Source organism: Lytechinus pictus, chromosome 17 (genome assembly GCF_037042905.1).
Source record: "Lytechinus pictus isolate F3 Inbred chromosome 17, Lp3.0, whole genome shotgun sequence".
Lineage (NCBI taxonomy): Eukaryota > Metazoa > Echinodermata > Echinoidea > Temnopleuroida > Toxopneustidae > Lytechinus > Lytechinus pictus.
The window spans coordinates 26,498,402-26,642,580 of record NC_087261.1 but is presented as its reverse complement, the minus strand read 5'-3'; the positions used below and the strand labels follow the sequence as shown (position 1 = coordinate 26,642,580).

At 37.7% G+C, this 144,179-nt stretch overlaps 3 protein-coding genes and 2 long non-coding RNA genes across 10 annotated transcripts in view; 3 read left to right on the top strand and 2 right to left on the bottom strand.

The window, feature by feature from the left end:
• The window catches only part of LOC129280953 (uncharacterized), a 41,001-nt gene extending 11,217 nt beyond the window's left edge, over positions 1-29,784 (bottom strand). Inside the window, exons 1-9 of the mRNA XM_064112612.1 lie at positions 29,660-29,784; positions 28,966-29,038; positions 12,627-12,669; positions 9,284-9,496; positions 7,299-7,417; positions 4,211-4,343; positions 3,404-3,546; positions 2,415-2,504; positions 1,757-1,814 (exon numbers count right to left, since the gene is read on the bottom strand). Coding sequence (XP_063968682.1) covers positions 1,757-1,814; positions 2,415-2,504; positions 3,404-3,546; positions 4,211-4,343; positions 7,299-7,417; positions 9,284-9,496; positions 12,627-12,669; positions 28,966-29,038; positions 29,660-29,784 — 997 coding nt within the window. The remainder of the gene's footprint in view (positions 1-1,756; positions 1,815-2,414; positions 2,505-3,403; positions 3,547-4,210; positions 4,344-7,298; positions 7,418-9,283; positions 9,497-12,626; positions 12,670-28,965; positions 29,039-29,659) is intronic.
• A 29,605-nt stretch (positions 29,785-59,389) lies between these two features.
• On the bottom strand, positions 59,390-68,160 carry LOC129280563 (uncharacterized). The gene is made up of 6 exons (XM_054916563.2): positions 68,024-68,160; positions 66,776-67,018; positions 65,929-66,013; positions 63,882-64,743; positions 63,187-63,259; positions 59,390-61,800 (listed from the first exon to the last, which is right to left on the bottom strand). Exons 1-6 carry the CDS (start codon positions 68,123-68,125, stop codon positions 61,684-61,686), a joined length of 1,482 nt encoding a protein of 493 aa, XP_054772538.2. The 5' UTR covers positions 68,126-68,160; the 3' UTR covers positions 59,390-61,683.
• Positions 68,161-80,587: 12,427 nt separating this feature from the next.
• LOC135157298 (uncharacterized) lies at positions 80,588-86,479 on the top strand. The gene is made up of 4 exons (XR_010296310.1): positions 80,588-80,625; positions 82,430-82,531; positions 82,948-83,067; positions 83,492-86,479. It is a non-coding gene; the product is annotated as an uncharacterized LOC135157298 (long non-coding RNA).
• Positions 86,480-89,897: 3,418 nt separating this feature from the next.
• On the top strand, positions 89,898-116,398 carry LOC129280664 (tudor domain-containing 6-like). Of its 6 annotated transcripts, XM_064111763.1 has the most exons (9): positions 89,898-96,887; positions 97,331-97,471; positions 97,833-97,981; positions 99,717-99,809; positions 101,099-101,359; positions 102,175-102,807; positions 103,418-103,433; positions 108,567-108,609; positions 112,350-112,364. In XM_064111763.1, exons 1-7 carry the CDS (start codon positions 90,560-90,562, stop codon positions 103,427-103,429), a joined length of 7,617 nt encoding a protein of 2,538 aa, XP_063967833.1. In that variant the 5' UTR covers positions 89,898-90,559; the 3' UTR covers positions 103,430-103,433; positions 108,567-108,609; positions 112,350-112,364. The 6 variants fall into 6 exon arrangements, with proteins under 6 accessions (XP_063967833.1, XP_063967831.1, XP_054772659.2 ...); XM_064111761.1 differs by lacking the exon at positions 103,418-103,433 and having other exon boundaries at positions 112,350-116,398; XM_054916684.2 differs by lacking the exon at positions 108,567-108,609 and having other exon boundaries at positions 112,350-112,432.
• Positions 116,399-136,092: 19,694 nt separating this feature from the next.
• Positions 136,093-143,207, top strand: LOC135157255 (uncharacterized). The gene is made up of 3 exons (XR_010296268.1): positions 136,093-136,239; positions 139,156-139,275; positions 139,634-143,207. It is a non-coding gene; the product is annotated as an uncharacterized LOC135157255 (long non-coding RNA).
• The last annotated feature ends 972 nt before the right edge of the window (positions 143,208-144,179 follow it).

Genomic DNA, 144,179 nt, shown 5'->3' with positions numbered 1-144,179 from the left:
TAGAATTTATTAAAATGGTAGCTATCAATAAAAATGATAGAATATGATGAGAGTTAGTTTTGGGAAAAGTATCTTCAACAATATTCATCGTTGCACGGTTCAATGAACATTTATTGAAAACAAAAAATACGATTTTCGAGTATCATAGGCATGTATTGTTTCATTTTGGTAACTGAAATGATCTTTTCTCAACTTTTTCGTTATTTTCATGACCAATCAACATGCTTCAATGATTCAAAGGCGTTTAATTAAACATTCACGCTTGAATGAACATGCGGAATGTGATTAGCTCTTTTTTACTTTATTAAAAAATGCAATTTGTAACTATGGATATCTGTCACAAACCTCCTTGCATAGTTCATTTGATTTGATTTTTATGAAAATCCCTATGTGTAATGCATCAGTGAGCACACAATATTCGAAAATTATGCAAATGAGAAGAAAGTTCAAGGCCTTGGCCCCACTCTGTGCCGTATCGAATGGTTATTTTGGTGTGCGCGCCTTTTGAATAGTGTTACTCTGGAGTCATGTGCGAAGTTTCATGAAATAACTGTTGGCAGAAGTAACAAAAACCGTGCATGAAACAAACCCTCATTTCATATTTGTTAAAATGTTGACTTCCTCTCTCATAGACTTGTGTACATTATGGGTGCATATGTTTAAGAATAAGTAACCCCTTATTCAATAAGGTGGAACTTTTTTCAATGCTGTCTTTAGCAATGTCATTTGGCAGTAATGTTTATCAACCTATGGGCAGAATTCTGTGCAAAAATGAAATCGATTTGTTTATTCATGGATGAGTGAGCACGCATCAAAGTGGGAAAATTGACATTTTCAATGTCACAGACTCATTTTAAAGGGTAATGAAGTGAATATTGGGGGCAAATTCGGTTTGAAATGTGACTTTAATTGCTGTTTTATTTATCATCCATCAGTTCTATCACCACACACTTTCCGAACTTTAAACATGTTCATGGTTGAGCGAGCACATTCGAAAACTTCGGAATGAGTACTCTTTATACTGCATGTAAATGCATTCTTTTCCTAACAATTTATCATGATCAGTTTAATAATTATGGACAAAGCAGTGGTGGATCCAGAATTTTAAAATGGGGGAGGGGCCTATAATCGGGGAGACACCAACATTTTCAAATTTTAACATGATCTAACAATAGTAAACAAAGAGGCTCTACCACTTTGTAGAGGATACTACCATAAACCCCTATGATGATACGTCACAATACAGGGGCCGCGGAACGGTTTTCAAAGTGTGGGGGGGCTGACCATGCAAAAAATCACAATCGTATGGTCATTTTTACATTTTTCTACATGCTTTTGGAAAAACAGTGAGGGGGGCTTCAGCCCCCCCCCCCCCCCCTCCGCGGCCCCTGCAATACATTGTGCCCACTCCACCGTGAACATACGATATCAAAATTGTGTGTAGAGTGGCTAAATGATGGATAATGAAACAGCATAACACCATAAAATTCACCTAAAAACAACTTTTGCCCAACTTTGTATTTGCACAATCTGAAAAACGACTCTTGTGACTTTTCAAAAATTGTCATTTTTAATTCAATCTTTAATTACTCATGCATGATCAATCTCATTTTTCACCAGGGGTTGCTTAGTGAGAGTAGAAGACAACCTACCAAATATCACATCGCACAATAATTCCGTTCAAAAGTTACAGCAACAGGGGCAACTTACATTTTTGTTGTGTATATTTCATAATATTAAGGAATTTCAACTTTACCTTGAACTTGAATTTTAGTCACGTTTTCCAGACAACGATGGCACTCTTCAGATTGAACCTAAAGTTGTGTATAAACATTTTAAAATGTACAATATTATTATGTTTCTGCTTTGTGTTTTTCTTTAAAGTGGAACAAAATATTACTCCACAGTTTAAACCAAGGGTTCTCAATTAGCTTCGTGTACACGAATTGTGGCGTCTCACGCTTGCAAGCAGAGCATGTAAACTGCTATGAAAAAGTATTGGTTTAGGTATGATCTGTGATTACAGAATCGTTTTTATATTTCTTAGATTAAGATATAAAAAGTAGCAGGTTTAGGACCAATTGATTAAGGAGACCTCATACCTAAAAAAATCAGGAGGCTGTGTCCCCCCCCCCCCCCCCCCCTCTAACCCCACCATGTGCCCTAAAGCGGTTCTTCTGGACCCAATGCCATGACTACAGAACTAGTTGAAATGTTTGTGTTAAACAAGCCCCAAAATAAGCTGAATTCCTTTAGAAATATAATTCGTCGTATAACAGACCTTACACAAATGAACATAAAGACAGCATATCACTGCAAATAAAGCAATACCTGTATAAAACAAATTTTTAAAAGGAGAAAAAATGCTTCAATTATATCACTAAAGCTAAAAGTTGAAATTCATTTTTATTTACATATAATTTCAGTTTAGCTGTTGTTGGCTCTATGCACTCAAAGATGATATTTGTGCCGTTTTTCCCATCCATCTCATAAATATCTGCAGTCTGGAGAGGAAATTGCAAAGAAATAATACATCATTTTAAAGTTTTTATATCTCTCTTCTATGATTATTACGATTGTGTTATGGTCTCGGGAGCCCAGCCTTAGAAATGCCATTGGCCTATGCTCGCTCCCTCATATTCTCATTTATTCTCTTGTTAAATGTATTTCTATTTTTGTATCTTTGATTTGCAAGTTGTATGTTTTTAATGAGAATTTGGAATAAATAAATGAAATGAAATGATGAAATGCTGCCTACATCAGTGTTATATTCGTATTATCATCATGTTTCCCTGAGCACGCAGAGGGCTTATAACAAAAGTACCCAATCAATATATAAAATTAAGGCTATTATCAGAGAATCCTATTCTTACACATCACAATAATATCATTAATAATATTCTGTAAAACTATTGAAACACGATTTCCCTTAATCAAATCATCAACAGAATAAATGTACGGGGAACTCAATCACTCGATTTGAAAGAGGAATACATAATTTATTCATTCCTCTTTCTAATGCTCCACAATTTCTGAACAACAGATTAAATCTTGTTTGATTTATCCCCGCTATTGATTACATATGATACCTAATGCAAACAACATATACCTCCTAAATGACAACAACAGCAGATGTGAAAAGAATTTTCTCACAAATAACAAAACCATTAAATAATTTTCAATCAAAAAGTGATAGAAGCAAGGTGTAGCATTATTCAGAAGTAAAACTAGCAGAAATCCTTCAATTTGCCACTATTAAGACTACTAATTGGCTCTTATAATATGTACATGTAACATTTAAATGAAATCTCACTAAAAGTATGGAGAACTATCAAGATGGATGACTGTGCGAACACTGAAGATAAAATGCATTATGTGAAACAGATAGATTACTGGTACATACACTGAAATCCACAGTTAAATTCTTTATGTATGGACCATCGAAAAGACGGACTTTAAAACGTTGGAACCCGTAATTCAGATCTTGGAAGAGGGTGACATTGACAGCAAACGGTGTTTCATGGATTTTTAGGTCTGGAACCCAACCTAGATAAACATTTAGAATAAACAAAAAAAAATTAGTTCTCCTCTATAAGCTCATATTATTCTACCGGGGGCAGGGGCGGATGCAGGATTTTCAAAGGGGGGGGGGTTCGGAGGAAAATTTTGACAAGGCCAACAAACAAAAAAAGGGTTTTCAACCACAAATTAAGGATTTTTCGTACTCGAAAAAAATTGACAAGCCCCCCCCCCCCCTAAAAAAAAAGTTTCAACCACATATCAAGGATATTTTGTACCCGCAAAAAAATGTGACAAGAAAAAAATAGGTCTTTAATTTCAAAAGGGGGGGGGGCACATCTCGGTTTAAATCGCATTTTTACATTACAAATTTTAACTTTTCTTTTCAAAGGGGGGGTGGGGCACGTGTCCCCTGTGCCCCCCCCCCCCTGCCTGACCGGGGGGGCACTGCTCTACATCTGCGCAGCCACGGGTTTTACAAGCCCACCCTAAACAAGTTCAATAGTTTACCCATTGTTCAATTATATCCCCATGCCTTTTTGATGATTTTGCCCCGCTATCAAGTAAAAAGTCCAATTAAAAAATTTAGTGTTTCAATTTGTCGAATACAGTATCATAATTATGGTAATTTTTCATTTATAAATGATGTTTTACGAGGATCGATTCATTGAGAAAAATATACTATACTTACAGGACTCCCACGGGATTTCTATTTTCTTTGATAAATAATTATCCGACTGACTCCTGGTTGGTAGAGTTAAAACACTGACTGTATAACTTTCTCCTGGTACAAGACCAATGAAGCCATCATAGAAGAACTCATGCTATAAAACAACAAAATATACATCTTACGATTAACATACAAGTGTTACAATTTGTAATTAGATCATTTTTCTTCATATATAAATTCCTCAAAAAAAAGTTTGGAAATCTGACTTTGGCCAATGATTTCTCCCAACTCCCAATTTTACGCTATGCATATTTGATATCATTCAAGAGATAATTTAATTTTCTTTAAAATGATACCCTACATGATATGATTATGGTTCACATGGAGGTGCAGGGCTTTGAAATGTGGATCAAGGTCAAAATTTAAAAGTTGCAAAGTGACACAATATTGAAAGTCAGTTCTTTTTTTCCGTGATGATGAGTGAGTTTCTCCGCGTTTTTTTTTTTTACTTTGATAATTTCTCATCCGTTTTAGTAAATATCAATGTGTAATTAGTATTAATGAATAGATCATTTAAGTTTCTTTAAAAGTATACCCTACATGATATGATTATCGTTCACATGGAGGTGCAGTGCCTTGAAATGTGGGGCAAGGTCAAAAGTTGCAAAATGACACAATATTGAAAGTCACTGTTCTTTTATCAGTGGTGATGAGTGAGTTTCTCAACGATTACTTTAAATTGTTTTCATGCACCTTAACATCAACATTAACACAAGCAAAACATATACTGTATTGCCCACTGCACAAGCAAAACATAACAAACAAACATGCATGGGTATTTCAAACCATGACTCAAACCATGTTATCTCACAGAACCATCACTGCAGAAGCAGGGGCATGATTTGAATGGATTTTCATCTCTATTGACACAGACAAAAGAATCCTGTATTGACCCTTCATGACTATTTCTGCTCGTTTAGCAGCTTTGCAATTCAGACCTCATCCAACACTGTTGAATCCTGCTCTTTTCGTGATGGCATGATCATAACAAGCATGGTATCATTTTAAAGAAAATTAAATGATCTTTTGAATAATATCAAGTATGCATTGTGTAAAAATGGGAATCGGGATAAATTAATGGTCAAACTCAGATTTCCAAACCTTTTTTGCTCGTTTTGCAGCTTTTCAATTCAGACCTCATCCAACACTTTTGAATCCTGCTCTTTTTGTGATAGCATGATCATAACGAGCTTGGTATCATTTTAAAGAAAATTAAATGATCTTTTGAATGATGTAAACTATGCATTGTGTAAAGTTGGGAGTTGGGAGAAATTGATGGCCAAACACAGATTTCCAAACTTGTTTTGAGGGGTTTATATATATATATATATATATATATATATATATATATATATATATATATATATATATATATATATATATGTGTGTAAAGTTATACATGTATATACATGTATATATTATATATATATATATATATATAATATCGTCATATCGTCATATATATATATATATATATATATATATATATATATATATATTATTGACAATTTTGCAGTTCTCTTTTGTTTTCACCCTTTCTCTAACCCTGTTTTCCACCTCAGCTATAGGACTATTACGTTCCTTGCCAGTTAAAGTTTAAATGTAAACATTAGAATATGGAATTAGAGTAAGGTTAGGCCGAAGTATATGAAGTCATCTTCTTCTTTTTTTTCAAATTGATCACGCAACATTTCTGCACTTGTAGTCGGGTCGGCCCCGGGCGGGTAAAATCTTCAAATCAATTTCTGCCGTCACCCCCATATAGGGCAATTCTTCCGCTTTTCAGCTATTAAACAACCATAATTTGAGGGCAAACACTCAGGTACCTCATTTAAAAAGATGAAGGTGTAAAATTCGTGCCGTATTAAATAAAAAAGTACAATGTTTCTATGAAATTCTATGAAACTTCACATTTCCCTGCACATTCATCTCCTGTCTTGCGCCCTCAGTATGACGTTTTGAATGACACTTAAGTTTCTTAATCATTCAAAATGAAACGCTTCAGGATGAGTCTAATTTATACATCATCTTTCTTATATATAATTTCAATAAATCACAGAAGTTTCAACTTTTTGCGCTCTTTTTTCCTTATAATGAAGTTTAATAATCTTAAAAAAACACAAATGAATTAGAGCCGTACTAGAGATATCTGCATTTGATGACATGTTCACCCTTTGCTATTTCAGTTGCATTGCTCTGCGAGGGGAGGAATATTTTCCTCCCAGTCCCGGCATATACACTTTCTTCTCTTTTTTGGTGAGTTAAAATATATGCACTGTCGCTAAATTGTTTCTAATCAAATGTCATCTTTCCAAGGGAAGCATTCAATATAACTAAAAGAATACCTTTTTCCCGGGACCCTTTTCCTAAAACGCTTTAGCTTCCGCGCTTCGCGCAGGGTGATTATTATTTCAATTTCCTCCATTTTATCCCTTTTTGTGCCTTCACAATAACTTTTGAAAACAAGGTTCAAAATCACACAATAAAGTCAACTGAATTGGAGCTGATATGGGTACTAGAGACAAGAAAGACGGCTACTTCTCATTTTTATTTATGAAACATCGAAAACTTCGCGCTTCGCGCAGGAGGGGGAAACTCCCTGTCCCTGCGCCCATCCCCTACGGAGCGCGCTTCGCGTGCTCTAGCTCTGTAAGTGTTGACACGCTTCGCGTGCATTTACCGCCCTCTCCAAAATCTAGCTACGCGGTTGGCGAGGAGAATCATATAGAATACTCCTCAGTAAACATTGATTCTGACAAGAAAAATAAAATTTTCTCCTGTATCACCCCCTTACATTTTCCACATTTTACATTAATTTAGATGATGAAAACAAATAGTTGAAAAGGAGATGCAAAGAAAAAAATTGTCGCGTCGCTTCAAGAACTCCTGTAGCAAAACATTTTCGCGTGCTTCCAACACGTCCAAGGAAAGGCGTTTTTGCATGCATACTCAAAAGTATGGTGTCAAGGGTGTTCTAGCACTGACACAGCGATATCATATACAAAAAATCCATAGGAAAATAAAGAAAAATAAATAAATAAATGCATACCTGTTCCAATGCAGCCTGGGAAAGTCCATTTCCGTTAAATCGGAATGTGACGCAGTGTACATAGAGAGAGCTTAAATCACGTCGTAGCGAGATAGTGATGGCTTGCAAATGCTCAGAAGCTGAAAAAAAATTACGAATACATTCTGAATAAGAAATATCCAATACAATTCATTGGACGGCAGATGTAATCTGAGAATTGTCAAATGTCATTTCAAAAATAGCAAACCAAAAGTATGAAATGCCCCCAAAAAAGCAAAATGGAAATCTACACTTAATAAATAATAGCATTTAGAGTGCGCCTTCTATCTAATTTCCTCTTCAGAGGCGCAGAGATAACTATTACACAGATGTGGGCTGTTATTTGAAATATGATGAGAATAGACATGTCTTAAGGTTGGCTTTGAATGACTCTATACAGACTTGGCATTACGTATTGTTGATGAGAGTGCATTCCACGAAGTTGGAGCACTATGAGCAAAAGCTTTTTCACCAAATGAGCATTTGATCCTATGAGTTGTCAACAACCCGGTCCCTGAAGTTTTTAGATTTCTAGAGGGTTCACATTACGAGATAAGATCGATAAAATAATGAGGAGCACAACCATTAACAATTTTCCATGTTAGCAACAAAATCTTGAATTTTATTCTCTCCACCACAGGCAACCAGTGAAGGTCTTTTAGAACAGGCGTTATATGCGTATATTTCGAAGTTTTACTAAGAATTCGGGCGGCGGCATTTTGCACTCTCTGAAGCTTGAGGATCTGATCATTGTTAGCATTGAACAACAATGCATTGCCATAGTCTACACGAGAAATAATGTATGAATGTATATAACAGATGAAGTTACATTTGTGGACATGGATTTTCTAACACTATTGATATTATGAATTTGGAAATACAAATTTCTACATTTAAAATTCACATGGGAAGCCATTGACATTTCAGAATGCGATTGAACACCAAGGTTCCGAACACTGCATGGGCTTTGCATCAATAAGGGAGTTGCCAACATACAAATATCGACACTGAATTTTTGACATTTGATTACGTGACGTGATGATCAAGAACTCACTCTTATCATCATTCAACTGTAATTTGTTACAAATCATCCAAGTTTCCATTTCAGATATACAGGTTACCAGACGGGTTCTTACATTTGCCTCTTCAAGTGGATCAGAAGGATTAAATGAGGAATACAACTGTGTGTCATCTGCATAAAGATGCACACTAACATTATGAGATCTGGCAATATCAGCAAGCGGGGCAGAATATACACAAAAAATGATGGCCCCAAGATAGAGCCCTGGGGCACACCATATTTCACTTCACATTCAGAAGACAAAGAATTTTGTATCTCCTTGTGGTCAACAATTGTGTATCTACTTGCTGTGGTCAACATGTACAATTGGGGATGAGTGTCAGATATTAGGGCATTTTAGAAATCACTTTGCAGAATCTCTCTGTGACGCAGAGAACCCTTAGTCAAAAGTCATTGATAACAAATACACGTTTTTACGACATATTTGCAAATTTTTGTCCAGTACTATCCCAGTCCACCAACTGTCTACAATAACCTCTACAAGTAATCAGGAATTTTCAATAGATTCTCAAAATTGCAGAAAGTGTCTGCGAAGTGGATGTTAAAATTAACTAATCAATAGCAAGAGAGAGAGAGAGTGAAAGGTGGGATTATGGAGCTAATAGCTCCATGGTGGGACAATGGAAGAATGAGAGAGATATAAAGGGACAGGGGAAAAAACAGGTAGAGAGTGGTTTGGAGAGGAGATAATTGGAAAGGCGAAAGAGGCAAAAGAGAACTACACAAAATGTGTTATTATCTATGTGCCATTACAAAGAAACTAGTTTCTCCTTCTCAATGCCTCCTCCTGTTCTTAGGCGTACAATTTTGTATTGGTTTTCCTTCACCCCCCACCAGTCCTCTGTTCTTTCAAATTCGATATCTAATTCATCCTTTTTGAACTCACTCCATGGATCCGCTTTGAAAGTGATATTGAGACCAGCATGGACCGTCCCGTTGCCATGACTACAAGGGGTGTGGCAGGATGAAGCAGCCAGGGGCTCCTTGTACATGTAATCGCTTGTAGGTGGGCACGAGGTGAAGTAAGGTTCTATGTTGAATGGGTCGACCGGCCCGGGTAAGTCATCGAGGGGTGCTATCGCTTCATCGGGACAGGTGTCTGTGAAAGCAATGCAGACAAATTCAATTCAAGAGTAAAATAATCAAAAATCAAAACACATATTTCACAGATATGTAGTAGGCCCTCAAGCCAGGCAATGCCAAGTTTAAACAGCAGAGACATGGCATACATAACATACATAACGTGGAGCGTTGTGGCCCAGTGGATTGGTCTTCTGACTTTGAAACAGAGGGTCGTGGGTTCGAATCCCAGCCATGGAGTAATTTCCTTCAGCAAGAAATTCATCCACGTTGTGCTGCCCTCAACCCAGGTGAGATGAATAGGTACCTGGAAGGAATTTATTCCTTGAATTGCCACCGCGTTGTAAAAGGCTGCGGGGCTAAAGCCAGGGTAATAATATCCAAGTCCTTTGGAAGCGCCCCGGGGGGGGGGAGGCACTCAGTATATAATGCATAGTGGGTATGTGCCGCGGAGGGGACCCCCATTTTTACACTCAAATTTCCGTTCCAAGGCATATAGCATTTTTGTCTTATTGAGAAAAAGAACAAAGAAAGCCGCTCCAAAGCATAGCATTTTCTTCTTATCGAGAAAAAAGAAGAAAGAAATCCGCTCCAAAGCTTCGCATATTTTCCGTTACGCCGTTCCGGCCGTATTGATCTGCTACAATGAGCCGCAGTTTGGTGAAAAGCGGCCGCAGAGCGCTGTCCAACCATCGCATCTGCGCTAGCGCACCCGGCTCCCGTTCCGCCGGGCTATAGCTGCATGCACGTATGCCCGTTCCATAGGGATGGATACGCAATTACACGCAGGCGACCCGTTCCAAGGACCCCCGTTTTCACAAACATTTGTCGTTCCGAAGCCCGTTCCGAGGACCCTCCTTTTTACAATAAGCCCGCTCCAAGGCCCCCGTTTCTTGTCTCGCCCGCGGCACATACCCACTACTTTTTTGGTCGAGTGTCCCCCCCCCCCCCGGGGGAAGCGCATAGGGCCGTTATGACATAATGTGATATGCGCTATACAAGAACTGCGTTATTATTATTATTATTATTATAACACAGCATGGGAAACAGTAACATCAATAACAGCCATGGATGTTTACTTCCTGAAATGATATTACCACTACGTGTATAGTATTACCACTTCTTCTACTTCTTGAACACTTCCAAAGATAAGTTGACATAATAATTTGCGAAGGGGAAACTCTGCAAATCTGGTGAGTTTAGATAGAAGAAAAAAAATCATGAGTAATCATGTTATGCATAATTACTTAACACCCTTGAAAAATGTATGATCATGATCTAGCTTAAAGCACTGCAATGGAGTAATCTCCCTCACAAAGTTACATAGTTCTTATCAATCTTACAAAGGAAGAATGCTATAATCTAGTCAATTCTCAATAAGGAAGCCATCCTTTGGATTTTTCTTCTCATCATCTGTAGACATAATTCAAATTTAAATTCCTCTTAGAACCCCCCCCCCCCAGAGAAAATTTCCCAATGACCCTAAAGTATTATGGTATATCTTCGATATCATAATTGAGTGTTTCTTCATCGTTATTGATATCATTATTACTGTCCTTATTATCATAATCAATCATAATTATTACTATTATAGTTTAATATTGTTTGTATTATTATCTTCATTACCATCATTATCCTCATCATCATCATCGATATCATATCCTTTCACTGATTATTTTCATCACTAAATTTCTCTCTCTCAATTGAAATGCATGTCAATCAAAAAAACTGTTTACTGCAAGAAATCTGACTATCTATTCTTAATTGATAACTGCTTGCTTGGATATAACCAAACAATAGAAAACAAAACAACTTGCTGGTATAAAGTTTCAGTTTCAAAACGACAGGTGAAGGGGGTGCCTTTGTGATATCCAACGGTGGCTGTCAAAGTGAGCTGACTGAACTGGAGTTTCAGTTTTCATTTCTACTATGTGCATTATTAGATGATTGTGAAAATTATGAAAATCCATGAAAATCCGTATTTTTATTGTTCGAAATAGATATGAAATTTGCTTTGCCCAATTGATCGTGGGGCCGGCAGCCGCTGTGCAGCGCCAGGTCGACGAGGCTCTATCCCTTTTCCAGTTGAACGCCAACCAGGATAGCAGCAACGACCATCTTTAACGTATTTTGGCCTGACGCGGCCGGGGTTTGAATCCACGACCTTCCGGTTGTGAGACGGACGCTCTACCGACTGAGCCAACACACCAGTACATCATTATTATCATAAACATAAGGCATGTGCTTTTGAGCTTGAGGCCAACCTCTATCAGCTAAATTTTTCAAATTATCCTGCTACTTTGGGAGGGGGGGGGAGTGTTTCACAGAGATTTAAGTATGACCAAAATTTCATTTGGTATTTAAAGCATCACTGCGATGGTCAAATCATGCTCATGGGATGTGCGCTGCAGTCGTCCCGGTAATGAATGAGATTGTTTGTTCTGTATCACAGGCCATGTTGTTATCTGAAGGGTTCAACAAATTAAGTAAATTGTATAGCATTCAATATTCTTACAAAAACTTCTAGTGAATGTAATTTAATCGTAGAAAAATGTTGTACGATCATTGCTAAGCTTTGTGTTACGGGCCCCTGATAGCAAATAAGTTAGAGTGTAACAGTGTGTAAAGTGACTTCAAAAGTATATTGGTTCTAACATTACCATCCACTGAGTATTGCTGTTGATGTATGAAGTGTGAAGAATATCTAAAATAATGAGTTTGAAAGAAAATTGCTACATGTAATACTAACACAGTGGCAACAAAATAGTCATATTTGGACTACCATATAAGGACACACTGTTTTCTCGCGAAATCCTGCTTATTTTTAATCGATTACACTACGCGACCACTCAACTGTACTGTTATACAAACATTTGACCACAAGTTGTCAAACCATTTTGAAATACATTATTTCTTCATTGGTCAAACTCATTGTTCAAACATAATTTTTTTTTGACATCTCTTCTTGTAAATTAGTATCTCTAATCAAATGTAACCCTATATGGATATATCATACCAAGGAAAACTTGGAGTTACACCAAAATCAGGACCAATGGGGGTACCCGAAATACAATGTGATAAACTCAGAAATCTATTTTTACTTTCATGTTTGCTTTGAATTCTGATAAATTATCATTTTATATACTTACCAAAGTAGAAACCCTGCTCTACAATTTCACATTCGAAAAATTCCTGCATAAAAGATAATTCACAGGAGAGAAAAAAAAATTAATAGTTTTAGTTCCTAACTCTAAATTACATGAAATTTCAAATCTTGAACAAACGCTATTTGAAATCAATAACATATTTCAATAACTTTTGGGGAATCACATGAACTATTAATAAATAAGATCTCATACATTAAAATGGTACTCAATGAAACCTATGCCCACATATAACATTACAGAACTTTAAAAACTTCACTAACCTGCTAACTGTAATTCAATGGATTCCCACCACATGTTGTTGAAAACATAATTTAGTCAACTTATTCATGAGATGGTATAGTCTGTGATAAAAAAAGGTAAAAACATCTTTTTGTCTCAAAAAAACTCTTTGACATTTCGCCATTTCACAGACCTGACATGTCTGACTGATTTTTAATCATCATCTGTTGAGCTGCCACGCCTACATTTAATTCTATTTTCTATAACTTTCATATGAATAATTAACAAAAATAAAAAATTCTTGCTAATTATTTATTTGATATTGTGTTGTTACCAAATTGATAAGGAGTGGCTGCTGTGACCAGCCCTTTCAGTTTGCATCGGCAGGTCTTGCATGTGAAAAAGATTCATATCAATGGGTATGATCACAAAGGACATGAACTATGCAAATAATATGACTGAGTAACGGTGTAATATCTATAGGCTTTTTTATTTTCATTAAAAACACAAACCAAGGGTGATAAAGAATATCGTATCATTCCTGGGAAAATGTTGAAACCGGTTTCCCAAATATTGTTCCCATTCATCCCATAGTCCTATTCTTGTGAGGGTTCTGATTTCAAATACATTGAATACAAATATATGTAAACTAAACATTTTAAACTAGAAAATATAAAGTGACAACATTTCTTTTCCGAACAAACCTTCATTATAGTGCAAATCACATGTCAAGCAAATAAGCAGCATTTAAATCTTAAGATTTTGGGGCTGCTATGGGGGCTCTTTTTTATCTTTTTATTCCCATTTCTAGTCATTGAATTCCAGTTTGTGATTAAACTGTAATACCTCTTATTTAAAACATGGTTTCTGTACCTAAAAACCCATTAATACTTAATCATATACATTTTTCATGCAATCTGTATTTACTTCCAAGAACTAAATGCCTTTTTTTTTCTTTCTTCTATTCTCCTTCTATGCTGTTTAGTAAATGTCAAATTTTATTAGCAAGTGCAATCAATGAATAACGTACCCATCTGTTGTACACTCGCAATCTCTCTTTATGTCCACCGTCTTTTTTACTACCTCAATGCAGCTCTTCTCCTTCCTCCTATTCTACCTCTTTCCCTCCCTTCCTCTTTCTTTGATTGTCACCAAACTCTAATAATGTACACCTTACACTTATCCAGTCAAGCTACCAGGATCTATCATAGTAGAAAATGTTCATTGTTACACTCACTCACACACACACACTTTCTCTCATTTTTTTTCTTTTCTTTATTCCCCTCTCTTCCGTGCTAACTTCTGGTTAGACAGAACTCATTGTTTTTATGTTATTTGGCCGCATGAACTTTCAGTAATTTCAATTTTGGTTTATCATGATGGGGATGCATGTCATAAACATGCGTCCCCAACATGATAAACAGCCTACCTATGTGTTTTAATGTTTCTTATGATCTTATGATGTAGAATTCGTGTAAATTGAGCACTTTTTTAATTGATGTCATGTATTTTATGTAAATGTTTGTAAAAGATTATGCAATTCGGCTTTCCAGCCGGTTAAATACCCTTGTTGCAATAAACAATTTAAAAATAAAAAATAAATAAATAAACAAATAAATAAAACTTTGGTACAGACATAAATGCACTTGGTGATATTCATGTGAATTATCTAATGTCACAACTGTAATTGACAATCATAAAATGGAAATGAGTTTTTAAATGGCTTGCCAGACATGAGTAATAAAATGACTGTCTGGACCATGCACAATTTCTATAGAAAAAGAAAGCAGGGAAAATACACAAGGCGCCAGGACAAATTTAAAGAAAAGCACACCCGCCCCCTCCAAGGACTGTAAACTAAAATGAAGTTCCTTCTTTGTTCATTCATTCATATTATGAATGCTATCATTCAGTAACTTAGTTCTCAATTTATTCACTCATTTATATCTAAATTTATTCATTCAATTCTCCATGCATTCATTCAGTCATTAAATCAAAGGGGTATTTATTAAAGCCACATTGATGCAGGGCAAACTCTTAAAAAAATCAATAAATATAATACCCGGGTATACTGTTTTCATTGCCAACTCAATTTCCAATTGAGCTTTATATCTGTTTTTGTGCTCACAAGCATAATTTGTTTGCAAGAATACTTGTAATGCTCTTTACAAGCTCTACATCTCAATTTTGTGATTCTGTGATTGTTCAAAATCTTAGTTTATTTATTGGGATAAACAAAATATCAGAACAATACCAGAGGCAGAAAGCAATGTGAAAGAAGTTTATATAATTCCGGGGAAGTTTTTTTTTTAATGGTGTTGACTAAACTATATGTTCATATCTTGCTTTCGCAAAGAAAGCTCTTTTATGCATGACTACTTTTTCTTTAGTATGTACTAATGATGAAAACTGAAATATACCTTTGTTTTTTCATGATGGAACAAAGATTGCATAATGAAAACTTATATTGTGCTTTTTTTATTTTCTTCAAGAAATGTCCTCTTCTTCAGATATTGAATTATTATTTTTTGTCAAGTACATCATTGCCAGTGTAATCTCCTTAATGCTGATTCATATTGAAAGCTTTTAGCTAAATCAAACAGTTCATTCAAATCCTGTTTACAGCTAAAGTTTTAACTTTTCATATTGCGCAAATAAGCATCAACTATAAAGGATCAGTAATTTCATTTGGATTATTTCCTTCATATTAAATCTACCTATGCATCTCTACACTGCAAAAACTCTGGTGTTGATTTAACACCAGCCCGGTATCTATATACGTCCACACGTACCAGAGAAGTGTTAAACAACACCAGTTTGGTTTTGGTCTAACACGAGAAAGGTGTTTATTCAACATCAATTAGTATTAAAAACAGCATCGGTTTGATTCCAAACTGGTGTTGTTTCAATACTTCTCTGGTGATTCCGGGATGGTGTTAAATCAACACCGGAGTTTTTGCAGTGCATTTTTTTTTTTTTTTTTTGGGGGGGGGGGGGGTTGTTGCACCCACAAATGTAATAACGCCCACAAATGTAATAACACTTTACCCACAAATGTAATAACGCCCACAAATGTAATAACACTTTACCCACAAATGTAATAATTTCACCCACAAATGTAATAATGCACTTTACCCACAAATGTAATAATTTTTGATCGCCCACAAATGCAATAATGACTTTACCCACAAATGTATTAAATTTGAAGGGATTTTTGGCGAATCCGTTCTAAACTAAAATCCCTATAGTAATGCGTTCATATAGCACAAAAGTGCAAAGTCTTTTTTCCAGACCCGGTTAATAAAACATTATAGTACAAGTCTAAAGTCTTTTTTCCAGACCCGGTTGTTTAAAAAAATTATAATATACGTCCAAAGTCTTTTTTCCAAACCCGGTTGTTTAAAAAATTAAAATATGAGTCCAAAGTCTTTTTTCCAGACCTGGTTGTTTAAAAAATTATGATATGAGTGCAAAGTATTTTTTCCAGACTCGGTTGTTTCAAAAATTGTAATATACGTCCAAAGTCTTTTTTCCAGACCCGGTTGTTTCAAAAATTATAATATAGTCCAAAGTCTTTTTTCCAGACCCGGTTGTTTAAAAAATTAGTCTTTTTTCCAGACCCGGTTGTTTCATAAATTATAATATAAGTCCAAAGTCTTTTTTCCAGACCCCGTTAATTCAAAATTTTAATATAAGTCCAAAGTCTTTTTCCAGACCCGTTTATTTTAAAAATTATAAGCCCATACTATGATATGATAATGATATTCCAGTGGAATAAAAATGAGAATCGAGCTTAGTCTTTTTTCCAGACCCAGTTAATTAAAACTAGTGGATTTAATGTCTTTGTTGTTGTATAAACTTATATGGCATATATTGTGAATATATGTGCTAAGAGTAAATTGAGAATCAAGCGTAGTCTTTTCTCCAGACCCGGTTACTTAAAACTAAAAACTAAACCCTATAGCAATGCGTTCATATAGCACAAGTGTCCAAAGTCTTTTTTCAGAGCCGGTTATTTCAAAAATTATAATATAAGTCCAAACTAAGATACGATAATGATATTCCATTGGAATAAAAATGAGAATCGAGCTTAGTCTTTTCTCCAGACTCAGTTAATTAAAACTGGTGGAATAAATGTCTTTGTTGTTGTTTTTTACTTTATTAGGCGCGTATTGTGAATATATGCGCTAAGAGTAAATTGAAAATCAAGTCTAGCCTTTTCTCCAGACCGGGTTATTTTTTTTTAAGCGTATCATTTGACCTAAGACCCTACCATTTAATTTTATCTTTCTTTTGAACAAAAAATAATAATGATGAATAATGATTATATTAATATTGATAATAATAATAATAATAATAACAATAAGAGATAAAGGACTTGAAGCATTCAACCTAAGAACCTCTTTTAAAAAGAGTTTTAGAGTGTTGTCTTTATTCCAGACCTAATCATTAAAACAGTTACGAAAAAAAAATCTTCTAACATAAGACCTTATCATATTCTTATTCTTGTGGAATAACACGAGTTTTAAAACGTACTCTTTCCTCCAGACCCGGCTATTAAAAAAAATGAATTAAAAAACTTTAAATCTAAGACCAATTTTCCAAAGTTTCACCCAGTAAAAAATATGTCTTTACCCCACACCCAGTTTTTTTTAAATAATACTACGACCCCTACAAAACATTGTAATAATGCATGGGTAAAGCAAACATCCTTTCTCCAGACTTGGTTATTATTTGAAAAAAATAAGATAGTTTTTACAAATATTCTAAAACGAATACCCAATAATCTAGTTAGTTACTGTAGAATAACATGAAGACCGATTGTCGAAGATCGACTTTCCTCCAGACACAATTATTTCAAGAATAAAAAATCAATAAAAGCCAACCCCCAACAACGAATCTAAGAACCAACAATCCTCCAAATTAAGACCATGCATGTAGAAAAGCACATGTTTAGAGCTTTGTCTTTATTCCAGACCCAGTAATTTAAAAATGATTTAAACAATCTTAAAAACAAAAGACTTTGTCATATTCTTATTCTTGTGGAATAACACGAGTATTATGCTTTCGTCTTTCGTCTAGACCCGGTTATTTAAAAGATAAACAAATATTGAAAAAAAAATCACAGCTTTGACCAATCTTCAAAATTAAACTCATTTAAGGACGTTCCACAGTTAAAGTGAAATCCATGTCATTTTCACCAAACTTTGCACATAGATACTTTAGAACCTTAATATTCGAAATATGCAAAAATTAACATAGGTCCATGTGCTTGATTTTTGGCTATAGAGCTTCAAAGTTCACCCAAATTAATGTTGTTAAGAATTGCACATTAAAAATAATTTGGCATTTTTAGACCTCACAAGATTACTACAATGAGTTTAAACCTCTATTACTTAGTCAAAATACATGAAAAAGTCATCAAATTTCGCAAGAGAGTTAATAATTGTATCGTTAGATTGGAGAATATATATAAAGTGTTATTTTTTTTTGCAGTTTTAAGTCTAACAGCACTGTCAGTTCTTAAAACGGCGTAAAAGATAACAAAAACCCAATCTAAAAAAATGAGAAATTTCAATAACAAACTACAAAAGTACAATTAATGCTGCACTTTATTCAAAATCCATGTCATATTCACCAAAATTTGAAAAGTTGCAGAGGAAGGTATACCTAAGAGGTACAAACATAAAAAAATGGGGGTTCATGTGTTTGTTTCTAAACTATCAGCATTTTTATTAGAGCAAATGTGCTTTTTAAAACACCAAAAATGTGCCGAATGCTTTGTATCTATGTGAAGAAAAAAACAAAACCACTCTACCATTTATTCAAACTCGGGGACTTATTCGTGATTCTTGGCAGCACTGCAGAGTTAAGTATTTTGAAATTGTAGAGATCTTTTTGTAAATGGTCCATGGAATAATTCCATTTTTTAGCTTCATAAGATAACGAATCGGATCTGCCGTTAGGTGCAGATGATGAGAAAAATCAGCTCATACCCAGAGCTAATTAATCACCTGTTCACCCATTGTGACGTCAGCGCGCAGAGGTAAACTATGCGCAGATCATAATGCGCACAAACATAACTGTGGAACGTCCTTAAAATGCTTGGGCTTAGTGTGTTGTCTTTACCCTTCCCCCAGTTCTCTTAAAAATACAAATTAAGCGAAACATTAATCTTAAAACTTAGACCCCAGCATTTTCCAAACTATAAAACCCTTGTGATAACACATACTTAATTTGACCAGACCAGTTTATTAAAAAGAAAACAGAACAACAAAAAAATGTAATCCTCTTCCAGCCTAACATCCTGTAATAAATGATGTAATTAAACATTCCCTTTTTCTTCCAGGCAAAGAAATTTATAATAAAAAAAACCAACATCAAAACCTAGAGCCCGGGGAGCATTTCATGAAAGGAGTTGTCTGACGTTTTATCCGACACTTACCATGGTAGCACTGCTTCCAATCAACATCAAGGACAGTTGTCAGATCTGACAACTTGTCGGACATAAATGTTGATGAAATACTCCCCCATCATCTTATTCATGTTGAACAGGCACAAGAATATGATTGAGTCTTAGTTATTAGGATTTCATTTATCTTATTTTTGAAAATGACAAGGTCTGGAATAAAGAAAACTCTCTAAACTTTTATTTATTGAAGGTACTTAGTTTGAAGGATAGTTGGGCCTTAGATTCTGTTATTTTTTAATGATTTTGGTTATTTTGAAATAATTGGGTCTGGAGGAAAGACTACACCATATTTCCATGTTATTAAATGTTGATATGATTGCAGGGTATTTTTGTTGTTGTTGTTGTTGTGTTTTAAATGACTTTTATAACTGGGTCTGGAGGAAAGACTACGATATATTTTCATGTTTTTCAACATAAAGATGATCGTGGGTCTTTGTTTGCTTTTTTATTATAACTAATTGTTTTTATTATTATTCATCATTTCTTATTTGAAAGATCTGGGTCTGGAGGAAAGACTACGCTATATTTCCATGTTATTCAACATAAATAGGATTGTGGGTCTTTGTTTGCTTTTTTTATTATTACTAATCTATTATTATTATTATTATTATTCATGTGTTATTTGAAAGATCTGGGTCTGGAGGAAAGACTACGCTATATTTCCATGTTATTCAACATTAATAGGATCGTGGGTCTTTGTTTGCTTTTTTTATTATTACTAATTTATTATTATTATTCATTTGTTATTTGAAAGATCTGGGTCTGGAGGAAAGACTACGCTATATTTCCATGTTATTTAACATTAATAAGAGAGTTGGGGTCTTTGTTACTTTTCTACCAGTTTTAATCAACTGGGTCTGGAGAAAAGACTAAGCTCGATTCTCATTTTTATTCCACTTAAATATCATTATCGTATTTTAGTTTGGACTTATATAATAATTTTTAAAACAACCGGGTCGGGAAAAAAGACTGGACGTATATTATAATTTTTTTAACAACCGGGTCTGGAAAAAGACTTTGGACGTATTTTATAATTTTTTAAACAACCGGGTCTGGAAAGAAGACTTTGGACTTGCATTATAATTTTTGAAACAACCGGGTCTGAAAAAAGACTTTGGACTTGCATTATAATTTTTGAATTAACCGGGTCTGAAAAAAGACTTTGGACTTGCATTATAATTTTTTAAACAACCGGGTCCGGAAAAAAGACTTTGGACTTATATCATAATTCTTTAAACAACCAGGTCTGAAAAAAAGACTTTGGACTTGCATTATAATTTTTGAAGTAACCGGGTCTGCAAAAAAGACTTTGGACGTATATCATAATTTTTTAAACAACCGGGTCTGGACAGAAGACTTTGAACTTATATTATAATTTTTGAAACAACCGGGTCCTGAAAAAAAGACTTTGGACTTGCATAATAATTTTTTAATTAACTGGGTCTGAAAAAAAAAAGACTTTGGACTTGCATTATAATTTTTGAAACAACCGGGTCTGGAAAAAGACTTTGAACTTGTACTATAATGTTTTATTAACCGGCCCTGGAAAAAAGACTTTGCTCTTTTGTGCTATATGAACGCATTACTATAGGGATTTTAGTTTAGAACGGATTCGCCAAAAATCCCTTCAAATTTATTACATTTGTGGGTAAAGTCATTATTGCATTTGTGGGCGATCAAAAATTGTTACATTTGTGGGTAAAGTGCATCATTACATTTGTGGGTAAAGTGTTATTACATTTGTGGGCGTTATTACATTTGTGGGTAAAGTGTTATTACATTTGTGGGCGTTATTACATTTGTGGGCGATTATTACATTTGTGGGTGTAACAGAGGTCCAAGGGCATGCAACATTTTCTTTTTAATGAATTTTCCTTTCTACAGCACCATTATCTACACATGCATGGTGCCAACTTCAGACAAAGTAATACATTTTACAGTGTATATACACTGTAAAAGAACTGGTGTGGTCCTCTATGTACACCGGTTAACACCACAGTTTTTGCTGTGTACTTTAGTAGAAAACTTTTATTTAGATGATTAAGAAAATCAAATTATAAAGTTTAATTGCAAATACCATTTTCATGAATCTTTTAATAAGTTTTTATTGTTTCATTCAACCCTTGTATCTACTAACATTTTTTTATTTTTTATTTACTACTGTCAGAGAAAAATCTCCCTTAAAACAGGGAAGCAACATGTCATCAAAAGTTAAAGGGATGCTCCGGGCTGAAAATAAATAAGATCACAGAGCAAAACACTGACAATTTCATCAAAATCTGATTACAAATAGCGAAGTTATCGAATTTCAAAGTTGGGCAATATATTGTGAAACATGTATATGCCCATCATCATGAATATTCATTAGGTGGGCTGATGATGTCACATCCCACTTTCCTTTTTCTTATGTTACTACAAGAAAATCACAATTGTTTCATTTTTTCACACATTGTGTAAATGATACGTCTCCATTGTAATGAAATATGTTGCAGCCATGAATACATAATGCACTAAATCCGTTGTCAATCCATTTTATTTAGTTATTGAAGGAAAATTTTTGAATAAACCTAATTTAATATAATAAAATACAAAAGAACAAGTGGGGATATGACATCATCAGTTTGCTCATTGAATATTCATGAAGACGTGCCTAGAACTGTTTTATTGGAATAATGCAAATCTTTTAAATGCCATAACTTTGTTATTCCTTGTCTCATTTTGATCAAATTTTGATTCAAATCAGTGTTTTGTTTGTCTGATTTTTCTTTTATCTGCTCATGATTTTCAGCTTGGAGTACCCCATTAAGACCAAAAAACCGCGTTGAAAGGGGTGGGGTTTTTTTTAGTTTTGGACGCGGGCCGCGCGTGCACTCGTTAAGAGTAACAAAAACCGTGACAAATTTTCAACAAAAAAGGGTGGTTTTGAAAGACTGGTCAGTGGTCGATCGCGGGGTCAAAGGTATTGAGGGTATTTTTTCCAAAGCTTTCTTTAAGGGTCATGTTCTGGCTATAACTTGTTTAGGGGTTCATTTTGCACACAGAGTAAAACTTGTTTAGGGGATGTTTGGAAATAACTGGTCACGCATGCATGTGTACATGGCTTCGTAATCGATGATACACAATTTGTAGACATTTTCATTCTACCCAGCAAAGTGGTGAAAATTTGATAGTGCTAATGCATACTTCTCTGACTGCTGGCAAACTAAATTCAAACAAAGAAATAATAAGACTTATCTTCTTTAAATGAGAATGAAACATTTAGAACAAGATAGCTTGCGTGAAAACAGAAAAATCAAAGAAAAAGATCCACGAAAGTTTGAGAAAAATTGGATAAATAATGAGGTTATGAGCATTTGAATATTGCGATCACTAATGCTATGGAGATTCTCACATTGGTGATGCGACAAAGATGTGTGATGTCACTTGTGAACAACTTTCACCATTACTTTAGTATATATTTCATATAAATTTCCTCTTTTCTCACATCTATCAGCGTAGATCATGACTGTTCTTTCTATAGGAGGTATGTAATACAGTACAGATTTTTAAAGAATACATCATGGATAAAGAGTTTGTATCACCATAAGAAAAAGCAAAAAGAGACATTTTGGGGGTATTTTATAGCCCATCAAAGGGAAAGTTGTTCACATGTGACATCAAACATCCTTGTCTCATTGCCGATGTGAAGATCTCCATAGCATTAGTGATTGCAATATTCAAATGCTCATAACTTTCTCATTGTTTGTCCGATTTTCTCAAACTTTCGTTGATCTGTTTCTTTGATTTTTCTGTTTCGACACAAGCCTACTTATTCCAAAGGTTTCAAGTTGTTGATGACTAATTGATTTTTAACCTCCACTGACTGCATGGAAATTAGAAATACAATATTGATGTAACTAATACTTGTTGCAAAAGTACTCATTAAGAAAGGTCAGGGAAATTGAAATGACTTAATTTTTTCTCAAAATATATAGGCCTATAGGCCTACAGACTGCTCAAAATCTATTATTATCTAAGAACAAGAATTCATTCATTTGTGAAACATTTCACGATGGATTTCTCTTAGAAATATATGCTCAAAATATTATTCAATTTAATTTTCTTAAATAACATGGACAGAAAATAAAAATTGTGGCATTATATACATAATATTTAATATTGCTTTATTGGTTATACCTTGGTCACATTTGCTCTACGGCGGCCGTACGGCGAGTTGAAAACAGTCGTTTTAACATTTTTTTTGTACCAGCTGCATATAGGTGGTTTGAATTAAAATTAACAAAACGGCTGTTTTTGACTCGCCATACGGCCGCCGTAGATCAAATGTGACCAAGGTATTAATGTTACAAATATGGAGTTGTTCTCATCTTACTCTTAATCATGTTAATTTAGCGCTTTAATTTAATTGCTGTAAAAAGAAATTAGAGTCTAGGTCTTATGATTCTTAAACATGATCTACTACATCCAAAAAAAAAAAAAGAAGGCACAAACAAACCTGGCCGTGTGAAAAGGAACAATCCGTTGTTGGGCCTTGTTCTTCGAGACAGCAAGCATTCCCTGACGAACAAAATTCCAGCACCAGCAGAACTAGTACAACTGAACACGAGCGGCTCCACCCCGGTGGTCCCGGCGTAGGAGGAAGCCGCATGATGGAAGATGGAGAACCGAGAACCGAAAGTTTTAGGTGTCGTTCAGATCCAGAAACTTTTCTGTATCTCTTAAAACTTCACATCCTGGTCAAAGTGATGTCGGTCAGTGATAGGCGGTTCATGACATTTTCAACTTAATGGGATTTAACCTCTCTCTTAGGTGATCTCTCCACTGTTTTAGACATTCCCAGAAACAAATACAACAAATCCAACTTTCCGCGGTAAGTTAAAGAATTCGCACGAAGTTGGAGCGAATGAATTTTCATGAATTTTCTGTAGAAAAAAGAGAGATTTGAGGAGCAGACTATATTATTCATTTCAGATGAACCATCAAGATGTGGAACACTCTCCCAGTAAATGTTGTGACAGCACCATCAACCGAAGCCTTTCGTCTGCAACTGACAAAAGGCAACAACAGCTGGATCAATACCTGTTTTTACTTGCACCATGTATATATTTGGCACATGCACTTTACCCTTGTGACACACACTCCGGCAGGGTGTAAAACGGAAGCGCGCGGGGCACACACTTCACCAAGTTCTGCAAGAATCTTCAGGATTGAAGGAAGTAGACTAGGTCCTACACAGAAGAAGAAGATGGGAGACCTGGGGAGCGTTTCATGAAAGGACTTGTCGGACGTTTTATCCAACTAGTACTGTTTTATCCGACAATTACCATAGTAACAGTACCCCTCAGCCAATCAGAATGAAGGGAAGATGTCAGTTCTGACAACTTGTCAGACAAAATTGTTGATGAAACGCTCCCCAGGTTGATGGGTTAATAAGGTAGCACATGCAGGAAATCCGGGTGGTCAGTGAGAACCTCCTCGACTATATGTATTAAGTCTTGGCGGAGGTGACCAAAAGAGGAACAATTAAGATCCGACAAACAGTTCTACTGTCTGGTCATATGGGTCACAAAGGATCAAGTCGGGTCCCGCCCCCCCCCCCCCCACTCCGGGGTCGGAGGGACCGCATGCATGTTCCAAAATGTCCAGTAAAGGGGTACTTTTTCGCGGGACAAGTCCGCCCCGCGAATTGTAAAAAAAGTGGGTGTATTTGACTTTTCACCCGGAAATTTCTTTAAAGAGGGGGTGTTTTTTTTTTTTTATCTCTCTCGCTCTCTCTTTCTTTGGACTCCTGAGAAATTTAAAAATCTTACCTAAGGTATAGAGGGTTTCCACAAGCAGCCATATTGGAGGACAAACAATAACAACCTGTGCATCAGATTATGAAAAGTCATTGTTCTCATGGTTTTGTTATCCATTATGATATCAGGGAACCTCTATGATCCATGACCTTGAACTTTGCATCTTTTTTAAATCCAACTTTGAGGGCGCCCTACAGGAAAATGACGAGCACAGTCTAGTCAATATTCTGTGATTCTGTTAAGTATGTTGTAGTCTAAACAAGGACATAATATAGGGTTCTTAACTAAAGGATTTGTAAATTTATAAGACTCCAAACATGCACTTAACAACGTGGACGTGGATGCGTAACACCATTTTCGGTGACCTCTTGTGCGATAACTGCATGGTTGTCAGATCCGCGCCATCATACTCTGCATGATTAGACTATAAAGTTCTGTAACTAATCAAACTTTGCTGCAGGAGTCAATCAAAAATGGCAATTTTGTTTAAAGTCAGTTGTTTGACCACGCATTGGTCGCTAAGGGAGGCTGTATCTTAGCAACCTTCTGACCTTGGGGCAAAATATTTCAGAATTTTCCGTCAGACACTTGGGGGGACATCATTTTGGTGCGAGTTTTCAGAAAATCGGATGGTGTCGGGTGACAAGCACTGGTAATTGCTTTGACATGGATTGACCTAGGATTTGTTTGACTCAATCAAGAAATACTACAAGTTATTCCAATGCATTTATTTCATATCTTGTTTAAAACAATGTAAAGAGATCAAAACTGATGTAATTCAAATTTACCGGTCTACCTGACCTTAGCAAAAATTAACGACGCTGAAAGCCAGGGTAATGATAGCCCTTTGTATCATCAGGCAAAAAGCGCTTTATAAATCCAGCTCATATTATCTCTTTTATAAGAAGCTCAATTTTCTGAAGAAATATAATCATTGAAAGGGGGCATTTTTTTGGAAATATCATATTTAATAAATTAAGGGAGAGTGGGGTGAATAAGGACCCTTTTGATTCCATTTATATCTTTTTAAAGGTCAAGTCTATTAAAGAAAATGTTGATATGAATAAATAGAGAAACATTAGGCTAGTACAATGCTAAAAATGTCATCAAAATCGGATGTAAAATAAGAAAGTTATGGCATTATAAAGTAAAGTTTCGCTTACTTTTTTACAAAACTATGATATGCACATCTCAGTGACATGCAAATGAGACAGACGATGATGTCCCTCACCCACTATTTCTTTTGTTTTTTATTGTTTGAATTATACAATATTTCATTTTTTACAGACTTTACAGATATTCGAGAGATTGAACATGTTATTTAGGATCATCTTTTCTTCAACAGTCGACATCGCGATGATATGAAAATATATTAATTTGAACACCAATAAACTTTTTCCAAGAAGAAAGAAGATAGTGAAATGTTGTAGCAAGAATCAACAAATATATTCTATTTCTAGACAGTATTTAAAAGTGATTACATTTTGAAGAGAAAATAGTCACCGATTAACATTAGCTAATATTTTTCATGTTATATTATGTGACATTTGGATTCATTTCATGTATCTCATGTATTTTTCTTAAATGCCTCAATATTTCATACTGATAATTTTTTTGTTGATAATTGCTAACCATTTTATGCTCTTTTTGCATAACGAACAATTTCTTGTCATTCTGCAGGAACAAGGAAATTTGCTTGTAAGCATATATGTATATATTGTACAAAGTTATTATGTTACTAAAATATTGGACAATTTTGATGTACAAAGTTTTAAAAGAAATTGTTGTTTTTTTCACCTTCATACTTGGTTAATAATTACAGATTGTACAATTTTGACGCAGTCCAATGCCTTTTAGTGATGATGTACTTTTAAGAAAATTGCAAATGAATGATCAAGGAAAACCATTGTTTTATAATGAAAAAAAAAATCCTCTCAAAAGTCATTCTAGAGATAGATTTTTGAATGAAAATGAATGATTTACTTTTATGAATGATATTTCATGTTAAATTGAAAAGATACATACAAGAAATCAAAATGTTTATCAGGATTTGATGAAAAGATAAGATCTGTCTTCTGTTGGAAAAAGAATTCAAACAATATATTTTATTTATATTCTCTCACAAAAGTCTATTTTGCAACGTGATACATCTTCCTTCATCTCATATCTCTCTTAAATACACACAGAATCAATCACAAGCACTCACCTTATAAAGAAAGCAAAATGGAGAGATCTTGTGTATGGTATAAGTCTTAGTTTTTAATAATCGGAGCTAACTATTCACAACCGCACGTCATCGCAGCTCCTAGCGAACTGACGTACTTCTCCATAAACGCAAGTATCACAACATAAAAATATAGCCCTCTAGGATTAAACTATAAAATACATTTTAGAACTATAACTCATTATGCTACAATTTGTATACAAACAACAACAAATAGGAAAACAAATAAAAAAAGAGATCTTAACAAATTAAACCGAGTACATAATTTCAAAAAGAACAGTTTTGCATCACCCACCGGAATTCCTAGCTAGGTTCTGGTGGGGGCTGGTGCCCTCCTACCCGCTGCTCCATTCACCGACAATTTAATGGGCAAGCCCGGTCAGCTCAGAACTCACATGAGCTCTAGCATATAAGGGCACCAGTCCCCACAGGAAGTCAGTCAGACCAGTGAGTGAGGATGAAACAAGATTTAGAGTGTAATTTACATGTATTCAAAACTAATTTCTAATAAATTTTGATTAACTTTAAGTGTTATGCACTTTAATGCAGCAGAATGAACAGACAACAATATAGGATGAAAAACTCTAATTTAGATACAAGTAGCACTTTATTAGCTTGATTTTGAGAACCCGTCTAGTAGATGGGTTCCAGCTTATGACCAGTTTTCTCCAATTCAAAAAGTCCGTTGGCTATTTTGACTGCCTTCTGTGTGTATCTCCTATACACACGCTATTATTAGCTGCACTGTACATTCAGTGTATACCTTATACACACTGTATGTAGGTCATGCTGTGTTCATCTAGAGTTAATGCGTTGTGTTGCACAGATTCACTCTATACATATAGTCATTGAAACCAACTCCCAATTATTTTCAAACTTTGGTTTACATCTCCAATGTTTTAAAATTGATCCTGTAGATATAATACTTTGACACTTTTGGGATGGTATTTTTACACTATAAGCCTAATGTTTAGCCCATTCTCAAGAACCAAAATGAGAATTTTTTAAATCAGAACAAAGTGAAATGATCACTTTAATACCGTCAAAACTCAAAAGGTAATTAAACCCAATGATCGACAGTTCGGAAATACATAATTAAATGTGCAGCAAAAACAAATACTAAATTATCCCAAGTTTGTTTGTCTGGAAATGGTTTGGGCAAAGCCAAGAGAGCCAGGGGCCTAGAAAATAAAAGCTGTGACAGACAAATTCACGAAATTATAGCCGAAGCAAAAAAAAAAGGTTTCTTGAGGAAAGATATGTGTATCCAACCATTTTCATTAACAGTGTACATTTAACATTTTCCTCTTAAGAACAGGGAGCAATGGGGGGGGGGGGTCATAGCAAAATCAAATGAAAGCAGATTTTCATGTCATTTTTGTCACACGTTTTTTTTTTCAGTTTACTACATCCTTTCAAGATGTTGGTGCAGCTGTTGCTGTCATGCTTGTTGCTTCAGGTGGGTGTTTCATTAAGCTGTTCGTAAGATAAGAGTGACTTTAAGAATGACTGGTGATCCTTTCTTTTGGTAAATGCTTTACACCAATGACGATGCTTTAGCGCTTAAGAAAGGTTCACCAGTCGTTCTTAAAGTGGCTCTTAACTTACAAACAGCCTCACGAAACACCCACCTGGTGCATTCTCTCCCAGATGACGATTCTTCCGAGTACTATACACGTACCTGAAAGAGGTGATTGAAGAACACAAGTCAGAATGAATTGCCACACGAAATATGGTCTCAACTCAAAATTTGGTTTTGATAACTATTTACATATCAAAATTTCAAACCAGAATAAACTATTCGGATTTTACGGAAACAATAATGGTGCTCTTAATTGTATTTTTATAATCGTAAAAAAATAAATATTTGCAGCAAAATGCAAACACTGTCTTCCAGTTTTCGACCACATTTTGTCTGAAATAAAATCTTATTACGGTATGGAAATGTATATATATATATATATATATATAAAACAAATCTGAAAGATAAGAAATTCATAAAAAGGTGGTCATTTTTTACTTTTTTTGCATTAAGTCTCTCCTGAAGATATCATTCTATATATCTTGTATTACTACAAGTTATTCAGAAACGGAACACTGGTGTGCCAACCTCATCAGAATGGAACATTAAGACCTGGCATCTGGAGATGCGAGAGACGAGCAAAGCCATGCACTATTTACCATGTAGAAATGGCAGTAGCACTTGTGGGAAGGCAGTACCTCTGTGGTGTTGAAAATAACTGCAGATATTTGACAACTGACAATGATTTCATCAATAATCTTCCTTCAATTATTCCAGTACCTTTCACCCTCTACCACAAAATTGGACTCACTAAGAATGTGGAGGATCGGGTTATATCCAGGGTGTTGGCAGGTGAACATTTGGAAACACTTGAAAGGAGTTTGGTCAACATCGCTCATAGCCATTACTGCAATATTGGCGTCACGTTGAACACTATACCAACACAGACAGCCGAGTGTCCTCCTTTTCAAGATCAATGTTTTCATTCATCTTTGTGTACCTTTTTAACATGTATACGTTTACCTATTTAGCATTTTTTTATTTGATTTTAATTCTTAAGAATCAAGGATAAGACCGCCATAATCATGTGTTTAATTACATTAACTGGCAGTTGCTGGTATTTGTCTTCATCCTCCACTGATTTTATTGTATGACTCTTTTTTTAAACTCTTTTTATTATTACGCTGATGTTACTTGTTGTTTTCTCTGTATGTTGTATTTAATGTTTTACTCTTTTTACATTGTATATTATTGTAATATGTTTGTATTTTAACAGGGGTCTATTGTAAAGCAGTTTTGTACTGAAGAGACTATAAATAAAACAAAATAAATAAATAAATGAAAAAATGTTGGCCAAGCAATGTCACAATCAGGGACATAGTGCTAGTACTATTGTTATGTTGGCGTTGGTTCGATATTGCACTTTGCTTCCAACCAGATGAAAGGGTGTAATACTGTCATTATATTATAATAAAGTCATTCTATGTAGTCTTATAAACAAGAATTATGACCCAAAAAGCCTCAGAAATACTCTTATATATGAAAAAAAAAACAATATAACTCTTTGTAAGGCCTCTGATAACCGGAAGTGGAATTATTGCAAACCGGAAGTGGCCGATTTCGAATAAAAACATCAATTTTTTGGCCAAAAATAGACCAAAATCTCTGGAAAAAAGCTGAAAATGTTTGAGGTATCTCAGGGATGACTAGCGCCATATCTTGGTAGAGTACATCATGTAGGTAAGCTTCTTTCACAAGCCCTACAGTACACAAAGCCTATTGACAAAGCCTTTCTACATTGAGTACAGAGTGACAGTGAGAATTCGCCGATTATTTATCATAGAAAATTGTCTACTTGACAAGTAAATATGCCAAAGAAGAAGAAAAGTTGTAAATTCCGAGGTATTCCAGCCTGGATGAAGAACAAAAAGGAGGAATTAGATGAAGAACAGCCACAGGAAGGAACCAAGTCTTCCAATAGTCCCACCTGTGCTTCAACTGATATAAATACTGGTGAAACACAAGGACCATCTACATCATCCTATCCCAATCCTACCGCTAGCCAAAGAAAATTAGTGCATTCTAGAGTGTTAGCAGGTGATTTAGATTCTTTTGATGATGATGATGACTGTCAATTATCCTCAAATCCTGAAGGATATCGCCTAATTGATCACCAGTGTCTGTCTGAAGCCCTCTCAAAAGCTCACAAATGTGCCCATGGTAAGTTCCATTTTTTTTGTGCAATAATTTTTTTTTATTGTTATAATTGAAAAAAATTAAAGTAATTATTTTGTTTATTCAAGCATTAGGAATAAAGATTATATTTTTTAAAATAGAATTATAGGCTCTAAATATTTCCAATTATGACATGGATTTATGTTTGCAGTCTAACTTATGAATTGTTTTAAAATATTTAACATTAGACTACAGAAATAGATTTGCAGTTGGGTCTGATTTTACTTTCCACGCATCATTCCAGCAGATATCCAATTCGGAAAAACAAGGTGGAGACTGAAATAAGGTCAAAATGGTATGAACTAACAGAAATCCCTGCAATTTCATACAAATAAAGGCATCTTTTGACCAATCAATTAATTTATGAACTTTCCACCCAGCTTCGAAAAAATAAAAATGAAGTATGATAAATTTTTTCCTGCCCTTATTTTTCTACAGAAAAACTGCGGTTGCAAGAGGACAATCTTCAGCGCCGTGGTCTCTCCTCTGAACTTTCTATCATATGCAGTAGATGCGGTCACTCAACTCCACTTCCACCATCAAAGCAGCGTACAAAGAAAGGACAGTCATACGATGCCAATCGCCGTGCTGCATATGCGATGGGAGGCAGTCGTGCAATGATGGTCGACTTATGTTCCATATTCAATATGCCTCCTCCTTCAAATCCTTCCAGCTGGAGTGACCATAATATCTCAATATACAATGCACTGGTTGATGAATTAGCTGTTGAGTTGAAAGATGCACGTCAGCGCCTGCCGCCTTCACAAACTTATAACAGAAGAAAATCCAGATCTTACAGCGGATGATATACTGGATGTCACCGTCTCCTATGACGGTACTTGGCACAAACAAGGATTTACCTCCAACTATGGTGTGGGGGTCCTCATGTCCATGGACACTGGTGAGGTAATAGATGTCCACATTCTCTCTAAAACTTGTGAAGATTGCAAGGCATGGGACTGGATGGATACGACAAGTGACACATACTTGTCATGGAAACAAGCACATGAGGCAGGTGGCAAGTGTCGTGCCAACTATTCAGGCTCCAGTCCTGCCATGGAGATGGAAGCTGCCGAGGTGATATTCAGCAGATCAGCAAAAGATCGATTACGCTACACCACGGTCGTAAGTGATGGAGATAGTAAGACACTTACTAATCTAAATGAGAATGTAAAACCCTATGGTGACATCTATATAGAGAAAGTGGAATGCGTCAACCATGTGCATAAGCGACTGTTCACCAATTTGAAAAACTTGCGACAAAAGAATCCAGTCATCAAAGGGGGAAAGAATGGTTTGAGTGATGCATATATCAAGTCCCTGAGTATGTATTACAGGAATACAGTGGACAAGCATCAGCAGGAGACGAGAAAGTGTAAGGTTCCAAAGGGAGTTTCGACGACTCGGCCTTCTGTTGGGCACAGTAAGCTCCTAAAGAAGGCTGCTGAGGTGGGGAACAATCCTGCCTGCACAGACTTGCTCCCAACGAAGAGTATAAGAACATTAAGTACAGGTGGTGGCTTGAAAAAGGGGCTGGAAGAAAAGCCCTGTTGGGGGCTGTTGAAAGGGACTTGACACAGCCGACCACAGCCACTCTGTCTATGGTCCCAACAGCTTCTGTGGGAGTCCAGGTGGGACCGCGAAAGCGTAAGGTTCCAAAGGGAGTTTCCACATCAGGAGGCTCTCCTGTATAGTCTCCTAGGTCTTGGTACCTTGGGAAAGGTATTGATAATGCACATCCGTGGATCTGACCGTTTGGGCAAAGAGGTTTTTCGTATTGCCCTTAAGGCATTACGGGAGAAGTGCCTGGTGCATCAGAAGATCCATCTCCATTGTTTCAGTGGAGACCTTCATGCAGTCCTTGAATGGACCTAAGCCTTTCCCCATTGCTACTTTGGGATAACGGGATGTTGTAAGAACGTTTCCACAAAGCATTGTGCCACGGTCCGGGAGATCCCACGGGATCGGCTCCTATTGGAGACAGATTCTCCCCATCTCAAAGTCCATCCAGACCAGGAGTGTAATACCGCTGCCTATCTGGGTGATGTGGGCCAACTGGTGGCGACAATCCGTGGGACCTCCCTTACAGAGATTATGACACTGACATTCGCCAATGGGCTGCGGCTTTATGGATAGCCCCCAAGTCGAGACAAAAAATATTGTCATTTCATGTTGAGATAAATTACAACCAAAAAAAAAACTGTTGCCATATCAAAATGGCCAAAAAAGTATTTTTGACCCATGTATAGCCCACTCCTATTATCATGTGTTTATCTTCTTTATTTATACTTCAGCGAACCACTTTCTTTGTTCACACACTCTCAACACTTTGTTCCTGAACTGTTTATTTCGAGAGCGTTTGGAATATCGACCATCAAATTTATAAACTACCATCCTATATTAAACTCCTGTGGCTTAATTTGTTACATAAGTTCGCAATTGCCAGACAAAATGATGGTAGATTCATATTTTGGGAATGATGATAATGTCACTTCACTGAAGCATTTATGTAGGGGATAAATGGGGACATTATCCCGACACTACAAGGAACTAGAGATTTTAATGGCAGACTTCGAAAACAAAGACGTAGTAGGGCAAAAACATTTCCAGGTTGAAAGGGTATTCACCTCCTACACTGAAAAGAGTGGTGAATACATAAGCGAGTTGAGTGGAGCGTAAGCTGAGGCTGCGTCAGAAAAATTCGAAAGAAATGTCAAGAACTATCAAGAGTTCCAAGTCAGACTAAGGGATTGGATGGAAGCAGCAGAGAAACAAGTTGACATGGGATGTAGCGACATTGATGACGACAGACAGTCAGTGCGGTCTTCCCGATCGTCGAGTAGCAATACATCGCGGTTCACCATAGCAAGCTCCACATCGTCAGCACGACTAAGAGAAGCAAGAGCCAAGGCGGCTGTTGCATGCATCAATAAACAGCACATGACAAAGGCTCATGAACTGAAACAAGAACAATTAAAGCTTGAGCAGAAGTTTCGGCTATGGAAGCCAACAAGGGCATTGCAGTTGCTGAAGTAGAGCGCACTCAATGATGACCAGGTTCATGGCTCCAACATTTGAAGCTATGACAATTATCATTGAGGAGTCTGCCCAGTTAGCAAGTAACTTGTTTGGACAAACATTGGCAAATCAAGGAACAAACCATCTGACAAATCCTCAAAGCCAAAAGGGGGACTCAAGGTGACAATAATGTCCACTCAGAGTAATCCCACAGCTGGTGAAGGTATGGCTGCAAAGTATAAAGCGAAGAGCGAAGGGAGTTGTCCATGCTGCTCTGGGCGGCATAGCTTAGAGGACTGCAGGAACTTCATCGGAAAATCTTTCGAGGAAAGAAGGGGTATTACCAGGAAGCACAAGTTGTGCGATAACCGCTTCCGACCATCGCACATGTCATCAGGATGCATGATGAAGTTGAGATGTACCGAGAAGGGATGCCAACGGAAGCATCACACCCTACTTCATGCTCCTGCATCCTTCTTCAAGGAAAGAAAACCTGAAAACAAGGATAAACCTAAGAAGTCCAGCAACTATCAAGAATCCAACTTTGCATAACACTCATGGTGACACAGAATTTCAAGTTATAAATCCAACTGATCAGAATATACATATATAAAGATATAATTGTGAGGCTCAAGAAGCACCATCAATCGATCCCAAAATATGTAAGGTTATTGGTGATGAGAACATCAAACCAACAAAATTATCCGATCATGAAATTCCGTCTATATATCTCTAGATCTATATAAGCTTTCTTCCCAACGTCTAAAAGATCATGAAAGACAAATTCTTAGGGATATACTGAGAGAATATGGAGAAGTTTTTTTGCAAAAATGGACTTGATTTAGGGAATTTCACAGAAATCGAGCATCAAATTGACACTGGGGATGCCTTGAGGAAAAGGAGCATCTCAACAAGATGCTTACTGCAGGGGTTATTCAACCCTCAGTGTCGGAATGGGCATCACCTCCAGTTCTAGTTCAAAAGAAAGATGGTGGAGTCCGTTGGTTTATTGATTATAAGAAATTAAACAATGTCACCAAAAGGCCCTAAGGCCGACTGGCTTGCTGGCTCGAAGAATTAGGTCAATATAATATGGTAGTTGAATATCAACCGGGCAGAGCTCACAAAAATGCAGATGCGTTATCGCAGGCGCCTGGGGCGTCAAATTTGTGTAAACATTATCATTTAGGTGTGCGACCTGAAGGGTGGTGGGTGGCCTTATTTTCAGCACGCCTACAAAAATTTGTCACATTTTGTCGACGTCGTGGACAATGTTGTTCTGCTACCTCATAAATCTTCTGTTGATACTGATTCTAAATCAGGTCAAATATCAAAGGTCTAATTAAATGATTCAGTAGAATGTTCATATAATTCGAGTCACATGGAAGTTTCCGTCAATCAGGATACATCTCGTATTTCAATTAATGAGGTTTCAATTGATGCAATTAAAGTGTCCGAGGAGGAATTTTCATCAGCTGATTTTAGGCAAGAAAAGCAAAAATCAGACGACCGTTAAGTACGTCTATTTGGATGGATTACTTCTGATGACACCATAGATGAAGGAATACTTGTAACTTGACCCCGCCAGTAAATTTCTATGGACTACTAAGGAATTAATTTTTGTTAAAGATGGTCTGATTTGGAAACGGGATCAAGAAGATGAATCCAAAGTTCAGTAGTTATTCCTGATTCCTTAAAATAGGAGGTGATCCGATTTAATTATGATGTGCCCTCAGCCGGTCATGCAGGTATTACAGTACTTAAAGTAAAATAAGAACTAAATATTTTTAGTATGGGATGACAAAAGACTTTCAAAATTACAAGGGGGTGTTCTTCTTGTAATCGGAATAAGAAATCTTCTAGATATGGAAAACACCCTCTTATCAAATACCATGCCGGTTCTCCTACGGAGAGGGTTCATCTGGATATAAGGGATGATAATTGACAAATATTTGTGTCCCTTTTGTAAGCAAGATGATTGCAATCTTTCTTTTGCCGTTGAGTTGTATTGATGCGGCAACATTTGTTGCAGCACCTTCCTAAATGTTTCAGGCTGCGCAAGGTACACTCGGGACCGAGATTCCGATTCTGACGGGTTGCATTGCAGTACATCACGCAATGTTGGTTAGGGGATAAGGCGGATGAATTTCCGCTTGTAGAGCTTGTGAACTCAAGATGGCGTGCAGAGACTCCTCGGGTTTCCAAAGAGGATCTGTTTGAAATGCAGGCCATGATTGATCACCATAAGTGGCCTAGAGTGAACACACCTGCAGCATTGATTCACTACCGTCCTTTGGTTTTTCTGCTGGACCTCCTCTCTGATAACCAGCGAAGACATATCATTGAGAGAGGTTCCGGGAATAAAAGCACCACAGATTCCAGTGAGGTCTGCGTCTTGCACAAGACAGTCAGCTCAGGAGTCTGTGACCCGACATCAGTCCCTCCACCTGTGCCTCAACCAGGGGGAGGTCGACCTGACTTGGGCACCACTAACCCAGCTGAAACCACATTGACCCTTCGTGCCTTTGTGAACAAGGTCCAGCATCTTGTCCCTATGGCTCCTGGGAGGGAACCCGTCCATTGTGTTGGCGTGGAAGGAGGAGTGAAGAACTACTGTGACTACAAGTTTTTCACTAACCCTGCCCTTGAACAGGATAATCTGAATCTCCAGGAAGGGTCCTTATGGAAAATCGTGGTTGGGATCCATCCTTAGCGGGCCCATCTCTATACCACGAGACAATGGGACCTACTATTGCATTACCTAGCTTTCCCACGGGTAATCGGACTCAGTGAAGTCAGGCTCGATCACATCATGAGTCCAAAGGTATGGATACATCAGGAGGCTCTCCTGTATCATCTCCTAGATCTTGATATCTTGGGAAAAGAGGTTTCTTGTATTCCCCCTTAAGGCATTACGGGAGAAGTGCCTGGTGCATCAGAGGATCCATCTCCATTGTTTCAGTGGAGACCTTCATGCAGTCCGTGAATGGACCTAAGCCTTCCCCCATTGCTACTTTGGGATAACAGGTTGTTGTAAGAACTTTTCCACAAAGCAGTGTGCCGCAGTCCGGGAGATCCCGCAGGATCGGCTCCTGTTGGAGACGGATTCTTCCCATCTCAATGTCCATCCAATCGAGGAGTATACTTCTCCTGCCTATCTGGGTGATGTGGGCCGACTGGTGGCGACAATCCGTGGGACATCCCTTACAGAGATTATGACACTGACATTCGCCAATGGGCTGCGGCTTTATGGATAGGCCCCAAGTCCAGAGAACTTCATCCCTAGTTGAAACACTTGATGAAAATTAAGTTTTTATTGTCCTTTAATGAACTCCACCCCTTTGATAGTTTCTGACTTAACCAATTTTATCTAAATAGCTGGTTAGTTTTAAGTGGAAGGCAGTCAAAAATGAAAAAGGTGAAAAGATTATAAGTGAAGATGCTGAAGAAGAAGTATAAACTACCATCCTATATTAAACTCCTGTGGCTTAATTTGTTACAGAAGTCACATAAGTTCACAATTGCCAGACAAAAGGATGGCAGATTCATATTTTTGGAATGATGATTATGTCACTTCGCTGAAGCATTCATGTACGGGATACATGGGGACATTATCCCGACACTACAAGGAACTAGAGAGTTTAATGGCAGACTTCGAAAACAAAGACGTAGTAGGGCAAAAACATTTCCAGCTTGAAAGGGTATTCACCTCCTACACTGAAAAAAGTGGAGAATACATAAGCGAGTTGAGTGGAGCGGAAGCCGAGTCTGCCTCGGAAAAATTTGAAAGAAATGTCAAGAACTATCAAGAGTTCCAAGTCAGACTAAGGGATTGGATGGAAGCAGCGGAGAAACAAGTTGAGGTGGGAGGTCGGTCAGCCGACGTTGATGGCGACATTGATGATGACAGATGGTCAGTGCGGTCTTCCCGATTGTCGAGTAGCAATACATCCCGGTTCACCATAGCAAGCTCGACATAGTCAGTACGACTAAAAGAAGCAAGAGCCAAGGCGGCTGTTGCAGGCATCAATAAACAGCACATAACAAAGGCTCATGAACTGAAACAAGAACAATTAAAGCTTGAGCAGAAGTTTTGGCTATGAAAGCCAACAAGGACATTACAGTTGCTGAAGTGGAGCGCACTCAATGATGACCAGGTTCATGGCTCCAACATTTGAAGCTATGAGAATGCTCGTTGAGGAGTCTGCCCAGTTAGCAAGTAACTTGTTAGGACAAAACATTGGCAAGTAAAGGAACAAACCATCTAACAAATCCTCAAAGCCAAAAGGGGGGCTCAAGGTAACAACAATATCCACTCAGAGTAATCCCACAGCTGATAAAGGTATGGCCGCAAAGTATAAAGCGAAGAGCGAAGGGAGTTGTCCATGCTGCTCTGGGCGGCATAGCCTAAGGGACTGCAGGAACTTCATCAGAAAATCTTTCAAGGAAAGAAGGGGTATTACCAGGAAGCACAAGTTGTACGATAACTGCTTACGACCATTGCACATGTCATCAGGATGCATGAAGTTGTGATGTACCTAGAGGGGATTCCAATGGAAGCATCACACCCTACTTCATGCTCCTGCATCCTTCTTCAAGGAAAGAAAACCTGAAAACGAGGATAAACCCAAGAAGTCCAGCAACTCTCAAGAATCCAACTTTGCATAACACTCTTGATGACATAGAATTTCAAGTTATAAATCCAACTGATCAGAATATACATTGTGCAAAATATCGAATTGTAGGTGAGGCTCAAGAAGCGCCATCAATTGATCCAAAAGAGCAAAAGTTCTTTCAGAGACTTCAGTTCCTGAGCTCATGGAAGAATACCCTTGTCTAGGATGGAAGCAAGAGGTTTGTTTCATGAGTTGTTTTTGTTTTCCTTGTGTATTTCTTCTTTGATTTAAATCTTATGTAGCAATATTTTAATTGTTAAAATATATGCATTAAATACAGAAGAAATAACTTTTTTGAAGGTCCTTTAGTATAAATTTTGCACCTAGATCATGAGCTTAATTCAATTGTAAAAAAGCATAAAAATGCAATTTTTTTACACTTCTAAAATATGTGTAATCTTGCTATGAGTAAGAATTGTAATGCACCTTAGCACAAGGTATCATGAATAGAGAAAAATATGCACAAATAATACTCCAATGTTTATGTTTTCAACTTGAGTATAATTCTGCATTATTTTTAGCGCCGTATCCAAGTTCATTTTCAAAGGGCCAAAATAACACTAACCTCACATTCTATGGTTATAGTGCATATCATGACTTGTATTGCTTTTAATATCAGATTAAGGGTAAGATGTTGCGTACAACAGGGGTGGACACTGATTGCAGAGAATTTACTGAGAAGCTTCAAAAGGTTTCTGATCACATCCTGTCCACACACCAGCAAGAATTGGAAGTTCAAGGTTTGTATTTTCAGATTATTATCTAGGTAAAATTAATAATAAGAAATGCAGACAATGATCCTACTAGTATGTACTCCTTTCATATTTTCACATTCTGTATGATGATCTTGACATCAAAGGTTGCCACCTTTTGAAAACTTGATTATTTGATGTGTTTCCCCTATGAATATCATATCTTTTGCGAAGTATGACATGAATTGAGATTCTAATCCCATTCTCACTCATTAGGACTGTTCTAACTGCAATGTTGCATTGCACTTGAAAAAAAAAGTTTATAACAGAAAAGTTTGAAAGATCTGGGGTTTTTTTTGTCCTTTTGTGCACATAAAATCACTTCTCTTCTATACAAATTGTTTTAACAGAGAAGCACTGCATCTTCAACGGGTTGCATCGCAGTACATCACGCAATGTTTGCTAGGGGATAAGGTGGATGAGTTTGCGCTTGTAGAGCTTGTGAACTCACGATGGCTTGCAGAGACTCCTAGATTGAACATGCCTGCAGCATTGATTCACTACCATCCTTTAGCTTTTCTGCTGGACCTCCTCTCTTGATAACCAGCGAAAAAATATCGTTGAGTTGAGAGAGGTTACGGGAAGACGAGTGCCAGAGATTCCAGTGAGGTCTGCATCTCACTCAAGACGGCCAGCTCAGGAGTATGTGACCCCGACGTCGGTCCCTCCACCTGTACCTCAGCCAGGTCAACCTGACTTGGGCCCTGCTTACCAGCTGAAACCACATTGACCCTTAGGGGATTTGATGCACATTTTCACCCGGACCGTCTTCGTGCTTTTGCCAACTAAGTCCAGCATCTTGTCCCTATGGCCCCTGGGAGGGCACCCGTCCATTGTGTTGGCGTGCAGAGCAGAGTGAAGAACTATTGTGAACTATTGAGTTTTTCACTAACCCCGCCCTTGAACAGGATATCCTGAATCTTCAGGAAGGGTCTTTGTGAAAAATCGCAGATGGGATCCATCCTAGGCAGGCCCATCTCTATCTATACCAAGAGACAATGCGACCTACTATTGCATTACCTTGCTTTCCCATGGGTTACCGGACTCAGTGAGGTCGGGCTCGATCACACCATGAGTACAAAGGTATGGAGACATCGGGAGGCTTTCCTGTATCGTCTCCTAGATCTTGGTACCTTGGGAAAGGTATTGATAATGCCCATTCGTGGATCCGATCAGGACCTTTTGGGCAAAGAGGTTTACCCTATTGTCTGTAAGGCATTACGGGAGAAGTGCCTGGTGCATCAGAGGAGCCATCTCCATTGTTTCAGTTTCAGAGTTTTATTTCTGTCATTCATTTTATTTCTGTCATTTATAGTATTTATTTCTTCATTTATAGAAATAATGGAAATTTGAATGAATTTTAGCAAATTGAAAACAGAGTTTTCAATTTACATCAGAAACATTATGAAAATATTGCAAGATCACTGTGGACATAAGGAGCTCTTTTCCCTTCTGTGGTGGCAGCATTATCTTCAATGGGCCAACATTGAAATTTAAATCAACCGGTTGATTGACTCAAGGTTATGGTTACAGTTTATATTGATCGTTATATCCAGACGATTGATATGTTGCTGCCATTTACCACTACCCATTCCCCATTATGGTGTTCTTGAATCACATTTACTTATGTTTTTTTCTCTTCTTGTTTTCCTTTTACAGAGAAACCAGCCTTGAAGACGCGCACTACGGTCAACGCTGCGTCGTCGTCCTTCAAAGATCCCGACATGTCTTTGACCATCCCGGTCTCCTACTCCTGTGACCACGCCTACCGTTGACCTGCCTGTTGACAGTCCAGCAACAGAGCTATCCTCGCCCATCGCTTCTGAGGATCTGTCCGTGCCATCTGGTCCCGACGTAGTGTCACCGTTACCAGACGCTGCTAACATCCATGATAGATCAAGAGACTTCGCCAACCTGTCTATGGATCTCGACAGCGATAACGAGTCTGACTCTGTTCTTGTCCATTGATATGAGTGCCCGTCAGCTTTCCAACCTGTCTCCCAACCTGTTCGCACTTGGCATTACTAGTGAACCAACCCACATGGACTGGAGGACATCGCGGTTCTGCTGGTAACTGAGACAAGGGCACTCGACCACCAGAACACTGTCCTCCACCAGTAGAAGCAGACGCTTCAGCAGCAAAACTAGGCCATGTTGTTCGAGTTCGCCGAGCTGAGGAAGGATGTGCGTGAATTGAAAGGGCAACGCCAGGAGAAGGCTTCTCTAAAGTATGTAACCCTCGCCGACGACCAGGTCCTGATTGGAACTTCCGATGCGAGTGTAACCATCAGCCGTGAGGTGCATCTGGGAGTCAACCGCCGATGCCAAGGACCTAGTCCTACGCCTTATGTCAACTCAGTTCACGAGGGAGGAGCTGGCAGCAAGTAACTTCAATGGAGGCAACGTGTTCAACGGAAAGGAGAGGAATACCAAACGGGGACTTCGTGAAGACAGTAGATTTCAAGCGATCCTCGCGCAGGCAGTCATCCAGTTCCCCTGAAGCCTCAGCAACGATCAGCAGAGGAAGCAGCTGAGAAACGCCGTCAACAACAAGTGCAGGAAGAGAGCTTGTTTGCTACGATATTGTGCGATATGGAAGGACTGGACAAATATAATTGTGACATGATGTACCGGATTCTTTAGATAGCGAAGCTGGTCAAGAACAAGTGATATAGACACATTTTAAATATATAATGGCGTGACTGAACTGAATCTGATATTATTGAATTATGTCAATGTATAAATATGCAAATAATATGTAAATGTGTACATGTGTGAATATGCATATGTGTATATATGTAAATATGTGTATATGAATTTTGTTATTGAAATGGATTCGTATGGAATATCACAGCGTAGTTGTTTTTATTTATGCCTGATGTTTTGATTCGTGTTGAGAATTGATCATAATGGACGGACGACAGTTCGCAAGAGTGAAAAGTGGGAAAGAGTAAACTATAAAAGTGTTCATAAAGATTATAAGAGGCGGATCAGTCATTAGTAAGTGTTCATTAAAAAAGGCAGAATTGATCATTTGATTGACTAAGTGACGGATGAGCTGTTTAAATGTAAAAGGGAAAGGAGAAAGAATGAAAGGGAAAAGGTGAAAAGAAAACTTAGATATAAAAATAAAAATATGGAAAGCGGTAAAAGAAGCCAATTAAGAACAAAAGATTTAAAAATGTGCCTACTAGTGCAATAAAGAAAGAAAGATAAATAAATTGAAAGATAACGAAAATGGCAAACAAAATTGAAGAAATGAAACAGAAATTAAGGTAAGATATCACATCTTCATTTTCACTTTTGTTTGCCGTTTTTGTCATCTTTTAATTAATTTCTCTTTCTTTAATTTGAACGAGCCAAAAGCTAACTTGGAAGGAGATTAACAACAAAATAAACAAAATTAAGGAAAAATTTGTTGAACTAAAGCAAAGAGTATGATGACGAGCTGTCACTTAATTGATAAACCTCACGACATAATTGTTACCTCATTAATTTTGTATTGTTGCCCTATCCTTAATTTGAATATTATATATACCTTGTGCAAAGACAACCAAGTGTTCTTTTTTAATAATAAATGATGCTCTGCCTAGATCAGGCAGGAGAGCACTGGACTTAAGGCTAGCAAGATATCTCTGTCCTGTTCTTCTACTGCATTGGGTCAAACCTACAAATAAGAGCTAAAATCTACAATATAGATGTAGCTCCCACATTCTTCTCAAAATCAGGAAATTTTTATTTATCTTTTTTACTGATAATAGATTTCCTACGTCATTCAGGAGGCAAATATACTTCAAAGACATTACAGAGAGCAGGGAGATTATTGGCAGTGAAGAAAGTGCTGGACAACGAGTTTACATCTGTGATATGCCAACCAGAAGCTGAGTTTGGCCAGAGGACACCAAAAAAGATATGAATGCCATAGATACAACATATCAGAGTTCCCAAGAGAATTTCAGAATACCAACCTTTTCAAACAGAGGAAAGAAGGGCCATTCCTTCCAGGACACAGTACACATACAGTTGTAGTGTCCTTACCTGAGAGGAATCAACAAAATTAAGGAAAGCATTTGTTGAACTAAGCGAAGATTTCAATGACAAGCTGTCTCTTAATTGCATGCCCTTAATTATGGAAGCTTACAAGTGCCAACCTCATGATGACAGACTTATTACCCCATTTTTGTTAATAGTCACAAAAAATAAAATCAACAATAACTTTTACGAATAATTTTTTTTATCAATTGCAATTTAATAATGTAACAATTGTATCAGAGAAATGATTTATGAATCTGCTTTGTAAAATGCTAATGAGACATCCACGCTCGCTCATGTGCACAACACATTTTCAACACTTTCAAATCCTGTACCTGCTGGGTTTTCTATATATATGAAATGGCGAAAAGATCAAACTGGGAGGATGGAGAAATACAAATTTTCCTGGGTCTATGGGCTGAAGCTGAGGTCCAGCAACAACTTGACGGGACCTTCAGAAATAAAAAAGTGTTTGACGATATGGCGAAGAAGATGGCTGTCGTCGGATATCAACAGACCCCCAACCAGCTGCGGGACAAACTAAAAAAATTAAAGAAGGACTACAAAGATGCGAGGGCGAATAATGCAAAGAGTGGGGCTGCAAGGCAGCACTGCCCATATTACGACATCTTACACCTAATAATTGGCAATCGTCCAGCCATAGAGCCCCAGGTAAGAAGTTATTTTGGCAATATAAAATATTTATTTTTTGTCATAAAAATGGACCAGAGCTCGAACTAGTAGGGGATTAAACTGTGTTGCTTAATGGAATGTAGATCTATGCCTTTTATGGCTATAAAAAATGAGCACTGAACACACTTTTCAAAGTTTTGTTTTTGTAATGGAATGTCATGCTACATGATGCTTTTCCAGGTGTTGGGTGACACAGCAGATAACAGAGTTAAAGCTGCAGGTGATCACCATGATGAGGACATTCCCGAGGCTGATGATCTCATGGCTGATTCCATTTCCAGTGTCAGTGACGACAAGGAAGATTTCAGTGTTGACGAAGATGCTGTCCTGGGTGGTGCCAGGTTGTAAGGTGATGACACTCCTCCCCCAAAAGACACACCGTTGACTTTTACGACAAGGAGCAAGGTATGTTAACCTCCTTGACATTAATTTCATAATCGGTCATTCCACACGAATCGAAACAAAATATGCCCATGATTCATCTGCATCGAGGGAACAGTTTTACAACAATATATGAGTTCTGCGGGAGGAGTTCCCAGAGTTGGCCAGTGTAACATTCAGACTGTGCAAGGTGGGGCCTAACAAGGAGGTTGTGAGGTTAAACGAGGCACTCTGTACCCCAAAGGAGCTGCGGAATCACCAGCAGCATAGAAGATCGAATTTATATATTCTTCCATCAGCAAGGTTAGCAAGATTGTTTCCATTGTTTCTTTCTTTGTTTTTAATACCCTGGCTGTAATTCTGTGCAAATAATGTCTGCCCCTAAAACCCAGGATTACCACAGGTCTATTTACATGTAAACTAAAATTTGGACCTAGACCTCTGAACCCTGCGACAGGATTAAACTGTATTGCTAATGGAATGTAGATCTATGTCTTTTATGGCTTTGAAAAAAATGAGCACTGAATACATTTTTCAAAGTTTTGTTTTTGTCATGGAATGTTATGCTACATGATGCTTTTCCAGGTGTTGGTTGACACAGCAGATAACAGAGTTGAAGCTGCAGGTGCTCACCATGATGAGGACCTTCCCGAAGCTGATAATCTCATGGCTAATTCCATTTCCAGAGTCAGTGACAACGACAAGGAAGATGATGCCGTCAGTGTTGACGAATATGCTGTCCTGGGTGGTGCCAGATTGTAAGGTGATGACACTCCTCCCCAAAAAGACACACCGTTGACTTCAACGACAAAGAGCAAAGTATGTTAACCTCCTTGACATTATTTTCATAATCGGTCATTCCACACGAATCAAAACAAAATATGCCCATGATTCATCTGGAACTGGTGTAAAAAAATGAGAATATTATTTTGAATAAGAGTTTGTTGATAAGCAAATTCATTTTTTTTTATTGTTGGTTGCTGTAGTTAGAACTTAGTCATAATACTTTTGAAGAACAGTGTCCACTGGTGATTTTATGGAGATCTCTATAAATACAGAAGATATTCATTGTAATGAAAGACTGAACAATTATCAGTGTCACTGCAGCAGTGTGCAGTGAGTTCTATGCAATTTTAATGCTGTATATATTTTGATATATATGTCTAAATTCATATTCCACTAGGTTTCTCATTTCGCACTCTAGCATTTTCTTAATCTCTTTCTACATGAAATCCCATAGGGCAGGTTATGTGTTAAAGTATAGGTGCAGAAAGCTAATTCTATGGACAAACATCGCGTCCACCCTTTATTGTTATAATTTGTATAGGAATGGTCAAGTTCATTGTTTTGTTCTGTGTAGAGTGCTGGGCAGTACCAGCTTCCTTGTAACTTTTAATTAGACTGTCTAATGAGCAGTCTGGCTTGACCAGAAGTTCAGAGCCTTTAAATAGAGATGCAAAAAGCCAAGAAACTTCAGTTCGTAGTAAAGACATAGAAGAGAGAACTCCAGTTGACCGTCAAGATATTTCTCGTATTGATTGCAACCAAGTGTATTGTCTTATAGCCTCCAATTGGTAAGATTGCTTATAAGTTTACTCTATATCTTTCTGTTGATAGTTGAGACCAAGTTATAAGAATATATAGATTTATAGTATGATCATTCTTTAGTTTCTTTCTTGAATCATAAACTTCTTTTGGTATATAACATTTATCTTTCTATGTTATAGTATATATATTCGGATAGATTTGGATATCATATTTACTTTTCAAGATCTTATTGGTGTTATACCTACTCACTGATAGTTATTTAGTGCGTCATGTTAATTCAGATACAATTAGTAGAATGATTGAGTTATTTAATATTTGAGTTCCTTGGTAGTATAGTGGAGATATATGTTCCTTGGTAGTATAGTGAAATTTGGTTTTATAGGAGTAACACCATATCCTACTACATGTTAAGTATTTGAGTTCAGATAGTATTTCCTCTATATTTCTAGTCATTGTTTATATAGATAGTTCTCATCTTTAGATTGTTTCACTAGTAGAGTATAACCATTTATGGATTGTTTGAATGTGTTAGTAAAAATGTATATATGTATCTGTTTTGTTTTCAGTATTTTATCTCGGATTTTGGACCGTGGGATGACGGAATAAAGTTCCACATAAGCCACACTAAAGTCTGTGAATACATTTCTTTTGGAGTTAGAGTATTTAGCCGAAACTCCGTCCATTTATCTGGGATAAAGGGCGGCAGCCACAATCAGTTTTATACTAAAATTTTAACATAGAGTTTCAAAGTGATTGATCGGTTTCGTGTTTGTGGTCACAAACCAGACAAAAGACGTAAGTTGGATGAATTCATTTTTATTTTCTTACAATTTAAGGAAAAGCAAGAAGGGAGCGAAAAGCAGACAATGAAGAGTTCACCGAAAAGATGAGGATGGTGTTGTATCACCAGGCGCCTGCCAAAAAGTGAGCACAGAGAATGGGAGAATATGAAACAAATTTTTAAAATGGAGAGTAAATGTTTTTCACGATGCGGGGACCCTCAAGTCCACCCTAAAATGTTGACATTTCTACGCAGCGCCCCCTCATGATTTCTCGATAAAGTTATAAACAATACTCACACAGTGAATATCATTCACCATTCGAAATTTCGAACTAGGAATAGACCTGTGTCAAATATTCTCTTAGTTTTCAAGTTGACATGGAAATCCCTTCAGACTAAAGTACGTGTAACGCACATGAGAATGATGAAATGCGTATTACTGAACTGTACCACATCATTGAGTACATCACCTTAATGGATGCGATTAGCAAAACCGGCATATGGCCCAGACTTTATAGTAGGGGAGGATGGTGAAAGATTGTACGAACCAGGATTGGTAATGAAAAAAATAGTAAGTGAATTAGCCGTTTCACAGATCGAACAGATATATCTACACACATCGAGGGCTATGCATATATGGCCAACCCTCCTGGACGCAAAACCCTTTAAAGAGTATCATCAACGTCAAATGAAATACATGCATTTGGAGCAGATGGTTCAAAAGAAATATAATCGCGCTTGTCCCTCAAGACGGATATACGCATGCTAAGAAGCAATCTCTCCTGGAAGGAGAATGGTTGCACCATGAAGCAACCATCAGTGGTATTGAGATCAAACAACATTTCAACGGTGGGGAAAGGAAAGTGCTTGGGAGGTTTGTTGACGGGTACGGGGAGGGGGAAGATGGGAAGAAATATATTTGGGAATTTTTTGGATGTTTTTACCACGGGTGTCCCACTTGTTTTCCAAAATCCGAATTTAAGAACACAAAACTTGACAAAACAGTGGGACGAGTGTACAATGAGACAATGCATAGGATTAAGCTCTTGAAAGATGCTGACTACAGTGTGCTTCACGATGCGGGGACCGTCAAGTCCACCCTAAAATGTTGACATTTCCACGCAGCGCTCCCTCATTATCTCTTGATAAAATTATTAACAATCCTCACACAGTGAATATCATTCACAATTCGAAATTTCGAACTAGGGATAGACCTACGTCAAATATCATTCTCTTAGTTTTCAATCTTACAAGTTGACAAGGAAATCCCTTCAGACTAAGGTACGTGTAACGCTCATGTGAATGATGAAATGCGTATTACTGAACTGTCAACATCATTGAGTACATCACCTTAACCTGAATCAGCCCCCCCCCCCCAGTCTTTTTAGGGTTAATGGATGCGATTAGTAAAACCGGCATATGGCCTCGACTTTATTGTACTGGAGGATGGTGAAAGATTGTACGAACCAGGATTGGTAATGAAAAAATAGTAAGTGAATTAGACGTTTCACAGATCAAACAGATATATCTACACACATCGAGGGCTAGGCATAAATGGCCAACCCTTCTGGACGCAAAACCCTTTAAAGACTATCTTCAACGTCAAATGAAATACATGCATTTGGAGCAGATGGTTCAAAAGAAATATAATTGTGCTTATACCTCAAGAAAGATATACGTATGCTAAAATGCAATCTCTCCTGGCAGGAGAATGGTTGCACCATGAAGCAACCATCAGTGGTATTAAGATCAAACATCATTTCAACGGTGGGGGAAAGGAAAGTGCTTGGGAGGTTTGAGGGGGAAGATGAGAAGAAATATATTTGGCAATTTTTTGGATGTTTTTACCACGGGTGTCCCACTTGTTTTCCAAAATCCGAATTTAAGAACACAAAACTTGACAAAACAGTGGGACCATTGTACAATGAGACAATGCATAGGATTAAGCTCTTGAAAGATGCTGACTACAGTGTGCTTCACGATGCGGGGACCGTCAAGTCCACCCTGAAATGTTGACATTTCCACGCAGCACTCCCTCATTATCTCTCGATAAAGTTATAAACAATCCTCACACAGTGAATATCATTCACAGTTCGAAATTTCGAACTAGGGATAGACCTACGTCAAATATCATTATCTTAGTTTTCAATCTTACAAGTTGACATGGAAATCCCTTCAGACTACGGTACGTGTAACGCACATGAGAATGATGAAATGCGTATTACTGAACTGTACCACATCATTGAGTACATCACCTTAATGGATGCGATTAGCAAAACCGGCATATGGCCCAGACTTTATAGTAGGGGAGGATGGTGAAAGATTGTACAAACCAGGATTGGTAATGAAAAAAATAGTAAGTGAATTAGACGTTTCACAGATCAAACAGATATATCTACACACATCGAGGGCTATGCATATATGGCCAACCCTCCTGGACGCAAAACCCTTTAAAGAGTATCATCAACGTCAAATGAAATACATGCATTTGGAGCAGATGGTTCAAAAGAAATATAATCGCGCTTGTCCCTCAAGACGGATATACGCATGCTAAGAAGCAATCTCTCCTGGAAGGAGAATGGTTGCACCATGAAGCAACCATCAGTGGTATTGAGATCAAACAACATTTCAACGGTGGGGAAAGGAAAGTGCTTGGGAGGTTTGTTGACGGGTACGGGGAGGGGGAAGATGGGAAGAAATATATTTGGGAATTTTTTGGATGTTTTTACCACGGGTGTCCCACTTGTTTTCCAAAATCCGAATTTAAGAACACAAAACTTGACAAAACAGTGGGACGAGTGTACAATGAGACAATGCATAGGATTAAGCTCTTGAAAGATGCTGACTACAGTGTGCTTCATCATGCGGGGACCGTCAAGTCCACCCTAAAATGTTGACATTTCCACGCAGCGCTCCCTCATTATCTCTTGATAAAATTATTAACAATCCTCACACAGTGAATATCATTCACAATTCGAAATTTCGAACTAGGGATAGACCTACGTCAAATATCATTCTCTTAGTTGTCAATCTTACAAGTTGACAAGGAAATCCCTTCAGACTAAGGTACGTGTAACGCTCATGTGAATGATGAAATGCGTATTACTGAACTGTCCACATCATTGAGTACATCACCTTAACCCTAAATAGACTGGGCTATTTCAACGCCTAAGAAGACTGGGGGGGGGGGGGCTGATTCAGCCCCCCCTTATGATCTCGGCCTTTGATCGCGCGATCGCGATGAAAATTGGCACGCGCGTTACCCATGGCATTATTAACAGAACTATTATATCAAATTCTGCGAAAAATCTCATTGCTCATTAATTATGCTAATTTATGCGTAAAATCATAACTTTGCTCTAATTAATAAAATAATGCCCCTAAAATGCTAATTTTTGTTTCACATACTCTAGATAGGCATCTGATCAAATTTATTTTTCAAAATTTTCAACATCACATTTATTTTCTTCTGTATTCTATTGTTTTCTAAATTTCTTATGTATTTCTATGTTTTTCGACTTTTTGTTTTTTATTGTTTTTTCAATGGAAATCGTCAGGGACTTTATTTTAACCATAAAAAGATGAAATTAATTGATTTTAAGCAGTAAAAGTAAAAATAATGATACATTTATGAATTTTGGCTAAAAACACCATTTGCTTTGTACACAAATTCACGTTTTTTTGTAATTTTGGGTCTGCATGCACTTACGAAATGTTGTGTAATTTCGGAACCGTGTACCCGGGGGTCACAATTTTGGTCTCAAAAGTTGCGCAAGACTTGAAAAGAAAAAGTCAGCGAGTGACACGGTCAAAAATTTCGCGCGGCGGATTTATCGCGAAAAATGTCGAGGGGGGGGGCTGAATCAGCCCCCCCCCCAGTCTTTTTAGGGTTAATGGATGCGATTAGTAAAACCGGCATATGGCCTCGACTTTATTGTAGTGGAGGATGGTGAAAGATTGTACGAACCAGGATTGGTAATGAAAAAATAGTAAGTGAATTAGACGTTTCACAGATCAAACAGATATATCTACACACATCGAGGGCTAGGCATAAATGGCCAACCCTTCTGGACGCAAAACCCTTTAAAGACTATCTTCAACGTCAAATGAAATACATGCATTTGGAGCAGATGGTTCAAAAGAAATATAATTGTGCTTATACCTCAAGAAAGATATACGTATGCTAAAATGCAATCTCTCCTGGCAGGAGAATGGTTGCACCATGAAGCAACCATCAGTGGTATTGAGATCAAACATCATTTCAACGGTGGGGAAAGGAAAGTGCTTGGGAGGTTTGTTGACGCCTACGGGGAGGGGGAAGATGAGAAGAAATATATTTGGCAATTTTTTGGATGTTTTTACCACGGGTGTCCCACTTGTTTTCCAAAATCCGAATTTAAGAACACAAAACTTGACAAAACAGTGGGACCATTGTACAATGAGACAATGCATAGGATTAAGCTCTTGAAAGATGCTGACTACAGTGTGCTTCACGATGCGGGGACCGTCAAGTCCACCCTGAAATGTTGACATTTCCACGCAGCACTCCCTCATTATCTCTCGATAAAGTTATAAACAATACTCACACAGTGAATATCATTCACAGTTCGAAATTTCGAACTAGGGATAGACCTACGTCAAATATCATTATCTTAGTTTTCAATCTTACAAGTTGACATGGAAATCCCTTCAGACTACGGTACGTGTAACGCACATGAGAATGATGAAATGCGTATTACTGAACTGTACCACATCATTGAGTACATCACCTTAATGGATGCGATTAGCAAAACCGGCATATGGCCCAGACTTTATAGTAGGGGAGGATGGTGAAAGATTGTACGAACCAGGATTGGTAATGAAAAAAATAGTGAGTGAATTAGACGTTTCACAGATCGAACAGATATATCTACACACATCGAAGGCTCTGCATGAACGGCCAACCCTTCTGGACGCAACACCCTTTAAAGACTATCTTCAACGTCAAATGAAATACATGTATTTGGAGCAGATGGTTCAAAAGAAATATAATCGCGCTTATCCCTCAAGATGGATATACGCATGCTAAGAAGCAATCTCTCCTGGCGGGAGAATGGTTGCACCATGAAGCAACCATCAGTGGTATTGAGATCAAACATCATTTTAACGGTGGGGAAAGGAAAGTGCTTGGGAGGTTTGTTGACGGGTACGGGGAGGGGGAAGATGGGAAGAAATATATATGGGAATTTTTAGGCTGTTTTTACCATGGGTGTCCCACTTGTTTTCTAAAATCTGAATTTAAGAACAAAAAACTTGACAAAACAGTGGGACGACTGTACAATGAGACAATGCATATGATTAAGCTCTTGAACGATGCTGACTACATGGTGTGCTACACGTGGGAGTGCGCATAGAGAAAAATTCGGAATTATCCCAATGTCCACCCTCACATTGCACACCTTAAAAATGCCTTTCAAGAACCACTCAATCCAAGGGATTCACTTTTCTACCACGCAAAACCGGGTGAAAAGATAAAGTACTATGACTTCATGAGTCTACATGTATATCCTATCATTAATAAATTTGGCAAATATCCCATCGGACATCCCACCATCATACACTCGAATTTCCCACCCTTGAAAGATATATTTGGTCTTGTCAAATGTAGTATCCTCCCGCCGAAGAGATTGTTACCCCCCGTCTTGCCACACTGTTCAGGAGGGAAATTAACTTTCTCTCTATGTAGGACATGTACTAACTCCCTTAATCAAGGCCCTAGTTCCCATGACGATAGTAAACGCGCATTGCAGGGGGTATGGGTATCGGAGGAGTTGAAAAAGGATGTGGAAATGGGGTATTCTAATCTGAAATTCGAAGAAGTATGGCATTTTTCAGCTTCTACACAATACAATCCTCAAACCCACAAAGGTGGGTTATTTGTCCCCTATATTGACGTGTTTATAAAAATAAAACAAGAATCCTCGGGTTACCCCGCCCATGCAATTACCAGCGTAGAAAAGGAGAGTTATATCGCAAAATACCTCGGACATGAGGGAATCGCGCTTGACCCCGCCAAAATTGAAAAAAATCCAGGCTTACGTGCAATTTCGAATGGAATCATAAATGTACTTTGGGGAAAGTTTGCTGAAAGAAGCAATTTACGTAAAACCACATTCATTAAAACGAACGCTGAATTATTGGACATGTTGAATGACAAATCCGTGGACATTGAAGACATCGTGGTCTTGACTGAGCATTTAATCGAGGTACACTACACCCTGGCAAGTGGTTTTGTCGATCATAATGTCAATACGAATATAATCATTGCCTCGTTTACAACGGCTTTAGCCAGGCTAAAACTGTACACCGTCCTTGAACAATTGGGGGATAGGGTTCTGTACTACGATACAGACAGTGTCGTTTTCAAGACGGACCCTCATGTGGAACATCTTAACCCTAACACGGGAGATTCTGTAGGGGATCTTACCAATGAAATCGATGATATTGATAGCGAGTTTATACAAACATGGTTATGCGGTGGGCCTAAAAATTCTAGCTATCGGACGAACAAAGGTAACACCGTATGCAAAGTCAGGGGTTTTACTTTAAACGTTGCCAACTCCATGGTCAACAATCACGATACCATGAGGGAACTCATTCAGGGAGCTCCTGGCAGGATCAAAACAATTCATGATTGAATCATCCTTTCTTTTGTCATCGGCATGAAACAATAGAATTTAAAATGGAGAGTAAATGTTTTTCACAATGCGGGGACCCTCAAGTCCGCCCTAAAATGTTGACATTTCCACGCAGCGCTCCCTCATTATCTCTCGATAAAGTTATAAACAATCCTCACACAGTGAATATCATTCACAATTCGAAATTTCGAACTACAATGTAGGGATAGACCTACGTCAAATATCATTCTCTTAGTTTTCAATCTTACAAGTTGACATGGAAATCCCTTCAGACTAAGGTACGTGTAACGCTCATGTGAATGATGAAATGCGTATTACTGAACTGTACCACATCATTGAGTACATCACCTTAATGGATGCGATTAGTAAAACCAGCATATGGCCCCGACTTTATTGTAGGGGAGGACGGTGAAAGATTGTACGAACCAGGATTGGTAATGAAAAAAATATTAAGTGAATTAGACGTTTCACAGATCGAACAGATATATCTACACACATCGAGGGCTAGGCATAAACGGCCAACCCTCCTGGACGCGAAACCCTTTATAGACTATCTCAAACGTCAAATGAAATACATGGATTTGGAGCAGATGGTTCAAAAGAAATATAATCGCGCTTATCCCTCAAGACGGATATACGCATGCTAAAAAGCAATCTCTCCTGGCGGGAGAATGGTTGCACCATGAAGCAACCATCAGTGATATTGAGATCAAACATCATTTCAACGGTGGGGAAAGAAAAAAGCATGGGAGGTTTGTTGATGGCTACGGGAAGGGGGATGATGGGAAGAAATATATTTGGGAATTTTTAGGATGTTTTACCACGGGTGTCCAACTTGTTTTCCAAAATCCGAATTTAAGAACACACAACTTGACAAAACAGTGGGAAAATTGGACAATGAGACAATGCATAGGATTAAGCTCTTGAAAGATGCTGACTACACAGTGTGCTTCACGATGCGAGGACCGTCAAGTCCACCCTAAAATGTTGACATTTCCACGCAGCGCTCCCTCATTATCTCTTGATAAAATAATAAACAATCCTCACACAGTGAATATCATTCACAAATCGAAATTTCGAACTAGGGATAGACCTACGTCAAATATCATTCTCTTAGTTTTCAATCTTACAAGTTGACATGAAAATCCATTCAGACTATGGTACATGTACGTGTAACGCACATTTGAATGATGAAATGCGTATTACTGAACTGTACCACATCATTGAGTACATCACCTAAATGGATGCGATTAGTAAAACCGGCATATGGCCCGACTTTATTGTGGGAGATGGTGAAAGATTGTACGAATCAGGATTGGTAATGAAAAAGTATCAAGTGAATTAGACGTTTCACAGATCGAACAGATATATCTACACACATCGAGGGCTAGGCAAAAAACGGCCAACCCTCCTGGACGCAAAACCCTTTAAAGACTATCTTCAACGTCAAATGAAATACATGCATTTGGAGCAGATGGTTCAAAAGAAATATAATCGCGCTTATCCCTCATGACGGATATACACATGCTAAGAAGCAATCTCTCCTGGCGGGAGAATGGTTGCACCATGAAGCAACCATCAGTGGTATTGAGATCAAACATCATTTCAACGGTGGGGAAAGGAAAGTGCTTGGGAGGTTTGTTGACGGCTACGGGGAGGGGGAAGATGGGAAGAAATATATTTGGGAATTTTTAGGATATTTTTACCACGGGTGTCCCACTTGTTTTCCAAAATCCGAATTTAAGAACACAAAACTTGACAAAACAGTGGGACGACTGTACAATGAGAAAATGCATATGATTAAGCTCTTGAAAGATGCTGACTACACGGTGTGCTTCACGATGCGGGACCGTCAAGTCCACCCTAAAATGTTGACATTTCCATGCAGCGCCCCCTCATTATCTCTCGTTAAAGTTATAACAATCCTCACACAGTGAATATCATTCACAATTCGAAATTTCAAACTAGGGATAGACCTACCTCAAATATCATTCTCTTAGTTTTCAATCTTACAAGTTGACAAGGAAATCCCTTCAGACTAAGGTACGTGTAACGCTCATGTGAATGATGAAATGCGTATTACTGAACTGTACCACATCATTGAGTACATCACCTTAATGGATGCGATTAGCAAAGCGGCACATGGCCCAGACTTTATTGTAGGGGAGGATGGCGAAAGATTGTTTGAACCAGGATTGGTAATGAAAAAATAGTAAGTAAATTAGACGTTTCACAGATCGAACAGATATATCTACACACATCGAGGGCTAGGCATAAACGGCCAACCCTCCTGGACGCGAAACCCTTTATAGACTATCTTCAACGTCAAATGAAATACATGTATTTGGAGCAGATGGTTCAAAAGAAATATAATCGCGCTTATCCCTCAAGAAGGATATACGCATGCTAAAAAGCAATCTCTCCTGGTTGCACCATGAAGCAACCATCAGTGGTACTGAGATCAAACATCATTTCAACGGTGGGGAAAGGAAAAAGCATGGGAGGTTTGTTGACGGCTAAAGGAAGGGGGATGATGGGAAGAAATATATTTGGGAATTTTTAGGATGTTTTTACCACGGGTGTCCCACTTGTTTTCCAAAATCCTTATTTAAGAACACAAAACTTGACAAAACAGTGGGACGACTGTACAATGAGACAATGCATAGGATTAAGCTCTTGAAAGATGCTGACTACACCATGTGCTACACGTGGGAGTGCGAATGGAGAAATATTCGGAAATATCCCAATGTCCACCCTCACATTGCACACCTTAAAAATGCCTTTCAAGAACCACTCAATCCAAGGGATTCACTTTTCTACCACGCAAAACCGGGTGAAAAGATAAAGTACTATGACTTCACGAGTCTATATCCTTTCATTAATAAATTGGCAAATATCCCATCGGACATCCCACCATCATACACTTGAATTTCCCACCCTTGAAAGATATTAGCTTGGTCTTGTCAAATGTACAGTATCCTCCCGCCGAAGAGATTCTTTTACCCCGTCTTGTCATACCGTTCAGGAGGGAAATTGACTTTCTCTCTATGTAGGACATGTACTAACTCTCTTAATCAAGGCCTTTGTTCCCATGACGATAGTAAACGCGCATTGCAGGGGGTATGGGTATCGGAGGAGTTGAAAAAGGCTGTGGAAATGGGGTATTCTAATCTGAATTTCGAAGAAGTATGGCATTTTTCAGCTTCTACACAAAACAATCCTCAAACCCGCAAAGGTGGGTTATTTGCCCCCTATATTGACGTGTTTATAAAAATAAAACAAGAAACCTCGGGTTACCTCGCCCATGCAATTACCAGCGTAGAAAAGGAGAGTTATATCGCAAAATACCTCGAACATGAGGGAATCGCGCTTGACCCTGCCAAAATTGAAAAAAAAACAAGGATTGCGTGCAATATCGAAAGGAATCATTAATGTACTTTGGGGAAAGTTTGCTGAAAGAAGCAATTTACATAAAACCACATTCATTAAAACAAACGCTGAATTATTGGACATGTTGAATGACAAATCCTTGGACATTCAAGACATCATAGTCTTGAATGAACATTTAATCGAGGTACAATACACCATGGCAAGTGGTTTTGTCGATCATAATGTCAATACGAATATAATCATTGCCTCGTTTACAACGGCTTTAGCCAGGCTAAAACTGTACACCGTCCTTGAACAATTGGGGGATAGGGTTCTGTACTACGATACAGACAGTGTCGTTTTCAAGACGGACCCTCATGTTGAACATCTTAACCCTCCCACGGGAGATTTTGTAAGGGATCTTTCCAATGAAATTGATGATACGATAGCGAGTTTATACAAACATGGTTATGCGGTGGGCCTAAAAATTATCGGACGAACAAAGGTAACACCGTATGCAAAGTCAGGGGTTTTACTTTAAACGTTGTCAACTCCATGGTCATCAATCACAATACCATGAGGGAACTCATTCAGTAAGCTCCTGGCAGGATCAAAACAATTCATGAATAAAAAATATTAAGGGATAGTAAAAACAAAACTATCTTAACAAAACAGACTAAAAAAGACTATCGGATTGTGTTCACCAAGTCTTGAAAATGGCAATACACTACCTTACGGACATGTAGATATCACGCCTATATAAATGGCTAAAGGCATTTATTTGTGTCACTTGTAGGAAGGCTGTGGTAAAAGTAGGTACATACACTTTAATCTCTGTCAAAAAATTTTTAACTATCAATAAAGCCACAATATGGATCGCGATCGTATGGTAACGTTACAGGTCCTCTTTAGAAAAGCATTAAAGGGTCAAGATACCGTTTGGAATATCTACATGCTGGCATTGTTAATATTCCTATTTTTTCTAACCTTTTATGTAGAAATGCTGATCAAAGACAATCGCGCCTTGAATGAAACAGATTATTACACTTATAAAAACGGCTTGTATGTTAACGAGAGTGTTAGTTCATTTTCGATTGGATGATGCGTAGGACCTGCGGTCCGATGTTACTTCTATTTTAAAGAAATTTCTTTTGAATTATACTTTTTCTTTATGTATTTTACAGTTATACATATACACTGATTCTACCATATTTACAACATATGGTAATTTTTTATTAGGAGTGTACCCACATCTCTTGTATTTCACTGTAAAGCATCACGTTCACTTTTTTACGTTTGTTTATAATTCCATGTCCTAATTATTAACTTTGTTTCTTTTCTTTTCTTTTTTGGCCGCGGATAACCTACATACATCAGAAGGTAGGTTAATTAATAATATGGACATGCGCTTAAAATATAGCTTTTCATGCATGGTTGTTGGACCGAGTTTTTCAGGTAAAACACAATTTATGAAGCGGCTTCTTGAAAACGCATCTAAAATGACTGATCAACCACCTCAGAAAATTGTGTGGTTTTATAGCGAATTCATATCAACCTTGTTATACATACATGCGTCAGTCCATTCCAGATATTGAATTTTATGAAAATTTACCTCCTGATTTTAATGATTTTACATCTACCGAACGGCCGACATTGTTTGTCATAGATGATTTGACGGATGTTGCAGTAGGGGAGAAAAGAGTGTCCGCTCTGTTTACAAAAGTATGCCACCATAGAAACGTTAGCGTTATTTTTATTACACAAAATTTATTTCATAAGAGTAAAGAATCGGGGACCATTTCCCTCAATACTCAGTATTACTGTCTTTTTAAAAATTGCAGGGACAAATTACAAATCACTTGTCTCGGTAAGCAAATGTATCCTGGACGCGTTAAGTTTTTTCATGAATCATTTCTCGATGCTACGAAAAATAAATGGGGGTATTTATTTGTTGACCTTGAACAAGATACCCCCAAAGAATTTCGTCTTAGAACGAATATTTTTTCCTGGAGAGACTCAATTCGCTTTATACGTTTCCAAAGTATAAAATTTGATTAAATTGTATATAGGGTTTAGGTTAGTAATCATGTCTCGTCAAGTACGGACCCATGCTGTTCTCGTGAAGGCACTGGCTCACTGTTCACCGAAGCAACGACGTCAACTCCTCGAGACTGCGGACAAGGGGCTCATCGAGGCCATCTGCGAGTGTGTTTTCAACGTGGTCCGTGGAAACGTCAAACTCTCTCCCACGCATAAACTTTCACTGAATAAGCATAAGCATCGTCTTTGAAAACTGGCAGACAGAAAAACACCGTTAAAAGAACAAAAGCGAATCATCACCCAGCGAGGAGGCTTCTTCATCCCTTTTATTTCCAATCTCGTCGGTCCTGTCTTGGGTGCTCTTTCCAACCTTGACACCGGGCGCAAATAAAAACAGAACTTGTCTACAGATGGAACGTGTGCGTAAAATGATGTTGGTCCTGCCAGAAACGTTAAGGACTTTACTCACAAAGGTCCAGACGGTTTTCTTACTGACAGGATTTTCTAAGCCAACCAGTATATACAACTTGCACCCAGCATGGAAATTTTGTGATGAAATGTTGATTGTTATGGTGATTCGATTGATTGATTAAAAACACCACTACACAATATCACATGCATGATAAAAAATAAATATCCTTCAAAATTTCAGACAAGGATTAGGAGTCCTACACTAGTTGTCACGAGAGTGTTTTCAATAGCAAGGAGGGATATAAGGAGACACCAAACATGGCTTCAGGTCCAAGCTCCTCCAGCAATTAGCAAAACAAGTTAGTAAAAAAATCGAAGTTACAATATTGGCCGCTGTAGCAAGCTGTAAGGAGATGGATGCGTGATCTAGCACGCTGATTTCATCAGTGTTTGTCTGACACTTGTTGTCACGAGTGTTTTGAATAGCAAGGAGGGATATAAGGGGATATCACACATGGGTTTGAGGCCAAGCTCCTGCAGCACTTAGTAACTAGTAAAAATTTTGAAGTTTACGATATTGGCTTCAGGTCCAAGCTCCTCCAGCAATTAGCAAAACAAGTTAGTAAAAAAATCGAAGTTACAATATTGGCCGCTGTAGCGACCTGCAAGAGATGGATGCGTGATCTAGCACGCTGATTTCATCAGTGTTTGTCTGACACTAGTTGTCACGAGTGTTTTCAATAGCAAGGAGGGATATAAGGGGACACCAAACATGGGTTCAAGGCCAAGCTCCTCCAACAAGTTAGTAAAAAATGTCTAAGTTTACAAGATTTCCCTTTGCTGTGCGCATTAAGTTGAAGGATGCATCATTTATCAAAAACAATATTTTTGTCTGTGTTTGTCCGACACCAGCAGAGGCTAGAGTATTTGCCATTCTATCAGAGACATAAGGGTACTCCAGGCAAAGCGCCACAACGAGCACTTACCAATAAGTTTATGCCGCACTCGCTGTCAAATTAATCAACCCTGAAATAAAATTAGCTGAACTTTCCCAGCAGCTGTGGCTAGGGTATTCGCCATTGCTAGGAGAGTCATTATTAAACATGCCACACTCACAATCAAATATATCAACCCAGAAATAGAATCAGTTGAACTTCCCCCTTGTTATTCGACAACACCATTAATGTAAAACTTGGAATATGCTTTTTACTTTACAATAGAACATGTAATATCATCATTGTTATAATTTATCTTCAATCAGTGAAAAACTACTTTATCACCTGAAAGCTATGATAATTAAAATATTTTGTTTCCAGGGATACTGGTCAGTTTCACTCACTAGGTCTACAAAAGAAATTATTGCAAGTTCAAGCCCAATTATTGTACATTATCACCCGAATCAGACATCTGAGCTGGTCATTTACAAAACCGTATTTCCCTGTATTTTATTATTATCAGGAAGGGATAGATATATTGTTTGTATTTTTCTCGGTCTCAATGCGCGTATTGACTTTGCATGCAGAGACGACGCAAAATATACCTTTGTATTTTCCCTGGTCTCACATCCTGGCCTTTGAGGATGCGAATGAAGTGATACGCTCGATACGCTTCATAATGTTCCGCGCACCAACGATCTACGTCATAATAAAGACAACGCTGGATCTGGGCGCTTGCAAGTACGTCATAATGGTAAAGTGCAGAGCCTAGACACTTATATTATCATGACACAACAGAACTCTATTCTTAAAAGATATCACTGTTATGATTTTTGCTCTAAATATCTGATTTGGATGATAATAAAAATATTGACTGCCCTTCTTTCGGGGAACATCAAATATGTTGCCCTTAAAAGACCCATATTGCCCTCGTCTAAAGACTCGGGCCAATATGATTCTTTTGCTGGCAATATATTTGATGTTCCCCTCAAGACCAGTCAATATTATATAAATATACTGCCTGAAAACAGAAACTGTAGGGGCCTGCTACTCTGCATATTACAAAATAATAATGATTGTCAGATCATTGATTGCATTATTTGCATACAGGATAGTATATATGCAAATAGAAGTTATCAGCGAATAACTTTCTTATTTCACATTCTATTTTGACAAAATTATCAGCTTTATGCTTTTCTCTACTACCAAAATAAACTTTTTGTTGGGGTGGGCTTAGCCTTTACAATTAGTGATAATCAACTTGCGGCTACTTCTTCTTTGATGTCTTTGTCGTAAACTTCATTGTACATTTTCTTACTCATCTCCTGAATACAGGCCGCATCAAGCTGAAGAGTGGACAACAATTTATCAATCTGCATGGGATCAAAATGAGAGAGAGAAAATTGGATAGAATATTGAAGATAGTAATAAAAGAAGACAATACTAGATACTACTAATAATACTAACTACTACTACTACTACTACTACTACTACTTTTACTACTACTACTACTACTACTACTACTACTACTACTACTACTACTACTACTACTACTACTACTACTACTACTACTACTACTACTACTACTACTACTACTACTACTACTACTACTACTACTACTACTACTACTACTATTACTACTACTACTAATAATAATAATAATACTTTAAAAAATAGTAATAATTACAATAATAATAATAATAATTATAATGAAATTTGTATAAATTATATTCCATATGAATAAATCACTTTCCAATAAAAACTTGGAATTTATGGAATTTACACAACATAATATAATATATAGGGAAGCTGCTCGCATATTACATCACAAATTTAAATCTTTAAAACATTCATTCTTTGATAGATTTTCATCGAATCTTCGCCATTGTTTTATAAATGCACCAAGTTCACTACGCAGAGTGCTCTATGCACAATGAAAGCAGTGAGGAAAAAGAAGAGCCAAGCACCAGAAAAGGGAGCATTAACTTGGCAATGTCTTTAGTTATTACATGTTAATAAAAGTGCATTCTGAGAAAACCAGGGCCCTGTCTTACGAAGAGTTGCGATTTATCAAATTAAACACAACTATGGAAAGCCAGCAATGTCAACATCTAAAATGCATGCTCCTTCAAAATATTTTCTAGATGTGATGTATAATCATACAGCCATAGTTTTCTGTAAAAAGTTCACCACACTTCTCTGTTTACAAAAGACATTGTGGAAATTTCCTGTAGAAAAAATTATGATATTGATGGATTGCCATATAGTTGAGGTTGTTCAGATCAATCGTAACTCTTTGTAGCACGTGGGCCCAGAGATTACTGTATTCCAGTGACAAAAATGTAACAAAGTATATCTAAAGCTTTGGTAAGTGATCAATAATGTGAATTATAACTGGAGAATAATTTGGGACAGGAGGCTTTATGCCACAGAAATTTGGCTAAACTTTTTCTGTTCCTGGCATTCCAGTGGTTGATATTTCTTTTCTTGTATTGTTGATGCTGAAATGTATTGTTCTTTGTTATCTCCTTTGCCGAATATCAAAATAATAATAGTATCATCTAACATTATACAAATAGCTATGTCATCTCTCAAAAAATGCACACTTCCTCGATGTATAATCTCTCATTTCTAAAATATCATTAACATTTTTTTCAATCAGTATTTTTTTTTGCAGCAAAACAAACACTTTTAATAAGAACTCGATCTGGCAGGAATTGTTGTTATTTATCAAATACCTTTTCTAATAATTTACTTACTTTTGCTAAAAGTTGATCGTTCCTCATCTTAGTGATCGAGACAGCGCAGATTTGAAGACTCTTCAAGATGACTCTGAAGAAACAAAAGAGCATGGTGAAAACAGTCATCATGAATTAATACCATCATTACTTTGCTGTTCTTGTATAGTGCATATCACATAATGGCTACTTTAGCGCACAGGTCCACCTTTTGGTGCTCATGGCGCTTCAAGAAAATTAAACATACACACTTGTAAACAATAATACAAAAGGAAAAAAGACTAGAATTTTGAATTCTCCAGAATATAACACACTATTAAACTGTTAATAATGGGAGAGAAACAAATACATGTAAGTTTTCAGTTGGGACTTAAACGTTTCCATTGATGAAATTTGGCATTATTGGATAGGCAGTTGATTCCATAGCTTTGGTCCTATAACAGAGAATGCATGGTCCCCCCATGTATGTGTCTCTATGCGCTTAGACATTGTCGTCCCTGCTTTGGCCTGGCAGCAGCTGCTTACAGCCCTCAAAGATTTCAAGGAATAGATTCCTGCCAGGTACCCATTTCCCTCACCTGGGTTGAAGGCAGTGCAATGTGGATCGATTTCTTGCTGAAGCAAACTACACCATTGCTGGAATTCGAACTCATGACCCTTGATTTCATCATCATCATCACCAATATCACATCAATTTTGTTATTACCTATACTTACTTTGCTCTTAAGAGGCACTTAACAGCTTCCATGACAACAGAAGCTTCACATTCTTCATCTGCGTCGCCATCAGTTTCGTCCATCAACAACCCATTAACTTGCAGTCCTGAAGTCACAAGGGTACCTTTGCAATCTAGAGACAAATTTGATAATCTGTCGAAGTCAAAATTAGTGTCTCCGACTGATGATGGTCGGCACTGTCTTTGGATATTCCCTGTCGATGTTGGGCTATCTTCCTGCTTCAACGACACTGACGATGAAGTAGAAGATGCGGTTGATGATACTGACGATGAAGTGGATGGTACTGATGATGATGTGGATTGTACTGGCGATGATGCAGATGATGATATCGATGATGATACTGAAGCTGACATTGATGACATCAATGACGAGCTTTGATCGAATAATCTCTTTTCGCATCCATCACTGTCGTAACCAACACGAGAAACACAATTCTTGTCCACACCATTCTGTGATTTCTCCAGAATGTATTCACCTTTCTTGTCCACTCTATATTCTCTGCTCATGTACTTGTGCCCGTCTTGTCCTGTCAATGAAGAACTATTGCCATTCTGTGCAGAAGCATGTTGAGTGGAAGAAGAGCTTAACTCCATATTTGCAGAGTCATCATGACTAGTCCTTTCAAAGGCAGAATGGCTTTTGTCCAAAATAAAAGACGTAGTATCATTGGATCGTCTATGGTATCCCTTGCCTTGTAAATTATCCGCAATTGCATCAGGATTTGATATACTCCTGCAACTTTTTGACGTGAATTCTTTGAGGTGAACTTTGGCGAGCTGAATCCAGTGCTGCACGCTCAAAGGACGTAAGTCCAGACAGAGCCTGAGGCTACTTGCTTGATCTGTCAGGGAATAGGAATTGGAGCAGAACATCACGAAATTATCTATTGCTCAAGAAAGGGTTACCCCGACAGATATACAAATTATATTTGGTTCAGCCAATTTGAAAAGCATTCATTGTTTAGAATTCTAAAAGATGGTTTCCATTGTACCATAATACAAAACCATGGACAATGCATATTTCTTGTATTATTCTCCATTCAAGCATGAATTTTATTAGTGCTCATTGCTCGAGGTGTAAATTTACAATTGGACTTTTCTTAGCATACACTATGAGATATTAAAGCATACTTGTATCCAGAAAATCTGCATATACTACGGTTTTGTACCTTGGTATATATAACTGAACCACCTTTAATTTGAGCCAAAGTCTGTGTAAAACACTATGAGCATCATTTCCTCAAGGTTGTCATCACAATTCCAGTGGAATCCCGAGTTTTGATTGGATGACAAGTATTGTTGCTATGGCAACATATGGATAAATATCCATGGAATATTGGAACTAGGCTTTGTGACATGCATCTGTTATTCAGCTACATGTTGAAGTTACAAATTCACTATTTCAAGCAAGGCTCTTAAATCATTACGTGGCTACCAAAGGTACATGTAGATTGATGTCCGTTTTCATTGGAAATCTGACACTATTTGGATATCAATCACCCAGGGTAGAGCAATATTCAAGACTAGCAGACATTATGTAATGCTACTGGAAAATGCCTTATGGTAAAGTCATAATCTCACTTTCCCAGACCCAACAGTTGTCTGAGGATATTAAGGCTTAGGCGGCTTTATAATGATACACTGGGTTTGCTTTCCCTCAAAGATTTTCCTGTTACAGGTATTCCCAATGCTTTTCACAAAGACTGGGGTCAACAAATACTGTAATTATCTACTCCTCCTGAAAGCTGATGGCTACATGTATCTGACTTTATGTGATCTGGACACCGTTGCATAAGAGTTACTATTGTAGTAACTTTGCCATCCAATGGTATCTTTCGTTAAATCCGTGATTTTCATTGGCTGTTGGGTCATGTTCCCACGGTAACTTTTATACAATGAGGCCCTGGCTTTAAATATTGGTCCCAAGACAGGCTTCTGTGGTTGAGACTCATATATCTGGTATAACCTTAACATACACACAGACACTTCTTTATAGGAACGACATAGATACATGTATATACACTAACCTTCCGCATTTCCTGCTGCGTCATAAAACATGGCCAGAGCAGAATGTGCACAGAACACTTGATGGTCATTGCCCGATTCCTCAACCTGTGAAATAAGCCAAGAGAATGTTCAAATTAAACTTAATTTCATAACTAAACATATATAAATATTCAAAATCATTGACAAAACAAAGTATTATACATGTGAAGGGGTCAAAGAAAGCACAATTGCTTGCATAAATTGTCCCCATAATTTGAAAAATACACATCATTTATGACTAGCTATTTGAAGTGGATGTGGATAATAAAAGCCTTTCTTCAGGTAAAAAAGTATGGAAGGGTTAGAGGCATTTTGCCCCCAAAATGTTAAAAGAGCAAAGGAAAATAAAAAGGAGACACCATTTGCTCCAATAAAAGCTTAACCAATGTTGCAAAGTCAGACAGTAGATTGTGAAGATTGGCCCCCAAAAATAAAGAATACAAATTTTTGGCATGCCTCTCTTAAATATGTTTAAATACCAGTTTATTTCATCAATGTGAAGGCCTACATGTATACCCTCAAACTGTTCTGGTGTGGATAAAGTTGAATGCATTTCAATGGATGTGCAAGTATTTTGCAATTTTGCAATCTATTAAATTTATTTGACTTATTCATGTTCATATTCCACAAATCATTAAAGTACACTTCATAATAAATCAGGATCCTATACATGAGATAATTCTTTTTTTTTTTTTTTATGTGTATAATTAAGCACTTATCAAGTACAAATTACAATTATGAAAATAGTTTATTAAAGATAGTTTTCCAAGATCCAAACCTATGAAGATTTGGGTAAAATCAGTTCAGACAATTCCTTGTAGTGCTTACCAATTTCTTCCCCATCTCTACCGCTCCATCAGCATCTCCCAATCTCCACCGACATCTTGCGACGGATTCCAGGAGCAATCGCCTGAAGTTGCCGTTGTTAGGGGCAACGTAGTCCAAGGCTTCGGTATAGGCATCCAAGGCATCTGACCACGCCCTCCGGTAGTAATGCTCGTTGCCACGGAAGATGTAGAAATGAACTTTATCAATGTCATCATCTGGTGAGGCCTGGTCATCTGTGTACCACTTTTGATAGGAATATAACAAATAATGCACAGACAGATAGTGACAAAGATCCATGATACATCAAAGAAGGGGGGTCATAAAGAATTTAAGTGTGACTAATTATAATACAGCTTTCAAATAGAATACATATCACAATGAACAGATGGATAGAAATAAAAGAGAGGACTATGATTACACGTATACATGTTTGAATGTAAAATCAGGTATTTTCGTCTCTAGATCTACATGTAGATTATGAATTTCAATTATTTGAAAAATTTTCACAAGGATCTTACTACAAGTATTATAAAGTTTTCTCCTGCTTAAATTGGTTAAAGCATGCAGGTCTAGACAATGAGGGAGGACCATTACTTATTTGGAACAATATTTCATCTGTATTTGCGTCGAGATTAGGGCAGAGTCAAAATGTTTAAATGCACTTTAAACGACAACCGGCAATGGTTCACATGGAGGTGCAGTGCCTTGAAATGTGGGGCAAGGTCAAAATTAAAGTTGCAAAATGACACAATATTGAAAGTCACTGTTCTATTTTTCTGTGATAATAAGTGAGTTTCTCAGCGGTTTCTTTTGTTTTCATGCACCTTAACATTGACATTAACATGGAATCAAACACACTTCTGCACAATCAAACACATAACAAACAAACAGACATGCATGGGTATTTCAAACCACGACTCAAACCATGTTATCTCACAGATCTCCATGTTAATGTTGATGCTAAGGTGCATGAAAACAAAAGAAACTGCTGAGAAACTCACTTATCATCACGGAAAAATAGAACAGTGACTTTCAATATTGTGTCATTTTGCGACTTTTTAATTTTGACCTTGCCCCACATTTCAAGGCACTGCACCTCCATGTGAACCATAATCATATCATGTAGAGTATCAGAATTAAATGATCTATTCATTGGTATCAATCACACATTCATATTCACTAAAACCGAGAGGGATTATCGATGAAAGTCAGATTTCCAAACTTTTTTTGAGGGGTTTATTCACTAACCTGAGGGAGGACTGATTTTGACTTATAATCCACTGTTACGGCTCTCTTTGCCCTTTTCTCTGTTTCTTCAAAGAGATCATCATCAAATCCACTAAACTCCATGACTCAATCGGCTGATTAATGCTATGGAAGAAGCTGCAAAGTAGAAAAGCAAAAAATCATATTTTTGTTTCCTTCATGAGCTATAAAGTTCACTGACCGAAAATGACCTTTGAACTTGACTTGATAACATTCTATGTAGACATTATGATAATAATCTCATTAAAGTTTCATTTGATTTTATGACACGCTTTTTAAATAAAGAGCAAACAAATCATTAATTTTCAGCTGTCAATGTCATCGTCGTCGCTTCGGAAAAGTGGTGCCTGCTTTGCAAGCGAGACACAAAATTCCAGAGAGCTTCAGTTGGTAATTAATTTTAACAGGAAATAGAATTTGAGACACAGGTCATGAGAAAATGATGGAAAGAACGGATGGACTAGCCAGAGGCATTTATTATTTTGGGTCATCTGAGATGACCCAAAATAATAAATGCCTCTGGCTAGTGCTGGTGCAATGTACATGTAGCTAAATGGAACGAGTTTGCTGAACATGGCACTTCCAAACCAAAACCGAACACAGAGGCTTGGTTCAGAGGTTCAGTATTAAGCCCAGCGCACACTATGCGATGCGACTGCACGATAAATATCCGAATGCTACCAGTTGCCAATTCCATCTCAGTACAAACACACTGCAGGCCAGCGCATAGCGCGCAGCATCTCATGGCACTAGCTCTTCTTAACCGCAGCATATTGGTCATGATGTCATCGTTTAAAACAAATCTGATTGGCTGAAATTAGATCATATTACTCTTATGTCTAAGTTTCATGAACTACATGTAGCTCCACAAACTTTTAAAGTTGCAATGGAAATTCAACAAATACCCCCAACATGGTCAAAGTTCATTGACCCTAAATGACCTTTGACCTTGATCATAAGACCTGAAACTTGGGCAGGATGTTCGTTTTGAAGAACAATTTATAGATGAAAATTATTTATTATTTATAATCACGTATTTAATAGATTTTATTATTTGTCATGTTTGTTGAATAATAATTTTTATCTAGAAATTGTTCTTCGAAACGACACTTTGTAACATCGCTAATCGAAGGTACGTCATAACAAAGCGGTTCAAGGGTCAAGTCTACTGTATTGGCTTTGTTTACAAATGGATCGAGGGATCTACACGAGATCGGTCTGATAAGAAACCTCGAATTTTTCATCTTTTTACTAACACACTTTTTACACCTTCATACGCAGTAGGCGTATGAAGGTTCATAGATAAATAAAATAAGTAGATACAAACAAATTTCACCCTCTAATCCATCCGGGTGTAAAGGTCTCGCTTATGCGTCTATGGGAAGGGTTTCAAGGCTCCGTGAGGCGTGATGAAAAAGTATATGTAAAAATATTTTAAAATATCCTCACGGAGTCCTCAGTCAAGACTACTCAAACTAAGTTTTTTCTTTGCCTGTCTCTCTTTCAGTCATTTCAAATCAGTTTTTTTCTATCTTATCACTTCTTGATCACATAAATCCTCTCTCTCTCTGTCTTTACTTTACGGGTCAATATAACCCCAGAAAATATATCTTAGGCCACTGAGATTATTGAAATTGTAACTAATCTATATTTTAAAAAATAAAAAAATGCTTAATTTATCACAAATGGTGCTTGGTACATTGAAAATTCAAAGTACCGAAAAACTTGTTAAAACGTTATCCCCTCCTATTAGAATGTTTTTCTTTTATGTAATATCTCATAGATCTTCGATCAACAACCTTATCGTTTTCGGGAAGTAATCCCCCTATTGTTTGCTGATATCTTATTCCTCAGTTTTTTGTTTCATATGTATTTAAATGTTGGGTTTTTTTCTTTCTTTCTTTCATAGAAAAAAGGGAATAGATATAAAAGAAATAATAAAAAAAAAATAATAAAAAATAATACTAAATAAAATTGTTACCCTACTTTTCATACAGTGTGTGGCAAAAATAGTCAATCATGACTTATTGCCAAATAAAAACAAGGAATGAAATGGCCCTAAGGAGGTAGCGTTTTGTGCTCAGTCTTAGTCTTATACGGAATAATGCTATTTAACTTCAACAATGCAGCAACCAGCTGTAGATCTCTGGGATCAGCAGGGGCAGATTGCACGAAGGGTCTTTCTTTGCAAGGACCGTCTTTCGTGTCGCCCATTTTTTATGATGCGCCATGTGAAACGCATTTCAAATAAATTATCTGCAAACATATTTTATTCGTCCGTTAAAATGAAACAAAATATTTGTTTATAAAATGATGTGATATCTCATGAAATTGTATAAAATTTGATTTAAAATAAAAGCAAGCTTCTGCTTCATACAAATTTTAATTGTTTATCATAAATTTCAGAAACACCCCGCCTATAAAATATAGATCTAGCAGCTAGATTTGTCTCTAACACGTATGGACGTGACACTAGCATCAGTGCCATTCTTAAGGACTTAGAGTGGGCCCCACTCCGTGAAAGAAGGAGTGTCATCGCCTAACTTGCCTCTACATGATCCTGAATGGCCAACTGGACATAGATCATGAAAACTTAATCAAGCCCAAGCCATCAAGAGGCAGAAGAGGACACACTCGACAATTCCAACAGCAGTACACAAACTCAGACTCATTTGCCAATTCCTTCTTCATCCGAACTATCAACCAGTGGAATGGCCTTCTAGTTCTTCCAGAAACTGTAGTCTTGTAGACCAGCCATCAACGACAACTTTTAAAAATGCCCTTACTAAAGACCCAATAATTTACAACAAGTGGAATGCCTCTGGCGGTCTCACCTGCATCACGCGATTCAATATAGCAGCAGTGCTGATTTTGAAAACTACTATAACTCGCACAAGATGTTCAGTGATACTTGGTTACTCTTATTTCCACGTTTTATGAACTAGACCAATACACTTATAGAGATATGATGGCAATTCAACAAATACCCCCAACGTGGCCAAAGTTCTTTGACCTTACATGACCTTTGACCTTGATCATGTGACCTGAAACTCGCACAGGATGTTCAGTGATACTTGATTACTATTATGTCCAAGTTTTATGAACTAGACCAACACACTTTCAAATTTATGGCTGTAATTCAACAAATACCCCAATTTGGCCAAAGTTCATTGACCCTAAATGACCTTTGACCTTGATCATGTGACCTGAAACTTGCACAGGATGTTCAGTAATACTTGATTACTATTATGTCCAAGTTTCATGAATCAGATCCATAACCTTTCAAAGTTATGATGGTAATTCAACAGATACCCCCAATTCGGCCAAAGTTCATTGACCCTAAATGACCTTTGACCTTGGTCATGTGACGTGAAACTCATGCAGGATGTTCAGTGATACTTGATTAACCTTATGTATAAGTTTCATGAACTAGGTCCATATATTTTCTAAGTTATGATGACATTTCAAAAACTTAACCTTAGGTTAAGATTTTGATGTTGATTCCCCCAACATGGTCTAAGTTCATTGACCCTAAATGACCTTTGACCTCGGTCATGTGACATGAAACTCAGGCAGGATGTTCAGTAATACTTGATTAACCTTATGGCCAAGTTTCATGAACTAGGTCCATATACTTTCTAAGTTATGCTGTCATTTCAAAAACTTAACCTCAGGTTAAGATTTGGTGTTGACGTCGCCGCCGCCGTCGCCGTCGCCGTCGGAAAAGCGGCGCCTATAGTCTCACTCTGCTATGCAGGTGAGACAAAAACTAGACCACACTCTCCGGCACACCTCCAGTTAAAACTCTTCTTGGAGTATTTCGGAGGAACATCATACCAAGTACCAAGTATCACACAGCTGGGCGACACGAAAGACGGTAGTTAGAAAGCCCCTTTCGCGCAATCGGCCCCAAAGGAAGAAGAAGAAAGTTCAGCGTGTCTACCTACCGCTTTAGCCTTTGGCATTCTTGGCAATGAATTATGCAGTAGCCCAGCGGCCGCGCCGTCGTCACTTCTTGCCAGTCGGGCCGGCTGCCACGCCGCAATGTATGCCCACGTACGTGAACCGCCTATAGGCTATGTATCAACTCAGCGGATCCCGGTCGCCTAGCAATCTTGTTAGCGTAGCTTACGAGCATCCTCTTGCTCACTCTCCAAAATGTCTGCTATATTAAAATCCTAAAAACTAATGGAATCCTTAAAATTTAGTAAGGCTATGAAATGTTTAGCATTTACATTGACTATCGGAGTACAAATTCATACCGAATTTAAAGGCAAGTGTCGGTTATAATACGAATTATCAGTCATTTTGACGAGTGATACAAAGTGCCAAAATTTATGAAAATATAGCATTAATTTTATATAGCATTTCAAAATCCTTATTTTCAATATCTTCATAATTTTTCATTGTTTTAAAAAACATCTTATTACATTTACTAGAATTTTCCCGAACTGATTACGTTGATAGATTACTGTTTCTCGGCCTTATGAGGAAATAGTAGGCCTTCAAAATCAGGTTATTTTTTGTTATATTTCTAAAAGAAAATCGTTAGATTCGAACTACTATACCAACTGTTCGCCCAAAGGAGGGTTATCATCTCATATTGTTGTGTAAATGATACATAACAATACATTTTAGAAGTGTAGTAATCCATATTATATAACATTTTTCATGATGAGTTTTGTAATGAAGAGAAAAAATCAAGTTCATTCTTAGCACGCGAGCCGCAGATTGATAAATTTTAGCGTGCGCAGACGGGGCTGATCCCTAGTGTGTCGGACGGGATTATCTAGTCCCATACTGGTCATGCTGGCGTCGGGTGGTATATTCCACGTACCTTTTCCAAGTGGAAGTGACGGTAAGAAGAATGGAAAATGTAGAGAAATAGGTATAAATTGATCTTCCACAAGATTTGAGTGGATCCTCACTAGCAGCTGGATGAGATGGTCAGCATGAGTGGTCAGGACGAAGGCAGAGAGTAGAGTGATGATGTGGTGTAGAAAACAAGTTGTTTTTACCAACATCAGAAAAGACGAGACAAAGAAATAAGCACCAAAAAGGGTGGCAAAACACAGTTGAAAAGAACAAAGAAGAGAGAGGTAGGCTGTGAGAAAAGCAAACATGCAAGCATCTCTGTAGTGATGTTGTATACCTGCAAGTTCATTGCAATAAACAAGGAACAATGAAAGGATGTTTGCTCCAAGTCCAAGTCTAGGAACAAAAGAAAGGTTGTTTCTCAATATAAGAATGTGTTTGCCAAGTAGATTTGGGCAGGAAATGAGTTGCCTTGTTCTGTGCTAGTACAGTATAGTAGTACATTGCACATGGCATAAACAAGTTAGAATATAGACATGAAATTGGAAATAAAAGAAAGAATTTATATACATGTACAGAATATTGAAATATAAATGAAAACATATACAAGGAAAGAATATATAGATGTAGATATATAAAAAGATATAGTCAAGTCACTACAAGTTTATCTTTCCATCAATTTTTTAAACTTGTTTATTGTCTATTAAGGGGTAGCAACAGTTGGTCTCCCGTGGGGTGCCCCTATCTATTACTTCATCATTGGTATCCATTTGTCTTTGGCCATCCATTCTTGGGATAATACATCAATTGGATGATCCATTCAGATATGACTATTCATCCATTCTTTCAGTCATCCATCCACTGATCATGCTAATGGTTTGACTATAGCATGGACTTTAATAATACACTGTAAAAAATGAAGTTCAAATTTGAACTAGTAAATCAACACTGGTAGTGCAGTCACTATACAAGCACTGGGAGTGCTAAATTAGCACTTCATTTTTTACAGTGTAGGGCCATGATTATAGGCAACCCCCTTCCCTCCCATACTGCATGTACTGCATAAAAACTCGGCGACCCATGGACTGGTCGTATGAGAGTGTGTTCTTCTCTGGAAATGTACACATTTCAAAGCAGACGTAAATCACTAGTACACAATCCCCTTGGTCGTTGCTTTCAAGTTTGCTTAGTCTTCTCTCACATACGTTGTTGCACTTTGTCCCATGGCGTGTCTTGTAAAGTTCTGTTGTAAAACTCTTACATGCTGGTTGGCCCCGGGAGTCGGCCCTGAAAATCACAACTCTGCATACGTAGAGCGGTTCTACCAAAGACCGTAGCACCTCGCAATACTCAACTTCTCATTTTTCCATATCTCGATGCAAGCTCCTTGGCTTTCTTTGCTGCAAAAATAAGAGTTTCCAAGAAATCTTGTCCCAGACGTCATGTCTGCCCCCTCATTTTTTTGGCTCATGACGCCTCTACTCTGTTTGTTCGAAATTTGCAACTTGATGCGTTGGTCACATTCACACTATCACGGTCTACACGATGTAGACTACACGTACGTACTTACAGGTTTCTCAGCTCACCTTTTGACCTCGCAAGTTCAATCTAGACAAACGAAGAGTAGACAAGTGTTGAATTTCGTTGCATTGCACCTACTTTCATCTCAATACTGCGTGTCCTCATGGTCCTATCAACGTTATCTTTGTTTTATGGTTTACTATACTAGGCTTCTATTTAACCCCGTAACTAATCATGGACGTACTACGTCCATGATTTAACAGGCCCTGTTTTATGTTGTAGAACCCGCCCTGAAAATAATCGTTTTTCTCTTCGCCCTTCCCTTTCTTCATACTCGGCTCTACTAGACAGAATGGTGGTGGCCGTCTGTTTAGAGTTTTAAACATTTTTGTTTTAACTTTTTTTCAAAATTGGTAAACAAATGGTAAGTGATGCATCAGTCAAGGCAAGCAACATTTTTCACTTGCATTCATTAATTTAGGCTAAAAAGTGGCTATTCAAAGTGGCTAAGAGAGAGGTGTGATTGAGAGTAAATTATGCTGGCTTTACTTGCAATAACTTTTTAAAAATGCCGGGAATTTATACCTGTTGGATAATCAGTATGGTATCAAATTAATCGATTTCGATATGTTTACGCCACTTAGTTAGGGTATCGGATTAGGGGATTTTCCCTGTTAACGCCACTTAGCCTTAAGTTAGGGTGGCTTTTCTCATGCCAAGCCCATGGGTTACGCCGTTTAGGGTGCATTTCTGAGGTTGTCGGACACGGGTGGGTAGCAGTCCATGTGGAGAGTGACCCCCCCCCCCCCCCCCCCCCCGGGCGTGTAACGTGCATGGTACGTGCGTGTGCCATGCATGCCCAGGCCATGTCACTGCGGCAGCCCGAACCGAAATGTTTGTGGCGACGTCCCGGTCCCCATACCTCGAGCGATGTTCGTGCAGGCTCCACTCCATTTCACTACCGTAACACTACACTCATGGTAGTGTAGCGGACCATGGTACTTGTTAGTAATGGTAGCGGTAGTGAAGTGGAGTGGAGCCTGCACGAACTTCGCCTGAGGTATAGTCACGTATTGTATTACCGGACACTATTATAATTCCGGACGCGCATATTACTGCGTTCTAAAACAAATGTGCCGTAAGACTTCCGCAATTCAATTTCACAGAGCAATACATAGAACAAGATTGCAAAAACAAGGCGAAAAATCCAACTGTTACCTAATTATCTCTAAAAATGACAGAAAATGCTTAAAATATCATATAACATAGTTTTGTATTAACTATTGATATATTTTTTAACGGAAATATGGGCCTGATTTGCAGAATTTCAATCTCATCCACTCCTTCGATCGAATGATGAGGTGTGGTGTATTGTGCCTTTTGTGGGTGATCGTCGATGACTAGTTCTCAAGGTACCCGTGCGCGAGGTTTACCGTGAGTAGAGCCGTCGATCAGCAGCGCATCGATAGAACTTGATGAGCGTCACGATACGAACGCGAGCATATTATTATTGGAAAGTCATGGAACATGCCATGCAGCTAACAAGACAAAATAAAATAAGTTATCAAACACGAATTTATTACCAACATCTGCTCAGATTCGATATAAAAAAAGCAAATAATACTTAGAATTTACTCATGATATGATATAAGAAGAAAAAAATCACACAAATTTGCTCTTACATCATCATAATCAAGGATATCTTTACCCGTCCGGCGCGCGTCCGGAATCATGATGTAATTTGTCGCGCACAAAAATAATTGTTTTTCGTGGAGGGGTATATGCGGCAAGTGCGTTGCAAAGAAAATGGTTGGTAAATATAAAATAATTTTATCATATTCATAATTTTCATAATATTTGGAATAGCAATAGGCCTAGTGAATTTTTCTTGATTGTATTTCCTCTAAAGTTACTAGTATGGTTGGAACTACCCCTTATCGACCACCTAATCTTCTAAGCATCGTATCTGCGAAAATATTCATCAATTTTACCCAGTTTTCGTCTCATTTGTGCAAAAAATTGAGCAGATCAGAATCCCATGTTTCGCTCGGCGACTCCGATTCAATCCGCTTATATATCGACGATCAACGAATGCGACGATTTTCCATTTGCTCATTTGCACCCGTCTTTTGAAACCGACCACCCGCGGTACACTAAGTTTACGGCCGATTCTTGTCGCGGTGGCGAAATATTTTTACTCTTTCAAATCAGTTCTATGACGTCAACATGCTAAATGATCGCTTCACTACTTCCACTGCGAGCTCCGGCGCATGATTCGACGATTGACGACGGATATTTGTTCTAAAGCCGTTTCCTATCGGATTTCTTGGTTTTTTCAGCGGGTTTTGGGTTTGGTCAATACAATTTTGATTAATTCTACTAACTTTTTACTTTTTGTTGCTTCTTTTTTCTCGTAAAATCGATTCTTACCGTTTTTATGGACACTGCGCCTACTCTCCCGCGCGTATCGTTTGTAATACGCAATAGTTTTAACGCGCGCAAGGTGGTCGGTTTCAAACAAAGACCTTATAATATATTACTAGACCGAAAGCTGCGTGCGCGTTCAGCACAAAACAAATGAGATTAGGCTCCGCCTACCGCGATCATTTGAAGACAAAAATAAGCCCTCATTGACATTCATGAGCATGAACAACATTCTCGCTACCACGCGTCACGGTTGGCGGGCGCCGCCAACCCTGAAAATTTTCAGGGCAAATCCGCCAACCGTGAACTTCCCCGACAACTGTAAAGCAGGCCTAGATCTACACAAAAACTGAATAATATATTTAAAAAATAATCTGCTTTTCAGATCCTAAAATAAACTTGTCGATTATTTCGTCCACGATTTCTTCCCGGGATTTCTTTGACTCACTCACTACTACTAGTGCGCTATACACGATACGACCTCGACTCGAGGCCCAATCTCTTTTGTGGGAAGCGCGAAGATGTTTACTTCGCATTTGCGTATCGCATTGCTCACATTATTTACGTCTTTAAAATCGTAGTAAATACGCTCAAAAACAAGTGAGGGGAGAGGGGTATCGTGGGTTACTGGCCTGGGCAATGTAATTTAGATTATTACGAATTTCAGTTGATATTGTCACTTATTATGTCAAAAATAAAGTGTGTCAAAATTACTATCAAAATTCGATCGAAATATAGTTTTATCTCGTCCCAGGCCCCAGCCTTTATAGCTACATCTACATGAATTCATTGAATGCATTTCTGATGACACTGCCGTGGAGCGAATTGAGAAAACTATTCAAAGATCACATTAATAATGACAAAGCCAATGGAATGGATTGATATAATGTCCAACTCATTTACTTACATCAAAATGATTTATTCACATTTAAATTCCGATTTTACGCCGTTATTTCCAAAGTCTTGATCTCTACATCGATCTTTTGAAACTGTTGATTAATTTCGCGACGGCGTGTCTACCAAGTTCTGTGCCACTGCACTTGCGCTCACAACGGTCACATTCATAATACAAATCGCACATGGCATCAAAATCCTTGATCCGGGGATCCGCGATAGTCTTCCAAAATTAGATGGGATCCAAAACTAATTTAATTGGATTTTTTTCATATATTCATTCAATCTGTTAAAATTTTCATAATTAATAATATTTATTAATATTATTCACATTTTTTATCATTACGACTCATTTTTGAATGTGAGTTATACGTACAGTGTATTTTCATTTGTATTGTTCTTTATTATATACTCTTTGCCTGCCAATTAAATAATGAGCGCACCTGTCACGGGCCTGAGAAATGTTTTTAGTCATCACAGTGAATGCTTTATGAATTTGTTGTACAATTGCTTAACTACGATTTAAAATAAAATATAATTTGAAATTAATTTGTGTAAAGGAAAAATAGAGAATAATGGGGGGTGGCCGTGGGCAATGTAGATGAAAATGATGGGATGTTTGTGACTTTGTGGGGAGGGATTGTTCATAGCGAATGAAATTGATATTCATTTATGGATGTGTCTACTGTGATTGTGGCTTCATAATCTTTATGGCGATTGGAAAATCCACCTTGGGTCGGGAGGGGTACGTGATTCGATAGATTTCGATAGAAGTACACATTCAACAAAGTGGAATTGGCAATTCTTTCACAGATATTCGTTTCAAGTACGAATTATTGAAGTTGATATGTGTGAACGTTTTAGAGGATATCGGATATGTATATCGTTTTTTCACGCCCACAATGAGTTGCTAGTATAATTTGAATATCGTTGGATGAATTTTTCAAGTTCACTTATGTCTTTATGTTTTATATCGGAATTGTGCTTTTAATATATGAGTTATATCTTGACAACGTCGTTAGCCTAATTATACTGCGAGTGGATGATATTTATGAAATGAGTTGGAATGTGAACGAGACGCCCTAAAGCCGATGGCACGTGATCTAATTAGTATTCACTTTCTGGGTTGAGCCAATCATTGTGCTTGAAAACGGGTTTCCCCGAATTCCCGCCCTTGGAATGTGTCCCACATGTGTGACCTGTTAACCTGTTGTTTGAGTGCGAATCAGCTGATTTCGTGACCACAAAAACTCTTCATGGTGTTTACGCTGGATGGGGGCTATAAAATTAAGAAGATCTTTCTCTTTTATTCATTTTTAATAAACTGTTCGTGATTTTCAACTACACCTATAGTGATATTGTGATGCAATTTATTGAATCACGTACCTCGATCATCCCACTCATGGTTGAAGAAAATATTTTTTAAATTCACCAAAAGATACATGTAAAGAAAGATTAATCGGCCGTCATCATCGGTAGAAGTATAGACACGTCTATAAAAATGTATTCGCTTTGAATATTGACTTCTTCACCAATCCCACACACACGATCTCAACATCCCATTGTCATTGTCCACGCCACGACCCCTCCCCTATCGCTGTCTCCCTTCGACCATCCTACAACCCCACCCCTCTTCCTCTCCTTCACACACGCTGTATTTGTAGGCCTACATATAATGTATTATGTAAAAATAGAAATCTTATTTCCTGTCAATTAACCTATACTTTCAAAACATTTTAAATCGCAGTTAAGAACAACAAATTTGTAATATTAGAGTATTATGAATGACTAAAAATATTTCTCACGCTCGTGATGAAGCACAGCACATTCATTATTTTATAGGTGAGTAACGAACAATACAAATGAACACAGCAATAACTGACAGTGATAAAAGAATCTCGATTGGAAATTATTAGTATAAACATCATCAACAGAAGTCTTATGAGAGTTATAGTTTCAGTGAGTTTCGAATAAACCAAACAAAAAACCATGCAAATTATATAAGTTGGGGACCCCGTCTCATGAATACCGATGCCCATTATTTGGAAGCCTCGGAAGAAAACTTCCGAGGCTTCCAAATAATACCTCGGTCACATTTGCTCTACAGCGAGTCGAGTCGAAAACAGCCGTTTTATTAATTTTTATTCAAACCACCTATATTCAGCTGGTACAAAAAATGTTAAAACGGCTGTTTTCGACTCGCCGTACGGCCGCCGTAGACATGTGACCGAGGTATAAAGTCGGAACAATCTATGGATTTAGTAAGGGCGTGACGCAGCGCAAGCTCAAAGGGCTACGCATGCGGTCCGTAGATGAAGTCGGGCATTGTCATAAGAAACAACACGCATTCACAGGATGTAGCGATATCGATCTGAACATTGGAAAGTATGGAGTTAATTTATCGATGTAAATAATCTATAACTGTAAGTATAAAATGAGATTAATTTCAATTTTTAAGTTATCAGTAATTGCCTTTCTGCTTCAATTGCAATTCGCGCAAGCGTTACGGCTGTGTGGCCGGAGAAGCATTAAATAGACATAAAATGTGGTGCATTTAGCAGCAATCTAAGCTCGTCGATATTGATATTTTCGATAGCTATCGCGCTTTGCGCGGGAGGGGGGACACCCCCCTCCCGAACCCTCCCCCCGTGCGTGCTTCGCACGCACCGAGGCCGCTGCGCGGCTTGCGTCGCTTCGCGCCGCCAAGCGTCAGAGTAAACCTGGCGAGAACTTTGAGCATGAAGATATTCATAATCCGGCCTTTTCATTGGCTAAGAGCGTCATTAATACGCGATTTCCCCGATTATTTGTCATCGATACTAGTGGTATCGTGTTACAGAATTAATTATTCATTTGACCTCATTACGTCATCTAATTTATTCATTCTGAAACTTTTCTTTCCACACAAAAATGGACCTACGAACACTCCGGTGAGTACGTATAAATTGATATAACCACATTAATTCAGTGGACTATTTACACATTTCACACTGTATATTGTGATCTTGGGTTATTTCTTTAACTAATTAGAGAGTTTGCTATCATTCTTCTGTTAAAGAAAAGCAGAATTTGGTCTTTGAAATTGAAGTTAGATTGTCATCGTCGCCCGGCCCAGTGCAGCCTGTATGTTGCTTTTCAGTGGTTATGCCGCTGTGTCAACCACATGTATTTTGTACGGGCTCCTAGCCGGCTGGGCATCGAGAGAAAATCGGGCCGGGAGCCCACGATTGATTAAAACAAGAAGAATATGAAACTTCTTTTTGTACACTGTATAACGTTAGATCTAGAGGGAGATCTGCATCTATCTTCAGTAGATCGAGACTCAGTCAGGAATAAACTGTGAAGCAGAGTGTGGAAGAAAATATGGCTGTCATCATTGTGTCAATCCTCACTAGATTCTCGTCAGTTTCAGAATCAGATATCAAATTTATTTTGCATAACTTCAGGCTTCTGCATTTAGCCCCCCACCCATTTTAATTCTTATTGTTATTTATATAGTTAGACTCGGTATTAGAAATAACATGCTGCTCTGCATGTTTGTCTTACTCTTATTATCAATAGATCAAGATCTAATTTCTAACATGGTTAACAGAGCCTAGTCTTGCTTCTTAATTTTACTTTATCAGTTTATGTTACTTTACTTCTATCCATCGATGCTTGTACGTAGATCTAAGTTAGGCCTACCTAATTTAAATCTAGTCATCTAACTTACACTTTCCCAACCCTCGACACGTACCCCCAGGGCTTAGTATCTAGGTCTATAATTTTAGGCCTAGATGTAGGTCTGGGCCTAAACGACTACATTTACATGTACGAGTATGACTGTCAGTGGACCAAGGACTAGATCTACTCTCGGTCAATAATGGCAATGAAGGTTTAGCCAGGAATAAAAGTTTAGACATCAAAAATTTCTAAATCGATATACATCTAGGTAAAGTCACCGAAGGGTTAGCTGGGTTAGCTTTACATTCTAGGTCTAGATAGATCAAGAGTCTATCGATAGTATAGATCTAGATCTTATTTAGATACATGAATGCTGTCACGCAGCACTGATTCTGGTTGGACTAGATCTATACTTTCTTACAAATAGATCTAGTCATCTAGACCTAGTGCATGAGATTATGAAATTATGTTGTTAAAATCAAATGAATTAAGATTCAGAATAAAAAGATGCAGATTTTTTTTTTTTTTTTGGGGGGGGCAGACATGTGAAAAGATTTAGAGAAATTTGAAATTCTAAAAGCGAGGGCCCGAAGCAACCAATATTGTCTAGGGCTGTTTTTTTTTGCATTTTCTAAAGTAAAATTGAAGGATTTCATGCAATTCTTTTTTTATGAAGGTTTTCACATTTCAGCTCCCACCCAAACCCCTCCCCCTACACTATTAGAAAAATTTATCCTTAAAATAAAAGAAGTTCCTGCAGCAGGGTCTCGAGAACACCTGTAATTTTACCAGATTGCATAATCTTACATTATATCATGTAAAATTACAGGAAATTGGTATTTGGTGTATGGAACCTTACAAATTTCCTTAAATAAAACACCATTTTCCCCTTTTTAAACAGACCTGTTCTGTAGAAAAATTCCTGTTTTATGAATTTACAGAATGATTCTGTTATTGCTTTCTGCAAAATCTTGTTTTTTTCTGTAAAATCAGGGGTTTTTTTACAGTGTACATACGGCCATGAAAGAGATCACTTGACACTTATTGTTCTCTCTTTTCTTTCACAAACAGGTTGAGTTTGAAGAACAAGAAAAACAGTAGAGGTCTACCCGGTACCTATGGTTAAACATGATGACCATAAGTGCATGCATCATTTTGCAGATTCTCATCCAGGTATAAAAGTTAAACTAACCTATACAAAATTACAGATACATTACATGCATTGAAATGAATGTTAACCATGTTTACATTAAATAAAAATAACCTGAGCCACTGCTAAGAGGTAGGATCTATATTGAATATACACTTCTTATATATACAGGCTCTCGACTCTCTCGAGTCTAAAATAGAACCAATGCCAAAAGTTTTGTACCTTGGGCAAATTTATAAAATAAGGTCATGTCCTTGATCTACTATTATCTAAATGGCCTTTTTATTTCCTATTTGTTTATAAACAAAGCAATATTTATTTTTCATGTTTTATATTTTATAAAATTCATTTTATTCATTCTTTAGTGTGATATTCATATTTCATATTTGTAGATTTACAATTTTTTTTTAATCTTATTATTTTACATTTTGTCCAATAGGATGATGCAGCTCTACAATTTCCATGGAGGTGATTGATGATGATAAACAATTGGTGAAGTAGGCCTAATAGAACAGTGATAGGACCACAAAGAGAAATACAACCTACAGCAGTTATATGAGTGAGTTAATTAGTGATTATTTTAATAATGGGGGGTTTTCACAATTTTTTTTGGCAACAAATAGACCTGCCTTTGAAAAAACCATTTCAATTCTGTTTTTAGATTATAGTTAGGTGTCGTTTTTATTCGCAGATCAAAATATTCTGTTCAGAGAGAAATCTCTGACATTTTTTTATATATAGAGTACATGTTGTAGTTATAATGGAGAGTGGTATGTAAACTGCATAGAACAGGTTTAAGTGATATGCTTTGTAGAAGTACAAGTTTATAATTAGTAGAAGTACGATTTCCTATGTTATGTGATGAAGAAATATATATACCGGTATGTATAGTCTTACTTTTCTTAAAACATTTATGTTTTACAAATCATGACAATTTTAATTTAAATTCATTGATTTTCTTTCTCTATTTTTTCAATCTGCAGGACTGGTGTAACAGATGTTTTCATTCAAGAAATCCAACAAATTGAAGAGTGACTTAGCTTAGGAAGCACTTGATAAAGATGGAAAAGGTTCTTTTTTTCAAGTCCAATTTTTTTTAATTTTAATTATTATCACAACCCCAAATTCATGAAGTATGAAATTTCCTGTTGATTTTCATTAAAACTGGTTGCAAAAAGAGACGCTATAAACAGTCAAATAGGAGCGGCGAAGTGAAGTTGAAATTGGGGGGGGGGCACAGGGAAAATGCTGTATTATGTCAAATTTTTAAGAAGTTGCGAGAGAGCAAAATTTTGACATTTTTAAAAAGAAAATCCAATTTTGTGATAGATTTCGACAAAATATTCAGAATGATATATTTCACCCTTTTTTTTGGGGGGGGGGGGCAAGAGTCCTTCAAGCCCCCCCCCCTCCATCTGTAGTGTACGAAACTGCTTATCTACCCCCACTCACATGAATTATTAAACTTAATGCACAAAGGATTTCCTTATTGTTTTCTTGTTTCAAAGGGCACTCGTCATGGTGACCATAAAACGGGTCCTTCTCAGGTGAAAGGGGCACAGAACAAGTTCTTTAGGAGCACTTTTCTTGGGTAAAAGGGGGCAGTTATTCGAGAAAGGGCACTTACAAGAAGGCGAGGGGGCACTTTTTAACACATAAAACGGGCCCTCAGATGAAAGGGCACAGAACACGTTCAGGGGGGGGGGGGCATTTTTTGGTAAAAATTTGCATACAAGGAAGAGCACTTGGTAACACCTAAAACAGGTTCTCGTCAGGTGAAAGGGACACAGTACACGTTCGTGAGGGGGCATTTTTCTGACATAAAATTAAAGGCACTTTTCAGTGCTTCAAAAAGTACTGTGCCCCCCAGGATCGCTGCCCCTGCATACAAAAAACATTTTCGTTCGATTCAAAGTATTAACATACGCTTAAGAAAAAAAGTAAGGCTAAATCCTCTGATAATGTGATATTTTTTTCTGGCTATTAATAAAATTCACAACTAACCAGAAAATGCCTTCATGTCTTTCATTTGTATTCATATGGTATTTGTACAGAGCTAAAATGAAAGGGATTTGGAATTGGCAAAATTCAAAATGAGATGGAGAGAAAGAGTGATGGGAAGGGGGTTGAAAAGAGATGAGAAAGAAATGGAGGGGCACATATGAAGAGGTAATTTAGAGAGGGGGGTAAGAGAGCACGAATGGTGGGAAATAGGAACAAAGGGGTGGAAGAGAAATAAGACGAGATTTATGGAAATCGGGAGACAGATAACAAGTGGGAAAAGAAGAAGGAAATATATGTAGGAGAAAGGCGGCACCAAAAGAACGTGAGTGGGAAAATTATTAAATGGAAAAACAGAGCAAGAAATGCTGGAGAATAAAGGGGACAGGAAACGTATTAAACATGATAAACTGGGGCCCGTTTCATCATGAGTTACAAGTATGGTAATTATGATTGGTTATAGCCGTTACCATCGTAGTTTACTACGATGGTAACTGCTATAACCAATCATAATCTAGGTTACCACGGTAATCACAATAACAGCGATGTTTAAATAGCTGTAATTCATTATGAAACGAATGAAGAAAACAGGCACGGGGATCCATGAGGGGCCCGGCCCCTTACGTATTATACCTTGAACAAAAGATTTTTTTTTTTGCTTCTCGAAATTTGAAACAAGAAATGTACTCTTTTAGTGGTGACAGTTATTTTTTTCAGTAACCATACTCGACCATTGAAAATTACCATCAAATTGTAATAACCATGTTCTGCCCCCGCCCCCCCCCCCCTAGAAAAAAATAAGAAAACAAGACTTTTGGGTCAGTGCAACAGCCCCCTTTGATCCGTTCGGCGGCCTCTGCCGGCTACTTAGAGTCTAGATTCAATTCAATTATTTTATTTTCTACTTTCAATTTCATATTTACAATTATGATACAATTGACAAAGTAACATATAATCACACCTAAGTTGAAGTACATACAAAAATTGACAACATTATAAAATTACAATAGACAATTATCAAATCGAAATATAAATAATTGAAAGGGAGGGAGTGCCAACTGAAAAGCAGAGCTTGTATAATGTAGGCCCCCCTAATATTGATTAATTAATATTGATTCTTTACATTTGTTAAAAACTAAGATTCCTGTATATCTTAACATGTGACAATTTGGGGATGGCAAAAGCGCTGGAGACCTCTTCTTCTTCTTCTTCTGGAAACAGTACAGTCCACCGTCTGGTGTATTGTCGTACCTAATCACGATTTGATCTAGGCCTACTCTTTTCATCTTCCATTTTTAGAATTAGCATAGGCCTATAAGACGCAATACAAACAATGCTTTGTTTTGAAGTGATATCGCTTGTGATATCGATACTTTATAGAGCGCAACGTATCGTCTCAGATTTGCGCTTGCTTGATTCGCTGAATCCTTCGCGTCACGAGCGCGTAACAAAATGAATACATTCATGAATTTGCCAAGTTGACCTTTGGCTTTGTCATTGCGCTGATATCTGATGTGCGTATTGTCTAATACACGTACAAAACCACAGTTGACGAGGGAGCATCGTACGAAATTAATATTAATGAGGGCTTATTTTAGCTTCTAATGGATTAAACAAAATGGCGGTAGCTTCGGGGGCTTGGTTTCAAAAGAGGTGGTCGATATGTGGTAGTCTCACCATACGCCTAACGTTAGTTGTCATTTTTAAAAAGCACTGAAATTTGAAATAAGGTGTCCGGCACTAGATACACTGCCATACGGTCCCCGGTGCTTGTCCTTGGAAATGCCTTCGGCTTCGCATGACAATAATATTTCTTCTCATTTTTACGTGGTATTCAAACTTACATTATTTCATATAGGCCTACCGCCTACACTTTTAAAACAACGAAAACTAGGAAAAAGCTAATTACCAACCTCTCTTTCGTGGTCTTTCGTTCCCCCTTTGCTTGGCCCTTCGACTTCGTTCCGTCACGTCTCGAGGCTCTTGATTAGTCTTATATCAGGCGGAGATGTTAAGGGCGAAAACTTCTTTTTTATATGCGTCCGAGGGGCGTCCGATGGATGATGGACGGGCCGGGCCGAGCGAGAGGCTGATATGGGACCCAGACATGAAAAAACCCAGATGCTTTTGCCCTCTGTGTATCTAGCTTTTGCCTATAGGAGGGAGTTGGAATATGCTCAGTCGAAAGTTTGAATCCAACCTTGGTCATAAAATGTTGGGTGAGAAAGTCAAAGGAGATAAATATGAGATCGAGTTTGATTTTTTTCTTTTTTTTTAAATTGGAAAAAAAAAATTAATGATGGCGAAAATAGTCAAATTGATTGGTCGCCAAACAAAAAGAAGACCCCCCCCCCTGAAAGAAATAGGGCAAGCGGTAAGAAAGTCATATGCTGTTTTAAAGGTCAAATCCATACAAGAAAACGTTGATTTGAATCAATACACAATGAACTTCATCAAAATCAAATGTAAAATTTAATTTTAAAAATTGTGACATTTCAAAGTTTGGCTCAGTTTTCACAAAACAGTGCGCATCACAGTCTGTGATGTCGGGCCCCCACTCATTATTTATTTTGTTGTTGGAATTATACAATATTTCAATTTATTGACACGACTTTGACAAACTATAGACTGAACCATAAAATTTTAACACAAAAGTCATTCAAAATTTTCAGGAGGAATAAAACTTTATTTGAACTAGACAATTGGGAGAAAAAAATAGAACATTTAATATTTCAAATAGTTCATACTCAACTCCCTGGTAAAATACATAAGAAATGGGGAGTGGGTGACGTCACAGTCATGCATTTACCGTATCGACCATAGGAGTAGGGAGGAGTATTAAGCTAAACTTAAAAATGTCATTACTAATTTTTTGATGAAATTTTCAGTGTTGCTTATTTGATTTTCCTCTTTTCAAATCAACTTTTTGTTGGGGTGTCCTTGAAAATAAAACTGAGGTCTCTAGCTATGACTTAAGAGTTTTCACATTGTAATATTTCGGGGTATTGACAAGTGGTGATATATGACCCGGGATAGGGACACTTTCCCCTGATAGGCCATTTCAGGTATATTTATGTGTTCCAAAGGCTAAGTAGGCATACATATTCCCTATACTAGCATATGAACCTGCGGCAGTAATCAAAATAACCAAGGTATATTGTTTTATGTCGTCATGAAAAAAAAATTATTATTTGAAGCAAAACTTTTGAAAAAAAATCAGAGGGCTTATATATTATCAGGGATATTGCATATCCCTGATATTATTTTCATTAAAGGGAATAGTCCTTGCATTACTATGACTTCACCAATGCGGCAATTTGAAGTCCCCATAATATACAATGATGACCAATTTTCACAGCTTTAAAAAAAAATCATGTTTGTTCAAACTTTCTATTGTCTCAAGCGCGGAAATCTGTCTCCAAAGGTATAGGGAAACCAGGGGCTGGAAAATTTGACAAGAAGAAAAAAAAGGGTATCACCACAAATGTAAGGTCATCTCGTCCAAAATACATGTTTTATTTCAATTTCTTTCTTTCCATCATAAAAGACCGAAAATAGCATAGGGAGGACAGTTGATATAGTGTCTCCCCTACTATCCGGGGGACACGTCCCCCTATCCCCCTGGGATTTCCGCCCATGTATTGTCTGATTTTTTTGTTTTGTTTGGTAGGAGTCCAGTTATAAGAGCTTTTGGCATTTGTTTTCTTCTTTTTTATATGCACTGCCAATCACTGTGGGTCAGCTAAAAAGGCCGCCATCCCCCTCCCCTGAGTCATGATTCTAGCCATATTCCCTATAGTAACCCCGCTCCTATCGGATCCAGGGGCGACCCGACCCCCCCCCCCCCCCCCCCCCCCCTCATAAGCGGCGCAAAGCCGGAAAAAGGGGGAAATGAAAGGAGAAAAAAAGAAGAGGTAAATTAAGAGGAGGAAGACAAGTGTATAAAATATGGGGAGAAGACTTAAATTACAAGTTTGGCAAGTCATTATATAATTTTCGCTTGCACTTTGCACTCAAATTCCTGTTTAATATGTTACCTTGCCGAAGAGACTTTGCCTTAAAATATCTAGTTTTGAAGTCAATATACAAAACATATTCGAGCGACGGGCACCAAGTTTGTTTGTTTTCAAATTGATTTTAAAAAGTGATCCGTAAAATAGCCTGTTTAAAGCCGAATATCTGAATATTCAATTATTTTTTCAGCTCGCACTATACGTGCTCACATTTAGTTTAGTGATAAATGTATTTTATATATGTATGAGTTCTAACAAACTAATTAAAATCCTCTTTTCGTGACATTTTATCAATTTTTGATTCGCGCTGCATTATAAATAATTTAATCCATGCATCGATCCTGCCTATAATAAGGGCCTATTCCTAAATTGTCCTGTTTTGAGACCTAAATATAACAAAATTTCGCGCTCTCATTTGGCCTATATGATTTATTGGATGCATATCCATTTAACAAATTCCTGTATTAATAGGCCTTAAATTGTCCCTTTTCCAGATCAGAATATTTAAAAAAATCCAGCTCTATATTTAGGAATATCCCAATGTTTTTTGCATTAAATGTTATTAGAATGCCCCATCTCTATAGGTCGAAATCGTATTGCATTTTTAATGAGCTTTGCTCTCTCAAAATTCATTTAGGAAGAACTTCATCCTCATGCCAAATTATGATTAGAGAGTGTACCATACGAAGGTCTAAATTTGATTTTTTTTTATTTTTTTTATTCGCGCTTTGCACTAGCATCAATTATGAGTTGCATGATTATACCTTAATATCTTGTTCGTGTTTTCAGGATTATGAAAAAAAAACATGAAATCTTTTTTTTTTAAGAAAATGATTTTACTTGTAGGAGGATCATCGGTAACTTAGCACCTAACCTGTTCTATAAGAAAAATATTCTTTTCTCATCTTGGAAATGATGAAAATCTGGTAAAAAAAATCAATATCTCCAATAATTTTGCAGCATTAATTGGTCGTCACAAATTGACTGAAAATTCATAACTCGATCTTTCAATGTTTTTCTTTCATTATTTTCACTAAAATATTTTTTTTAATAATTTGCCACAAATAAGAAATAAAAAATGTTGGTGTATTATCATTATCTAAAAATCATTAACTAAAAATAGTAGGCTATATATAGGCCGCCTATGTAATAAAGTTCTTGGGGGGGGGGCTAAACTTCGCCCCTCCCCCTCCAAAAAAAAAGTATTATTTGAAATAATCAAGCGTGATTTTCCGATATTCGGATCTATTTAGTTCAACGTTTTTTAGAAAAAAAAATAGCAAAGACCAAGCACCGCCCCCTCTTTTCGTCGAGCCAGGCCAAAATGTAGAAAAGAAAATTACGAGCGCACAATTTGAGACTATTGTTTCTCGCGCATGGTTGGTCGAGATTATGGCGGTGTGCCTGGAACTGTGACACTGTGTGTGTGTCTGTGAAAACGAGGAGTTTTTTATTTGGACAGACGTCACCTAAACACGACAACGTTTTTTTTTTCACGCTGAAATAGACATCCCTGGACACAGTAAGGAGTTACCAGAACTGCCCAAAGCGGAATTTGTATTAACTATTACTAATGACGCTTTTGCTACTTCTAGCCCTAGGCCCACGTCCAGCGACACAGCGCAACACCAACGTACACCGCAAGGCCGCTCCCACACACCCGGCATGCACGACGCTGAATGACTGCATGCCATGCCATCGCCACGAGCTGCTGCTGGACAACTCACAATCGAATCTCAGACAGAACTTGGAACTTGAAGCAAGCAACGAGTCCGTCTTCTATCATGTGGAATGATGCTGCACTCGTGAATGGAAGCTAAGTTTACATTAATAATCCAGAATAAATGATGTCGCTTATTAATATTCTACCCGTCATTAGACATTAATATCTCAATAAACAGAAACTTTCCAATTCCAGGCATTATTGAAAATTTGACTTCCAAATTTGGCTTTCAGTTTCATTTCAGCTAATGTTGAAATATTAAACGTAGTAGAGTCTTTGAGATTGGATAGAAAATTAAAAATTATCTAGTCAAGATGAGCAACCAGAGGCAGAGAGGAACACAGTTGTTGAATGTTGGTGATAGGAGGGAGGTATTTGTTACTGCATTCGAAGTTGATAAGCAGGACAATGCATTCAGATTTTGGGGACAGTTTGACAATGAATCTGTGGAGAGGCTTGAGACTTTGATGCAAGAAGCACAGGTTCATGCAGAGCAAGAAATGTTCCCACCTCCGGGAGCACTTTCGGCAGGTGATGTGTGCTTGGCAAAATTCATGGAAGACGGTCAGTGGTATCGTGCAAGAATCGAGAGCGTCACTGGCAATGATGTCATCGCATACTTCATTGATTTTGGAAACACAGAGATCATTCCAAGGGTTCGCGTTAGGACCGTTCAAAGGGTGAAGAGTATTCTTGATTTACCTCCACAGGCTACCAATTGCAAGCTTGCCAATGTGGAACCCATGCTGGAACATTCATCATTGAAGGCAGGCACGCATGATTACCTCCGCAAGCAGCTGGAATACCAAACGTTTGCAGCTGAAGTTATTGCAAGAATAGGAGGGAACCTCGAGGTGAAGTTGTGTGAAGTCAGCAGTGGGAAAGACATTGCAAAAAACATAATCCATGATGGATTTGGCCAAGCTGCTACTGGTGAAGCGAGCCCATCAAAGAATAAGGGATTCAAGATGATGGGACTGGACGTTGGCAATAGAGATCGTGTTTTCGTCAGCAATGTCAATACTCCAAATCAGTTCTGGATTCAGCAAGAAATGATGATAAAGGACTTAGATGAACTCATGAAGGACATGCTGACACACTATTCACAGGCCCCAAACAGCTCTCCAATGAAAAGGCACTTTTCTAAAGGAGACCCTTGTGTGACTACTTTTTCTGATGATGGCAGTTACTACAGAGCAGTGATCACTAATACCATGGGGGCAGACAATTATGAAGTGTTCTTTGTTGATTATGGCAACTCGGACATCAAGACTGGAGAAGATTTGTTGGAAATCCACCCCAAATTCCTGCTACTTCCCGCACTTGCTATTGAGTCTTGCCTGAGTGATGTAGATCCAGACTCGTGCAATTCCGATGCAGCTGCTGCCAGATTTGAAGAACTAGTAATAGAGAAGACTGTTTGCTGCAAAGTGACCAAAAGGATCGGAGACAAATGTTCCTTGCTCATGGTGGATCCTACAGGAGGAGAGAATGCAGATATTGCAAGTGCGTTGGTTAAGGAAGGGCTTGCAGGACGGCAGGGTAGCAGCTTTAGTAGCAGTCCACCAAAACAAAGCCCTCCACAAGGATACAGTGCCCGGAATCTCCAAACTAGGGGTGCTGATTCAAGAGTGCCATCAGCTAGGGAGTTAGATTACAATCTCCCTAAATTCAAGAAACCGCAGATTAATATTGGTGATCAGCTTGATGTGCAAATAACCTCTGTTAAATGTGGTGCTGAATTTTCTTGCCACCTCATGAAAGATGCAAATCAGTTTGATCCAATGATGGAAAATCTAGATCAAACCTATTCAAATATCTCTCCAGGGGATCAAGGAATCAAGCAAGTGGCCGGAGGTGTGCCATGTTGTGTGCAGTTCTCTGAAGACAACGCGTGGTATCGCGCTGAGGTGACATATGTCCGGGGACAAGATGTAGAAGTGCGCTATGTAGATTATGGAAATAGTGAGACTGTAACTCCAGCGCAGTTGAAAAACTTGAAGCAACAATTCTTCAGTCTACCTATCCAGTCTATTGTTTGTACTTTGGATGGCATCCCTCAGGCCAAGGCATCAAAGTCTTCAGAAGTAAAGGATTTCATGGATTCCACGGTAGCTGAACTTGACCTGGTAGCTACCATTGTAAGTGAGCAGAGAGGTGTGTATAGTATTAAACTGACAGATCGTTCCAGTGGGGACAGTATCAACAGTATGGTTGCTAATATGCTAGAGGATAGTAGTCCGAGAGGATCACCAAGAGCAGAAATGTTAAAGGAGTACAACAAGCAAATATTGAGAGAAGGAGAGAAACTCCAGGCTTTCATCTGCCATGTAGATGACCAAGGCAAGTGCTACATCCAGAAGTCTTCAACAGTTGGAAAGCTAGACGCTCTTATGGAGCACATGAGTCAGCAGTTTGCAAATGTTGGATCAAGAATCCCAAAATTGACAATCGGGATGTCATGTGGAGCCCAGTATTCAGAAGATCAGGCATGGTACAGAGCCAAAATCACTGGCATTCGTAAGAATGGGGATGTAGAGGTGACCTTTGTGGACTATGGTAATTCTGAGATGGTTAATCAAGATCAGATTAAGATGTTGTCTCCAGACATGCTTGAGTTACCAGCACAGGCAATTGCTTGCCTCTTGGATGGCCTTGCAGCTGGTCAACAAACAAGTGAAGAAGTTGCCAAACTTCAGGAATACATAGAGAGTGAATGCAGTCTTGAGGTGAAAGGCAAAGATCACATCAGTGGTGTTTACAGTGTCCGTCTTGCGGTAGATGGGAAGTCTATCAATGATCAATTCAGGCAACCAATTCATCAGAGAAGGCAGGCACAGAATGAACGTAGTGTGAAATCACCCCCTCGCAGTTCTGGAACTTTCGGGTCACATGCAAAGTCTCCACCACAGAATGGGGGATTTGGTCAGAATGATAAGAGGCAAAGAGGTAAAGATAGCCGTTTTAACAGTGATGGCAGTGGTGATGCCCCTGATAAGTCAAGATACTCAAAACCACGGGGAGATAGAGCATCGGTGTCTTCTAATGTGTCAGACAGGTCAAACAGATCTGGTGGTCGTAGCAATCGTTCAGATGACTCAAGAGGTATGGGATCTGGTAGGAGGTCAGATTCTGGTTCATCTCGAGTAAACAAAGAGCCATCTGTCCCACTTCAATTTAAGGAAGTCTCATTTCCATCCGCGGGAGCTGTGGATGTGTTTATTTCGCACATTAATAATCCAAGTGAGTTTTGGTGCCAAACAGCGGAATCGACCCCACAGCTTCATAGAGTGATGTCGGAACTTCATGCCAGGTACAGTAGCCTCCGCCCTACTGACAAAAGACTTACTAATACAACAGTCGGTACACCATGTGTTGCCAAGTTTTCAGATGATCAGTGTTGGTATCGAGCTGTTGTTGTGAACAAGTTCATCAAGAAGATAGAGGTGATCTTTGTGGACTATGGAAATTCTGAGAAAGTAGTGATTGGCAACTTGAAGGAAATTGTTCCTGACCTAGTAAAGCTGCCAGTGCTTGCTGTCAAGTGCAGTTTGCCAGGTGATCAAGACTGGCATGATGGACAAATCGATGCAATGAAAGAAGTGGCAAATCAGGTTGGACCATTCAAATGTGAGGTCAAGTCTGCAGATTGTGGAGTGTATGAGGTGGAGCTAGCATGGGCGGGGAAAAGAATGACACAAGAATTGAGCAGGATCAAGCCACCAGCCCCACCAGTGTTGTCTCCTCCAAAACAAGCAGTGGCACCTGTTACAGATCAAGTTCCACCAAAACCAGAGGTTAAAGCCGCTACACAATCTATACCAGTTTCAAGTGTCAAGATTTCATCAGAGCAGGAGGGCATGGTAGTTGACCAGGTTGAGGATGTTGTTATCTCCTATTGGGAAGGTCCTTATAAGTTCTGGTGTCAGTTGGCTAGGAAGAGTCCGGAACTAGATACGGTGATGGATAGCCTTGTCAATGCAGAATCACAAAGAAAAATAGATCCATCTGCTGTGAAAGAGGGGCTAGTATGCTGCGCAAAGTATGCTGAAGATGGTGCCTGGTATCGGGCAAAAATCATCAAGGCTGTGCCCACCAGTTCTTCACAGGTACTCTTCGTTGATTATGGAAACCAAAGTCCAGTAGTCGTAGATGATTTGAGGGTCCTATCTAGTAATCTGACTTCACTTCCTGCCCAGGCTATTCAGTGCAAGCTACATGGCCTATCTGCAGCACAGGCCCTGTCAACTCAAGCTGGAGAGAAGTTCACTGAGCTGATATCAGAGAAACAGCTGGTAGCAAAGGTTGTAAAAAAAGAAGTGTCCACACTAACACTCACTTTGCATGACACAAATACAGAGGATGATATTGACATCACAAATGAAATCAAGAAGGTTGTCACTGATGTGAAGGAACCAAGTTCATACCCCTATCCTGAAGTCGGCACATCAACAGAGAATGTCTACATTACCAATGTTGATGCTAACTCGGGAAAAGTTTTCCTTCAACTTGCATCCTCAACTGAGCAACTTGACACTGTCATGTCAACCCTTCAATCTGTTTATGAGTCTACTGGTCCCATGGAACATCAACTTGTCCAACCTATTCCATCTCAAGCATGCTGCACCAAGTTCTCTGAAGATGAGCAGTGGTATAGAGCTGTCATCACAACTTCTGACTCTTCCACAGCTTCAGTCCTTTTCATCGACTATGGAAACAGTGAAGAAAAGCCCATAAGTGAGTTGAAGCAGCCAACTGATGACCTCCTTCAAGTGCCACACCTTGCTCTTGAATGTTATCTAGAAGGAATGCCATCATTACATTGGACACAGGACACTGCTGATCATTTCCTGAATATCACTGCAGAGAAAGAGCTAACCTGCTGCTTTTCAAGCACCACTCATCCATTCCGTATTTCGCTCAAAGATGGGGAGACAGATTTGAATGCAGAGATGATGAAGTTTGCAGGTAGTGGAACATCGGCTAAAAAGACAGAGTACTCTCTTCCACTTGTCACTGTAGGAGATCATATAGGGTACGTTGTCAATGTTGATGCTGATAGAGGTAAAGTCTACATCCAACTAGCATCAGCAACAGAGAATTTGGACTTGGTGACAGCTTTGCTGGAGGCAACCTATGAATCATGTGACAGATATCTTACTGATCCTGCAGTCAAACAGGCATGCTGCACCAAGTTCTCAGAGGATGGTCAGTGGTATAGAGGCAGCATAACCTCAATCTCTGGAAATGTTGCACATGTCTTCTTTGTCGACTATGGCAACAGCGAAGACAAACCACTCAGTGAGTTGAAAACTGCAACAGAAGAGCTCATCAAGATACCACAGATTGCTTTGGAATGTTCTTTGGATGGAGTTCCCAAGTCGCCTTGGCCACGACTCGCTGCAGACTATCTGATCAATGCATCGGCAGATAAGCAACTGACCTGTTCGTTTAGATCAACCACTAGCCCCTTTGAGGTTCATCTGAAAGTTGATGATGTCGACTTAAATGCTGATGTCATCAAACTAGTAAAGGATGGAGAGGAAAAAGATGCAGAACCAGTGACATCATACCCAATTCCACAACTAGCATCTGGAGTACAGATGGGCTATGTTGTAAATGCAGATGCATCAACAGGAAATGTCTTCATCCAGCATGCCTCTTCAGCAGAACAGCTCGACTCTATCACTGCACTTCTGGAAAGTACTTACAGCACCTGCAGTGAAAATGATCATCAGCTCAAGCAATTATCAGTAGGCCAAGCATGCTGTACAAAGTTCACTGAAGACGAGCAATGGTACCGAGGCATCCTTACAGCGGTAACCTCATCCACTTGCAAAGTGTTCTTCATTGATTATGGGAACAGCGAAGAGAAGCAGTTAACAGACGTAAAAGCTCCGACTGCAGAACTCTTGAATCTACCACGAGTTGCTGTTGAATGTCGTCTAAAAGGTTTGGCAGAAGCACCATGGCAACAGGATGCTGTCGACCATTTCTTGGACATCACAGCCGATAAGGAACTTACCTGTACATTTGATGCGATAAAGAAGCCTATCCAGGTTGAGTTGATAGATGGCGAAACAGACATCAATGCTGACATGATGACTCTTGTAGGTGAGGAGCCAAAGGACGGTCCAGAAAGTGCATCAAAATACAAGTCGCTTAGTTCCAGTCTCCAGGTGCAAAAGAGAGCCGAGATCTACATCACAGCAACCACCTCGCCAAGTGAGTTTTGGATTCAGCCCCTTGCTGGAGAAGAAGCCCTTGCTATTCTCATGGATGAACTAAGCACCTATGCTGAGAATCCCAACACCGCAACACTTGCCAGCCCTGCAGTAGGTGTTCCTTGCGTGGCCAAGTATTCAAGCGATGAAGGATGGTACAGAGGAACCATCACATCCCAAGATAAGGAGTCGGTGACTGTCCACTTTGTAGACTATGGAAACTCTGATTCTGTGGGCATGACAGACCTGAAGGTGATCACGCCCGAGTTGATGGTTTTGGAAGCCCAGGCAATATGTGGCCGTCTTGCTGGTGTTGGCCCGGTAGATGGAGTTCAGTGGAGCGGATCTGCAGCTGAGTTCTTTGAGACTGCCGTTGTTGACAAACTGTTGCTGATGGAAGTGGTCGCAGAATCAAATGGTGAGTTGATGCATTTATTTTTAAAAAATCGGGGGGGGGGGGTAAAATAATGCCACAAAAACTTTAAAGAGATAGAATTATGGTGCGCATGCATGATTGATTATTATTCATAAATTTGTCTGTTGGGGAGAAAACTTGTTTTCAAATAAATTTGTGAATCTGAATCTTTTTACTGCTGGATTAAAGTCTATTGATTTGTACTTAGTAAATGGGTTAGCAACTGATATTTCAGAAAAAATTGGTGTAATAAAGTTAACCAAGGATTAACTGCTGCATGATTACCACCCACTGTCTTTAAGATGAAGTTGATAAAAATTAAAACAAAAAAATCCTATATTTATAAAATAAAGTACACATAGAATTTTATCTCTAGTCACTTCATTTTTATCTGATGTTGAAAAAGGTAACCCTTATTATTGTTTCTTTTGATTTCCACTTTGCAGATACCTTAGAAGTGAAGTTAATGGACATGGGTATGAATATTGCAGAGAAGATGGTGGAGGAAGGGCATGGCGTGGCCACTACTGAAAGGGTCAGACAGTTCCCCTCGGTCACATCCGTTGCCTCTTCAGCTAGCTCATCAGGTATCAAAAGAAAAACTTTTCAACACTTGTCATCATTCACACAACTTTGGACAAAATGTTTTAAGGGTATAACAAAAAGTGAAACATTTGATAATTACTATTTGTTGTAACTTTTTGTTCATGGTTTGTCATAGACTCATATTTAAGTATTTAAGATTGAACGATTGATTACATCTTTGAAGTTGCAGTGTGAAAGTCGATCCATTGATTAAAGCGGGGTGGTGTCTTACCATGTATCCATTTACAATTTGTGTTCACATGACCTTTAAGCACACCATTACTTGTAATAACCAATGTGATGGGATGTAAAAATCTTCCATCCGATGATTAATGCTTTGATATTGATTTGCTGCTATGCCAGGAGCCCTTGAGCAAGCTTCGCTTGACCTGGTAGAGAAGGTCTTATCAGTGAGCCTTCAAGAGCTGGAACTAGATGTCAGCGAAGAAGGGACAGATCTTGCTGAAGCCGACATGGATGCTTGCTCACCGGTGGTCGAAGTTAAACAAGAGGTAAGTTGATCTTGTGGGGGCGTTTGCAAGGAATTATCTATCGATTGCAAGTTCAATTTAAGTTAAAAAATCAATCACGAGTATGTCCATTCACTGCAGATTTACAATTGAATGCTGTTCTGCTTCTAGCATCCATCAACAAGTATGAATTGATTTGCTTCAGTGACAACTGGGATCCGTCTTACAAAGACTTGCGATTGATCTGATCAATTGCAACTATGCAAAGCCAGCAAAGTCAACATATAAAATGCATGTTTGCTCAAATTTTTTTCTAGATATGTATATTCATACATTCATTGTTTTCTTAAAAATTTCACTGTGGACATTGTGCATATTTCCAGTAGAAAAATATGACACTGATGGATTTCCATAGTTATGATTGATTGGATCATTCTAAGTCTTTGTAAGACAGGGTCCAGATCCATCACCTGTGAATTTGCAATTGATTTGAAAAATTATTTTCTTGTAACATTCCCTTGGTCAGGGTCATTTTGTGATTTATTGCATGTTATGGTCAATGCAATCAACCTAAAAAATAACCCCTAACAGACAGAGTTAACCCTAATAAGACTTGGAGGGGGGCTGATTTAGGCCCCCCCCCCCCCCCTCAACATTTTTCGAGATAAATTTTGTTGACCGCATCGCTCTCTGACTTTTGTCGCTATCGCTTGATCGTCGGCCGAGATCACAAGGGGGGGGGGGGATCAATCACCCCCACTCAGTCTTCTTAGGCGTCGAAATAGCGCAGTCTATTTAAGGTTAGAGGTTTAAGGTCGATACAGGTCATGGACTTTCAGATGCAAACATTTTCAAAATTTGTTTCAGTGTACCATTGCTTTCTCTTTCAAGCAGCGTACCACTTTTTGTCTGTACGGTTCTTCATTTTTTCATTCATATCTAATACCCCCCCCCCTATACTTTGTGCCTGAAATTCTCTTCTTAGATGTGGTATACCATACTGCATCCTTTCATCATTCATATACAGTGCGCCCAGAAAAAGGGAAACCGGGATTCCCATGTCTTTTTACTTCAAAGGCAAATGAATTATGATGTTTCATTTACAAAATCATATTCAATTATTCCTCTTCAATTTGTTACCTACATGTAATATGAGACAAACACATTAGCCTTAATGAGCAAGATGAGTTTGAAATTTTAATGTCAAAACCAGGTTGTGCAGAAAAACTGGTTCGTGGAACGGCGACTTTGCATATTCGACGATTGGCTCATTATCATTTCTTTTTTATTCTTTGTAAAGCTTCTCTCCCTGATCCCTGAGTGGATTCAGATTCACACGTGAGTTTCTACGCAAATTGTTACTGACATGCCTCGATATTTATTGTTTGTAGTCTGCCATGCGTGAACTACTTGCTAAGCTGTTGGTGTCAAATTATGAGACAAGATTCCACTCTTGCCATGAGTATCAATTTATAGTATTAAAAAACATATTTAATGATTGTGAAATCTGTCTCTGAAAACGAGTTTCCTTTTTTGTGGGACGCACTGTATATACTCACTTCCCTAGATTAAAACTGTATACCATATTTTGTCTGAATGGTCCTTCATTAATAATACTCACTCCTTTAGACTGAAGCTGTATACCATGTCTAAATGCTTCTTCAATCATTTCATTCATATCTATGTACCCATTCCCCTAGAATGAAGCTGCATACTATATGTTGTCTAAATGGTCCTTTGATCATTTCATTCATACATGTGTCTAATACTCCCTTAGACTGAAGCCATAGCCCACTTGGTGCTTGATAATCTCCTTGCAGAGATCACATGCAATGCCTCGCCCAATCTGCTTGCTCCACAAGTAGAACAGGTATGTTTAACACGAAGCCAGGTGATCGATCGTGGCGCTGATTTTCACGATCGATCATACACAATAATCAGTGCTATCAATCGTAAAAATTGGTCATGTCATCAATCGCTAAGCGTTATGTTGCAGGACCCCGGGTCCCTCTGCACACCCTCTCCTTGGGATTCCATCATCTGATTTTGTACATCACATCATTACAAGCCCTGTTTGATCAGCGTTTGCTTGTCAAATTGGCAACATTTGCAATTTTTGTTGCATACTACATTTTTGTAAAATTTTTTTTGAAAATGCCATTCAAATTTGTAAAGCAAAATTATTTCCTGTACATGTGTGAAAAAGCAGTGGTCTTTTAATCTTGCAGTCCTAGTTCAAAACAAAGTCGAAATCGGCTTGCTGCCGTGGTAAGGCAAAAATTCTGAAGTCTTGTGGAGAGGATGTAAAAAAGCTCCTGCTAACAAGCATTCATTGGTCAGTTTAAGCCAGGTACACTAATTATAAACTAAACCAATGATTTGTCATACAATGATGCAATCCCACATTCATTACATGTGTATATTTCTTGCCTATCTAACCATCATCTATGAATCATGATGAAACTACATGTATGTGTAGTGCTGTCTTAGTTGTTATTTCTCCCACTTCTTTATTTCACCCCCACCTCCCCTACCCTAATATATGTGATACTTTTCACAAATAAATCCTGTACTGGTTCCCATTACAGCATGTATTGCAATCAAAGCATCTCTGAAAAAAAAATCATATGTAATTGTATTTTCAACCAATTATAAGTGCATTCGGGCCTTGTGTTTAATATTCCAAGTTGTGTTTCTGGTTGTTGATATTAACTAACTCTGCCTTTTATCCCTATACTCACATTCTGAACCTTAATATCTTCAGTGAATTCAAGGGAGAAGCAATTTGCAAAGCTGCAAATATCTGAAATTCCTTTCAATCACCGACAGATCATTATTTTCTTGAAAAGCATTCACTGAATTCGTTCTCATTCTTGGATGATCACAATTTTTCGCAATTTAAAATTTCTCTCCTTTTCTGCAATTTTGACAATTTGAAGGTAGTTTTTTTTTCCCTACAAGCATTAGTGTCAGCGCAAAGGATCATCTTTTGTGTTGGGGGGAGTTGGGGACACAACAAAAGATGCCCCCCCCCCCCCCCATGAACAAAGTGTAATCCTCTGATGCCCACGCCTACATTCTTGAGGAAATACTTTGCTAAAAATGATTTAAGATCATGTTTTGCTCAGTCCTAAACCATATTGATCTTTGTACATTTAGGAGGAAATCAGCACTGGCAATGAGAAGACAGGAGAGACTGAAGGAGGAATGGAAGACGACGGAGTGGAGGAGGATCAAGGGATGGTGGAAGAAAGAGGAACAGAAGAGCAGCTTTCAGAGCAAGTCAAACCTGAAGAGGATGTCTTTGATGAGAAGGAAGAACTGGAGGAGGAGGAGATACAAGAAGAGCAGAAAGCAGAGGAGGATATTGTGGTGGAGGATAACAAAGTGGAGCATGCTGCACCGGTTGATGAACAGAAGGTATGAACTATGCTTGGCAGAGGTGGTGACACGACATTTGCTCCTGCGACAATTGCTCCAGGCTTAATTTTGTCTAAGATGTAGGGTTAGGGTTGCAATAGGGTTTTATGTTAGGGTAGGGTATAGTGTTAAACCAAGGGATTAAGTTGGTCATTTGATTAGTGTGTGGAATTTGTCATGGAACCGGCAGAAGTACATTTACCAAGGCACCTATCCCTTTAGAGCACTGGACGTAGCAACATCAAAGTGTTTGCCCGAGTTAGTTAATGTTTGTGTTTTTTTTTTGTTAAGTTTCGACATAATTTTGAAAGCTCAAGTTCCTATTCCATAAACTTGTACCTAAATGTTGACATATATACCAGTATGTGATCACTGAATATTTTAGTATCTCGGGTCACTTGATTAAAGATCCAAGGTCATTCCAGGGGAGCATTTCATCAACATTTTCATTTATCTGACAACCTTGCTTTATTCTTATTGGCTGAGGAACAATGTTACTATGGTAACTGTCGTATAAAACAGGATTTGTCAGATAAAATATCTGATACTGTAAGTCCTTTCATGAAACTCTCCCCAGGTCACCAAAATGAGAATATAATGTTGCATCAATATCCAAAGCTTGAAACTTTGAAAGGTATGATTTCCTCTTCCTTAAAAGCTTGGAGGAGAAACTTGGTTTAGGGTTTATGTAATGGCCCTGTTAATGTCACTCAAAATCTGTCCATATTCGCTTCAAATGATCTCTGAAAGCTGTGGAACATGGATTGTACTTGAGAGAGCTGACCTTAATGTTACTTCTGTTCAAATTCTTACAGGATAGTGAAGAAGCCCCAGAGGGTACTGATGAACCTCAAGAGGTTGAAAGCATGCAGCAGTCAGAGACTGTCCTACAAGAAGAAGCTGCAGGAGGGGAAGATGTCCAGGGAGAAACTGGAGAAATGCCCGAAGATGATGCCCCCAAAGTAGCTGCAGTCCAGCAAAATGCCAAGGAAGGTGTCATGGAAGATGTTTTGGCAGATGTCCAGTGTGAAGCTGGAGAAATGCCTGAAGAGGATGCCTCAGCAGAAGCAGTGGCCCAGGAAAATGTCGAGGACGGTGCCCAGCAAGAAGCTGGAGAACTGCCCGAAGATGATGCCCCAGAGGATGAGACGAACGAGGATGCGATGCTAGAGGATGTTGCCCAAAAAGGTGTGGTCTCGGATGCTGCGGGACGTGAGGAAGAACCTGAAGATGCTTCCAAGCACCAGGCTGAGAACAATGCTACCGAACTGACAGAAGGTGCAACTGTAGACAAACCTGAGGCAGATTCAGCTGTTCAAGAGGCCGATACCATCAAGTCAAATGAGGTCATCAACTTGGAGGAGGCTGTCCAGTCAGAAGAGGCCGTCCAGTCGGATGATGACTGCTTCAAGGATGCGGTCGCCACTGAAGCTGACCAGCACAAAGAGGTAGGTCTACCAACTTACAAACTTCTTACTTGACCCTAAACTACCTAAATACTCACAAGCTAGCAGGTAAGTTGAAGAGGATGGAGGATGTGCATGCAGGAAGTTTATTTTTTTTAGCACCCACACTTGCCCTGAAGCACAGAAACATAACTCCCAGCTGCACAATTAAAGTTCATTGACCCCATTAACACACTATTACAATTTGCCTGTCCAAATCAATGAACATTGCCTTTCTGGATATCTATTGAAACTCTCAAAAAATAGTCAAGTGTACAAGTAAGATTAAATTGTCATGAAAATGTGTCAGCACCATGTGCATGTATTTGCTTGCTTGCATGATCGAAACAATTCACAACTTCAATTGTTTGGTGGGTTTTTATGCTTGTTACTTCGTTTCTTCTTAATTACTTTATTTCTTTTCCATTTTGTATGTTTATTTGATTTTTAGGCATTTATTTGTTTTAGTCTTCAATATATTTAATAATTTTTATTTGGTTTTCAATTTTTTGATGTTTCTTTTTAAATTATAACATTTGATTGTTTGTGTTGGTATTTCATACATGTATCTATGATTTATTGATTTATTTTCTTTTGACTTATCCATTTGAAGAACGAATTTTAAAGAGGTGAGCCTGGACTTTTTTTTTGTTATCACATTTAGAGTAGTTATACTCATTTACTGGCATAGCCTTTTTTCCCCTCTTCAAAATACCTGTCTTGAGAATGGAATCAGGGTATGAAAAAGGGGATTGTCGGAAGGTTCTTCCCCATTTCAGTCCCCCCCCCCCCTTCCTTGCGACTTTTGGTAATGTCTATTTTTTATCAATAATCTGGCCTTTTTGCACATTTGACTTGTTTATTTTGTATAAATTTGATATAAAAAAAACAAGTGGACATAGTTACCAAGAATGCATATTTAATTATTCATTTATACTTGTTTATTATTTATTTATAGTTTGTCTTATATCATTTTTTGTGTGTTTACTTATTCATTTATTTAGGCAGCTTACCAGAACATGATTCTTTACACATTACTGCTAGGCTTATATTTGTACATTCTTATTTCTTTTGTCATTATTCTTCAAAATATAGTCATATATGTACACTGGGTATATTCATTTTCTGTAGGCCTTAACCACAAGCTTCTATGTATGCACACAAAATTCATTAACTTCTCCATAACGTCCATCATGTGCAGTGCACATGTATTGTACTTCTTTATTTCTTTTAGGCTATTCCTATGGCACATCTCATAATGCATTTAGCCCAATCTATTAACCACTTCATAATAATAATAGGCATTTATGTAGCGCCATCTATCTAGAAATACTCTATTCCGAGGCGCGATGTTATTATTATTACCCCGTCTTTAGCTCGAGCTGCCTTTCAGAGCTCATGCATTCAAGGAATTAATCCTGCCGGGTACCCATTCACCTCACCTGGGTTGAGTGCAGCACAATGTGGATAAATTTCTTGCTGAAGGAAATTACGCCATGGCTGGGATTCGAACCCACGACCCTCTGTTTCAAAGTCAGAAGACTAATCCACTGGGCCACAACGCTCCAACATGTTGGTCCACTGTCAGTGGCAGATCCAGGAGGGGGGCCACAGGGAGCGCGCGCCCCCCTAATATTTGAGCGGCGCCAAAAGTAAAGAAAGAAAAGGCGCTGCTTGAAAAAATAAAAATAAAGGAAAGAAAACAAAAGGCACTGCTTAAAAAAATTATACACTGATATAATATTAGCAACAGTAAAAGAAAGACTATCCCCCAGCAAAGCACAATCATAATTTATCATCTTCCTTATCTTTTCTTTTAACTACCCTTTTCCCAACAACTTCGCCGGTTAAAAATAATCAGCAGTGTGCTGCCTGCATATAACTGGCGCCAATCAAGAATAATCAGCGCCACCTAAATCTAAATCGACACCATTTGGTTAGGAATTGGCGCCAGACAAGAAAAATCGATGCTACCTGAGTTCTTAACTGGCGCCGATCAAGGATAATCAGCGCCACCTAATCTAAATCGGGGCCGGACAAGAATAATCCGCGCCATCTGGTTATAAATCGGCGCCGGTAAAGAAAAATCGTTGCTACCTGAGTTCTTAACTGGCGCCGATCAAGGATAATCAGTGCCACCTAAATCTAAATCGGGGCCGGACAAGAATAATCAGCGCCATCTGGTTATAAATTGGCGCTGCCAAAGTCTTAACCGGCGCCGATAAAGAATAATCAGCTCCACCTAAATCTAAATCGGCGCCGGGCAAGAATAATCGGTGCCATCTGGTTATAAATCGGCGCCAGTCAAGAATAATCGGCGCCTCCTGGTTCTAAATTGGCACCAGTCGATAATGAATTGCCGCTGCCTGAATCTTACGTGACGTCTGTAAAAATAATCAGCACTTCTTGTTCTAAATCGGCGCCGATCAAGACAAATCGGCGCTGCCTTTGTCTTAACCGGCGCCACCTAAATTTAAATCGTCGCCGGTCAAGAATAATCAGCGTCCCCTGGTCCCAATAAATAGGCGCCGGTAGAATAATGAAGAATGGCCTATTGCCAACCAAATCTAGATCGGCGCCGGTCAAGAATGATCAGCGGCACCTGGTTATACATTTTATTGTTGAATGGTCATAACAAAGCTTATCGCATGTCCTTACAGAGTGGACTGGGGCGGGGCAGTTGCCCACAGATGTCATGAAATCTTTAATTTGTTATTTAAAAAATCCCAGAATCATACAAAAGCGTAGAGCAAATCCTTTAATTTTGATCTTATTTTCCAATGCCTTAATAAAAAAAAGGTCACTTTTCTTCTTTACACATTCCACATTGTGCCACCTCTATGGCCTTTAGTGTAAGACAGCTACTATAGTGTTTTATGAAGATGATTCGATATTTTAGTCCAAAACTTTGCTAAAACCTGTTGCTATTACCGGGAGTGTATAATTACGCAACCAGACGTATATTCGTTAGACCTTAAACCACTAAATATCATTTTCAATGTATAAATACAGTTTGTCAATACCTTTGTTTTAACGTTTAAATGTTTACGCCATAAAATTTGATTTATTTTCATCTTCCATTAAGTTAAATATTATTCATCTGATCACTCAGGAAGAAGTTAAAAACAAAGATAACGATACCTGTAAAACTGGAGAACTATTTCCAAAGCTCTGTCTTGAAGGATCTCTTTCTGAATTCAGGTCATAAGCATCATATCCAGTTTCATCAAAGTAATTAGATAAAAATTACTCATCGTTACAAATTGTATTAGATTTAGTGAAAAGCATCACAATAAATACCAAATTCTGTATATAGGCCTATACATCATGTACATGAAAATTGAATGATAATAAACCTGGATTGGTGATGTATTCCAAATGATTAATGATGTAGTATCATTGTATATATACAGAGGCGTCGATCCTGGGGGGCGCGATCGCCCCACCAATGAAAATATTGGGGGGGGGGGCAAACATATCGTTTTGCCCCCCCCCCCCCAATAATTCCGCATGTGCAAAAAAAAAATTAGATGGTAATGTTACACAGAAATCAGCAAGCGAGATTGAGCTACACAACTCGTTCTTTATTTAAAATCGTGCTCAAATTGTCCGCTTTTCAGATTGGAATATGAAGATTTTCAGCTCGCGCTTCGTGCTTGCATCTTTTCTGTAGCAAAACCCCATACTTTTCATGATTAATTAGGTGAATAGAATGTCCCGTTTTCAGTTCTAAACCTCAAAAGAACTTCCTGCTTTGATTTGCAATAATCTTGTTCTTTATTAAAAACGTCCATTAAACTGTCTCTTTTTCAGATCGAAATATCAAAATTTTAAGCTCGCACTTTGCGCTCGCATCTATTGTTTTTTTAGATACCCATCTTAATCATTGGTTCCAAAAATGCTTAGAATATCAAGCTTTCTGGTCAGAATGTAAAGGAATTTCAGCTCGCCCTCGGCACTCGCATTATCTGTGTAGTGAGATATGTATCCTCCTCATTAGTTACTACAAACAGTCCTAACAGGCACCTTTTTCCTGTTTTCAGGTCAGTATACTAAAAAAATTCAGCTCGCGCTTCGCGCTCGCATTAATTTATTGGTGTGATATGTGTCTCTATCTCATTAATCATATAAATAAATGAATATATATATATGCATATGAGTGTGTGCGTGTTTGTGTGTGTGAGTTTGTTTGTTTTGTGTGATCGAGCGCCTTCGGAAAGTTGATTCATGATTTTGCCCCCCCCCCAATCTGAAAAAAGGGATGATGCCCCTGTGTGTATATATATATATATATATATATATATATATATATATAGTAAAAAAAATTTTTTATCTCAATTAATATACAAAAGTATTGGCCTCATCGCAATAAAAGGGTTAGTACACGAGATTTTGAAATCGCACATAACATGCATAATTTGCATTACTTTTTGCTTGTTTCTTTAATAAGTTTTTCAATCTCTCTCTATATGTTTTAGAAAGAATATATGTTTAAATTGATGTATATTTTCTGTTATAATGAGATATGTTTAAGTGGACTTCAGGGAATGGTCGTACGCAGCAAGGGAGAAGGGGGGGGGGGCAAATTCCCGATCAGTTGTTGTGAAAACACATTTTTCCCTTAACATTTCATGAAAACTACGAAAAATGTGCAAATGTGAGATGTGCACCAAATACTTTTATTACACTTGTAAAAAAAAAATCGCCACATCGAGCAGCTCGGTCCGTTTACTCTATTGTTTTTTTTTTTTTTTCAAAAATATGTTCGAGTCTTGCCCCCCCCCCCCCCCCCCCGGAAATATCTGCGTGTGGTCATGCTAAATGGCATGACTGGAAATCCTACATTTTGAAAAGAGCATTTGACAGGGTCAGACTTTACCCCCTTTTCAACATTTTCTTTTATGGTGCCGGTGAAGTGCAAAAATATGTGCGCCGCTCGGCAGTGCGCCCCCCCCCCCCCCCCCCCCTTTCGCCAAAAGCTGGATCCACCTATGACTGTTGACATGATACATGTAATACTGGTATGTTCTTGCTTTACTCCATGCTTCCGTACATTAGCGCTTTGATATGGAGAAATTTAAATTAGCGCTATGGTAGGCATCGTTAATCGAGGCCAAGCCATCCACTTGAATTGTGCATCACATGTTTAATATTTCCATTCATTTTTCCATTAAAGGGAAGTTCACCCTTACAATAGGCTTATTGTGAAAATAGCAGAAAAAAAAAATATTGCTGAAGGTTTGAGAAAAATCCATCAAAGAATAAAAAAGTTATCAGAACTTTAATTCTTTGATTTGTGATGTCATATGCGAGCAGCTTTCCTACATATCCTATGGATAAAAATCAGTGAAATGTCATTTTCTCAGGAAATTAAGAATGGTTTTTACTGTACCTTCAGTATATCAATAGACAAATCATTTCACACCCGCTCCTAAAAAGAAAAAAAAAAGCCATCACGAACCATTTAAAAAATTAAAGTTATGCAATTTATCATATGATATATGGGGCAGCCGCTCGTTTATGACGTCACAAATCCAAAACTTAACATTCTAATAACTTTAATCCTTACTGGATTTCCCTCACACCTTCACCGATTATATTTTTATTCTTTCTGCTATTTTTACAACAGACTTTTCTTCAGGGTTGCCTTTCCCTTTGAAGGATTAACCTGACATTGTAAATATCAGGCTTAAAACAGCATTTAATTTCAGCATGCCCATCCATAATTTTCTTCCTTTCCATTTCAATACTTGCATGTTCAGAAGCGAGGTGCATGTAGGCCTATGTAATCCCGTTTGTGGAGAGGTAATGTTCCTAATTTCATCTTCATTGCGTTGCTGTGTTCTACATGTACTTGTGTTGTTTGCTTGCAGTTGAATGGTGACACAACGTTTGCTCCGGCGACAATTGCTCCGGGCTTTATTTCGTCCAAGATATAGGGTTAAAGAGAAATTCCAGTAGTTGCAGTAAACACTGATTTCATGAGAAAGTCTGTAAAACCAGGCTTAATTGTCAGTATATCATCGAGGATCTAGATCTGGTACAGTTACATAAACTGAACTTTGTGAAATCTTGAAATCTACGCTGAAAAATGTTCAGACTGAACTTCCCCAACACAGATAAGCGCACGTGGGACTGTGTATAATTATTGCTTTGAGCGTCGGGCCCGACGCTCTACCCGAATCCTGTGCTTATTTGCTGATTTCTCAGCAATTACACAATTTCTTCCAGAATCCTTTGGCACATGCGTTTTATTTATACAAACAGACACTTTGGTGGTCATTTCATTGGATTCTGTACGAACTCATTTTGATATCGTTACCAAAACTAGCATTTACCTTTAAGGATGCAATGGGGTTTTATGTTAGGTTTAGGATACCTAGGTAAACTATGCGTTAAACCCGGGGTTGAAGTTGGTCATACCATTTGTGTGTGGAATTTATAGCGGAGCAATTGTCGCCGGAGCAAATGTCATGGAACCTTAAAAGTTTGAATTTAAAACATCTGAGCTGTGAAGCTCCCAATTTGTTTACATATGTCTGTGGTATGTTGCAAAAAAGACTGCACCTGCCTTAAAAGTTAAAATCTACAAATGACTTGAAATGCTATCCCATTCTCATTTCATATACTGGATGTGTAACACTTTAGTCCCTGGCAGAGAAATTAAACACGGATTTTCATTTTCCGATATTTTGAGAGTGTCGGAGCAAATTGATTTTTTCTTTTCTTTTCTTGGTGTTTTTTTTTATCCATATAGATACAATAAATATGATTTATATCCCTATCAGCTACAGTTGAAATTGGGTCTTTGTAGATCAAGAATTCTTGTTGATAACAAGTATCTTTAGTATTTTTGTCAACATTTAATAAAGGTTACAGGAAATTCACTCTGACAAAAAAAAAAGTTGGAAAGGACAAATCTCATTAATAGCATTTGAATGGGTACGGAATCTCCATGTACCTTTGCAAAAGTGGTACTTACATGTAGCTTTCAAACAGTTTTCTGAATAGTTTTAGGGTGTGTGTCTGGTTCACATCTGGTTTTAGTTGCAGAATAATTTAGAATTTTAGTATTCTTAATCTGAAGCCAATCTTCCAATTATTTTTTTTCACCATTCACCCATTCATATTTGGGCTCTATGAATATTTTCTTTATATAGCACAACTTGTTTTGTCTGTACTGTTGTGCCCTATACACCTTTATGTTGCACATTGTAAATTATGAATTGTTTTTTTTTTCATTTGCATGTTAAAGTATTAAAGAGTACTCCCAACTACATATGCATCATGTTCTTCACTGTTTGTTTGTTTCTTCATTGTGTGTTTTCCGTCCTGTTGATAATCCAAGAATTTTTGTCGGATTTAACTCTTGATAAAAGACTTTATACTAAATTTGCTTTTTCATGTCTTTGTTTATTTCTTATTTTATATTTTTATTTTGTTCCCCATATCATAATCTCTGCAGATGCACTTTATCTTATTTTACCTTCCAAGCTGCCGTGTATTGACAAGTTGCAGTTGGTTTCACTCAGTCATCAATCCTATTCTTTAGACAGATCCATATTTGCCCCTCCAACATTTGCTTCAGATAAAAATCCACAAATTAAACAAAACTTAACCCTATCCAGGCCGGGGGGGGGGGGGGCCTCGGGGGCCCCTCAATGATTCGCGCAATATTTTTGCGGTGCGAAATTTTTTGATCGCGCCGCCCACTGACTTTTTACTTTCAAGTCTTGCGCAACTTTTGAGACCAGTTTTGCGTCACCCGGGTACGCGGTTCCGAAATTATACAACATGTAAGTGCATGTCAGACCAAAAATCGCTCAAAAAAGTGATTTCGTGTACAAAGTCAATGCAAATTGTGTTTTCAACCAAAAATCATAAATGTATGATTATTTTTAGTTTTGCTGGTCTAAATGTATTAATTTTATGCTGTTTATGATCTCAGAAGAGTCCCCAACAAATTTCATTGAAAAAACAATGAAAAATAAAAGGTCCAAAAAACAGTGAAATACATAAGCAATTGTAAAAAACAATGAAATACATAAGAAATTGATCTGATATCACAATTTTTTACATGTACACTTGCTAGGAGCACCAAAAAGAGTTTTTATACCAAAAATTGGAACATTTGGAGCATTATTTAGGGAGTTAGAGGGAAAAGTATGATTTCGCATACTAATTATCCATAAATTAGCATAATCGCTTAAAGGTCAAGTCCACCCCAGCAAAATGTTGATTTGAATAAATAGAGAAAAATCAAACTAGCATGACACTGAAATTTCATCAAAATCGGATGTAAAATAAGAAAGTTATGGCATTTTAAAGTTTCGCTTATTTTTCACAAAACAGTGATATGCACAACTCAGTGACACGGAAATGAGTCAGTCGATGATGTCTCACTCACTATTTCTTTTGTTTTCTATTGTTTGAATTATACAATATTTCATTTTTTACAGATTTGACCATAGGGACCGACTTTACTGAATCATATAGTATTAAACAATGCTAATTCCACATATTCAGGGAGGAATTAATCACTGTTTCACTTGACAAATAGGAGATACTTAGATATTTAATATAATAAAATACAAAAGAAATAGTGAGTGGATGACGTCATCACTCTCCTCATTTGCATACCAACCAGGATGTGCATATAACCGTTTTGTGAAATTAAGCGAAACTTTAAAAAGTCATAACTTTCTTATTTTACATCCGATTTTGATGAAATTTTCAGTACTGTGCTTGTTGGATTTTTCTCTTTTTATTCAAATCAATATTTCGTTGGGGTGGACTTGTCCTTTAATAGCAATTTGCATGAAATAATTACTATACAGTTTTGTAGATTAAGTCTAAGACAACCTGCGTGCCAATTTTCGCGCGATCGCACAGCCAACAGCCGAGATCTCAAGGGGGGCCTGGGAGGGGCCCCCCCCCCCAGCCATATGAACTCCTAACATACCCGGCCTAGAAAGGGTTAAACCCTAAACTTGAACCTAACCCTGAGGCTTACCCTCCTCAGGCATATTATCTTATACATTTCTTGTCCATTTGTGATTAGCCTATAATCTATGCAGAGAATGCAGCGTTTCTCTTTGCCTTATGAGTCTGAAACTGTTACGCAAGACGTCTGATGCAGAAGGCCGCGCACTGTGCCTGCAAGGCAGCCACCGCCTATACACTCCAGTCTTTCATAATAGTTCTTGTTGTTTTTTATCAACGAATGTCTGGTTGCAGTTTTTCATCAAAAACTGCCAACAGACGTGGTCAATAAAAAGAAATCAACGAGTGACACAAACCGGAGTGTATGGGCGGTGGCTGCTTGGTGCGTAGTGTAAGTCTTCCGCATCTGGCGTTTTGCGTAAAAACGTGTACAGCAATAGCTGCAGTCCTCCGCCACATAGTAGTGATGCACCGTATACATGATATTTTTTTTAGAATTGCATCTTCTACAAACAAGTATCGCTTTGAACATATATGCAATGTGCTCGTCCGTTATATATATCCATTACAATGTACTTCTTTCCTTATTTTCTGTTGTGCAGGTTGAGGAAGATAAGGCTAAATATAAACCTCAAGAGGAAGAGGAGGAAGATGATGAGGAGGTGGGATTTAGTGATGCGGTCCAAGAAATGGAGAACAATTCCGCAAAGACTTCAGAACAGAATACTGAACCAGAAGCAGATCAATTAGAAACTGCAGTTGTGACCCCAGAGGAAGGGGACCAGTTGGTACGTGATGAAGAAAGGGGAATGGAAGTTTCCACTCTACCAGAGGATGACGTTGCAATTGCAACAGCAGCAGAAGCGGGATATGAACCCAAGAGTGTCGCTGATGAATCGCAGGGGGATTTGAGGGCTGAGTTTGCTTCCATGAAGCTGGATGACTCCAAAGACTATACCGAAGCTGCAAGTACTTTACCAGCTGAAGGTGGTGTTGATGGAGCTGTGACTTCAGGTGACAGCAAAGAGACAGTAGAGGATGTTTCCAAAGGCCACGCCTTGATGATGGATGGAAGCGGTGATGCTCGTGTGGTCACCGAGGATGCCGCTGTGGAGGGCAATGCCCAGGTGAAGGATGTAGAAGCTGATGCCAATGAGAGCTTTGAGACTGCCCGCGGAGACATCTCGAACGCCACCAGTCCCGGAGGAGGCGACGCTTCCCTCTACGCCAGCCTCAGCACCATCTCCGGCGGAAGTGGAGACCTGGACAGCACCCTTGAGTGTGACAAGACCTTGGACCTCAGCGAATCAACAGAATCGGGAACCGGGAGTGGTAAGGGAATCGGTGAGATGAATGGCATTCAGGGAGAGGATGTGTCTCCTCCTCGATGTGATAGTGGAATCATGGACGATCGAGAGAGGGGTAAGGAGGTATTCGACATCGGTAAAAAGGAGGAGTCCATGATGGAAGGTGCAGAGGTAGTCGATGGAACTATCATCAATGGAACTGATTAAGATTAATATCATGTTTGTTTTTTATAATATGTTTTTCTTCAAATACCATGTCTTCCAGATTCTATATGGGTTGATCATGAATGATGTATTCTTGTATTCTATCAGAAATCTTTTTACTGATTTCGTTTTATCTTGCATGTTGCAAGACAACGATTGTTAAAGGTCAAGTCCACCCTCGAAAATTGTTAATTCGAATCGATAGAGCAAAATCAAACAAACATAATGCTGAAAATTTCAGCAAAATCTGATGTAAAATAAGAAAGTTATTACATTTTAAAGTTTCGCTTATTTTTCACAGTTATATGCACAACTCAGTGATATGCAAATGAGAGTCATTGATGTCCCTCACTCATTATTTCTTTTGTTTTTTATTGTTTGAATTAAACAATATTTAAAGTGACTGACTTAATCATAAACTGTTTAAATAATGGCAATTCCACATGTTCAGGGAGGAATAAAATTTAGTTTCACATGACAATGTAGAAAATTCAATGTTTCTTCCCCAAATTTGTGAGATTTTGACTTTTTCCAGGAAAGGATTGGGAAATTAAAAATTCCAGGAAATCAGAAAAGCACAATCAAACCACAATTAAACATAGCATCTTTTAATATTCATGTTGTATTTAAAGAATTGTTTAGATCTATACATAGCTCGAAATTTTCAGCTCGCGCTCTGCGCTCGCATTTCATAACTTTGTTCCTATTTCTAAAGAGGATGTGAACAAAAAAATGTTAAATTCCTTGATTTTGGTCACTTCGACCAAATTTAGGCTCGCTGTATTATTGCCCAATTTTAATAAAAATCAAACTTGAAAATTACAGGAAATGTCTATGAATTTCGGCAAATTTTTGATTTAGTTTCAGGAAATTTGTTTTGGATCTGTGGAAACACTGAGAAAGTTAGAATTTGTCATGTTTCATATGATAAAACACAAAAGAAATAGTGAGTGGGTGACGTCATCGGTCTTATTTGCATACCGACCAGGATGTGCATATGACTATTTGCCAAATTAATGCAAAGATTTAGAATGTCATAACTTCCCTATTTTACATTTGATTTTGATGAAGTTTCTTAAAATCAACTTTTCATTTGGGTGGACTTGCCCTTTAAAAGCTATAAGTTCAAGATGGTTTGGATAATTGTGTCCAGCTTTATATTTAAGTCAAACTCATGTAATTAGTTAGACTATTTACCCATGTAGATTTGGTAGTGTATATGTTTAGTTTAATAATATTCAGATGGTTGTATTTACTCACCCAATCCTCTAGTGTGTGTGAATGTGCATCTCACTTTCTCTCCGTCTCTCTACTTCTTTCTCCGTCTCTTTACTTCTTCTTTCCACCTTCCGCTTATGTGAATATCTCGCACTCTCTTATTCTCCTTCTCTCTTTCTGATGCCCTCTCTCTCTCCCTCTCTTACTATCACTTATAATCTCACCCTCTTTTATTGCTCACTCTCTGTCATTTTACTCTGTATCTCTGCCACCCATTTCTTCCCATCGCCTTCTCTCTACCCCCCCTCCTCCCTTCTCCCCCCCCCCCTCTTCCTTGCTCTCTCTCTCTCTCTGTGACTCTTCCTCAATACATGTCACATTCTTGCTGTCTCGTTTTTGTATCTGAATACTCTACAGTATTCAAACTTTAAGCATGAATATGCAGCTGAAAGATATGATCCTAAGATAACATATGAAAAAAAATTGGTCCATATTCTGAACACGGGGCTAACCCATAGCAATCGTTCAAAATATCAGGGCAAACATGCCATTGCCAGCAGTGAATTGATGATAAATGTTAGTGTCCCCTTTACACCAACTGGAAATAAAACAATCCTATTGGACAGTATTTTCCAAAAATTCTAATCTGGAAAATCCCTTTATGATATACATTTATGTTTATCAGAACTACTTTCAAGACAAAAAATCTGTGTTGATATTTTGAAATGCACACCCACTACATCAGCCTACATAATTCATTATTCTGACATTTGTCCCTACACATAACAAAGCCAGGTATTCGAAATAGATTTTTTTTTCACTTGTCCTGGAGTTCAGAATATGGGCTATTGTATGTAAACTTCTCAGGAGAGTTGTGTGACTACAGTATATATGCTTTTATTTAGTCACTTTTACATGTACATTTATGTACATTTGTTTAATTGTTTTGTGTTGTTCATGGTTGCAGGTGGCAACTAACAAATTTGTATGTCTATTAACTATTCTAATTTTTCATAAATAATTGATCAATTTTGTCTTAAGGTCTCTTCAGAAGAATGTTTTAATGGAAATCATATGCATCAATCAAAAGGTCAAGTCCATGTTTCTTTTTTCTTTTCCCATTGCTTTCCTCACAAGTGATACAGAACGCCAAGACGTTTGCTTCATTTTGTAAATGTATTGATTTTTAGACTTTCTTTTTTTCGGTTAAAGGCATATGCTAACGTTGTAGACATGTAATTTAAAAAATATCAAAGGAGAGATGAAATATGTACATGAATGCCTTTCTGTCAACCTAAAAACTCTAAAACAACAAAGAAATCCTTTCGATATACGTTATAATTGATGGTTTTGTGTAATTTCTATCGTGCCGATAATAATAGAACACATAAGTGTATGGATGAAATTAAGATGGTATTTCCGGTCACTTTATATTTCACTTTTTTGAAGCACTTAATAATGATTTTTGGACGCGATTTTTTCTGGGCTTCATTTTTGTAACATATCACAGGTGCAGGTGACAAGTGGGACCTCGCAGCTCAGATTTTTTAAAGTCAAATCAATGTTAGCAAATACCTTTAAGACTTCTTCACTGTACACTAGTTCAACTCCACTTCTGTTCGGGTAGATTTGGCTTGTGATGACTGAGAGATTCATACATTTTGCCACTAGGCTTTTCATGTAGTCTGCATATACAGACCCTGATCGAAGCTTTAAATATCAACAGGTGGATATTGAGAAAAGTCAAACATAAATTCAGTACACAAGTCCTAATCAGGGCCTTTAGGGTGCCATTTCTTTTAAGAAAATCTCAATGTGCCATATAATCCCCCTCCATTATAAGATAAGTTTGGTTAAATGAAAGTCTTCAGAACTGTAATAATATTTGTATTGTAGTAGGGGTAGAAGTAGTTTTAGTAGTAGTAGTAGTAGTAGCAGTAGCAGTAGTAGTATCCATTGCCTGGCTTGCAGAAGGGCCAATAGGTTGTACGTAAGTGCCGCTTTTTATTTTCTGTGTATGGCACGATTTAGTGAATTGCAGAGATCACATGACCTTTTAGATCGACAAGAATGGGAATTGACATGCACGTTAATTCTAACGCCCTACTGCAAGCCAGGTGAAGTAATGATAATGTTAAAAAGAACTTCATAGATGCCAAAACATTTCTTTTTTTGAATAGGTTTAGTTAAACTCCAGTACTGTTTTCTCAAGTTGAAATATATTTCCAGCTTGCATTACAAAATCATTCACTTGCCCAATTATGCTATTAATGTAGATATCTTCTATGTCAGTTAAAACTTAAAAGTTGTCTGTATTTACCTGTACAAATATGCACTGTATAAAGAAAACGATGAGATGTTTTGAATCTGTCTCAAGAAAAATGGGAACAAGAGACCATTCAGAATATACTGTACTTAAAAAAAATGTAATGTAATATAATTTGAAGTATTACAAAAAAGGTAATAATTATTTCAACACTGTGTGCAGACCTGCCAACCAGTACGTTTTAGGCGTATTAAGTACGTTTTTGCAACCAAAATACGGCAGTACGTTTTTTTCTTTAAAAAATATGTGTTTTGTAAAAAAAAAATAATAATTATTGAGAAAATTTATCTCTATATGTCTCTATTTCATAAAACATACACAAATATGGTTATTAGATCAATGTAATTTCAGATAACTTGTTTTTTTTTCAATCATTTTGTTAAAACCAGGGTGAGATATGTACACCTGTTTCAATGTTTGTTTTTTTTCATCTGCAAGAGCAGTGCGTATTTTAGCTTGCATGCAGCTTGAGCGCCGGCGATGAGCGAGTGTGCCAAGCATTTTATTATGAAAAAAACTTTTTTGGGGAAAAATACAGTTTTTATTATCACAGAATGCAATTTTTTATTCCCAGAGGTTGGCAGGTCTGTGTGTGACACACTTGCAGGTGTGTGGAAAAGTAAAACGCATTTTGAAGACCCAGACCGGCCTCGAAAAGTGAAATTTGCAAAACACAGCAAGGTCTATGTATTTTCACCTCTTGCCAGCTAGGTACTTTGTTTGAGAACAGATCCAATTATTCAGCTTCAAAAGTAGGCTTTTAGTGCTTTTCACCGGCAGCAGGTCCATGACGTCGCCCTGTGTTAGAAGCGTTTTGATTTCATCGGTGTGTACACAGAAAAAGTAGATGATTGGAAACAAATTTACAATCTGGAAATCAAGGAGATAGTAAATAAATCTTTTATATGTACAGACCTATGTATTCACAACTCTCCTGACACAGAATGGCGCAACATAATTCAGGCCGTTACGAAGCACAATTAAGCCTATTTTCGAAACCTGCCCAGTTTCGAAACCCACTTTTATTTGAGTTTTTTAGGGGGGCAAAATATAGCCCCTTCTTAAGGATAAATTAAGTATGGGTGCTAGACTTAGATACCCCAAATTTCAAAATTCATTTTTTCACAAAGACTCAGTGGCCACTACATTTTTGTAAGATAAGAATATTAGATGATTCTTGAGGATACTTTAAATTATTGATCCTTTACCACAGTTTTTGACTTGAAATCTGCTTTTCGTTCTGGTTACAATTTTCTCTTTAAACATGTCAATTCGCAATCCAGCTTTCTTGTGCCGATGGTAAATAGTGCAACCTATAGCTTTGGCATTAGCTTTCAATGAAGTCGTCTCTTACATGCATCTGTCACTTAATTCCATTTTGGCTGTAAAAATGCTATAAAGCTACAGCTGGGGTAATATCCAAGTCCTTTGGAAGCGCATAGAGACATTATTCATAATGTGATATGCGCTATACAAGAACTGTATATTATTATTATTATGTATCGTAGACATGTGCCCATTTTGATGGGATATGATCGAGCAACTTCCTGCTATTCATGAAGTGATAATCTATTGTCACGAGAAAGGTTTCACTTGAATACTTTGGTCAGTGCTAGCTACACTCTTAAGTGGATAGATGAAACTTTGGGGGTAGCAGGCCTGCCAACCAGTACGTTTTAGGCATATTTAGTACGTTTTGCAACCAAAATACGGCAGTACGTTTTTTCTTTGAAAAATGCGTTTTTGGTAATTTTTTTTTTTACTAAATCGTAATTTATCGAGAAAAATCATCTCTATATGTCTCTATTTCATAAAACGTACACAAATATGGTTATTAGATCAATGTAATTTCAGGTAACTTATTTTTTTTTCAATCATTTTGTTAAAACCAGGGTGAAGATATACACATGTTTTAATGGTATTTTTTTTTCATCTGCAAGAGCAGTGCGCATTTTAGCTTGCATGCAGCTTGAGCGAGTGCGCCACGCATTTTATTATGAAATGCACTTTTTTGGGGGAATTTTTTTTTTTTTAAATCACAGAATACAGTTTTCATTCCCAGAGGTTGGCAGGTCTGGGGTAGTGTGTCACGATAAAGAGATGGGAGATTTCAAGTTGGTGTTGGTGTCAGAGGCTCAATTAAGATTGCTTCCCCTAGCTTCAAAACTTCTTCCGAGTTCACAAAAGTCATCCAGATCACATCATTAACATCTCGATCCCTCGTGAAATTCGTCCCCCGTACCAGCTGCAATCAAAATTTGGTGTATGCCGACATTAAATTTGACCCAACACCAATAGATCAACACCAAAATTGAAATCGCTCGCTGATTATTGTTGTTTTCATCTTGGCAGTGTTCAGTAGTATAACTTATTCACAGATCATCATTGAATCATTCAGGTTTCCTAATTCTAATATTTACCATCATTTTTTATTCATCAGTACACCCTTTTGTCGTATATGAGATAGTGACATTCCATGTGCTGTGTAGCAGATATTATTGGTAGTGATATTATTCAAGAGTATTGTTATTTCTTTCATGCAATAAGACAAATGCAGACTGCATGATCCTAGGAGGATATAGTGATACTGTATTGCATTTATTTTACTTGGTAATGACTAACTTGGGAAGCCTTGTATAAAACGCTGTTGTGTTTACGGTAGATTTTGCTTATAATACCTACGGCTGATTATAAGCTTTTTTGAACATTTATTGCCAATGACTTGTCCTATTAAAGTCATATCTTTGATAGTTTCAAAATTCCGAAAAATAATTCAAATATCAGTCACTAGGATTGTTTTTCTGTGCTATGGGATGTAAGACTTAGATTAGATACAGTGTAAATACAGGAAAACTTTAAGAAAACGTGTTAACTTTGAGTTTGAAGGAAAAAAAATAAAGAAAAAAATAATGGAACTTAGTGCAGTGGCAAGTTTTCCTATTCAGCTTTTTGTAGCAAGAATTTCTTGTCATTAATTATAGTTTGGTCTGTTTCCAATTATGCTTCATCACATTTTATTTCTCTTTATATTTTTTGTACTAATTGCATGATATATTTTCCGTTATCATTCAATCAAATTGTGTCACAGAAAAGAATAATTTATAGAAGTTGTATGTTTTGTTTCTAAAAAAAAAAAAAATGCCGTTACAAGTGTTATGAAACCAAAGTTTCTAGTATTGTGTTCTCAGAAGTGTTAACATTGAAGAAAAAATATAATAAACAAGAGTTTCTGAAGAAAATGTCATTTTGGATATTGTTTGTTTTTCACCACGGTGTTAGTATACTTTAGGGGCACTCCCCTTCTTCATTTGTCATGTAAAAAAAAAAATTCTACCAAATTATGTACTGAATGTGAAAAGCAATAAATAAGAAAAAATGAAAGATGGAATGTACAGATCACTGTGCGGATAATCCTATCATGAGCTGTAGGGATGGTTGGAGTGAAATGAAATTGTTTCAAAATGATTGAGATTGAGTTGGATATTGAAAGATGAGAATCGGATGGATGAGAGAGAAAAAAAAGAAAATATTCTTTTCGGGGGATAAGGTGAAGTCCTTCAGAGAACTAACCAGGATACTGTTTCATAAAGACTTGTTACAGTAACAAATGCACAAATTCTATAACAAGCTTACTATCAGCCAATCAGATTGAAGGATTTCAGTAGCTTTTAACTGTTATTGTAACGTGTTTATTATAACAAGTTTTATGAAAAAAGCCCCTGGATGAGATATGATGGCTTGAAGCAGAAGAATATAAAGATAGGGGAGGAGTCTTGGCAGAATAGATTGGGTGAAAAAAGGGAGGGGGGTGTTTCAGAACACGTCTTGTTGGTGATTTCCACGCCAAATTTGCTCTGAGCCAATCGGATGCAAGGATTTCAGTAGCTTTTTCAAATAATGGAATTCAGTTACTGTTTCGTGAAATGCTCCCATTTCAGGCAGCTTGACGGTCTTGGTTCCCGTTCATAAAGACTTGTTCTAATAACAAATGCAAGATTCCTATAACAAATTTACTACAAGCCAATCAGATTGAAGGATTTCAGTAGCTTATAACCGTTATGATAAATTTAATATTGTAACAAGTTTCATGAAACAGACCCCTGGGGCCCGAAAAGGTGATCAAAAGGAACTCCAACAATCAAATTTTCAACCTGTGAAATGCACGTATTAGGGATTTGCTCTTGATTTTTTTAGTCGCGTTTAAAACGCAACTAATTCTGCAACGGGCTCGTGATCAGAGACGGTCAAGCTGATCAAATGTATTTGTGATATTCATTGAATTTTTTCCGGATGTTCACAAACTCATTTCCATGGACATTCACAAGCCTTGTAAACATTTTTTTCACTTCATTTTAGAAACAATGTCAGCGAAGTGTAATTTGGTCTTGTCAGCCCACTGGGCTTTTTTATTCTTTTTTTTTCTGGGAAAATTATGCCCAATTTGGTCAAGAACCATTCAGTCTAATTGCCCGTTAGCCTATTGACCCCAATAAAATGCCTAATGTGGTGTAATCTGATTTGGTCTTATTAGATGACTTGGCAAAGTAAATAGGAATATTTTATAATGAGTTAGACGATATGTCAGTGAGCCCGAGTCCGAATGGTAAATTGAGACCAAAGAGGATACTTACATTTATTTATCCAATGTCCTATCGTTTGCTCTCTTTTGTCTTACAATTTCTTAAATTGTTTGAATTCTTCTATTATCTATATATAGTTGGTTCCCTCCTTTTAATGATCCCCTTTCCCATCTATCATCAGTGACACAACATTTGCTCCTGCGACAATTGCTCCAGTCTTACTTTTGTCTATGAAGATGTAGGGTTAGGGTTGCAATAGGGTTATATATAGGTTTCGGTTTGAAGTTAGCGTAGGGTAGTGTTAAACCCAGGGTCGAAGTTGGTCATTCTATTTAGTGTGTGGATACAGAGCAGAGCAGTTGTCACTGGAGAAAATGTCATGGAACCCTATCTTCTCTCTTTCTTTACCCCCCCCCCCCTCTGTCTCTTTCTCTCCCTCTCAATGTATCCTGTTTCACCTTCCTTAGTATTCAATTTCCTACCTCCTTTTTTTATCTTTCCCCTTCCTTTTCAGTCTCACTCTATGGCTTTTCTTGCTTCCATTCTTCTCCTTTTCCCCGTTCATCCCTCTCCCTTTCTCTGTCACTTATTCCCCTATTGTCCTACCCTTCTCTTTTGTATATCCTATCTTCTGCTTCTTCTCCTTCCTCTTCAAATCCTTTATATTATCCATTCACCTACTCACCCCCCCCCCCTCCCCTTTCTATGCCACTTCTCTCCCAAATGTCCTAGCCCTTTTTCTCTCTTTATATTTCTATTCCTCTCTCTTCAAGTTCTTCTCTTTCCTCTTCCATTCCCTTTTCTCCTCCAGTTCCCCCTACTCACCCCCCCCCCACTCTCTCTCTCTCACTCCTTCCTGAAATCTCCAACATGAAACGAACTTTCTCCCCTCTTTCTATAATATACATACTAATACTGGTATATGTACATGTATATAGTCTATTTCTCTGTATCTCTCTCTGCTCTCTCCCCGGCCTGCTCTGTCTGTATCTCTCTTCCTCCCCTCCCCCTCTATCTCTCCTCTCTCACACGCATCCTACCCCCTATTTCCCTCTCACCCCCTCTCTCTCCTTATACATTCTCCTGTTGTGCTGTCTTTTATTTACAATATTCCTAAGAGTTCAGGGGTCCGTTTCATAAACTACTTGCAACTGTTGTAACTTTGCCATTATGGCAACTACCATGGTAACCTTGATTCTGATTGGCTGCTGAGCCCTGTTACCATGGTAGTTGCCATTATTGCAAAGTTACAACAGTTGCAAATCCTTTGTGACACAGGCCCCAGAACTTCAAGAAACAAAAATACATGCAAGATATCTACGATTATCCATTTTTTATTCATATATTTCAAAGGTAAACATACTATTTACAATATTTACAGGTCATTAAGATTTTATTAGATCCCATTTAACATAAAATTTTCATATTTCCTCAAAATTCATATTATGTATACTTCAGTCTTCTAAAACTTCAATTGAATTTTTTTCTGCGGCATACGTATACGAAAATAAAAACTAACATTGCATAATAGGCACAATGCTGCCTGGATATTGAACTTGTGAATGGAGAAGTACCCCCCCCCCCCATCACTTGAAATCTGAAAATTAGTACATTACAAATACAAAGAAAGATATGAATGTTTGAGCCCATTATCAATCCATAGCAAATTGACAAATATATGAAGAACTGTGCAAGCTTCTAATGCTCAACAGAAAATTAATCAAAAACTTGCATTTCCTCAACAGAATGTCTAATTTCTTGAAAGAGCACACCTAATTGAATCATTCGAAATACGTTTTGATACAGTCCTGAATATACATAATTCAAATTTACTCATCAACTAAAAGATATAATAATCATTTGATAGTTTGCACCTCAATAATCCAAACTTAAAAACCATCAACTTTCCTTTTTTCGATAATTTTTTTTTTATCATGCTTGATTTTTTTTTATCATACTGGCTGGAGCCCTTAAATATCATCAAAATAAAAATTTAACTCTCCTATCATATGTTTCATAATAAAAGGATCAACTGCGTCTAAAAATATACATGTATAAAAAGTAATAATTGAAAATATGTATAATTCATCATTTTCACAGACACTCCCCCCCCCTCAAGTATGCCCTCTTGCCTACGATTAGCCCTCTTCCACCCCCCCCCCCCCTCCTCCAAGCAACTTATTTCAGACATAACAAATAAATTCTTTAAACATAAACTGTAAAATAAGAATTTTAATGCTTCTTAGAAAAGGGAAACAGTACCCACGAATGAGTGTGCTTGTCGTGTTATTTAAAAACAATTTAAAAACACACCATTCAAAATGAAAGATAAAAAGAAGGTTACACCCCCCCCCCCCACCTCCCTCCTCGATTTAATAACGAAAAGCTTTGAATGACGCCCTTGATTACAGAGAAAAGCATAGATAGCAAAGCTCATACCAAGCACACCGGGGAAGGGAGGTGGCTTACCAAGTGTTGAAGGGGGAAGTTGCATAACTTATAATAGTTAATAACATATTTTTGTTAAAAATTTTAATGAAAATATGTAGGAGGATTCATTGATATTCTGTGTTTCCTCAATTCTAAATTTCTGGATTTGTTCCCATGTACATGCATCTACAATTGGACATCTCCATATGTGCACTGCCATCGTGTGGACTCCTGATAACTCATTCTGGAAACAAAGGCGATGGTATCCTGGTGATGTTCCATGGGGCGAGCTGCCTGCGTTAGTTGTTGGGTAGAAAGGGTGACTTCTCGATCTCAGCCTCTGAATTCCTTGAGCACCTCCTGCAGATAAAATAGGAGGAGAGAGTTGGAAAGAGAAGAAGGGGGGTCATGATAATGATGTCAGTGATGATGATAATGATGGTGTGATGGTGATAATGATGAAGATGATGATACCAATGGTTATGATGATGAAGAGGAGGAGAAGGATAATGATGATGATGATGGTAGTGGAGGTGGTGGGATGATGACAATGACGATGATGATGATGATGATGATGATGATGATGATGATGATGATAATGATGATGATGATAATGATAATGATGATGATGTGATGGTGGTGGTGATGATAATGATGATGATGACGATGATGATGATGATGATGATGATGATGATGATGATGATGAAGATGATGATGTGATTGTGGTGGTGGTGGTGATGATGATGACGATGATGATGATGAGGAGGAGGATGATGAGGATGAGGAGGAGGAGGAGGAGGAGGAGGATGATGAAGATGATGATGATGATGTGATGGTGGTGATGATGATGAGGATGATGATGGTGATGATGATGATAACAAGGAAAGAGAAGAAAAGCCAATGAGAATACAGAAAAAGAAAGACAATTACATACGTAAATAAATTTTGAGCAATACTTACAGTATCTGCATTGTGAAACAACTTTCCTTTAACCTTTGTATGAATCTAATTCTAAGAGAACTACTTTTTCTTCTTTGAACAGTTGACAGGCCAGTTTCCCAAAGCTTTAGTATCATCCCCAAATAGCTTGTTATTGATCTAATTCTTTTTAAATTTTTGAATTAAGTATGTACATGGTGTGGGGTCATTTTGAGCCCTTTCTTCTCTTCTGAACCCCGGTGCATAAAAGATACCATTATGGTAACTTTGAAATGCAATGGTAAATTGCGTTAAATCCTCTATTTTGATTGGCTGTTGATCAGCATTACCTTGGTAGGTACCACTGGCAAAGTTACCATAATGGTAACTTTTATGCATTGTTTGTAACGGGGCCTGGATCATGATTACGAAAGGGGAGCAGCAATCCATATTTCATATTTCATGCAGGGGGAGGGGGGATTCAAAACTGCGGTGAAAACCAAGACTACTTCAGAAATAAATATTGAATAACAGGATTTCATTGTGGATTCCAAATCAATATTACAAATCAGGCCTATTTGCAAGCTATGTATTTTAATGTGAAAAAAAATAAAAAGGGAATACCGGTAGAACAAAATAAATATCATCACAAACCTTGGCAACATTTTGTATGTGAAGAGGAGAAAGGGCGTTCTCTCTATTCTCTTGAGCTTCAGTATTGGCCCTGATGGCCAACTTCCGGAGGAACAGCATGTAATCTAAAAATATCTGTAACAAAAAAAATGAAAGCTAGCCTAGCATTGTCATGATCATGGTTCATGAACTGACACCAAGGCAACAGTGTGACGTTTGTCTTGATTTTACAGATAAATCAACAGATCAAAGTTTTTTCAAAGTCAATCAAAGAGAATCTATTCTACGTGTATCTCTGCTGGTGTGATATGTTACATGATGTAAGATGCTTTGAAGTTTGCTTGAGAGAACTAGATAGATAGATAGATAGATATGTAACAACATCAGGGTGCTACATAAGCACTTGCCCGATTGCCCGGGGCAAGTAAAAGTTAAAGACGGGTAAGTGTTTTGAAGTAAAGACCAAAACTACTTGCCCGAATTCGGCAAGCGAAATTCTCACAATAGAATTACCAAAATAAGGGTCGGTATGATATACCGACCCTAAATTTGGTCATGGCGGGCAAGATAAAATCACTTTGTAAAAAGAAATGCAAGAACCAGGTTCATCAGTTCATGTCAAAAGAGAGAAAAAAGGGTCAATGGTTTCTAAAACTGTAATGTTTTTTTTTGAAGAGGTAAAACTTTTTTCAAGGATTTTTTCGGGCAAGTGAAATAGATTTTCGGCCAAGTACATTTCAACTATTTAAAAATTTAGTGCATCTAAAAAGTTATGTAGCACCAGGGTTGGCGCGCTTTCAACGGTGTGTTTTAAAACATGTTTTAGAACATGTTTTAAAACACGTTTAAAAAACACCTAATACACTTGTGTGTTATAAATATGCATGAATGTGAGTTTACATGAATTTATTTTTTATACTTTTATTTCTTAAGTGGTTTATTATTTTCTTGTAACTAAATCTCTTTCTCAACACCACTCTTTTTCTAAGTCTCTCTCTTTCCCCCCTTATTCTCCCTTGCTTTGTCATGTTCCTTTCCTCCTGTTCAATTGTGCACATCCATCCATATTTAAGAATATTCTCATTTTAACAAACATCTGAGTGTTGTGCTCACTTTTAGACAGGGAAAGAAACACTATTTAAAATGAGCTCAAATATGTAATAGTAGTACTTGAATGAAATGGAATTGTTGCATAAACATGATAATATTTTGCAAATAGACTGTATAACTGACATTGTAACCTTGAGGTACACACAAAAGTAGGTGAAACTTTGCGCTTCATAAAGATGAAGAAAAGTAATTTAATTCAGTATAAGATAATCAGCTAGCAAACCCTTTTTTCCTCCCTGAACATGTGTGGAACTACCATTGTTTCAACATTTTTTGGTTCAGTCAAGTTGGTCATTATGAAATCTGTAAAAATTGAAATATTGTATTGTTCAAAAATTAAAAAAAAGTGAGGGACATCATCAACTCTCTCATTTGCACATCACTGAGTTGTTATAAATGTTTTGTGAAAAATAAGCGAAATTTTAAAATGTCATAACTTTCTTATTTTACATCCGATTTGATGAAATTGTCAGCATTAGGTATTTTCAGCATAGGACTTGACCTTTAACCCTAACACTCCCAGGGGACCGTAATGGCCCCCTTAAAATTTCTAGGATAAATCCATAAGCACAACAGGGCCACGCCTTATTGTTCAAGACTATTTTTTTGATACATGCATGGATATGCGGTTATGATATTACCATGGAGCTATTAACACATTAATAGCTCCATGATATTACACAAGTGCATGTCAGACCAGAATTGCTCAATATCGTGATTTCATGTATAAAGCCAATGCAAATTTTTCACCAACATTTTTATCTGTATCAATATTTGTACTTTTTGTTAATGATTGGAAAATTATTGCCAACAATTTCTATTTAAAAAATCCCCTAAGTGACAACAAAACTGTAACGATTTTGTTGAACTTTGGTTCACAACACAAAAAACAGAAAATAACGAAGAGTTACCTCGAAATTTTTGGCTGCTAACTGCAACCTTCGTCAGCGATGTGACCCGATTTGACCTTAGTGACGTAATGGTCGATGATCGGGGTAACTCTTCGTTATTTTCTGTTTTTTGTGTTGTGAACCAAAGTTAAAAAAAATCGTTATCTTTTACCAACACAGATGAACTTTCATGAACAAAACTGTAGATAGGAAATATGTAAAAAAAAAAAATAGTTAAAACTAACATTAAAAAACAATTTGATCAGAATTCCTCAATTAAAGAAATAAGCAGTTCAAGGGCCTAATATTTATAGATTTAAACCCAATGTTGTATTTCATGCACTTATGGGTACCCGGTAGGATGTAAAAGTCATTGTAGCTTGTCCAGTACTGTGTGCGCCTCACTGGCGACTGACTGGAATACTACCCAGGGAGTGGAGGATGTGCATACATTGTGTGCAGGAATGACTGATTGAATCCGATGACTGGGGTAATGATAAATCTAAAGCGCTTAGACACATTCCGATGTATTAAGCGCTATTTAAAAGCGGACTTTTATTATTATTATTACTTAAAATTGGTATAATTGATTAAAATAAAGCATATTGAGTAAATGAAATTAAGTTTTGAAAGCCTATAGTCTATAGATTATGTCATTTTCTTACATTGTGCAAATTCTTTTCACCCCCTAGATTGACAAGACTAAAAAAAACCTGAGACTACATCATATGTATGAGGAATAAACTTATGAAATGTCAACTTACTTTTTCGGCATTCAATTTCTTTTAGTAATTTTGGGGAAAATATGAACTTTTCTGTTGGAAATTCAGCAACAAAAATTGTAGTCATCTCTTACTTACTCCAAAATGATTTTAAAATATCAAGAGCTTAAATCATACTAAATTAAGTGTACAATTTGATTGATTTACAGAAAATTTAATCGTTCGTTGGAAAAAAAAACGTTTTAAAACGATTTAAAACGTTTTAAAACAATAAAAAACGTTTTATTTGTTTTTTTGAATAAAAAACGTTTTTTATTACAACCCTGTGTAGCACCCTGCAACATGGATGGTTTACAGGTCTAGTAGGTATACCGGGTTAGCCCTGTGATTTTGGTACTATTGCAGTTTTTGCACTGGCCGACTTCAAGAGAATTTTCCAATTGACTGGTGTTCACATATGTTGTAGCAAGCCTCTCAATTTTAAGGAACACAATTTTTCCGAATATCATGCTCGCGATTGGTATTTTGGTTGGATCTCATTCAGACATTGCTTCGCTTGGCAATGGCAAAGCTTGGGTTCGACCAAAAGCTTCGGTCTCTGTTAATGGTTGTTCCGCTGAACTCTGTTGGCTCCACTCACCAAATAGAGAGTCAGAGACAGAACTTCTAGCTCGATCTGTACAGGAGAAACTTCGCCAACACTGACGACAACACACGGGACTGAAAAAAAAAAGCTCAGGCCTCAGTAACCCAGGGAGCCCAGGGGCTTACCGCGTATTTGACCATACTCACGGGAGTAGCGTGATTTATGGTCTAAATATTTCTCCAAATGAATTGTGAAAACAGAAATTATGCACTTACCATGATTATATGGATGAAGGTCTAACGAGTGGCAGTTTCCTGACATCTGGGCACAGACTGGAACCTCAAAAAATGAAAAGTTCTCTCCTTCTACCTAGCCAGGAGGCTTCTAGAGAGTAAAAATCATTTACTAACGTAAGGTTACTCTCATACGAAGCCAGGGCTTCCTTCATATACTTTTGCGTGTACCACCAAAAAACCTGAAACTTTCGCCCCCGAGATTTCTACTTTCTTTCGAAAAGATCTAGCCCTAAATCATGTACATGGGATAACGTTATGCGACGCAAGCGTCCGTATCGTGGGTGAAGAACAATAGAAAACAAGATGGCGGCGTAAACATCGGGCAAGTCTCTTCCGTCTATTCATGATATTTTTCTCATTTTTTTTAATGAATTCTTGTCTAAAAATAAAATCCATAGCGTAGAAATGTCGGAAATGAAGTTGTATCCCATGTACATGATTTAGCCTTAGCTTAGGGCTAGATCTTTTAACATTTGAGTTAGAAAGAAATCTCGGGGGCGAAAGTTTCAGGTTTTTTTGTGGTACACGCAAAAGTATATGAAGGAAGCCCTGGCTTTGTATGAGAGTAACCTTATGTTAGTAAATTATTTTTACTCTCTAGAAGCCTCCTGGCTACTTCTACCCCCGTCTCGATCGGCCATTTTTGTTATGAATTGTAACAAAATGGTCGATCGAGACGGGGGTAGAAGGAGAGAACTTTTCGTTTTTTTGAGGTTCCAGTCTGTGCCCAGATGTCAGGAAACTGCCACTCGTTAGACCTTCATCCATATAATCGTGGTAAGTGCATAATTTCTTTTTTCACAATTCATTTGGAGAAATATTTAGACCATAAATCACGCTAGTCCCGTGAGTATGGTCAAATACACGGTAAGCCCCTGGGGCGGTATTCTGAGGTCATTTTATCTTTAAAATATTTTATTTTATCTCTTAAAATGAAATTGGTATTCTGAGATGACATTTTAACTCTCAGATAAAATTTAAAATTTCATCTTGCGTATAAATTTTATCTTGCGTATTTATGATGAGCAGTGGCTGCGTAGACATACCCATCGCGTATCTGGCCATTGCAACGCGGGTGATGTGCTTGCGCCCAAGTTACTTTGAAGAAAAAATAAAATAAACTTAAAAGAGGGTAGGGGCTATTTTATCTCCGCGACGTTCATTTCGTCAATATTTCTAGGTGAATTAACTCCAAATGTTGGCATGAAAATAAAGAAAAATGATATATTCGTTGAGAACAACACCTTAAAGTTATTCCTGTACAATCAGGAAGCATTTCATAAGACTTTTCTTGACTAATATTGCCTTTGAAATGATGCTTGAAAAGATGCGATATAGACTTCGAAAAAAAGATGCGAGTATTGCCATTTTTGTTAAAAAGAAATCTCTGTAAAGACGCACAAGCGTATAGTGCAAGCTTATTGAAGTCAATAAATTGACGCAATCTCACTCCTTCGCCACACCTCCTAGCGGAATGGATTTCCATTGGTTGAGTGATATTGAGATTGAGAGAGCTATATTAAAAGCGCGTTTCTAATTGGATATTGATTAAAAAATAGGTGTGTCTTACAGAGATAAAATGAAAATAAAATTGTTCTCAGAATACCAATTCGGAAAGATTTTAAGGGTATTTTATCTCACTGATTTTAACGGAGATAAAATATTTTATTTTATCTGAGATAAAATGGATCTCAGAATACCACCCCTGGGCTCCCGCCCGCTGCGCAGGCGGGCGGGAGCTCCCTGGCCTGGGTTAAGGCCTCAGGCTCAGCCCCTCCTCAGGCTTATACCTAACTTTATTATTTTACTCACCAACAAGTCCGTATTTTTGCCAAGCCTTGCATTTGGGCACGTCTGTTTGATGATAGCTCGAATCTTTGAACGTGGAAATTTTCGTTTCATAATGGAAAGGTGGTATTTAATTCATTGTTTACTGTAAATTAGTTTTCAATTTTTCAAGAAACCCGCAAAACTCCAGCTTCCGAAAATATAGAGCCAGAGAGGGCGACAAACAGAACCACGAGCCCGAGAGATCGAGTGTCGGGCCAAAAGGTCGTGGACATCATTGTCGTGGCTTGATGGACTTAATTGGCGCCAGAAGAAAAAAAAAGGTCCGGGGTTCGATTCCTGCGAATTATGCCCCTGAGTGTAAAGTGAAACCATAATTTTCAGATCTACATAGCGTTGACCTTTTCATTCCCTGAATAATTTTATTGTCATAAAAATGGATATGGGGTATGAACGTGTTCCCCCCCAGAAGGAAAAACCAGTTCCACTGGACCAGTTAGACCAGTAGAATTTTAACTGGTAACTCTGGAAATTGGAACATCGGTTTATTGGTCTAACTGGTCATACTGGTCCAGTTAAAATTTTACTGGTCCAGTTAAAAATTAAACTGGTCTTGAATTACTGGAATTTTATACTGGTCTTTTTTCTGGTGGTTGTTACTGGTCTCACTGGTCTTCATACTGGTATCCAATTCAAGCTGGTCTTTACTGGTATTTTCTACTGGTCTGACTGGTCCTCGAACTGGTCGAACTGGTCCTCGTACTGGTCTTACTGGATCAATTTATTACATGCATTTGGTTTGTTATATACCATGGTCAGTGAAATGTGATGGAAAAGATGGTTAGTAAATTAATGTTTCTGCTGTTATTTTAAATGTGATATATGAAATTACACGTTTTCATTGTGAATTAGTTCACACACTTATTTGGAAAGTTTTTAAACAACAATGAGTGCCATTGCAAGGATATTCCATCCTAAATCCTGATTTTTCTTTTTAAAATAGGAAATATGCAAATGAGGTAAACCACGTGATCAGCATCATCAGAATTACTGGTATTACTGGTCTTGACCAGTTCAATTTCAAACAATGAATTACTTTAGACCAGTTGACTATATCAGAGGAATATATCTTGCTTTGATCTTAATCATAATTAAAGGAAATAATTATTTCAATGATAAAGTTAATACTTGATAATTATGATAATGGTAATAATAATAATTACAATATCAATAACAACGATAACAGTAATAAGAATGATAACAACAATGATCATAATAATCATAATGATGATAATTATGATAATTATAAGAAGAATGATGATAACAATGATAACGATAATAACTTTCTCTGAATTGCAAGATTCATATTTCATAATTCGTCAAATGATCTGACTTGAAATAAAGTCATTATTTATTGGACCAGTAACACCAGTTTGATGAAAAACAATTTAACTGGTATTACTACTTTGCTTCAACTGGAATGCAATTGTTTGAACTGGTCTCCAGTTGATTTTTACTGGTCCAGTTAAAAATCAACTGGTCCAGTAAACATATACTGGAAACCAGTAAAAATCTACTGGAAACCATTTATTGGACCAGAAACACCAATTTGATGAAAAACAATTTAACTGGTATTACTAATTGCTTCAACTGGAATGCAATTGTTGGAACTGGTCTCCAGTTGATTTTTACTGGTCCAGTTAAAAATAAACTGGCCCAGTAAAAATATACTGGAAACCAGTAAAATTCTACTGGAAACCAGTAAAAATTCTTACTGGTCTTACTGGTTTTTCCTTCTGGGCCTTACAAAAAATTCCTGCAGTACTTTAGTGGTACTCTGTTGTACCTGTGTGATACTTCTGTCATACACGACGGTACCTCAGAATTACCACAGGACTTCTGTGGTATCACTCTGTGATAGTTCTGTCATACTTCTGTGGTACAGGAAAATATGAAAATTTCCTGCAATACCTTAATGGTACTCTGTCGTACCTGTGTGATACTTCTGTTGTACAAAACTGTATATAGAATTACAACAGGACTTCTGTGGTATCACTCTGTGATAGTTCTGTCATACTTCTGTGGTACAGGAAAATATGAAAATTTCATGCAATACCTTAATGGTACTCTGTCGTACCTGTGTGATACTGCTGTTGTACAAAACTGTATATAGAATTACAACAGGACTTCTGTGGTATCACTCTGTGATAGTTCTGTCATACTTCTGTGGTACATAAAAATATGAAAATGTCATGCAATACCTTAATGGTACTCTGTCGTACCTGTGTGATACTTCTGTTGTACAAAACTGTATAAGGAATTACTACAGGACTCCTGTGGTATCACTCTGTGATAGTTCTGTCATACTTCTGTGGTACATAAAAATATGAAAATTTCATGCAATACCTTAATGGTACTCTGTCGTACCTGTGTAATACTTCTGTTGTACATAACTGTATACAATATCACTCTGTGATAGTTATGTCGTACTTCTGTTGTACATGAAAATTCTAAAATATCCTGCAGTACTTCTATGACAACCCTGCGATACTTCTGTTGTATATGAACATTTTTTTAATTTCCTGCAGTACTCCTATTACTAAGCACTTCTATGGAAACCCTGTGATACTTCTGTGGTACATGAACATTTTGAAATTTCCTGCAGTACTCGATCCTATTAAAGACACTTCTATGAAAACCCTGTGATACTTCTGTGGTAAATGAAAATTTTGAAATTTCCTGCAGGACTCAATATAGGCACTTCTAAAATTCTATGGCAACCCCAGTGCTATACTTTCAAAATTTCCTGCGGTACTTCTCATGCAGCCACCCCAGAAATATGACTGAAACTGTATCACAGACGCTACTGGTGTATTTTCTGTGGTACAGTACATGAACAAATTAGTTTCCTTCAGTACTTGTATGGAAGCCCTGTTTGTACCACAGACTAATTTTTTTATTTCCAGTGAGGGATTTATCTTTTTTTTCAGTTTCGGGAGAGGTCAGTAGCGTATTGAGTCTTATATTTTTAGAAGGCCATATGGCTTAAAAGGGCACCATTCATTTTAAAAAGTACAATTTTTTATATGAAAATTTAATTTTGTGATAGCTAGATTGTGACATATAGGCCCTATTTCAAAATTATATTTCACCCTGTCCCATTGTGTAGGTCTATATCAGCGAGGGGGGGGGGGGGTTATGCCTACTGAGACTCAGAGGTTTTAAGTTTGATAGCTTCTATTTCTACGAGAAAGGGTACTATACGTACTAGATCAAAACTAGGAGCAAAGCGCGAACTGAAAAATGCGAAAAATTATCGACCCCAAAATGGGCAACTTATATTTTGAGGACTATTGTTCGTTTTCAGGGTTATTTCTTTTTCATGCGCTCTTTTAAATTTCAATTATCATTTTTGTTTTGTTTGTTCGCCACTTATTTTTCATAAAAAACAGGATGAATAATAAAAAAATGACTATATTTAAAAGGGTAGGCCCTACGTGTTGAAATATACAGGACACACCTAACACTCTTAGAGCTTAATGGTTGTGAGGAAGCCGGGTTGAATTTCAAAGAGATATTGTAATGAATAAAAATATAAGCATGAACGTATTATTCTACTTCATCCATCTCTTTCTAACAATACAAGAAAATAATTGAAGGGGAGGTCAACGCTAGAGATAATCAATAAATAGAGTAAAATTCACAAAACAAAATGCTTAAAATTTATTCAAAATCGGATGACAAATAACGAAGTTAAGTTGAATTTTAAGGATTTGCAATATTCCCATGAAACAGTTTTATTTAGGCATGTCTCATGAATATTCATTAGGTGGGCTGATGATGTCATATCCCATGTTCTTTTGTACAATATATGAAATTAGATTTATTCAACATATTTCTACCAAGAACTTAAACAATTGGAATGACGACTAATTAACCGCATTAGTTATTTAATGCAGCAACTTTACAATGGGGACACATTATTTACACATGTATTGAAAAAATAGATAATCATAATTTCATATCTAACATTAAAAAAGAAAAATGGGAATGTCACATCATCAGCCCACCAAGTGAATATTCATGACGATGTGCACACTATCTGTTTTCACAAAATATTGATAAACAATTAACATAAGAAAGTTCAGCGTTGAATGTTGATTAAAAAATAAATCTCAGTTAAAATGCTATCTAAGATTTTGTTTTACACGTTTCATAACCAAGTTTTAATGCGATTCTGGCCCCTTAAAGTTTTTATTGCGAGAAAATACATTTTTCCAAGTTTCCCATCTATTTTTTTATTTATTTTTTTTTTAGTAAAAAGGACCTATTTTCTTACAAATATATTATTATAAATAAAATTACTTCAATATTTGTTCTCCTATTCACAATATTTTTTACAGGTGGAATAGGATAAACTAAAAATAGGATATTTAATTTCCATTTTAAGGCCTATTTTTTGCTTTATATCCCCGGTTTATATCTTTGCCACCTTGCAATATGTTAGCCAGGCTGGTTTATATCTATTTCTTTTTAAATCAAATAAATTTGGATATTTTCAATCTATTTTTATGATGCGAAGCTATATATAGTTTGTAAATATGTTTTTTAATTGCAAGAACAATCTTGTATCTCTGTTCACATATGATGGCAGTTTATTTTGCTTCTTTTTTTCTAATTTGTATGAAGTTTGTATCTATATATTTTCAAACTATTTTCCATCCTTAAAGTGTCACAACCGATATCATATTATTTTTTACCTCGTTGGCAAAGTTATTATCTTTTCTTATGTTTCGCTTCAAAATGGTATCTTTATATTTGCTTGTCTTGCTCCTCCACCCCTTATCAAAATACCCTGCCGGCACTTGATCTAAGATTATTTTCTTTTACTACTTGAACCTTATAAAGGAATCTTTCCTTCGATCGCAAGAAAGGATAAAATGTGTGTTTTTGAAAAGAAATAAAATTAAAAATACATAGGATTGGAGCTGTGATTTTCCTCATTGCTTTCTTTGTCATCCTACTTGCATACTAGTAGGCCTATATAACATATTTTCAGTAAAATTGTGAGACATGTTTTTAAATCCTATCCTTATATTAAAAAAAAGAATAAAGAGAAAGAAAAAAATTAAAAGACATAGAAAAGAAAAAGAAAGGAAGAAGAAATAAATATTTGAATTTTACTTTATTCAATTCCTTTACGTTAATAATATGATATATAAATGATGGCGAAAATAGTCAAATTGTCTGGTTGCCAAGTAAAAAGTAAGACCCCCCCCCCCCCCCTCCGAGCTCCCCGTACAAACGCACGGACTGTACCGTATACGTGTTTCCGGTTCCGCCATTTGAAAAAAAACGTTCGTAACTGCTCAGCTGAACCCGAAGCTTGATGAAGAAGGCCGTCAATATTTCAACAAAAACTAACAGAATATGGATCAGATTCGGACAACGACTTCTTAAGACATTCACACAACAGGCTAAACAGTAAGTTAGATCAATTTTTCGTAGTTTGGCGCGGCATGCACTTAAATTTCTTCGACTTTTTAATCATTACCGTACGGCCACTGCACTGCCGTTGTTCCCGATCGCTTATCGGGTGGGGGCTGATCTGCGGTGTGCGCGGCCGGGGACGGCCAACGGCTGGCTAAGTTAGTAGTATATTGATGGCGGCGGTGAGGATGTTTGTATTGTCATGATTGTAGCCAGGTCAGGGGTGGGCGCTAATGCAGTTTCGCACCGGCCGATTAATACCAGCATACCTCATCACCAATATTTGTTCCCAAATGTCATGACAAGTCTCTCAGTCACATTTGAAGTCAATATATCCACCACTTTTCAAAATATCGTGATCGGGAATGGCTGTAGGCCTAGCCAGGCGGCTTCTAGAGAGTGAAAATCATTTACTAACGTAACTTCGTAAGGTCACTCTCATATGAAGCCAGGGATCCTTTCTCATATACCCACACAGAGGAAGCCAAAAATTGAAACTTTCACCCCCGGCCCCGAGATTTCTACTTTCCTTCTAAAAGATCTAGCCTAACGTTAGACCTAAATCATGTACATGGGATAAAACTTAATTTCCAACATTTCTACGCTCTCGTCGTTATTTTTGAAGAAGAAATTCATTCCAAAAAATGCGAAAAATATCATGATTAGACGGAAGAGACTTGCCCGATGTTTACGCCGCCATCTTGTTTTCTATTGTTCTTCGCCAACGTTACAGACGCGAACTTCGAGACCATGAACTCGATCTGATATTCTGAGTGACAGAGGTGGGATTTTATGGGGGTGGGGAATATAAAATTCATGCAACATCTTGATTTTTAAAAAGAATTAAAACTAATATTCTTACTTTACACAAAGTTTCATTTAGTTCCATGCTTTTATCAGTCTCAAAATTGGTGATTTAGAGCCAACATGAAGTTCCTCACACATATTTATAATTCGCTGCCGATTTCAAAACATTGCATGCGGATGCAATATTCGCGAGATACCGGGCCTGGTCTGACCCGACCGACCTCACACGCATGCGATGTATTGAATATTGATACGTGTGAGAAACTTCATGTTGGCTCTAAATCATCAATTTTGAGACGGATAGAGGCATGGAGAAGAACTGAAACTTTGTGTGCAGGAAGAATATTAGTTTTAATTTTTTTAAAGAGCGTGATGTTGCATGAATTTGATATCCCCCCCCCCCCATAAGATCCCACTTTTTGTCACTCGGAATATCAGATCGGCAGATCCAGTTCACGGTCTCAAAGTTTGGGTAGGTGGAGCGTAGTGTAGCAATAGTGAAGTGGAGTGGAGCCTGCACAAACTTCACTCGAGGTAGGCAATCCCACAAATTTAAAAGAGGTTTCTATAAAATCAAGTCCGGCCTTCTATGAACATGACAAACTTACGAAAAGATGTGAAGTCAATTCACCCTAAATATCATCAATATCCCTCAAATAGCTTCATTTAAGCACTAATTTCTCTTCCGGTTGATAAAATATGGATCCGTCTTTAATTTCCAAAATTGTTCGTCTAACTAGCTAAAGGACGCATGTTTTATCTACATATTAAAGACACTACATAGAAAAGACTAGGCACAAAGACTATTATACATGTAAATCGATGCAAAGCATTACGCGATGTCGGCAAAGTGCCCAATCTTCTTATTGTAAAGACTTTAGCGACAATAACAGACTGTGAGTAAGGTTAAAATGCTCCTCTACTTTTAATGTTTTCATTAGTGCTGTTGTCGGGAACAAAAATCCATGTCGACATGTCGCTTAAAAATTAATCCCGACATCGACAATGTCGACATGAAAAAGGGACCGTAATTTAGCCTGGGCTCCCTAACATAAAAAAAACGCATTCGATCGTGGAACAACACTCTCAATCAAATATATTCACCTTGACACGAGTGATATCCCCACACTAGATCTATATAATACAGGCTCAGTTCGGGAATTGAGCTTCCAAAATCACCGATTTAATCCACATTTTTTTTCTGGAGAATCAAGTTTTTGTACCAGGATCCGGTTTCGAAAGCATTGCTCAATAACACTCATAGCCAATTTGAGAATCACCAATTACAACAGTGATCATTGCTGCAAACGCAAGCTCCTCAATTTGACAATGAAAAGTAATGAAAATCGACCGATAATTTCAGTATCACTTCCGCGGCGATCCGTGCAACGATCTCCAAACGAATGAAGGGAAGTTTTCTGTGACTTCGTGATATGAAGTAAGCGCTCAATTGCGGCAGTCACAACTTTGACAAAAACACGTGTTCGCTGCTGCTCACGTTTATGTGAAAAGTAATGCATTGAGGAGCAATGTATTATCAAGCACGGTGAATAGCGCGCGATGGGTACATATTTCCGTGGATGGGTACGGTGAATGCTACTCTCGCTATAATGGGATATCGAGGGCGGCTCGATCGGGCAGGCCGGCCCTGCACTGACGTATTTCTACTGCCGCACAGCTCGCAGATATTCTTTTTTCATTTAATGCGCTGCTAAGCTGAATAAACCTTTTAATCGCGCCAATTACTGTGGATAAATGCTTCTAACTTTTCAGCTAATCTTTACACTCGTGATTGTAGGCTAGACCCCTTTTTATTTTATGTTTACATGTCGATGTGGGTGCGTGCATGTCGACATGTCGGAATTTTGAAAATCCTTCGTATGTCGACATCAATGTCGATATGAGGCCTATCGACAACAGCACTAGTTTTCATTGATTTTATGTTGAATATTATTAAAGAATATGACTCTTTGCACCTGAATTGTAACACTGAAATATGGAAATGAAGAAGTTTTATCATGTATTTTTATTACATCATGTATTTGTATTAACCTGCAAATAAAATTTTACTATGTCACTCAAATTCATTTCATTTCATTAAAGATTCAAAGAGGGATCTCTGGATGATCGAGCAGCAAGTCCAGCATTATGTGGGAAAGATACTACAGGTGTACACAGAAAAGGCCATGTTCTTGTACAAGACACGGTTGGAGTTCATAAAAGGTGATTATATAGGCATTCACTTCAGTAGATATGATAATTACAAAATTAAGCAGATTGTATTCATGCAGTGGCATACAGTGTAATCCTTGTTAGAAGATGTAGAGTTATTCTTCATTGTTTTATTAAAGAGTTTCAATATGTGCTTATGACAATTTGTTTGCATTATAAATTGTTTGTCACTCTTCGGCTTAGTTTGCTTTTATAAGCAAGAATATGCTAAGAGAGATAGCCGCAAGGACCTCATTATCCGATAGATATGTACTTGTGAAAAGAGATCTAGATGGGGGCAAAACACCTTACTTCTTGTATTTTTATGTTGTTCATGTTATCGTAATGGTATGTGTTTTTTTTTCTACAGATTAAGCTGCCTCGTGCTATACAGACTTGGATAAAAACAAGCTGTCCAATGAATGGTGACTACTCAAGAGGAGCCAGAAAGTCAACTAAAGCCAGGGTATTTTGGGAGTTGATATGGCCGGGGAAGGGGGGAGGGGGGGTTTCCAGGCCCCCCCCCCTTCCTTGAGATCTTGACCGCACAATCGCGTCTAACATTGGCACATGGGTTGTCTAGGGCATAATTTACAAAATTAAATTGTAAATTATTTCACGCAAATTGTTAGTAAGTGATAATACTAATTTATGCGTAATTAGAATACAAAATCATACTTTTTCCTCTATTGCATTGACTTTGTACACAAAATCACGTTTTTGAGCAATTTTTGGTATGACATGTACTTACATAATGTCACGTTATTACAGAACCACGTACCGGGTGACACAAGATTGGTCTCAAAAGATGCACAAGACTAGAAAGAGGCATGTTTTAAAAAAATTGTGCGACAGCATGGTCGCAAAATTTTTGGAAGGGGGGGGGGGTCAAATTGGTCCAATTTAACTAAGGGTTAATAACTGGGAGGCTGTTAGCTGCCTTTTTACTTTCAAGTCTTGCACATCTTTTGAGACCAAATTTGTGATGCCTGGGTACGCTGTTCCGAAATTTCGCAACATTTTTATGTATTAATCCAACACAAATACTGTTTCTTGCTAAAAATTCACAATTAGTATACCAGTAATATACATTTATCAAGTCAAATTATTTAATTACATTTATAATCATAAAAGCTTTGATAAAGTATAAAAAAAAACAAAGAGTTGTATGTAGGCCTGGGACTTTCGGGTTTTTTCTCTTCGGGTACCCGTGGTAATTTTCGGGTGGGTACCTGAAAATCATGTCACTTGAAATATGACTGGTGGAAACACCCCATAGGTGACGTCATCAAGCCAATGCGATGCAAGCCAATTTATGAATGAAAATATAGTAAGCATGCGCATTGCAAGCCTCCCGTGCCCCACGCAGTATTCCATCGAAACAAGTTTCAATACTCTGTCACCTCGTACCAAAATCGACCTAGAATTCCACTTTCCTATATATCATATGAATTATAAAAGGTTTTCTCACCGATACTGCACAGGTAAGCAAATTTTTATTCTTGCTTTTCCGTCAAAATCTTACGAAGTAGCATCGATATTACATCGTGTTCGTGAGTTTGTATCGCTACGTGAACAAAGTCAATTGATTTCCGGGTTTCGGAGCGTCAAATGCGCCAGCCAATCACGATCGTGTTCCCATTTTCGGTTTATGATGAACTAAAAATGGTAACAAGAACGTGATTGGCTGGTGCTTCGTAGGTCGATTTTGGTATGAGGTGACAGAGTATTGCAGACTTGTTTTGACGTAATACTGCGTGGGGCTGAGGCTTGCAATGCGCATGCTTACTATATTTTCATTCATAAATTGGTTTGCGTCGCAGTGGCTGGATGACGTCACTGCGCTGCAAAAGAAACATGGCGATGATTGAACGATCTCGGTCACATCATCATCACTTGAAAACTTGTATATTTATGGATATTTAGAGGGTAATTGGTGAAATTCAAAATGAGGCTTGTGTACTTTTGTAATGAGTTACAATCATGTCTTACACTACGCAATACAAATCAAATACATGTACATTATACTGGTGAGCAATTTTCGGGTATCGGGTATTGATTTTTCTACTCGGGTACCCGGGTTTTAGTCCCAGCCCTAGTTGTATGAAAATTTTCAAAAATAATGAAAGGTAAAAGAAAACAAGATTACAATGTCCATTGCAAGGGGGCTAGTCTAGCTATTCAGGATAATTGGGATTTTATTCAGTTTTTAATTGACATAACATTATGACAAGATCCCTCCAGTTAGTGTATAAACAGCACATGGCCATGATTGAAATTCATATAACATTAAAGTATGCAAACCAGGCAGCTACATGTACATGTAGGACTCACTGCTTGTCAATTATATTGTCTGCCAGGGTCAAGTGACATACAGTGCACATGTATAACATGTGTGAAAGTACATAAGAAAATCAGCTTTTTATTTTTGTACTGTAACATTGGGTGAACTGGTGATCACTTTGGATATGATGCTCTTCATATTGGTTTATTTTATGTATATGAATTTTTGGATAATCATTAAGAATTAAAGCCATTTACTTAATATATGGAAGCATAAGCCCATCAAAGAACAGAATTATGTCATGTACAGCTAATTCATTTTGCGTGATATTACAATTGTAATTGTTTACTTGAGCAAGTAATTTGAATTGCTGCATGACCTAAACAATGACATGTTCCAATTCGAATAGTAACATGACCTAAAGAAGAGTTACTCCACCTCGATTGAGAGTGCTTATGTTAAATAATTGATGTTGCTACTTCAAATAATTGAGGTCAATCAAATTGGTCATAATTATTCAAGTCAATTTTGAGCTATATGTCATAATTAATTAGGTCATATACTAATTGAAATTACTAAATGACTCGAGTAGGTATGAATTCACATTGCCACATGACCTTAATTATTTTATGTAGCAACATCAAGTATTGAACGTCATTTAGTTATCAATTATGACATGTAGCAAATCAAATTACATGCCGCAATTTCGTGTTTATGATGGGCTCATGCTTACATTCATATATAACCCTTCAATACGTAGTTGGAGCAATTCTTAGACAAGAAGACTGTGTAAAATGATATGCCTATTCAATGTCAAAAAGGTTAATGTCTCAATAGATTTGATCTACGTTTTGGCAAAGTAATCTTATGTAAATATTTTTTCTAACCTATGGTGAACGTTCTAAATCATGTGAAATTCATTCAAAAATATCTTTCAGTATTTATGGACTTAAGTGAATTCTGAGCAAAATGAAGTGATTATGATTACGTTCATGTACTTTAAGTTTATACTGGTGATCAACACATCATAATTTCATCCCTTACTGTATGTGCACCATGCATTATCTGTACATGCAGAAGTGGTTATCCATTGTTTCATAACATGGTTGAGTAAAGGATGTTCTGCTTTTAGTATTAAGCCAATCGGGTGTTGACAAGAAGGGGAAAATGCAATTGCTCAGCTATTACAGTTTTTTTTGCAACCATAATACTGGTTAAGCCTTGGTTACATTCGCCGGCTCGTGGCCTTACGTCGAGTCAAAATTAACAGTCTTAATCATCCTTGTACCAGCTACTACCAGCTACACGTGGGTGGTTTGTACAGGAATACCTAAAACTGCTGATTTTGTCTCGCCGTAAGGCAACCGGTCAAGGAATGTGACCAAGGTATTAATAATAATCGCTTATTGTTGTGTTAGAGGGAAGGATTCTGGGTCGAATCTAGCTTTCTTTATGTGATCTCAAAATGGCAGCAATGTATGAATAGTGAAAGTAGTTCATGTGGCATCTCAATGTTCATGGATATAAATCTTTGTACATGTCTTATCCTAAAGATGAAATGTTACTGCATTATTCTAGCAGTCATTTATGATATCAAAGATGTTCTATACTGTGCATAGTACAGCTCATACATAATAAAGGTATGTGAATATGCTTTTAACGTCTTTGCAAATTTGTGGGTTTTTTCACGCCTCTTTTCATTAGTCAAGATGTCAAAGTTGTTGTGCTGGATCACAGGAAATTCTTACAAACTACTACGCCTAACAAACCAGTGCAGGACGGTGTCGTGAGAAAATCGCACAGACTACTACAGGACAATACCATAGGATTGTCACAGGAAATCAACAAGAATACCCCTGCAGGATTACCACAGTAAAGTATCACAAGAAGGCTGCAGGATGAGACCAATAATGCCACAGAAGATATCAAAGATCAGTATCACAGGAATACCACAGGACAGTACTGCAGGAATTGTCCTGCGGTAAGGTCTCTTGGTATTCCTGCAGTACTGTCCTGTAGTACTGTTCTGTAGTACTTTCCTGTGATACTGGTCTGCGGAATTCCTAAAGTACTGTCCTGTCATACTGTCCTGTGATACTATTTATCACCACAGGATAGTATCACAGGACAGTACTACAGGAATACCAGACCAGTATCACAGAACAGTACTACAGGAATACCAGACCAGTATCAGAGGACAGTACTACAGGAATACCAGACCAGTATCACAGGACAGTACTACAGGAATACCAGACCAGTATCACAGGACAGTACTACAGGAATACCAGACCAGTATCACAGGACAGTACTACAGGAATACCAGACCAGTATCACAGGACAGTACTACAGGACACAGTACCAGAAGCCTGCGGTACTCCTGTAGTACTGTCCTGCGATACTGTTCTGTAGTACTTCCCTGTGATACTGGTCTGCGGTATTCCTGTAGTACTGTCCTGTCATACTGTCCTGTCATACTATCCTGTCATACTGTCCTGTCATACTATCATGTGATACTATCCTGTGATACTATCCTGTGATACTGTCCTGTAGTACTAATAGTAGTGTGGTAGTGGTTGTAGCGGTTGTAGCGGTTGTGGTGATCGTGTCCTGTCATACTTCCTGCCATACTTAT

Coding starts and splice junctions, on each gene's coding strand:
- LOC129280664 (XM_054916681.2), top strand. CDS start 90,560: ATGAGCAACCAGAGGCAGAGAGGAACACAGTTGTTGAATGTTGGTGAT. Junction 99,810..101,098: donor TTGCTCCACAAGTAGAACAG/GTATGTTTAACA, acceptor TTGTACATTTAG/GAGGAAATCAGCACTGGCAA. Junction 101,360..102,174: donor CACCGGTTGATGAACAGAAG/GTATGAACTATG, acceptor AAATTCTTACAG/GATAGTGAAGAAGCCCCAGA.
- LOC129280563 (XM_054916563.2), bottom strand. CDS start 68,125: ATGGAGTTTAGTGGATTTGATGATGATCTCTTTGAAGAAACAGAGAAA. Junction 66,014..66,775: donor TAGAGATGGGGAAGAAATTG/GTAAGCACTACA, acceptor CTTATTTCACAG/GTTGAGGAATCGGGCAATGA. Junction 61,801..63,186: donor ACGATCAACTTTTAGCAAAA/GTAAGTAAATTA, acceptor GATCCCATGCAG/ATTGATAAATTGTTGTCCAC.